General features: G+C 34.4%; 4 protein-coding genes and 1 non-coding gene across 6 annotated transcripts; 2 read left to right on the forward strand and 3 right to left on the reverse strand.

The window, feature by feature from the left end:
* Positions 1–14,423: 14,423 nt before the first annotated feature.
* LOC127811245 (uncharacterized) lies at positions 14,424–43,307 on the forward strand. Its single transcript, XM_052350954.1, has 3 exons — positions 14,424–14,554; positions 42,370–42,538; positions 42,714–43,307. The coding sequence occupies exons 1-3, from the start codon at positions 14,424–14,426 to the stop codon at positions 43,185–43,187; spliced, it is 774 nt and encodes a 257-aa protein (XP_052206914.1). The 3' UTR covers positions 43,188–43,307.
* A 1,096-nt stretch (positions 43,308–44,403) lies between these two features.
* On the reverse strand, positions 44,404–50,072 carry LOC127811460 (protein NRT1/ PTR FAMILY 5.2-like). The gene is made up of 3 exons (XM_052351348.1): positions 49,577–50,072; positions 48,533–49,322; positions 44,404–47,828 (listed from the first exon to the last, which is right to left on the reverse strand). The coding sequence occupies exons 1-3, from the start codon at positions 49,692–49,694 to the stop codon at positions 46,946–46,948; spliced, it is 1,791 nt and encodes a 596-aa protein (XP_052207308.1). The 5' UTR covers positions 49,695–50,072; the 3' UTR covers positions 44,404–46,945.
* Positions 50,073–60,648: 10,576 nt separating this feature from the next.
* LOC127812181 (60S ribosomal protein L23) lies at positions 60,649–96,786 on the reverse strand. Of its 2 annotated transcripts, none has more exons than XM_052352533.1 (4): positions 96,632–96,786; positions 96,235–96,519; positions 94,988–95,029; positions 60,649–60,725 (listed from the first exon to the last, which is right to left on the reverse strand). In XM_052352533.1, the coding sequence occupies exons 1-4, from the start codon at positions 96,642–96,644 to the stop codon at positions 60,664–60,666; spliced, it is 402 nt and encodes a 133-aa protein (XP_052208493.1). In that variant the 5' UTR covers positions 96,645–96,786; the 3' UTR covers positions 60,649–60,663. The 2 variants fall into 2 exon arrangements, with proteins under 2 accessions (XP_052208493.1, XP_052208492.1); XM_052352532.1 differs by lacking the exon at positions 60,649–60,725 and adding an exon at positions 94,308–94,622.
* On the forward strand, positions 83,289–83,395 carry LOC127812393 (small nucleolar RNA R71). Its single transcript, XR_008025896.1, has one exon. It is a non-coding gene; the product is annotated as a small nucleolar RNA R71 (small nucleolar RNA).
* A 2,268-nt stretch (positions 96,787–99,054) lies between the features above and the next one.
* LOC127812253 (uncharacterized) lies at positions 99,055–102,845 on the reverse strand. Its single transcript, XM_052352640.1, has 4 exons — positions 102,642–102,845; positions 102,432–102,514; positions 99,702–101,563; positions 99,055–99,502 (listed from the first exon to the last, which is right to left on the reverse strand). The coding sequence occupies exons 3-4, from the start codon at positions 101,430–101,432 to the stop codon at positions 99,338–99,340; spliced, it is 1,896 nt and encodes a 631-aa protein (XP_052208600.1). The 5' UTR covers positions 101,433–101,563; positions 102,432–102,514; positions 102,642–102,845; the 3' UTR covers positions 99,055–99,337.
* Positions 102,846–120,705: the final 17,860 nt, after the last annotated feature.

Raw genomic sequence — 120,705 nt, forward strand, 5'->3', positions numbered from 1 at the left:
TAAACTTGCCTACCAGTCTTTGGTATCTTCTTTTTTCCGTTGGTACTTGGTTGGGATATTCTCCAAGTTTTTGATTTGGGATTATTGGAGTACATGCAGGCTTACAATCTAGTAATCCAACCTCTGTTAGAAGGTCTAGAATATATTTTCTCTGAGACAGAAATATACCTTGCTTTGATCTAGCGACTTCAATTCCCAGAAAGTATTTGAGTCCTCCTAGGTTCTTCATTTAAAATTCAGATGCCAACTGCTCTTGAAGTTTCACTATTTCCTCTGAATCGTCTCTTGTGATGATCATATCATCTACATAGACTATTAAATCAGTCACTTTGCCGTGTCTATGTTTCAAGAATAAGGTGTGATCGGAGTTACTTTGCTGGAACCTATACTTTCTCATTATCGTACTGAGTCTCCCAAACCAAGCTCGAGGTGATTGTTTTAGGCCGTATAAAGTTCTTTGTAACTTGCAAACAACATTGCCTTCTGTGTTGGCTATATATCCTGGGGGAATATCCATATAAATTTCTTCTTCAAGATCACCATGCAGAAAAGCGTTCTTCACATCGAACTGATGTAACGGCCAATCAAGGTTTGCTGCAAGCGATAACAGTACTCTTACTGTGTTTAGTTTAGCTACAGGTAAGAAGGTCTCCTAGTCAACTCTGTATGTCTGCGTGAATCCCTTTGCTACAAGTCTTGCCTTGTAACGCTCAAATGTTCCATCTGCCTTATATTTAATTGAAAACACCCGCTTGCACCCTACTGTCTTCTGTTCTTTAGGTAGAGTGACGAGGACCCACGTCTTATTTTTCAATAGCGCTTCCATCTCTTCCTTCATAGCCTGGACCCATTTAGGATCTTTCATTGCTTCTTCAATATTCGTAGGAATTTGACATGAAGAAAGTTCCTCTGTGAAAGCCTTGAGAGGTTCAGGAAGCCTCTTCGTAGATACATAATTGGCAATTGGGTATTTCGACCCCTAGCCTTCAAAGTCAGGAGAGTATATGTCCGAAGGCTTACCTCGATTGTGCCTGTATGGCAACTCATAGCCAGCAGAAGTATCGTTTACAACTAAATGTGTACTTGGAAAGTTCGAAGAGCTTACCTCAGGAGCATCGTTAGCAACTAAAGGTGTACTTGGAGAGTTTGGGGAGCTTACCTCAGGAGTATTCTCAGGAGTTGGGTTTGTGGATACTGTGGGACGAGAAGGGGGTACTACTTCTGCTTCAGTGGTATGTTGCTTCTCTTCATGCTTCTCACTAGTTTCTTTAGTAGTCTCCTCAAGTATAGGGCTTGCTGTCCAATCAAATCTCAGCCAATTCAACTCTTCATTCTTAGACTCCTTCTGAAGAGTAGAAATGGGGTTGGCAGAAGGAAAAAAATACTCTGATTCTAAAAAAGTGACGTCCATTATCACATAGGTACGACGGGTAGTCGAATCATAGCACTAATATCCTTTTTGGTGTGGACCATATCCCAGAAAGAAGCATCGAACTGCACAAGAATCAAGTTTGGTGCGTTGATTCTTGTGTAGGTGAACAAAAGCGACGCAACCAAACACTCGAGGCGGAAGCATTAAGGCCATAGGTAGAGTAATGACAATGGATAGAGTTTGGAGAGGAGTTTGAAGCTTAAGAGCCTTAGATGGCATCCGGTTAATAAGGTGAACTGCTGTAGAGATAGCATCGGCCCAAAACTGAGTAGGGACACAAGCACCAAGAAGAAGAGCGCGAGTAGTTGCCAATTTTTCCTCTCAGCAATGCCATTCTGTTGTAGTGTCTGAGGGCAAGAGGTTTCATGAAGCAAGCCATGATGGGTGAAATATTTGCAGAATTCTCGATCCACATACTCTCCACCATTATCAGAGCGAAGTATGTGAATCGTAGCAGAGAACTGGGTTTTAACCATCTTATGAAATGAGCAAAAAATAGGAAAAACTTCATCTTTATTTTTCATCAGATATAGCCATGTCATTCAGGTGCAATCATCCACAAAAATCACAAACCATCGAACACCAGACATAGTAGATTTAGGAGATGGACCCCACACATCAGAATGAATCAGCTGAAATAGTATCCGACTCTTATTCAAACTTAAGGGATAAGTAACACGATGACTTTTAGCTAAGACACATGTCTCGCATTTAAAATCCGAATCTAACAATCTTGAAAATAAAGTAGGAAAAACATGTTTTAGATAACCAAATGAAGGATGTCCTAACTGACAATGCCATAACCAAATGTGCGCCTTATTTCGATCACTGGTGCTATTTGCATGGTTAGCTCGATCGATGTCAAAATATTCCATATAGTAGAGCCCTCCCTTCTAGTACCACACCCAATTATCTCCTTGGTGAGAATATTCTGAATAAGACAAAATGTAGAATAAATTAGAACAGCACAATTTAACTCCTTCGTGACTTGGCTTACTGACAATAATTTATGTGATAATGATGGCACTAGAAGGGTATTGGTTAGGGAGAGGGCTGGTGATATTCTCACTGTACCAGCCCCTTTTGTTAGAAAGGGAGATGCTATGGCACACACCAAGAGGGGGGGTGAATTGGTTATTTAAAAAAAGTTAATTGATAGAACTTGAAAAACTTTTTAATACAGGTTGAAGTTTTAATGATTTAAAAACGTGAAGCATATAAAATGACAAATGTGAATCAAGTGAGGAATTAAGGAATGCTTGGAAAGATAAAGATGATTTAAAGAACACAAGCACACAAGAACACCAAGATTTATAGTGGTTCGGCTTAACCCAAGCCTAATCCACTACCTTAGCTCCTCACTAAGGATTTTTCAAACCATCCACTAAAACCCCCTACTTAAACCAAGTAGGTCCTCTAGTCCGAGACTAGGAATTACAAAACCTCCCACTCAAATGGGCCCTCTAGCTATACAAGCTAGGAAAACAAGAAATATATAGTTGGAGAGAATCTAAGAGATGAATCTCTTAGTTACAATGTCTCTCAAAAATGATACAAGGCTTAAATGAATGTAAACAAATTAAGATCACAGCCTTGAAGAAAGAAAATTGAAGCACAGTGAATGTAAATAGAAACGAGTGTAAAATGTAAGCTCAATTCAATTCGTTCCCGTCCATTAGCCTCCTCTTGATCATCTATGACATGTATATATAAGTGTCCCACGAAGTTGAAGAGAAATATAGTCGTTTGGAGCCGTTGGGATTTTGAAAAAATAGCCGTTGGAGCTTTCTGCAAAAAGAAATAGTCGACAGACAAAACGAATAGTCGACTATTTTATAACACAAAATTTCAATAATCGACAGACACATTCCAATAGTCGACAGATGCTGAGATATGAAGAAATTTTAGAATTTCATGAACAAAAATAGTCGACAGATCAAAAGGCATAGTCGACTATTTTTACTCGATAGTCGACAGACGCTAAAAATAGTCGACAGATGCTTAAATAGTCGACAGAACATTAAAAATAGTCGACTATTTTGAAGCATAGTCAACAGAATGATCCTGATAGTCGACTATTCTTTAGAAAAACTTGAATTTTCAATACATCCTTATTCGATTCTTTAAAAACTCATTTTGATTATCTTTAAAGCAAGTTGAGATTATCAAAAGTATATTTTGAAACAAATCACTCTCAACAAGCAAGTTTTTCAAATCACTCTCAACCATACTCAATATTTCTTCTATAAGTTTTCATATCTTGCTTCAAAGCTTATATACTAAAAATTCATTTTCTCATTCATATAATCCACATAGTAGAAATTGATTTTCATATGGTCATTTATCAAAAACCATTCATCTAGACATTTATTAAAACCATTTCATTTCCAAGAGATATTAGATATCAAAATACCAAGAGATAGTTTTCTAAAATGAACACACTTTCAAAAACATGTTCTAGTTGGTCTTTTGCCTTAGAATTGTTTTGACCAATGATTTCAAGGAGATTCTTTTTAGATCTTAAAACTTGTTTATGCTAATCTCCAAATAATATAAAAGATCATAGATCATTTTAACAAAGCACTTTGAAATTGATTTTTGTTTCCAAACCATATGCTTTGATTGAGAAAAAAAATACATTTGAAATTTTTCATCATCAAAACTAAACACAAGAGTAAAATATCACCTTTTACCAGAGATATGTCTCCATTAGCATTAGCAATGCTAGTACGTTGAGGAGAGGATCGTTCTGAAAAATCACTAGCATCATATGTCATGTGATCGGTTGCCCCTGAATCAAGAATCCAATCATTATAAGATTCAGTGGAATTGGTCCCCAAAAAAACCATACCTGCATCCAAATCCACCGTTATAGCAGGAACAAGGGACAATTGAGGCACAACAGAAGCTATTGCAGCCTTGCCAGTGCTGTTTGCTGCATATTTGCTTATTCCACCATCTTTGTCGCTCCCATCCTGTCGCCTTTTGGCTTGTAACTCATGCCACCAATCCGGGTACCCATGCAGTTTGAAGCATGTGTCCCTAGTATGTTTTGAATTTCCACAATGAGAGCATTTTGTCCCATCTGATAGGCCCTTTGACTTAGAAGTTGAATTGAACCTTCCATTTAATGACAAAGAGTGGGTTGGAGTGGAGGGTCCCTGTTTGAGACTTCGTGAGGCCAACATTGCTCCAGTTGTGTCTTCAATATCATGGGCTGACATCACTGCCTGACGCACAGCTTCTCTGCGAACATGGGCATATGCTTGTTCCACCGTGGGAAATGGCTTAAGCTACAACACATCACTCCTAATATTATCAAGTTTATCATCCAAACCATCAAGGAAGATATATACTCGGTCCTCCTGCAGCATATTGTTAAAGTGTTGGATGTCCGCCGAACATTTCATGGGATTGGGGCGGCGAAAATCAATCTCCCGCCATAGACCTTAAAGGTCATTGTAGCACTTCTCTAGAGAGCCAACGCCCTACCTGAGTCTCGCCACTCGTCACCGAAGTTCATAAACCTGGGCTGCATCACTTCCATCGAAGTAAGTAGTTGCGATTGCATCCCAGACTTGCTTTGCTGTTGAAAAACGGATAAAGTTACCGATAAAGGAGGGATCCATTGAATTAATCAACCATCCCTTCACATTTGCATGTTCGGTCCACCACCTACGTAAGGACGGGTCGATTGTTGGTAGCTGCGGGAGATCGCCGTTGATATAGCCGAGTTTATCCTTGCCCAAGATGTACATCTCAATGACTTGTGACCAGAGGGCGTAGTTTGTACTGTCTAGTTTGATGCCAATTGGTGCAGTTCCTGAATCGGTGGTTGGAATGGGTGTCATAGCTTTGCTCAAAGCTTCTGTCATCCTTGCAGTCAGTTCGTATAGAATAGAGGTAGTGGTTGGGGATTCACCCGAGTAAGAGTCGTTGTCGGTCATAGGAGAAGAATTGTTATCAGCCATAGGAAAAGAATGGGGCTCTGTTTCACTAGGGTTGGTTGAATGAAAAGCAAAGGATCGAAATTTTCTCTGATACCATGTTGGTGAGAGATCAAATCATATATTTCATTCTCCTCTACTTATTACAGAGTTAGAGCAGATATATATATATGTGTGTGTGCAGAGCTAGCCTATACAGAAACTACAAGTATTAAGGCTATAATTGTGGATCTATGATGACCCTATGATTGAGGGATTATAGTGCATGATTCCAGCATATGATATCCCTTCAATAACTCAAGAACAGCTCACGCCAACATTATTCACTCTGCACGTTCAGTAAATAAAAAGCACAGATTTCTCTCTTTCCTTCTTTATACTTGTTTGATTTGAGGCCCCAACAGTGTGAAAGACCTGAAGCTTTGATTTGAGGCCCCAACAGTGTGGAAGACCAGAAGCTCTGTTGCATACAGAACCAATCGGCAATCAACTCCTCTGTTCCAACACTGAAATTGAAGTTACTTGGATGAGAGATCTTTGTCTGCGGATGAGGTGATGAGGTCGGACTCAACTCTCATCACGCTGGTAAGAATGAGTTCGACAGGCCTCTAGCTAGGGGAGTGTAGCATTTTGGTTAAACCAAAAAATCGAACCGAACTGAACAGATTGCTTGTTCAGTTCAGTTCAAATTGAATGTCAATTAGGTTCGGTGTCGATATTGAAAAATACCAAAATAACGGAACAAAATGAAATGTCAAATGACATCATTTTTAACCAATTATTCGACAGAACAGAAGAATTAAAGGAGAAAAAATGTTGTTCAACTTTCAAGTTTTGGACCTTTCCACCTTCCCCTTTCTACCCTTCCTTTGCAGTTCGAGTCTCCTCTCTCTGACTGATCCCTGAGTTCCAAACCCTTCTACCTTTCCCTTCGGCTCTTCCTATGCAAACCAACTGATCTCGAGTTCCCAACACTTTCGCCTTCCCTTTCAGCCCTTTCTCTGTAATTCGAGACTTCTATATCCGACCGATCCCAAGTTCCTGACCCTTTCCCTTCCTCTTTGTTTCAATCGATGATCGATCCCGACCCTTCCCCTTCCTCTTTGTTTCAATCGATGACCGATCTCGACCCTTCCCCTTCCTTTTGCTTCGATCGACTACTAACCCCAACACTTCCTCTTCCCCTTCCTCTTTACTTTGACTAGGGACCAATCTCTACCCTTCTCCTTCTTTCTTACTCTAATTGACCTCGACCCTTTCCTTCCCTCTTTGCCTTTGTCTTTGGCCCTCTGCCTTATGATTCTGACCAACCGACCACCTCCAACAACCCCGACCCTTCCCTTTTCTCTTTGCTCCAATTCAAGTACAAATGCTTTCTTGTTCAGTCGATTTTTTGGGTAAGCTCTTTTTTATTTTTTTTTGTTCAATTCGATTTCTTGTACTTTTTAATTTTTTTTTATTTATTTGATTTGAGCATCAATTTGATCAGTTCGATTTAATTTTTGATAATATTTCAATTTATTTGGTTTGAACTATCTAATCAATTCAATTCAATTTTTGACAATATTTCTGTCTATTTGGATTGAGCCATCCAATCAATTTAGTTATTAAACCACCCAAATGCTCAGCCCTACCTCTAAGCATTTTAATCTATTCGATTTTAACATTTCGATACTTTCAAAATGCCCCTGATCAAGTCTCAGGCGCATCCCTTCCCTTCCCCAGCCTTTCTCTTCTAATACAATACACATGGCCATGTCGTTGAGGATTTGCAGCTTGGTTTGAAAGACGACCGTTAGATTGATGCCATGCTTACACCAATCTTGATTCTCACTTGGACTAGACTATAGAATTGGTAGGGGTGAGCATAAAATTAGTTTAACCGATTAAACCGAATCAAACTGACTGGTTCGGTTATCCATAGTAGGCAGTTCAGGTTCGGTTAGTTTTTTGCAAAAACTTGGGGTAGTCGGTTCGGTTTGAGTATTTGGCCAAAAATACCCAAAAAATTGAACCGACCCATGCTAATCGACCCATGCTGCTACCTACGGTGCTACTCCATTCATTGTATTTCTTATTGTAACACCCCACTTTCTCGGGCGTGTTATAACTTAGGATAATTGTAGGATAATAAATTTTTTTTTCCTTAAAAACTATTGCTAAATCATATCATTCTTCATATCCATCCCAAAATTTTCATACATCTATCAAAAGAGAATTATCATAAATATCAAATGCGGAAACTAGAATCGAACATAATATCTTAACAATAATCATAAATCAATTCTTACATCCTCATTAACCATAAATAAGGTTATACATTATCATTCCTTAAAAAGTTCATAATTCAAAATAGCAGAATTTAAATACATGGGTTACATAATATATATTCAATTTATCATTCAATACACTTTATTAAGTGTCATTTCATACCTCATTCATCCTCGTTTCTGCTACAATCTCCATCTGAAACATTTGAATATTCTAGGGGAAAAGCCCAAGTTTGATGATGAATCATCTAAGTAAGGGAACAAAATATTTAATGCACGTGTATGAATGCAATGCACATAACATCATAATTCTCATGTTTAGGTCGACCGCAACTTAAGATTACTCGCCATTTTTACAGTCTCCTTGCCAGACCGAGGTGTATGGGTGCACCCTTGGCAAAGCAACGACGTTAGTCCCTAATCCCAAACCCATGCAACGTGTGACCATAAATCTCATCGTGCTCATATACATACTTTATCATCAATACATGTAAACGTAATTTACATGACATGTTCATATCAAGACATGACAACATGATGAAAAATATTTACATAAAATCAGGTTTTTTGGGGTCGAACCACTTACATTTTCAAGCTTATCGGGCTATCTCGATATTCGTATTTTATCTCGAAAATACGTGCATCATCTCAATTTGCATGCCAACCTCAAAATTCGTGCATGTCACTTTAACTTAAGGTTCAAAGCATCCTAATCATTTTATTTATTTAAATAAGCATTAAAACCTATTTTTTCATAATTTTTTGTATTTTCTTTATTTTTCTCTCTGTATCTTCCTATTTTTCCTCAATAATTCCAAACTAAATATTTCTCAAATATCTCACTATGGCAATTCATAAAATAATATTCCTAAATTTCTGAAATTTTCTGAGAAATTTTACTTACCTTAACTTAGCCCCTCAGGCTTTCTCGGTATGCGCGACCTGCCTCAATTTTTGTGCACGACCTTGATCCCCAAGCCTTGCCTTGATTCTCGTGCCCAGTCTCGATTCTCGTGCAGTACTTTGATTCTCACACACCACCTCGATGGTGGCGCCCTACCTAAATTTTTGTGCACCACCTCGACTCTCGTGCCTAGCCTTGATTCTCGAGCCCGAGTAACTTTCTTGCCAAAATCTCCTAAATATTACTGAAACATAATTTCCTATTTTTCTAGAATTTTCTAGCGTTTTCCTATATTTTTTCCTATTTTATTTTCCTTTTCTTTCCTTTTTCTTTTTCTTCCTCTCTTTCCTCTTTCTCATTCTTTCCTTCATCTTCACCGCGCGCGCACAGCACCTACAACTCCTACGAACAACCCACCGCCACCTGGCCTAGCTCTACCGGCTGCCGTCTCGGCCATTCCCATCATTGCTCGCTCGCCTCGAGCCGCCTCGTACACATGCACCGTCGGTCGTCCCCTACCTCGCGCATCCACCTCTAAAGCAACTACCATAGCCGCGTACTGCTACGACAACCACCTTCAGAAGCTATCTCTGACCTCGCTAGCCACCATTAGCTCGCCTCCGTCGGCAGCACCTTGCTGTCTTGGCCGACCAGCCCACAGTCGCTTGCTGGTCGCCTTTGCTTTGCTTAAGCTTGCGATCATGGCCGCTTGGAGCTTGCGATCATGGCTGCTTGGAGCTTGCGACCATGGCCATTTGGAGCTTGCGGTTGCAACCAGCCATTTGGAGCTCTCATAAGCTTTTGCTGCCATGCTCAGCCATCAGCTCTCTGCCTCAATCTCTCTTCTCTCACCCAAGCTCTCAGCTTCTCACGGCCATGCTCTGCTTCCACTTCCATTCTCCTTCCCTATTTATAGACAACCCACAGTAGCCTCAAGCCTTGCCTTGGACAATCACCCTGACCAAACTCTCGATCTCTCTGCATCCTTTCGGTGGAAATTGCTTCTTTTGCAATTTCTTTCACAAAAATACTCATTAAAGAGCGAATCCCATATGCATATATTTTATATATATAATATATATTTCACACATTTGATCCCCATAATTTATCTTAATTACACTTGGTAATTTCTCAAATTACAAATACACCCTCTAACGTCCAATTAATTTGCATTACGACATAGAAAATACAAAATTAACAACTCAAGACTTACTCGATACGGACGATTTCGCCCTAGTGTACTCAACGAGTTATTGTTTCATCCCAAAACCACTTTAGAGTTGATCCTTACGAAAAATCAAAGCCCCTTTAGGGTTCCGTTGACTTCTTGGAAGACCCCTATGATGATTCAATTTTTCAGCCTGAATCGAAACTATATTTTAGCCATATCAAAAATTGTCTCAATTCTGATTTCTTTTAATACCATAAATCTTATCTTAGGACACTTATTGAGACCATATCATTTTCCTTAAATATTTACACTCGGGACATTCCCTGCAGTCGATTCGGTACTTATAACTGCAAGAAATTATACTTAAACCCCTAATCTTTTGATAATTTCACCTATAACCCAAGTTAAAATTACTCTTGAGTCCTTTAAAAAATTTGAGATATTACACTTCTTTTTTGTACATCACACGAATCACACCCGATAGCCCGCCCGAGACGAGAGAAAGAGAGACCACCTGACAAACCCCCCCACCCGTCGTCAACCTTCACATCGCCGTCGTTGTCTGAGCCGAACGCCTTCGTCGTCAGTTCCTCCCCCACCCATTCCAACACCCACCCCCCTAGCCCCCTGCACCCGATAACCCAAGACCCAGCCCCCCAATCGTCGAAGCATCGACCCTAGCCCTAGGTCACCGGCTAACCCTCAGCTCGCCCTTGTCGTCAAACCCAAACACCTTTACCTAGCCCTAGGTCTTTGGTTCGTTGATGCTTTAACTTGGCTTTGTGATTTGGTTCGTTGGCTTTGCGAAGTCGTTGTTTCTCTTTTAATTTGTAAGTGTATTTTTGTTTTGTGTTTTGTGATTTGATTTCAGATTTGATTCTGTTTTGTGATTTGTTGTTTGTTTAACCTATAGATACATCATAATACATTCTATGTACCTATTGGTTTTCTTCTTGTGCGGCTGTGCTTTCTACTTTCTGTTACTGTTATTGTTTAATTTGTTTTGTTTTCTGCTGTTATTGTTTTGATATATAAGTGACTTGTGCAGCAATTAATGTTTTTTCTATTTTGTTAGTTTTTAGTGTTTGTTGTTGGTGTTTTGCAGTGTATATTTGTATTGATTAGGTGAATGTTTTGCAGTGAATATTTGTATTGATCAAGTGTTTTTTCTGTTAATGGGTTTTTAGTGTTTGCTGTTGATGTTGGTGTTTTTAATGTTTTCAGTTTTGTTTTTAGATTGCTTTTCGGTTTAATTTTTGGTTCGGTTAGTTTAAAATCCAAATTGGTTAATTTTGTTCGGTTTTTGAGCTATTTTTTCGATTCGATTAGTTTAAAGTCCAAATCGGTTAATTCAATTTTAGTTATTTCGATTAGTATATTAAATCAACTCGATTCAATTTGATTAAGTAAAAATAAGACAATTCAATTTAGTTATAAATTCAATTTAGTTATAAAATTGGTTGCATTAGCAATCCTTGGCCACAGATTAGCACACTCCTTGCCAATGGGACCGGTGAGAGCACTAGGGGTGGGGGAGTTCACTAACCCATTGATCCACTCAAATTGTGCCAAACCAGGTCAAATCAAATCGAGAACTGTGAATTTAAAATATTTTTTATTCAGTTAGATTATAAAAAATAATTTAATTGATAAGTCAGTTCAATTCGTGATTATGACTTTCCAAATCAGACAATCAAATCGATCCAAACTTACTATATACATACATACAAAACTATACCAGTTAAGTTGTAAATATATATATATATATATATAGACTTGTCGTTAGTTGTTTTTTGTTTATTGACTTGATTTGGACTTGTAATTTTGATTTGTAACTTTGTTATTTGTTGGTTTGATTGAACTCTTAACTTGGATTTGTAAGTTTGTATTTTGTTTGTTAGTTGTTAGTTTGGTTGAATGTTTAATTTCATATTTTTAGTTAGACTTGTAATTATTATTGTATGTTGTATTTTTTATATATATAATTTTGATTGTTAAATGTTTAATATTATTTATAGTTGATTTAAGTCCATTATATTTAAATTAATTGACTTTTTGGATTAAAGTCCATTTACTTTAAAAAAAATTCAATCCAATAACAGTATAAAACTGGTAAATAACCGCTCTAACCGGCCAAATCAAATTCAATCAAGAAGTGTTGGTTTGGATGGTTATTAACAATGGTTGAATTTGATTGAATATGAAAATTTTATAATTGATAAAAAAAATTGAATTAGTTATGATTATATCACATTACTAATCGAAACCGATTGGCCAAGAAGAATGGAGAAAGGCTGGACTTCCTTGCTTGACCAATTGGCAATTGCCATGGGGGGAATGACTCTTTATACAGAATACAATTTACTTTTATAGATGTAATTCCATTTACTTTTGTGCCATTTATATCATTCACTCTGAACCTTTAGTAAATAAAAAGCACAGATTTCTTTCTTTCTTTCTTGTTTGATTTGAGGCCCCAACAGTGTGAAAGACCAGAAGCTCTGTTGCATACAGAACCAATTGGCAATCAACTCCACTGTGTAGGATTAAAGTCTTAATTCTAAATAGCAAAAAAAAAAAAAATCAAAACAAGCAAAACGCACGAGATTTTTAATAATTTATTCTCAATATGAGAGTTACATTCACTATTATCATTGCAAGTTTTTCACTATAATCAAATTGGAGATTACAAGAATGCACACCAACACTCTCTAATAACCATCCTAATATAAGCAAAATTAGGGCAACAAAAATACATGTGAAAAACTCAAAATTATTCTTATTGTAAACTTAATTCTTCATGGACTTTAATTCTTCATGGGCTTGAATTCTTTATGGATTTTAATTCTTCATGGTCTTGAATTCTTCATGAGATTGAATTCTTCATACCTAAAAAAAAATAATAATAATTTAATGTTATTAATAAATTATATATTATATATATATGTATTACACATGGCACATATATATATATATTACATGCATGCATATAATGATGTGTATGTATTATATATAATTTTAGATATTATTATTATTATTATTATTATTATTATTATTATTATTATTATTTTTAAATTTTACTTTAGAATTTCATTTCATTCATTTTTCGATTTAAACTTGCATATAACCATAAAATATATATTAATACCTAATTTAAGCCATTTTTAAGATCAAAAGAAGGTTGTAATTATAACAAATTTTTTACAAAATTAACCACTAATCATACCCCCAACCTAAACATTGCTAGTCCATTAGCAATCAGACTATACACCTGCCAAGCTTTTTTCACAATAACTGTATGAATGTAAAAATTTCAAATTCGAAATCAAAATGCATAAAATCGAATAAATAATTTAGCATTCTAAATCAGATTTTTGGTTAAAGGTCATACAATCTCAGGAATAGCAATTAGGATAACCAACACACAGATTTACTCCCTTGAAGTTTTGACTTCAAATCTTACTATGGATTTTCCTTCCAATAAAAAGGATTCCTCATGTAATACCCGAGAAATTCTAAAGGACTCAAGAGTAAATTATCTTAAGAGCAAAAATGAAATTTAAGGATAAATGAAGGGTATAATGGTAATTTATTTCCGTATGAATGACCGAATCGACTGGAGGGCGTGTCCTGCAGTCGAGATGCCAAAGAAAAATGATGTGACATTAACAAGCACCCCGAGATAGGATTTATGGTGCTAAAAGAAATCAGATCGGGAACAGTTTTCGGTACAGCAAAATGGCAACTATCAATTAGGCTGCAATACCGAATTGTTATAGACGACTTCTGAGAAGTCAACGGAAGCTTGAAGAGGCTTCGGTTTTTCATAAGGAACAACCCTTCAGTAGTTTCAGGAAGAAACGAAGAGGTTTAGGGCCAAAACGAAGATTCGGGCCTAACTGTAATTTCTTAATTTTGCCGGAGGGAGGTCGAAATGATATTTTTTCGGAATCTTTGGGGATGTAATGAAAAGTATAGAACTTATAGGTCGCAATGGCAGTATTGGGAAGCTTAGGGGCTTAAAGGAAAGGACCAAAAGTTCAAATGAGAAAAGATAGGGGTCAAAGTGCAATTTTCAAAAGTTAAAGATAGAGCAAATCTACCCTGGCCGACCAAGCTTTCTCTACCACCTCCCATCACCGAATTCGGTGGTGAGAGACTCGAGAAAAGTGGCCTAGGATGCTCTTGGGTTGAGCTTAGGCCGACATTGGCCAAGATGAAGACCAATTTTGTATGATTTTCGGCCATTTTATGGATGCAATTCCAATACGTTGAATCCGTGTTTGGTGGCATTTTTGGACTAATCTGGGGCAGGTAGAAGCCTCAGGGAGGTTAGATCGACCAACCATGAGCATTTGGAGGGTCGAGGTTGCCTATAAATAGAGGTTTTTGAATTAGCCGAATAGAGTGAAAAATCAAACTCTCAGATCCGAGAGTTTGGGAAAAAATTGAGAGCAACGGATAAGGGGCTTTTGTTCCCCATGTCTAGAGGGTCATTCCTGTGAATTTTGAGCAATTTTCGATGAGAGATGAAGGAGATATGGAGCTTCGTCGGAAAAACGAGCTTCACCGGAAAATAGCTTTGAGCAGTCTGAAAATGGTTTTGTTTGTGGAATTTTTTGGTATCATCTTGTAGAGGATGAAAAGAGAAAGCCATAGATTCAAACGGGGGGTCAATCGGAGGTCGGATGAAGGAGATATGGCCATTAAACCGAAGGCAGCGCACCAGTCCGGCAAGCTGGATGTTGAAGAAGACAGATGGTGGGGCACACGCGCCAGCTGGGCCCCGCGAGTGGGGGAGCGTGGAGCACCTTGTTTGGGCGAGTGCGGGTGCGTCCAGGCTCCAAAAATTCTGAAAAAAAAATTGCTAAATTCCTCTAAAATCGAGATCTAGGTCCTGTAAAAAAATATTTGAATTTGGAGTTCTATAGGTCTCGATTCTAGCATCAAAGTGCCTCGTTTTGCATGAAAACGCACCATCCGGGTAAGTCCAGTATTTTTCCCTTGAAGTTTAAAGTCTATTATGAATTGTTGTGAAGATAGATTTGAGAAAATAGTTTCGATGTATTTATTGAGATTTTCAGAAAGAAAAATAAAAGAAAATGAAGGAAAATAGGAAATAAATGGAATATTGAAGATATTTAGTAATAAATTTCATTTTTATGTTGAGGTAATCGAGATGATGTGATTGGTACAACTTTTGAGAGTTGGCACGAAAATCAAGGCAATGCACGTTTTTCGAGGAAGTTCGAACTTGTGCTAAAGGTGAGTAATTTTATCCAAAACATGGTTTTGTGAGTTTTCCTATCCTAACGATGATATTGCGAGTGGTTTTCTCACAAGAACTTATATTCATGATATGTTTGTTATATATACATGTTGTTATAAATGTAATATTCATTTTGGCATATTGCATGGAAAGTCGTGAAAGTTGCATGACACGATATTATTGTTACATTGATATTTATGCATGGGAATGGGATGTCGCCTTAGAGTGTAGCCGTAATTCCCCTAGGGCAATGATGGAATAACGTTAGGCTTATCCTGCAGAGATTCGAGATTTACCTAGGATTCTGTGCCAGGCTGGTGGGCCTGGGAAGTTACATTAAGAGCACATGTTGATTATGTCTTGCATCATGCAATTGTATATATATATATATATATATATGTTTTGGATCCTCACTAGAAGTTTCATCTTCAATAGGTTATGTCCCTAGAACATTCCACGTTCCAGTTTTAGACTTGCAGTTAGGGCAAGGAGCAGGTTGAGATATGACGGCACATGATGGCGTGGCCGATGATTCAGCAAGCTGTCTCGGAGATGTTTTAGCTGATGCTTTATTGATGATTAGCCTTGTTAGAATATTATGGATTCTTCATGTATTAAGGCTGTTAAAGATATGATGTAATATATGGTATGAATTCTTTATGATATAATATAAGTGAATTGATTATGTACCATATCAGGTTTCGATTTTAAGCTTCCGCAGTTATGATGATTATATGTCTTAACTTATTGATTCTTATTTAGTGTGTTGAGAAGGTAAAACGGGATTGTCGGGGGATGGTTTATAAAAATAATAATAATAATAATAATAATAATAATAATAATAATAATATATTCTCGAAATTCCTAAGTTATTTAACGCTCGAAAAAATGGGGCGTTACACCTCAGGTGTACACACAAGGGGGTGCACCGTTATAAGAGTAAATGCAGAACAAGTTCAAAACTCGATATCATCCCAAATACAAGGAATGTATTTTCATGAAAAAACAGGAAAATTGACATAGCTTAATGACTGAAATAATGCTCTAGATGAGTAACTTCTGAAAACATAATTCCCTACTCCAAACTCGAATTCTGAGATCACATGATTTATAGCATCAAGAGGGACCAGAATGGGTTGTAATGGGGCTATGAGGTTAATACGGGTTGTCAAAGAAAAGGTAAAGTGTGCAAAGGGTGTGTCGGGATTTTTATTTTTTTTTTTGTTTCAATATTTATTTTGAAACAATTGTGCTGAATAGCTAAGAGATTTTTTTTTTAAAAAAAAATTTCTTTTTTCTTTTTTTTCTTTTTTTTTTTTTCCAAAATCACACTAATTTGGACAAAATTCATATGGTTATGGGTTAAACGAGGGTAACGAAAGAAGTTGTACTACAAATAGCTCAAATGGGCTAGCAAGGGAGGTTAATTTAAAGAAAGAAAAAGGTTTAATAGGCTCAAAATGAAAGAAATTGATCCCCTATCATGCTTCTCAGTCATCTAATTCAGAGTTTGAAACCAGTCAAATTCATCCACTATCAGACTAGACATTCAAAGCAAATTGATATTTTGAAGCCATTAAAAAGATAAGATAAACAAGAGACCATATTTAGAGTAAGTGTTATTTCACTCAGAATTAACGATTATTAGGCTCAAACACTCACTTGGGTAATAGTCTTCACTTCTGTTGAGGGATCATACAGTGTACTAATCAGCTAATTACTGTTACCTTTGACTTTATGACCGATAACCAATTTTTTAAATTTTGAATCCCCAATGAATGCAAATTACTTATTCTAATGCATATACGTTTTCAAATAAGAAATCAATGCATTCATGTTTCGTATTACAAACTTAGCCAGCTATCAGTGCATAACTCCAAACCTTTAGGAATAGCGTTATTTAAAACACATGATTTTTTTTTTTTAATAAGAGTAGATAAAGATAACTAATTTACAAAAGACTACAAGCAAACAATAGCAAACTCACAGTTAAACGTGAACCAGATAATTCATAACCAGACCTTACACCCCCAACTTAAATTGCAGTAATAAAATAGAGTTATTAGGAATACCTGTAACTCCACAAGTCCATAGATTTACTGTGAACTGCTAAAACTCAAACAAACAAATGAGCATATCATATAGATATATATTTATATTTTCACACCAAAATAAAAATTTCATGCAAGTCATAAGATAAGCAAAATGCGTCTCAAGAGTACAAAAAGTACTCATTACTCAGCCATCTTATCAAAGACTTTGCTAACAACATTCCACAGTTTTGGTTTTTTTTTTTTTTTTTTTTTTTTAAGGAAACAACCAAGAAAAATCTAGCAAGTTGTACAATAATTAGACGCGTATCAAGAGTACAAAAAATACTCCTTACTCAGCCATCTTAATAAAAAGCACTCCTTACAGTGATAAATTTAAATTAATTGGACCTCTTTGGCGCTTGTTGCTGATTGCCTTAGACCAGTCTATCCGAGACTCATGAGGATCGTGCTGTGGAACATAAGTGTATAATTTCTCTAGCAGCTCATCAATAGAGGATGCAGAAATGAGAATCTTTCTTGCTGAAAGAGAAATGAACTTTTGCTCCACAGCCTGATCAAGAAAAGAGAGCAACCCATCGAAGAAATGGTTAACATTTAAAAGTCCAATGGGTTTGGTATGGAGATTACTCTTGGCCCAGGAGATTATACAAAAGATTTCTTCAAGTGTTCCAAAACCTCCTAGTAAAGCAATGAAGGCGTATGACTGATAAATCTTACAAGCCATGCGCTTAGACATAGAAGTCGTTTCTATAAGTTAACCACGTGTAATCCCGAAAATCTGTGGTTCAGCTAAAGGGATTGGCATTACACCTACCACAGATGATTTTCCAAGATGTACAGCTTGTGAAACATAACCATTCAATCCACGACTTCCCCCTCCATATACCAAGTTAATTTTTTTCTCTCCTAATTTTTGGCCAAATTCGCTCGCTGCAAATGCGTAACAAATATCGCTCCCAAGTTGAGAGCCACAAAGTACACATATGATGTTGATTCGACGAACTAACTTGCCTTCTATGTTTGCTCCTTTTGTATGTCCTGGAAAGAAGTTTGATAATCAAAAGTAGCTATATAGGAATTCAATAAGAAATAAATACAAACCAAAGTCATACGTATTTACAAGTAGTTGTGATTGTGGCTCACATCTTCCTCTGGTTTTACGTCCAGAAACAGCTTAAACACTTTCTATGAAGTGCGGATAGACTTCCCATCCAATTTTCTTATAGATTGGCAAATAGGGTCGTTTTTAGTCAAATTCCCAAGACTATAGCGTTGGTGGTCACTTCTGAACTAGGTCCATAAAGCAAGAAGTTCTCTTTACACTATTCCACATGGATGCGTCTCAAGAGTCAATCGAATATCATCCAAAGACTCCTTACTCAATCCATCCTTTATGAAACTAATTTTATCTTCTCGATTTATGGACGTAAACCCCACAGATTTGCATCGTGTGTTATAGGTCCATCGAGCACATTTGTAACAACCATTTAATTTTTTCGCTCTTCTTTTCTTCGCAAAAGTACTATTCCCTAAGCCTGGAAAGTGCTTGAAACTAGGTGAAGTTTCACCAGCTAATCGAACTTTTGCTTCGATCAGCCAACGAATATCTTCAGGGATGTTATTACGCATCAACGGCCTAAGTCTTTCACACCTAGCAGCATAAATTTTTTTTAAATCATTCTGCGGGAGAGATGGATAGTACTTGTGAATTTTTGAGAGATAAAGATCCATCTTTTTTTTTTTTTTTAAAGACAACTATAAGAAGAAAGTAAAGAACTATAAACTTTACAAAAGGGGTGAGAGTACCTGATCGGAGAATAACACAAAGAAGAGAAGACTAAGCTCAAGAATGGTGGCTTACCTCATACAGATATGGTGTCTCTTATAGAGCAATGACCATCACTATTCTACACTCGGCTCGAGGCATGCCATAATTGCACCGTCAGACTTGACGTCGTCTAGCGTCTCATTTTTCAACATTTGGCAGTGTGCTTTCTTTCTTTATAGGGCAGTGTGATTGCACTGCCCGAGAAAAATGGCTACCACCAACGTCAATTCTATCTCTCTCAATTCAATTTTTTTTATTTTTTTTTATTTTTTGTTTTTTGGGTAAAAAATTTTTAGACACCTTAAGTACGCCTTACCCCCCAACTTAAATTGCGCATTGTCCTCAATTGGCAATAAAATGATAGAAGATAGCCATACCTGGCAGTCTTCAATACATGAGCTCATATGGAGAAATTTTATTTAGACGAATTTATCAAGAGATGCTTATTCTTTTTTTTATTTTTTTTTATTTTTTTGTTCTTTTTGTTTTTGCCTTAATCTCCCCTGCAACGGCGCCAAAATTTGGCTGCACTCTCACCCTGCAATTAAAGCACAAAACAAAATACAATAAAAATTTTATATTATTTTTTTCTTTATTTAGGTGAGAGGTTTATACTCGTCAGTGTACGAGTGCAGTTGTAATTCAAATTTAAATTTATATTTTCTGAATGAGTCCAAGTCGTCCACTGAGAGATTTATTTATGGCAAAATAAAAAGAATGTCACACACAAGCACACACGTATTTAGACAAATTGGCAACAAATTTTTTTATGGTTTTTTTTAAACAACAGATACTAGGAAATAAAGTAAGGCAGTAATTGAAATAAATACTTAACGTGAGAATATGAAATTGGAGAGTATTTGAGTTAAGACAATTTCAGTACCAACCCGTTGATTCCCAAATTTTAGTATAAAAGATTAGCAACATTAATTTAATTTCAGATATGAGAGTTTGTTATTAAATGTAATTAGAGATGATGATAGTTCTAGGTTAAGCAATCCCCATATATGATATGCGGGATTCTAATTTAAGCAACTACCATAAATTCAATTGTAATTAATACACAAAACAACTAAATTAATCATCCGAGTTTTGATATGATAGCGTTTCCAGTTCTAGTAACTCTCATACATGGCATGAAAGCTCTAAGTTAGGCTTACGCTCCAATCCAAACCTAGTGATTTTTCAATAATTAATACACACTCATATTGAAATTTAAATTAATGTTACTCATTTAAAGCACAGCTTTCTTTGGGAATCATTGGCGTTGGACACTGTCCTTGCCTTAACCCAAGATTAGATTTAGCTACTCATCTCCATTTGAAAATTAATTGACATGAATTTAAATGACATAATTTAAATAACAGAATTTAAATGACAGGAATTAAAATAGCAAAAACTAACCGGCCATTTAGCCGGTGGATAATTAAAAGACAAGAATTAAAATTACAGAAATTTAAAGGCATAAACTAACCGGTCATTTAGACAGTGAATAATTAAAAGACAAGAATTAAAATTACAGAAATTTAAAGCCATAAATTAACCGGCCATTTAGGCGGTAAATAATAAAGTAACAATAAATAACATAAGAATTTAAAAGAAAAAAAAATGAAGTAAGATCACAAGAGAAAATACTAAAGAAAATAAGAAAAACCAAGAACAATTCTCAAAAAGAGAATTATAAGAAAACAACTAAACTTTGATTCAAAAATAATAATCACACTTACAAATGCAATCAAGTGAGCTATTTATAGGCCACAAGATGCAATACAAACCACACAATTTCAATTATTTAAGTAGATATAATTATATCTAATGGGCACTCACACACTTAAAGTTAAATGGATTTTAGCTATAATACACACCTAATATTAAATGGATTTTAGCTAAAATACATACCTAATAAAACACTCATAAAGTTAAATGGATTTTAGTTATAATACACACCTAATAGTTAAATGGATTTTAACTAAAAAACACACCTAATAAAGCACTCACATAAAAAAATAAAAATAGATTTCTATAAATTGGTTTTTAATCTTCATTAGAATTAAAAATAATCTTTGGGCCTTCTCCAAATGATATCTTTCATGGGTTGCTCAAGTTGGGCCTTAATTCTTCATGGACTTTAATTTTTCATGGGTTTGAATTCTTTATGAACTTTAATTTTTCATGGACTTGAATTCTTCATGGCCTTGAATTCTTTATAGGTTTGAATTCTTCATGAACTTTAATTCTTCGTGCCTAAAAAAAAATATAATAATTTAATGTTATTAATAAATTATATATTATATATATATGTATTACACATGGCACATATATATATATTAGATTATATTATATATATATTACATGCATGCATATAATGATGTATATCTATTATATATAATTTTATATATTATTATTATTATTATTATTATTAAATTTTACTTTAAAATTTCATTTCATTCATTTTTCGATTTAAACTTATATATAACCATAAAATATATATTAATACCTAATTTAAGCCATTTTTAAGATCAAAAGAAGGTTGTAATTATAACAAATTTTTTACAAAATTAACCACTAATCACATATCAACGGTTGAGATCTGCCAAATCATTGATGGTTTGATCTAATGGCTCTAATACTAGTTTGTTACGAAATTGAATTGATAACAAACCACACACGAACACAAAATTTAACGTGAAAAACCCAAATCAAAAAAAACTACGGGCAAAAAGAACGAAATATCAATAACCAAAAATTAGTAATATAAAAGTGATATTAGCGTGCACTCTGTGTCACTTTGTGTCTAATTTCATGTGACCTGGGCACCCTTTTATGGACCTAAATTCATTAATGGATGAATACAGAAAATCATATACTGACCAGAGGATTATACATGAGGATATTCCTCCAGATGAGATATATCTCACATAAAATCGAATTTGAAAACATCATAATCACAGTCAAATTCAAAGTCATAGTCACGGTCAAATTAGAAGGCCCAATAACAGATAAACAAGGATTTTGAGTCATAATTATCACAACTTAATAAATTTTTATTTAAAATTCCATACTTTATTACACACACACACACAGACAAATCCTTTGAAAAAAACAAAGCTCATATGTAAATATGAAGATGGATAAAGTCATAAACCAACTCCCCAAAATACCCTTGCAAGAATAATAAATTCCAACGTTGTCATTAATTTGAAATGGGTGTGACACCATACTCAAAGACTTAAAAAGACAAACTTGAAAACTTAGAAAGAGAGATTGAAAGTTTGATCAAAGAATCATGTGAGCCATGATTATCAACTATTGGTGTTAGTGTCTTAGTGGTAGATTTAGATGATATTTAGTATATGTGTTGGGTCAAATAATATAATTTTGCATATCAATAAATGGTCATATCTTCATTCATAACTCTTCAATTATATATGAATGAGTCCTTAAATGTCTTGACAATTTTATTCTTAAATTGTTAAAAATATGTGATAAAGATATATATTATATGATTTTTTAAAGTAATTTTCGATCTTTAGATTTCTTAGAAGGGGAATATGATTAATTGATTACGAACTGGCACATGAACTATTACCATAATACCATTGATTAGTATGAGATGTTAATGATAATGGATAGTGAGTCACATGCCATATTGCAGGAGATGCAGATAGTAGACATGTGGGTATGTGTTAATTGAATATCTACCAAATGTGATATATGTAATGGATCATATGGCTTATAAGCTTAATGATATGTTACTTGCATTCGATTGTGTAACTGGTACTTGAATCGGAAAAGACACGGTTGTCTTGTACATAGGTGTTAGAGATTTGTCATTGCATCGAACCACCCAAATATAAGGTGAGAATGTTCTCTATGTGGTCTTTATTCAGTGGCGTATAGAGGCAGACGATAGCTAATGGGATTCATTGACCTCCGGCGTGAAGTGAACATCTTATGTGATTTTAGTTGGTTAATGATTGGAAAAACCTTGGCTAAGTTACATACAATTGGAAAGAGTTTCCGATGTTGGAAAGAGTTTCGATGTGTTATCTCAATCACATCATACTAGATTTTGACACAGTTATTGAGTCCTGTGAGTTTGATCAGTCCATTGCTCTTATTTAGTCAGAATGTTAGTTAATGGAAGGATTATCGTGCATAGTAATTGAAAACCTAAATAAGTTTACTAGAAGTATTAAGTTCACTGCTAACAAAATAGTCTTAACATAATGTTAGTTGTTATCCATGACCTTTCATGATGCTCTGAGGAGATTGAGAGATTCTTATTTTAAATTAAAATGTTCGATGGTGTCAAAAAATTTGACATGTCTCAATTGCTACTTAGCTATGAATGCACAAAGTCACACCCAAAAGTTAACATAGCATCAAATTAGTGAATTTGAGCAGGTATAATGTTCTCACACACCATTAATAGTTAATAGAGATTAAATTATCGTTAAGAATTAATTAAATTATCATTAATAGTTAATGATAATTTTAACGAGATAATATAAAAGAGAAAACTTTTGTCTATATAATTAATTTTTAATAATAATATATATAATTATTATACATATTATATATTATTATAGAATTAATTAAATACAACTTTAAAAAAATCAAAATAACATGTTAATTAAGATAAGAATAATGTTATGGTGAATAATAGTGTTAAGTCATCTCTTTATTAAGAAAAATTAAAAGGATTATGTGTCATTATTCTCTTATGGTTTATTTGATTGACCATATTTTTATTGAAAAATGATTATTTTTTATCCAAATTCTACATTTTGAAGTGTTTGATTAAACAATTTTTTTATAAAAAAATATTTTTCAACTTATGGTCACGTGATGTTTTTTCCTACTTTTGCTAGAATTAGTTTTCTCATTAGGGGGTTATAATCAATTTTTCATGAAAATGGAAAACCCATATTGGTCTTCCCCTTCCACCATCGCCCATTAATGGACAAAAGAAGGATCAATCAAATCCAACGACTACAGCGACAGTCGCCCATCAACAGAGAAGATATGGATTGGCCAAATCCAACAACTTGCAACGACTGTGACTGGGTGACAGCCATCAGCGATTTGCAACGGTTGTGGCTAGGTGGCAACGACGACCATAGGCGACTTGCAACATATATGGCTAAACTTGTTGTGTATGTATATTTAATTTATTTTTTAAATATTTAAATATTTAATTATTTTATATAATTAATTATTAATTTATGTATTTGATTATTAATTATCTATATGTGTGTATGAGATTATTTCTATTGAAAATAATAACATTCAAACATCAAAAACTAAAAAAGTGTTATGGGTATTTTTCGAACCATTTTTTATGGGTTGAACTCAATCTAGCAGGCCGACCCAAATCGTCTAAAACCCAATAGGCCCAAGCCCGAGTTCGTTAGAACAAGGTCACACGTCACTGAAACTCAATCTCAATCTACGGAATCAAGCGAGCTCCCAACGATGCCTTTAACTTGCTAGCTTAATCGATCAGCTCGCATAATAACAAGATTGTGGAACAACCGAAGGTAGAAACCCACCTACTTTATTTGAGTCAAACTAGATCCTTGGTAATACAGAGCTCACTCCCAATTTTATGAAATTGATAAGGACACTTTGTCCCTTATGTCATTATCCTTCTATTTTACGGATTTTATATAATTGTAAACACCCCTTGCTATAAATAGGGGTTAAAAATCATTATTAAAAGAAGAAGAACAATAATGATATACTATTATTCTGTCGAAATACTAGAGAACAGTTGTGAAGTATGTATCATTCTGGTCGAACCATGTAAAAATTTCTCATGCATGCTCTATTTTGTTTCTCCTCTTTGCATTTTGACTTATTTTCTCATTGCAAACCTATGAATCACAATCGATTAATTCTAAACGTCGACAAAAAATATAACAAATTTTAAGTAAAAAATTAAGTCAATTAAATATGTTTAATTAATATTTTATTAAAATTTAATTATTTAAAAAATATATTTTTTTATATAAAATTTATACTTACAATCAAATCAAATGTACCGTTCTCAACATTCTTTTTTTTCAATAAAGAGACATCACTTTTAGGGGGCATTTAGTACGGGAAAAGTTTCTAAATTCCTGAAATTCATGATTCTTGGGAATGCTCTTAGAAATCTTTTATTCACAGGATTTATGCAATTCTATGTTTGGATAGATTTAAATATTATCAGGAATGTTAAGTATTCTTTTCTGAAAATCTTACATTTCTATGTTTGATTTAAATGTAACATTCTTGGGAATTCATGTTCTTTTTTTAAAATTACCCTTATTTAATTTTTTATTTAAAAATAATAAATTTCTTTTACTATATAAAATATTAGGATCCACAATATCTTTAGAAAATAAAAAATATATATTATTTTTTTACACATTATGTATATATATATATGTATGTGTATATATATATAATATATATGTTTGTATGAATATCTACTTTAATATATATAATATTTTATAATAAATAATATAAATATATTACATATATATAATATATATAATATGTTTGTATGGGATTATAAAAGGATAAGGTATATTTTAGTTTTTTTATTTGTTAAAAACATTTCCAAGTCTGTGAGAAACTTGGGCTGCGTTCTCTTTGCTTTTCAATTTTCAATTTTGAGTTTTGAATTCATTTTCAGTTTTCTGTTTTGGTAGTCTATTTTTAGAAAATTGAAAATGCGTTCTCTTTGTCATTTTAAAAAACTATTTCTCAAAATATAAAATTAGAAAACGCGTTCTCTTTGAAATTTTGAAAATAATTTTTTAATGATATTTTATTCAATAAATTTAATTATTCAGTAAATTAAAAATATTTAATGTTTATAAATTATTAAAAAAAATATCTACATTTTAAAGTTAATAAATTTTGTAATATTTTTTTTATTATAATAATAAATATATAAATAAATAAATGTGTTTTGAGTTTTGAGTTTGTTTTGGATGAAAACACTTAAAAATAATTTTTTGTTATTTTGAGTTTTCTTTATAATTTTTTTTTTTTGTTTTCAAAAATATATTTTTAAAAATAATAAAGAAAACGCGTTTTTATTATTTTAAAAAATTAAAAACTAAAAATGACTTAAAAACAGTATAGAAAACGCAGCCTTGAATTTACAACCCCTCCATAAAAAAAAATTTATGAAAAAATTATTTAAAAATTACTTTTGAGAATCCTATTTTTTAAAATTATTTTTATAAAAAAATTATTTTAAAAATAAAAATATAAATTCTTAACCTAACATGATCAGGGATCTTGAAATTTCTCTTCCACCTAACGCACCTCCAAAAAACGTGTTACAGCTCGGAAAGAAAAGGAAGGGGAAGCGCAATTGATTTGAAGGGTGGGACAGCTTTGCAGGCGCAAGGGACAAAGGTGGGACAGCTTTACAGGAGCAATTGATTGCGCATGCAAGAAAAGACAGCTTGACAGGCGTAATCAATTACGCCTGCAAGAAAAGAGAAATAGGCATGGGCGGCAGAATTGTTTTCCCCCTTGTTTCATTGTTTGATATGGTATTTTTTAATTATTATTTAAGTTTACAATTTATTCGATTTATTTGGTTGATTTAATTTTTTTAATTTTAATTTATTCAGTTTTAGCAGCCGAATGCGCACCCCTAATTGACTGTATGATGATTAATTAATTAATTATTTAACATGACAGCCATCCAAGATTGACTATACGTGTATAGTATTTAAGAAAAAACCATTCTTGGGAAATAGCTGGTTTTGGTTGTATTACATTGTTTTTATTAAATTAACACATCAAAGCAATCAACTTATATTCAAAAAATGCTAAAGAGTAAGATGAATTTATCGAAAAGGGATAAAAAGATTATTTTGTCCTTACGTCCTGCTCTCCCCCTCCCCCTCTCATGGATTCCCCCTGCTATACACATCATCTTTGCTTGCTATGGCTGTCGCTCGCCTCTTCGTCATGCCTGGCTGCAATCGTCCAATCTTGTCTTATCGAGAGTGACTGCATTGACAAGACAAGATAAGACGAGGTGGTGATGGCGACAAGGCGACGAAAACAAGGCTGGACAACTATAGCGAGACACATTGAAAAGACAAGCGGCAGGCAAGAGAGGCGTAGAGAAGAAGAGCAGTCACCTGTTTTGTAAATTTATAAAATAAATAAAAACAAAATTATCATTTTATCCTCTTTTTAGGAACCACTCAATAAGTTCGTCGAACCTGTAAGACGACTCCTTATATTCAATAATACCTTAACAATAAGTCAGTCAACTGCGTATCAATCACTCAGTATAATAATATAATAATAAATCTCCCCATCAACCTCTCCCACCAACCCTTAACCTACCTCTCCCCCACATAAATTCTCGAATTTCAGTCATTTTTTTATTTTTGATTAAATTTTGATCTATATTATAATTCAGTTAATTTTTTTAATTTTATTAATAAAAATTAATGTGATATATATAGCAATATGAACCTACAATTAATTGATTACAAATTTAACATAAATAAATTCTACAACCAAGTAATTTGATGGTCTTATATTAGTATACGTAACGAATTTAACAAAAAATCATAGTCAGAGATTGAATGATAACATACATTAAAGTTTACTCATCGATGGATAAAAATAAGAGTATAATAATTAAAGTATCAATATATATAATTAAATTATTTTAAAATATATAAATTATTAAAAGTTTAGTCCTCTATTGCCAACTTTCTTGAGTGTAATTTTGTTCACCCTCTTTAACGGGGTGATCATCACCCTTACACTTTTTGTGAAGGTGAGAAAAGCAACGGAACGGCATGTAGTGGGATAATTGCTATTCCTTGAGGGTGATGTTTACCCTGTTAAAGGGAGTGAACAAAATCGCACTCGACTTTCTTTATCGTTGCCTTCAGCCCGGCCGACTTTCATCATTGCTGTTTTTGGATCTCCTATTTCGTCATGTCTATAGCCGCGTCTTGCTTCCAGATTTGTTACTTCCTCCCCATGACCGTCGCCTCCATTATTGCCTTCTCTTGTGGTCACCTCCATATATATATAACATACATATTAACTTTTAATGTATATATATATATATTTTAATATTTATTGTACTAATATATTTAATTTTTTTATAAATTAAATTTAAATATAAAATATTATATTAATATATTTATAATAATTATATATAATTTATTAATATCTAATAGTAAAAATTTTATCTTGGATACAATTTATAATTTATTTTTATTAAGAATTAATATTTTTATAAATTTTACTTATATTATTTAAAAACATGTTTATTTTTGTCTTTTTATTAAATTTTAATAGTTTATTACAATTTTCAAACAAAACACATAATTATATAAATAATAACTTAAAATACATTTATCTAAATATTTATCAACTTAAATATTAATTAATTTTTAAATTTTACCCAACTTTTAAATAAAAAAACTTATAAACTCTTAAAAAAAAATTATAAGCCAAACAAGTATTCTAAGTGGAATTTATTAAAGTAATTTCTTAAATCAATTCCACCATATAAGGGTGAGTGCGATTTTGTTCACCGTGGAGTTAAAAAGTTATTTTGGGTATTCCTCTTTACCCATTTCATTTCTCTTTCCTTTGTTTTTTTTCATCTCGTTGTCTCGTCGACTCGCTGCATAATTATCGTCTTGTGACTCGTCGCATTGCTGCCTCATTGACCCACATTGTCGCTAGTGGTGAGTAGCGACAAGGCAATTAGGCAGCAGGTTAACGAGGCGAGGCAATGAGCAGCGGTGTGGAAAGGCGAGGAGACGACGACGAAGCGACAAGCGAGAAGTTGACAGTGGAAGGAAGGAAAAAGAGGAGAGAGAAATGGGGCAAATAAAGAAAGATATTCAAAATAACTTTTTTCTTTTTTTATCAAAATGTTTAAATTTAGATATCAAAAAATGTAAACAGCAACGCATATCTAGACAAATACACAAGAGACCACATCTAATGCCCCATAACTAGAGATTCATATTGGATTAAAACACAAGAATACAAGGAAAAAATAATCTTGTATATAAAGGTTATAATCCTATTAATAATAGGCTCAGCTTGGGGCTCCAAATTCTTAAACAACATTTGATTATTGATAGTCCAAATATGATAGACAGTGACAACTAAACTAATTTGTTTCATTGCGTTTTGCCATGACTTACCTCTAGTTTCCTTTTTAATCCATTTAAGAGTGTTGGATATTGAAGACATATCATGAGATATTTCCAGCCAAGCTCAGATATGGCTCCATATTGTAGAACTCATCGAGCATTGAAAGAAAAGATGATTAAGAGCTTATTACATTATACTGCGCAGCGGACAACAATGACCAATATCCATAAAATGAAGCTTGTCCCTTGTTCGAATCTTCGCCTTGGCACAAAGCCACAAGATAAATGCTTGTTTAGGAACAAGGCAAGAGTTCCAAACATCTAAAACCCATCTCATCCTTTACCCCTTTGGCAAAAAAAAATCATACGTTGCATTAGAACATAAAATGCTACCTTTAGCCTAGTCAAATAACATAACAAAAGCATCAGCTAAAGAGCCCCTAACATTATAGATGGCAACCCTAAAACCCAACAACTTCTTAAAAAGAAGGGAATCATCATTCCTTACCCCTCTCTCCCATATGGAAGTAGAACCAAGGTACTCATGATGGATCCATTTCACCCACAAAGAGTCTTTCTTGCAATGAATAATCTAGAGGACTTTAGACAAAAGGCTGGAGTTCCAACTTTTGAGATCCTTAAGGCCCAAACTTTCTTTTCTTTTCGACAGGAAAACATCTCTCTAGGAAACTAGAGAAATCTTGGAATTCAAAAGAAAAATCCTGCACATACGATAGATATTTTCAATAACTGCAGCAGGAACATGAAGGATAGATAACTAGAAACACTCAGCCTCTTGGAGCATCGCCCGAATAAGCTCTGCATGGCCTGCATAAGAAAGTGATGAAATTGTCTAGGTGTTGATTTTGTCCAAGATTTTTTCAATCAACGGAGTATAATAGCTAACTCTTAACTTTTCCGTAGCTAAAGGGATACTTAAGAATCTAAAAGGTATACTACTTTGCTGAAACCCAGTAAGAGCAAGAATGAACCCCAAATTGTGACTCTGAATCCCGACAATGAAGATGTTAGATTTTAGTACATTAGATCTCAAACCCAACTTTGAGCACGTTGAAGTGAACACATTGGAGTGAACATAAATTTAGTGTCCAAAATAACATTTTTACCCCCGAAGATAAAATCACCTCAAAGTAAACAAAATCGCATTATATGAGGGAGGGCCCTTTTGATTTTATTCTAATCTTATGTAATTGCAAGCTTCTGCCCACTTAGAAGAATTGTTATGTTCACCCCACCCATATGTCATTATCAGGACTCACTACCTCTTCATACCCCCCCAAGAAATGTTATTCGACCCCCTCGGAAAGCCACCCTCAAAGCCACCCAAGAGATATCGCGATATTTTAGTGCAAAATATCACGATATCTCGAATGATATAATGATATTTCCAATTAAGAGAAGGTAGCAAAATTTCAACATTCAAATTCCTTTCTCTCTCACACACCTCTCTTTCTCTCTCTCACACACATATTCTCTCTACGTGACCCTCATTCCTCTAAGTTTGGCATTTTCTCTCTCTCACTTTCCCACGCTTTCCTTCGAGTAGGCTCGTACCTCTCTTCCTCTCGTTCAAGCCATTTCTCTCTCTTTCTCTCCCGCACGTCTGACCGAGCCTCCATTGTCCCTTGGGCTCGTTCCAGCCCTGATCTACAAAGAGGTAAGTCTTTAGTTTTATTAGCAAAGATATATATATATATATATATAACACCCCACTTTCTTGGGTGTGTTATAACTTAGGACAATTCTGGGATAATAAATTTTTTCTTTCAAAACTAATGCTAAACCATATCATTCCTCATATCCATCCCAAAATTTTCATACATCTATCTCGAAAGAGAATCATCATAAACATCAAATGCAGAAGCTAAAATAGAACCTTAACTTTAACATTAACCATAAATAAGGTTATATATAATCATTTCTCAAAACGTTCAAAATTCAAAATAACAGAACTTAAATACATGGGTTACATAACATACATTCAGTTTATCATGCACTTTGTTAAGTACCATTTCATGCCTCATTCATCATCGTTTCTGCTACAATCTCCATCTAGAACGTTTGAATATTCTAAGGGCAAAGTCCAAGTTAGATGATGAATCATCTAAGTAAGGGAACAATAAACATATTTCATACATGGATGCAAAATGTCATTTTCCTTTTCATTTCAGTTTGAGCCAATCATACCTTAATGTTACTCCCCATTTTTACGACTTCTTACAACATGTCGAGATGTATAGGTGCACCATTGAAAGAGCAGCGATCTCGCCCCGTACTCTCAAACCCTTATGCGAATGCATAATCAATAATATCATCGTGTATGTATGCACATTTCATCATCAATACATGTAAATGCAATCTACATGACATATTCACATCAAGACATGACAACATGATAAACCATTTTCATAAAATTAAGTTTTGGGTCGAACCACTTACCTTAAACATATCTCAGAATATCTTGATTCTTATGTTAGGCTTCTAACGTACTCAATTTGAAATCTCAACGTACCCTGACTAGCATATTTATTCAAGAATATCAATATTCTATTTTTCCTAATTTTCTCATAACTTTCCTCTATTTCTTCCTATTTTTTCTCAATAAATCCGAGCTAAATATTTCTCAAATATTTCTCTATAACAATTTATAAAATAACTTTCTTGATTTTTTAAAAATTTCTAGAAAATTTTACTCACCTTAGCTTAGCCCCTCAACCTTCCTCGGTATGCGTGTTATGACCTCGGAACGTGTGTTCGGACAATATCTTAGCCTCGGGAAAGAAATCTAGCCCCAGATTAATTTCTAAGATTTTATGGGATTTTTTCGAAGATTTTTCCTATTTTTTCATAATTTTCTTATTTTTCTTTCTTTTTTTATTTTTTTTTTCTTCTCTTTTTTTTCTTTTTTTCTTTCTCCTTCCCTGCTTCACGCACGCATAGTAGCTTTCGCCGCTCGCAGCTACTCCACCGACCATGCACGCCGTCGTAGGCCATCGCGCCACCGTCTGCTATTACCACTATTATTGCCCCCCGCCACTGGTCGTTGCTGCCCGCCACCGCTCGCGACCGCCCTTGCTCGCTTAAGCTTGCTGTCGTGGCCATGACTATCGTCCGATTGCTTATCTTCCATTCTCTTCTTTGTTTTTCCATTTACTCTCAATTCTCCATCTATTTATAGGCGCAAATGCCTTGGTCCTCACTCTTGCATCCCATCAATCTTGCATCCCACTTGTACCACTTGTAGAAAAGAAGACTAAGCTTCTCTCTGCTATCTCACGCGCACACACAACACAGATATATATATAACTATATATTTTACATCACACAATCTCCTCAAATCCAGCTTACAAATCTTCCTCAAATCCTGCTGTAATTGATTTGCAAATCTTACAACAAATTCGGCCATCTCTTCTCTGCAATTTGACCCAAATTTCATTTCTAATTTGCTTGGCTATTTTTTTAATTACAATTACATCCTCAAACATCAAATTAATTTATATTATGATATCGAAAATTCAAAATTAATAATTCAAGACTTACTCGACAAAGAAGATTTCGTCCCTGAGCCTTCACTGGACATTTGTTTGGTCCTGAAACCATTTCAGGGTTGATCCTTACGTAAAACTAGAGCCCTTTCAGAGTTCTGTTAACTTCCCAGGAATTCCCTACGATGATTCAATTTTTCAGTCTGAATCGAAATTGTACTGAAAACTGTTTCCATTCTGATTTCTTTTAATATCATAAATCTTATCTCGGGATGTTCGTCAATATCATATCAATTTCCTTAGACATCTACGTTCCAAGGCATTCCCTACAGTCGATTCGGTACTGATAACTATAAGAAATTATACTTAAACCCCTAATTTTTTGATAATTTCACCTATGGCTCATATTAAAATAACTCTTGAGCCCTTTTAAAAATTTGGGATAATACAATATATACGCGAGTGTTGGAATTGGTTGAAACTTTAAGCTTAGATGTATGGAGATTCGGTCCTTGGATCTTGTTGGTTTTTTGGTATATTGATCGATGGGCCCTTGAGTGTTGAGTGGTTGCCTCTGATCGTCAGAAACAACCGGACACGATGGCCGGTAGTGGCTGACAATGCATTTTTAAGTATTGACCGAAAATTAAAAATCAAATCTAGAAAAATTCAACCGTTAAATTTGGCCTACTTTTTTGTATGTTAATAATTTCGACTTGGTGTTTCTAATAATAGATTTTGGTCGTGTAAATTTTTTAGCCGACGACGGTCGCCGGCGACGATTGTGACTAGTTGTATATATATATTTATACATTCTCTTTGCTTATGTTGTGACTGGTTTGCTTATGTTGTTTTTTGTTGTTTTTTCTTATGGGGGTGATGATGGCAAGTTTTCTTATTTGCTTATGTTGTTTTTTTGATGGGGGTGATGATGGGAAACAAGAAGGGAAGGTGAGAAAAGAATATACGGTGGAGTTTTGATTTTGGAGTGTGATTCGGCGGTGGGGCTTTGACTACGATGCTCTGGGAGTTTCAGTGTGCAACCAGAGCCATGGATTCGGGTGTTGGCTGAGTTGAGTTTACGTGTTTCCAATGCTATCCATTCGTTTACTTGATTTTTGTGAATGAAGAAGAAGATCAATCATCATTTCGCTTCACTGTCTAACCCGATGCTTGACGCCTCAAGCAGGCCCTTGTTGAAGTGGAGATTAAAAAACTTAATTTGTTTTTTATTGTGTTCTGTGGATGCAAAGAGAGGGAGAATTAGGACTTTTGTGTTTAAATATTTAATTGTAATTATTTTAGTTTATGTTGTGAATGTTGATATTTAATGTTATATTTAATTAAAAGTTTGTATTATATATGTTGAAGTTGAATATTGAATTTGTAATCTTTTGAATATTGTGAAGGTTAAAATGAAATGATTGATTGAAATTTAAATGTTAATAAATTTAATTAGTTTGTATTTATTTTGTAAAGTTTTATAAGAAAATTATTAAGTTTATCTAAGAATTGAATGAGAAATAGTTATGGTTAATTTTATTTGAATTTAGATATTTATTAATGTTTATATATTTTTTAAATTTATATTAAATAAAATTAAAAAATATTAACTACATTTAAATCAATCTTTTTTCATAATAAATTGAAGATTTAAAATGAAGAGTTTTAATTTTAATTTATTAACTATATTTACATATATATATAATATAATAAAAAATAAATTATATTATTTAATTTTTATTTCAACAATTTAAATTAAACTTACTCAATATAAGAAATTAAATATAATTATATAATTTTAGGTAAAAATACTTGTTTTATCTATTATTTATTTCTCTCGCATATAAATGAATTTTAAATATAATTTGATATACAAAAAATATTCAGAAGTCTTGTTAATAATTTAACATATAAAAAATATTTAAAATGATAAAAGTACGAATATTATATTATAAATATAATTAAAATTTTGATTAAATATTCATTATAAAAAATATTCAAAAAAAATCAATTAAATATTTAAAAAATATAAAATTATTCATATATTATACACTAATTATTTGACTAATACTTAACAAAATTCAAGAATCTTCACTTTGATTTTTCTAATCTGTTATACTTATGATCAATTTTAAATCAAATATTTGAAAAATACAAAATTATTAATGCTTAAAAACGTTTTCTCAATGTCAAAGCATGAAGCACCACTAATGTTGCTCAATAAAATTATACCAACTAGAAAAATGTGAATAAATTCTGAGAGATAGATATCAATAATAAAAATTGAATGAATATTATTTTTAAATTGTCTACTGATAATACAAAATTATATATTAAATTACTTTCTAAATGATGAAAAATAATACAAAATTACATATTAAGTTACCTAATAATAAAATGCTACAAGACTAATTACTTTAAGAGATAAAACTTATTTAATTTTTATCATGATAAACTAACTTTCTCCATTGAAATTATGATTAAACCTAATAATTTAACAATAATCATTTATCATTTAATTTTTAATTAAACCTAATAATTTAAACTTCAAACAACCACAAAACAAAAATCAATTTAATTTTTCGACATTCAAATTTTAACAAATCATTTCATTTTAACTTCACAATATTTAAATAAAATCATATTTAATTTATTTTAAATATATTAAAAAAATAAATAAAACTGAACAATGTAAAATTATCAAATGATACATTAAAATTTTATTTTAAAAAAATTAAAACATAACATACAAAATAAACCAAAAAAAAAGTACAACAAATCATCGCTGTCTCCTATCACCATCAATGTTTTAAAAATCGGACCGGACCGGCCGGTCAGATCGGTTTAACCCGGAACCGATGGCCTATCCAGTCCGGTTCAACTTAAAAAGTCAAATGCCTTTCAAATTGGTCAAAATCCGGTTGGACCGATGAAGCGAAAACCGAATTGATCCCGATTTTTTTCACCCCTCACTCACTTTTAAATTTTTAATTATTTATTAATTCTATAATAACATATATAACAATTATATATAAAATATTAATTGTATATTAGTTAATAATAGCCTTTCTCATAATAATATATACAATATTAGTATTTTAAATATATATTAAAATATATATCTAATATATATTATTTAATTATAAAATATATATATATGACATTATCCGGTCGGACTAACTAATTCGTGACCCAATTAATAAGTCGATTAGCTCTTCGATTCGATTTTTAAAATATTGATCACTATCTTGTAATTGTCTCCCTCAATATCATCGCCAATGAATGATTTTTGTTTGTTGACCTTGTCACATAAACCCAATTCTCTCTCACATTTGTCAATGAGATCCAAATTCCCTCCTCAATATCTGCATGCACACACAACACAATATAAAAAGAAATCATGATTTTTTTTAACTCAAAACAAATCACATTATTTAATTTTCATTTCAACAACAAAATCATCTTTCTTCATTACCATAAAAAAAAAAAACAATATAAGCAAACAATAAAAACTAAAGTACAAAGAAGAAAAATATACAAATATATACTTACACAAAAACTAGCCCACTGGCACCAGCGTTCACCGATGACTACTCTTGGTCAGAGATTTTCATGATCAAAACCTACTATTAGAAACACCAAGTTAAGAAGGGTTAACATATAAAAAAAATGAACTAAATTTAATGATTAGATTTTCGTAGATCTGATTTCTATTTTTTAGTTAAAATTGAAAAATGCACTACCAACAGCCACCAGCCACCATGAACGATAGTTTCCGACGATTAAAGACAATCAGGAGCGAAGCAAATGTAGGCCCAGTGAGGGCCTTGGCCCGCCATTGATTTTGGCCTACACTCAGGCTCGTGTATAAAATCTAAAGCCTTCCCTCAATCCTTCTCTCGCTCAAGCTCCCGTCGCTTGCCCCCCCTAGCCCTTACCCTTTTCCCTCTCTCACTCTCCCTAGCTGCTAGCTGCGGGCTTCCTCTCTGTCGCTCTCACTCACTCCGGCCTTTGTCCGGCGACTCGAACCATCCGACCATCGTTGAGGTGAGGTCACTGACTCACCCCACTCGCTTTGCTCGCCCTCCCTTCGCCTCCTCAGTCTACGGTCACTCTCGTTCGCCTCGCTCAATCCGTCATTGTCAGTCGCTCTTGCCTGCTAGTTGTTATCTCTCTTTCGGCCTTTGGCTGCATTACTGGTCGATGTTGCCACCTCGGCCTCGCCGGCTCGCCTTTCAGGGCTCCGGCCCTCCGTCACTGATCGCTTGTTGGAGCTGGACGCTGCCTGCCTCTCCGACTCTAGCTCTCTCTCTCTTTCTCGCTTAATCAGTGAGCAGTAAGGCCTCACTAATTTTTTGTTTTAAAAAGTTTTTTTTTTAAATTAAGGTATTGATTAAATTATGTTAATTTTTTGTATATTTATATTATTATATTATTTTTTATTTTTTATTTTTCTTTAATAAATTTTGCGCTCACTAAAAAAATATTGTTGGCTCCGCACCTGGAGACAACCACCCGACACCCAAGGACTTATTAATCAACATACTCAAAAACTAACAAGATTCAATGGCTAAATTTTTATATATCTAAATTTAAAATTTATGGCAAACCCAAATAGCGCGTTTAAAATTGGAAGTTGGAAGCTTCTTGATCAAGCCTCAGAAAAGCGTTCAAAATGCATTGCTAGCAAGCCTTCTTTTTCTATACAATTCTTTTGAAGTGTTCCCTCATTCCAAGCTTTCAGCTTCCAACTATAGAATAAACATATATGATATATCGTTATCCAACTCCTAAGTTTTAATCGCCAAACAGTAAATGTCAAATAAATTATCGGATAGAAAATGAAGACGAACACCCAGTGCGCCATCAAATAAAGTTCCTTAAGGATGACTTGAAACTCTAAATTAACAAAAAAACAATGGAAAACTAGCATTGATGATTCCATAACAGAACATGACATGAACACAAAAAAGAAGACTTTAAATACTTTTTAATTTATAAGGTACAAATCAAAATTAGCCAAACAATCCAACTTGTGAAAACTCATAACAAAATTGAGACTCCATAGAAATGAGTTTAGGATGCGTTGGCCTTTTTCAGTTTTGCAAAAAATAAACTAGTTGTTTTCTTGCATTTAGTATTGTCAAAAGACTGAAAGTCTATATCAACATTGTTAGATGGTTTAACAATGAAAAATTAGGATATATCAATAAACTCCTATTATTCTAAATCTACATGAAGCAACAGCTAAAGGGCATCTATGACGCATTAATGTTCCAAACAACTTGATAAACTCTAGCATAAATAAAAAAATACACCATGTCAAATTACTAATACTAAAGCAAAAAAGAAAGTTAACTCAATCTAAACAGAATATTATATGAGTTTTCAATTAACATGCTCAATGTTAATGACAGTATATGAAAGTATATCCCTCAAAAGAAAAAATTGAAAAACCTAAACTGTTCCAGAAAATTCATCATCAAGCTTCAAGGGCTTTGGCTTGTTCATCATTAGGGTTTGGTGAACGTGAGGCAAGAAACGGTGAGAACAGAGAGACGTCACGGAGGGAGAGGAGACGCGGTGGAGAGAAATTATAACTATGGAGAGAGAGACGTCACTGTTGTGGGGACGTCGAAGAACTGACGTTGGTGTTGCTACCGGAGAAAGAGAGAGAGACTCATATGAAGACTTCAATTGGGGCTTGATAATATTTGGCTGTCGTTAGTTAAAATGGACTTCTCGTTTTTGCTGTCCCTTTCAAAGGATTAGGGCATGTTGTCTTTATTGTTTTCAACTCGTTTTGAGTTTTTAATTTTTCAAAACACTGAAAACGCGTTCTCTTTTATGTTTTCAAAAACGCATTTTCAAAAATAAGAAAAAAATTTGTAAAGAAAACTCAAAATAACATTTTGTTGTTTTGGGTGTTTTCTATGAAAACAAGCACAAGAATGGAAAACACGAAAAACGCACGCACAGGACCCCCCCCCACCCAACCCTCCAATCTTGCATCTCTTCTCCGTCTCTCTGTCTCTCTCCTCTCTTCTCTCTTTCTCTAAAGCCTCGCCCAAAGAGCAGGCCCGCCATCTCCGTCGCTGCCGAGCCACCATCGACCTCGCCCGCTACCGCCAAAAGCCGCCATCGACCGCTCCCCTCCCTCCGCCATTCGATCTCTCAACCACTGTCGACCGCTCCCCTCCCTCCGCCATTTGATCTCTCAACCGCCGTCGACCGCTCCTCTCATGTCTCCTCTTTTCTTTCGACTGCCCCCCATCTCCGTCACAACCGCGAGCCGCCATCGACCGTGCCATCCATCTTCGTCATAGCCGCGAGTCGCCATCAACCTCACATGCTGCCGTCGACCACCCTCTGCCATTAAATCTTGCTGATTCTATCATCTCTCATATTTTCTCTCAATCGCCCTCTGCCATTATATCTAAGGAGATTTTGCTGGTTATTGGGTATGTTGGTCGATGGGGCCTTGTGTGTCGGGTGGCTGCCTCTGATTGTCGGAAACCATTGACCACGGTGGCCAGTGGCGACTAGCAGTGTCAAAGCTGTAGGGCATCAGGGAAGAAGAAGAATAGAGAAAAAGAGATAGAAGAGAAGAAAAAAATAAAAAATGAGAAAAAAAAGAATTAAAAAAATTATTATTAAATTTTAAAAATAAAATTATATATTTATTTAAAATTTTAAAAATATAATATATCTATATTATAATTAAAAACATAAGATAGGATATATTATATTATTAAGTGTATAATTTAATATAAATTATTGTTAAGATGTATGTTAATAATTTATTAATTAAATTTATTATTTTATTTTAATAATAAAATTTTATTCAAAAGAGTTAATTTTAGTATTTAATAATTAAATACATTGAATAAAATATCATAATAATAAAAAAATAATTTTTTAAAATTTCAAAATAAATGCGTTTTTTAGTTTCTTGTTTTGTGAAATAATTTTTCAAAATGACAAAACAAACACATTTTCAAAAATCTCAAAACTCATACTCAAAATACAAAACTAAAAATGAATTAAAAACTTAAAACTTAAAACTGAAACACAAAGAAAACATCAACTTAGTAACTCCGTTGGTAAAAATAACACAATTTAATTGATAATATCTAACTACTAAATTTATATACTCAAATAACAAATTTTGATCAAAGGAATGTAACAAAAGGAATGCGTCAACCTGAGAGGGAGGAGATAGAGAAGTGAGCAAGAAATGAAAAGGAATGTAACAGAAAAGGAATGCGTCAACAGGGAGGAGGAGAGAGAGAAGTCAGGAAGGAGCAATTAATTGGAGTGGCAATCCCATGTAATTTGAGTGGCAATTTCAGGGTATTTCTGTCATTTCTTGCTGTGCGTCAAACTGTACGTCACTTATGTGCGTACAAGTAGCATAACTCTTTCGGGAAATTCTATTTACAACCATAAATTTTGCTTTTCGTAACCATTACACGTAAAATATTAAATTTTACTATTCGCAGCCACATTTATTACTTTGTTCAACCATTTATATACCAAATATACCCTCTAAACACTCATCCCTTAAAAAACACATCCCACGCGCATCCAAGTTGTTCTTCTTCGCATCAAACCCTGGTCTTCTACCTGTTCTCCTTCTTTGCGCATCAAATCTTGTTCTTCTTCTTCTTTTTCTTTAGACCACTCTCACAGACCACCGCCCTCTCGTCGTCGCCTACTTCGCTTGTCTCGCCCACCTTTTTCATTGATGTTCTCAAAAATCTCACAAATAAGTAATGCCCCTCCTTCGCGGGGAGGGGTTCCCCAAACCTGCGAGATTCGGGAAACCCCATACCCCTGAATCTCGTTGTTCAGGGGATTAGGGGTTCCCCGAACCATAAGATTCGGGAAACCCCTCACCCCCCGAATCTCGTTGTTTGGGGGGTGAGGGCTTCCCCGAAAGGCGAGATTCGGGGAATCCCATACCCCCCAAATCTTGTTGTTCGGGGGGTTAGGGGTTCCCCGAACACCGCTGTTCGGGGAACTCCTAACCCCCCGAACAACGAGATTCGGGGGGGTATGGGGTTCCCCAAATCTCGCCCTTCGGGGATAAGGGATTTCTCGAAAAATATGAAAGCAATGATACTAATTATATAAAATATGAAAGTAAATGATGTACAATATTGAAACCGAACTTACCTAATTTCGCACAGTAAAATTTGGATCAGATTAGGTTGATTTATTGATATCAAAAATTAAAATTAACTCAAAAAAAAATTAAGATTAAAGCAACATTAATTTAAGAAAAAATAAATATAATATTAATTCAAAGATCCGAAAAACAATAATTCGAAATAATTTATATACACTTGAAATAATTTATATACAAAATCATTATATATATGTATATAGTTATAATATACATATAATATATATACTATATAATAATATAATATGTAATAATAGTATCCATTCTCCTGAACTTATAAGTTCGGGAGAATTGATACCATTGCATTCTATATACATATTATATAGTATAATATTATATAATTGAATTAGGACAATTACATTCTCCCGAATCCATAGGGTTGGGAGATTGCAATTCTCCCGAATTCATGATTTCGGGAAAAATGATTTTTCCCGAACTCATAGGTTCAGGAGAATTGATTTTTTCTGAATTTATGGATTCGGGGTGCTTATCGAAACATGAGGTTCGGGGTTCCCCAAACACCCAGAACGCTAGGGTTCGGGCGGTTAGGGGTTCCCTGAACCTCAGGGTTCGGGGAATCCCAAATCGCTCGAATCTCGGGGTTCGGGGCATCCCCCAAGCCCCGAACCCCGAGGTTTAGGGCATCCCTTACCCTCCAAGGCAGTGTATTTTTTATTTTTTAATTAATCTTATTTTTTAATTCATCTGTCGTGTATGTATATATAAATTATGTGATTGAACTAGTGATATATGTTATAAATTGTGTTTTTTCTCGCCGAAACATGAATACTCGTTATCTTCTTTATCAAACTCTGCTAAACATTTGCAGATAATAATCATCCATCACTGATAGTAATGGCTATGGCGATGAGAACTCGGCTGAGCAATGTTTGGTGTTCAATAATAGTGGCTGCTGCTCGGTGTTAAATAATAATGGTTGCGCAATGTTCAGTTGTGTGTGAGAAAGTGGTTGTGACAATAATGATCAAGAAAGTGAGTGCACGCGCTTAAAGAGTACTGATGGATAGTTGAGCGTTAAATATTTAAATGAAGGGTAAATATAAGTTCAAGGTATTTTAAGAATATTAAAAGTAAATTACAGAGAACAAAACGTATGGTTGTAAATAAAATTTTCCTTAATAAAAAGAGAGGGTGTTATCCCTTTCAAAGGATTAGGAAATCGTTGGGGTAAACAAAATGGCGTCGCCCTCGAATGCAATTTTGTTCACCCCCTTTAATGGGGTGAACATCACTCTTGTAAAATTGTGAGGATGAAAAAAGTAACGGAACAGCCTGAATTAATTGATTGTCGTTACCGTTTTGTTGCTTTTTCACCCTCACAATTTTTGTGAGGGTGAGGGTGATGTTCACCCCCTTTAAATGGGGTGACTTTCACCCCGCGTTACCATCCCTATTAAAGGATTAGGAACTCCGGGGGTGAACAAATCGTTGGGGTCCCCCCCCCCCCCCCCCCGCCCCCCCTCAAATTCAATAATTGTATCCACAGACTGCCATTGACCCCCATAATTCGAAACGCTCGCGATATCTGGAAAGAAGAACGAGGGAGGGAGGAGAAGCAAGAAGTTCCTCGTATTCTGGCAACCTTGTGAGTTCCTCAGAAGTTATATTTATTGCTGCAGCCGGGAGGCGAGCAGAAGGAGAGCCAGAGATGGCTGGCGATCGACGAAGCTCTTCCTTTGCCACCCAGCTATGCCCCTGGGGCGAATTCCACTCTCTCTTGAGATCAGGAAAGGAGGAGGAGGGACGGAGAGGGAAGAAGCAGGAAGCTCCTCAGATTCTGGCAACCTTGTGAGTTCCTCACAAGTTATATTTATTGCTGCAGCCGCGAGGCGAGCAGAAGGAGAGCCAGAGATGGCTGGCGATCGACGAAGCTCTTCCTTTGCCACCCAGCTATGCCCTCCTTTGCCAGCCCGCTATGCCCCTGGGGCGCTATGCCCCTGGGGCGAATTCCAATCTCTCTTGAGATCAGGAACGGAGGAGGAGGGACGGAGAGGGAAGAAGCAGGAAGCTCGTCAGATTCTGGCAACCTTGTAAGTTCCTCACAAGTTATATTTATTGCTGCAACCGGGAGGCGAGCAGAAGGAGAGCCAGAGATGGCTGGCGATCGACGAAGCTGAGAGAGATGAAGGAGGCGTCGGAGATGGTCGCCGGGCCCAAGTGGAAGAACTTCATCAGGAGGATTAGCGAGTATATATTTCAACAAGAAATACTGGAACCAGTTTCAGTACGATCCTCGAAGCTATGCTCTCAACTTCGTTCGATGACGGAGCTGGGGAAGACGACGATGGCTACATCTTTAGCTATTCTTCAAGGTTTTTCGCTCCTTTATCCGGTGAACGACAGAGAGCAGCGCTGGGTTGTGATTATTGTTGTTTCTCGGAGGATTGCCTACACGTTTGGTGTTTCCGACTACACATGGTGCCGGCTAATGATTTGATTTATGTCTAGTATTTTTATGAAATTTATTTCTTTGATTCACAAATTAAATTGCCTGGTATGTTGATTCACACGTTGTGTACTCGATTTTATGTGTACTCGTTCGGCTCCAATTTCTGTAGTTCATCATCTCCAGGTCCTATTGCGTCTTTTTTTTTTTTTTTTTGAATATTTTTAGGTTTTTATGAAATTTTTAATTTTTTTATGAAATTTTTAAGTCTTTTTAAAAAATATAAATATTTTAAAGTTTTTTATGAAATTTTTAGATATTTTTAAGAAATTTATGTTTTTTTAATGAAATTGACGTCTTTTTATGAAATTTTTAGATCTTTTATGAAATTTAAGTTTTTTTTTTATATTTTTAGATATTTTTATAAAAATTTTAAATATTTTTATGAAATTTAGTCTTAGTATGTCAAATTTTTTTAACTGTTAAAGGAATTAAAAGTTATATTTATGTATTAACCTTAATTTAATATTGATGTATCTTTTATTTTATTATGAATCACTCCTTTGACGCATTATCATGCTCACTGGTGAATAATTGCGTCCCAGAATTCGACACTCTCTGGAGAGGAGAAGCAAAGTTCTTCAGATTCAGGCAACCTTGTAAGTTAAGTTGTATTTGATTTTAAAATTTATTTTTGCCTTCGTATATTTATTAGGTAAATTTATCGAGTTTGCTGAATGCTCATTGCATCCTCCCATAGACATACAAACTGCCATTGAGTCCCAGAATTCGACACTCTCTTGAGACCAGGAACGAAGAACAAGGGAGGGAGGGAGGGAGGGAGGAGGGAGAGAGGGGAGAAGCAAGAAGTTCCTCAGATTCTGGCCACCTTGTAAGTTGTATTTGATTATAAAATTCATTTTTTCCTTCCTATATTTATTAGGTAGATTTATCAAGTTTGCCGAATACTTGCAAAATTCATATTTTTGTCATTGTACTTTTATATATTTTTTTTATAATTATTCAAATTTTTCGTTATTTCGATTACATCCATGTATTTATATTTTTGACTTAATTTAATCCTTATATTTTGACCATTTTCTCGTATACCAACTTAAACTTTTCAGGAGATGTGAACACATTTGCATGAATTTGGGTAATAAGAGAAATTGAAAGGAACGACATTCCCAAAATGGGGTGCTAGTTAACAAACAATCATTTGATTTTATTTCTTGCCTTCCAGCAGCAGCGGGAAAGGAGTCTAGCTATCTGGCTAACTTTGGTGGATTTCCCCCATCACAATCCAAAGAAGTCATGAAGGGTTTGATGACTCAAAGCGAGTAGAGCTAGGGAAGAGAGAGTGAGGGGAAGAGGGGGCAACCCTCGACCCAATCATCGAATTCACGAACTCTATACATAACATGTTTCTTTGATTCTCAAAAAGTATAGTTTTCATAAGATTACTATCATGCTATGACTATAGACTTATAAGCTATATTTCTCCAAATGGCATATCTGCCACTAGAGGTTTCTTTACTTTCTTGTAAGATCCATAAGGAATCCTTTTGGTCGGATTAGTCCAGTGAACTTGTACTCACCAACACCACCCATGTATTAACTTAGGTATCCCATACCCATAGTTTGTAAGATAAACTACTATCTTTCCCAAAGGTAATAGCATAGCACACACTGATCTCTCTATGTCATTAACTCCTGTCTTGATGACACTTTTGACCAGGGATAGATTTAATGTTGTACTCTTAGGTGTATCAAAAACCTTACAATTGAAGTCACATCTCAATTCATTTCTACACAAAGTAAACATAGGGACTTTGTCATTAGGCATGTTGTATTTAAGTAACTGCTTAATGAATAAATAAATATAAAAGACAAAGCTTTCCAATAGATAATATGCACATGAAACAACTAAATGTATTACTCAACAAATATGTCACATCTTAATTTATCATGTACAACTTAACACTTAAATTGTAAGTCATACATTAACAATATCAACTCTTAATGTATCGAGTATACCTTAACACTTAAGCTGCAGGACATACACTAACAAAATCAGATCTTAGTGTATCAAGTATTACTTAACACTTAAATTGTAGGGCATACACTAACTAACAGTAAAAGGCTTGAAAAGTTTATAAGTTTATAGATGAACCTTACAAAAGCTACCATAAAATTTATATTAAACTAAAAGGGTTTTGAAGAATTGAAATCAGTCTCCTCTTGGTTGAACAAGTAGAAATCTTCTTGTCACTATGTAAACTTTTCATCTTCGATAACATATTGGATCAACTTAAGAGTCTGGAGGCTGTGGTTGGATAGGTACCATCTGTTAGACAAGTAAGGCTACAAAGGGGGAACTAACACCTTTTGTAAACAAAGAGTAATCAGACTTGAATTGATGGAAACCATACTCAACAAGACCAAAGGAGTATTTAGAAAACCATTGTCTATAAGCCTGCTTGAGCTCATATATGGACTTCTGAAGCCTGTACACCAAACGCTCCCCTTAGGTGGAGCAACAATCTTAAGGGTATAGCTAAAAGGGAGATCCATATATACTTTCTCAAAAAGATTCCTATTGAGGAAGGCATTATTAACATGTAGTTGGATAAGAGGCCATTTGTGAATAGCTGCTCAAGCCAATAAAACTTTTGACTCTTGACCAACTTGGCAACAAGAGAAAATGTATCAAAAAAATTCAACTCCTCTTGTTGTGTGTACCCCTTTGCTACTAGACGAGCCTTATACCTCTTTGATAGAACCATCTGATTTATATTTAATTTTATATACCCATTTGCACCCATAGCATGCTTATCATGAGGCAAGAGAGTAAGAAACAAAGTTTGCTGTTATAGCATGATTCATATGCATAGCTTCCAACTTTGCTGTTATAGCATCCGTCCAGTGTGCATAGTGCACTGCTTGATGATAAAATTGAGGCTCAAGATTAGAAGAATTGTTAAGAAGTAGATATTTATGAGGAGAAGACAAACTTGAGTAAGAAACAAAACAATCTAGGGGATACAAAGATTTAGTAGAGGGTAAAGGACTCTATGATAATAGATTGCAATGGAAATCTTGGGGATAAGGAGGCCTCGAGACCCTAGGCAGATTTGCTAGGAAAAATAGGACAAGGAGAGCTTGAGACAGAACCATCAACATCAGGAGTGTTACCTTAGCTGGGAAAGAATCAACATCAAGTACATAAAGGCCTTCATGAAGCTTACCCCTGTCAATCATCTTCGAAAGATGTACATCTTGAACAAAATATGAATGAAAAGAAAAATTGAGGCCCATAGTATTACCTTCTACTAAAGCACTCATTGAAAGTAAATTGAATTTGAGTTGTGGCACAAATAACACATTTCCTATGCACAGCTATCCGAGAATGGTTAGGTAATGTGACTTATGTGTTGTTAACAAGCCTTAAGCAATAAAAAGAAGTCTTGCTAAACCACACATGGCTAATAGCTCCTAAGCCTATTATCTAATACCTAGGGTTATTAAGCATTGGATTCACTGATATAGAAAAACAACTACTTGATGCTTGCTCATGTGGAGCATCAGGTTCTGTCTTCAACTTTGATGCACCAAAATGAGAATTTAACATACTCAGCAAGTGTTGATACTGAATAGAATTCAATGTTTGCACAAAATCTCCAACAACCTGACTACTAGAACTCTCAGAATCCTGACCTAGGATAGCAATATTTACTTGATTAGGAGCATTATTAGTGTTATTGTGACTAGGGAACCTCTGTTTCACCTTATATCACGAAGGATCAACTTTAAGAGCCAGCAGGCTGTGGTTGGACAGGTACCGTCTGCGGTGGTCCCCCCAATTCTTGTCTAAGAACTTCCATTGAAGGGGAAACTTCAGCCTTGTAGACGTAGTACTTGGTCACTACCAAGAAGAAAACGAAATTCAAGATGTTAAGAATGCAGAAAAACGCGTAGTAGTAGTCGAGGTGAGAAGCATTGAGGTTATTAAGAATCCACCCTCTGTGACCGTGCTTCTCTGTGATGTGAGCAACAGTTGAAAGAAGGAAGCTGCTGAGGAAGTTCCCAACTCCTACCGTAATCATCGCATAGGAAGTTCCGAGACTCTTCATGCTCTCGGGTGCTTGATCATAGAAAAACTCAGTCCTTACTGGGTCTAGAAATGCATTAGCCGTTCCCATGAGCACAAACTGAGGGAGTAAGATGAATATGGTTAGAGGAACTTGTCCTCCACTTGCAACTACACCATGATCCTTGGCCACCTTTAGCCTGTACCTTTCCGTAAGACATGCAATTAGCATGACGATGATGGTGAGGACAAATCCAATCCCCATTCTCTGAAGCATACTGATTCCTCTGGGATTCTTTGTCCATTTTTTCGTCATCTTGACGAAGTAACGGTCATAGATCACCATACAGACAATCGTGGAGATTGTCACAAATCCGGTTAGATTGGCCGGGGGAATTTTGAAGCCGCCAACATTTCCATCGAGTGTGGTACCTTGTTTGACGAAAAGGGTGCTTATTTGCGCGATCATTGTGCTTGGAACGAATGTTGCGACTAGGATCGGTATCATTCTCAGCATCTGCTTTGTCTCCTCCACTTGAGTGACTGAGCAGAGCATCCATGGACTTGTAGGACCTGTTCTTACACTGGCTTTGTTGAGGAACCTGCAGAAGAACGTCTGTTAGAAGAAACACGGGACTGAATGTAGTGAAATATGTTCTATTTTGAATGAATTGTTGTACAAAAAGGGAAAACCTACTTCTACACCTTCGGCTATGGAAAGCAGCTTAAATGAAAAAAATACCCTTGCTCAATTTGCAAAATTGCAAAAGCCCCTTCCCTGTTCTTCCTCTCTCCCCTCGATCTCATGGCCGCCTCCTCTCTCCTCTCTTCCCTCCTTTTTATGGCTGCCTCCAGCAATTGCACGTCGTCGCCATCCAACGGTGGCCGTGCGAAAGGCAAGGCGACGACAGGATGGCGGCGACGGACAGTTGCTGGGAGGGGGGGGACCGGAGAGAGGAGGTGTTCATGGGTCGTTGGGTGAAGAGAAGTAAATTTACAGAGAAGAGAGGGATATTTCCATCATTTTGGTGTGCGGGTAGCCCTTCCTTTAGCCATGTGTGTACAAGTAGCATGATCAAAAAGTGATAAACCTATAATGTAATTAAGATTTGAACTCAGAATATCCTTTTAACATAACGACAAGGATGGTAGAAAGGGCTCTTAAGGTGAGGGATTTCACCTTTGGTCCCAAAAGATGGTAGAAACGGGATAATACTGGCCAAAAGCATGACAACCGGCTTCATTGAGGCGATATGTCAAACATCTTGAGTGCATTGAAATTAAATTCATATGAGCTGAAACAAACCTCAAGGTGGGCGTGTAATCAATCCTAAACTTTCCTTTCTTGGCGTACTCTTCCAATTTCAGTTCGATGAGTTCTTTGGAATCGCCGGGAACCTGCACTTTCCACTTCCTCGCGGCAGCGACAATGACCTTCGCCATCCTCGTGAAGGGACTTCCGGTGGGCACCCGGTGCCGGTAGAAGGGCGTGCCGGCCAGGAAGATCAAAATCGGTACGGCCAGGCCGGCGGTGGGAAGCCCGTATCCCAAAGTCCACCCCCCATTATCCTGTATGTACACAAGAACTGTGTTGGCGAAGAGCGTGCCGGTGTATGTGATGGACATCCACCTGTTGAAGAAGGAAAGCTTCTGATCCTTCTCCTTGGGCTCGAACTCGTCGAACTGGTCTGCACCGATGGTCGAGATGTTGGCCTTCGTCCCGCCGGTGCCGATGGCCAGCGTGTAGAGTGCGCCGTAAAACACTGCTAGTTGAAGCGTTGAGGCCTTCTTGCAGTCGCCGGATTGGACGGCGGCGGCCGAACATTGAGGTGGTTTTATTCCGGGGACTGAAACTGCCAACGTTAGGATTGACATACCGAAAAGATAAATTGCTGATGCGATGAGGAAGGTCCAGTAGCGGCCGAGATGGGCGTCGGCGACGTAGGCGCCGATGATCGGAGTGATATAGACGGTGCCGACCCAGTTGGTGACGACGTTGGCGGCGGAGACAGTGTCCCGATGCAGCCTCTTCGTCAGGTAAATCATCAGGCTAGATGATAAGACTTGGTACGCCATCCTCTCAAACAGCTCGTACACTGAAGCAAAAACAAATTCAATTTTGGATGGAGAAGAGAAGAAACCATTAGTGGCTTCTGTGGAAGATGAAAGATAATCTTTTTATGGTTCGCGCGCGCGCGCACACACGCACACGCACACAGGATGCAGTCAAAAAGATAATCTCTTTATTGTATTGGATCGATCGATAAATATATGAGACTTGTTGAACTTAACACTCATTTCAAAAGACTTAACTCATTTACAACCCTATAAGGAGAGAGAGAGAGAGTACCAGCAATAAATTTGCAAGCCCTCCATTGGCCTCTCTCGGACCTACGGACAGGGTTGCCTTTGAGATCCACAGTTCCATCCTCTGTATGGTCATCGCTGCCAGCTTCTTCAGCCAACATAATAATAATAATAATAGTATTAATTAATCTTGCTCGAGATAGTTCACAAACTCTTGGTTGGCACAGCCTGCTGCAACTGCCCTCTATTTATGGTAAACCCATCCATCTTTGGTCAAACTATTCGTCTCTTGGATACACTGAGCGAACGTATAGCATGCACTTTAGATGAAAAAGCATTGCCAGAGGAACACGAAATTGAAAAGGCATGCACCGCTCTGGTTGCGCCCAGAACCGGCGCCCCTACCCCGGCGGCAAATATTTGAGTACATTGTTGCTTCAAGGTTTATGCACTTGACGTAGCACGTGAGATAACCGCAGCAACGGCTGCACGAAAGGCACTTTTGACTTTTGCGCGTTTGTTTGTCCCTCTCATGTAAATTATTAATTAATTAATAGAAAAGGAATGTGGCCGATCTTCACAAGATGACAAATTCAAGAAAACAAGTGTAAATTCTTAATACAGAGAACTTCACCTCTTTGGAGTGACCTGGAAATCTCTTCTTTTTTTCTTTTTTTTTATATAATGCAGAAATTGAGAGGCTTTCGATATACGTCGTCACATACTCTATAAATTGTGATCCACTTAATCGGGCCAACAAATAAATTTGGCTCAAAATTCATATTCGTCTCTTAAATAGACACTGATAATAAATTGTCTCTGCAGATTCAGACTCAAACACTCAATCGTAACAGTTAACACCCAAACTCTCTAAATATCTTCAGCTTGTACTCACAAAACATCTTCAAAAAAAGATTTGTCTGCCTTCTCCAGTTGGGCTGAAGTTTGAACGCTATTTTGGACCATCCGATCACCCTTGAACGATGGATAATTTTTTATACTAATTTATACGATAAAAACAAAAATAATAAATACACTTTATCTAAAATACAGAAAAGATCTATTCATTTTTACCCATAAATTATATATGTTTGTCCTTCACTGGGATTATAAATTGGGTTTTGCCAACTAGTAGTCAAAAGCACTGCTCGAAATGCATTTAATGCACTCTGTTTTCATCGTTCAATACTTTTATTAATTAATTAATAATGATTGTATTATATTTAAAATATTCTATCAAATAACATGATCATTGTGAGAGCTTCTCGAGTAGACCAAGGAAATGATTATTTTGCCTTCTTCCAATTTCAATATTTACACTTCTTATTTCCCGACCCTTCTTTTTTCCTTCAACGAAGCTCTCTTCTTCCACAACATTTATGCCTCTTCCATTGTCGGATCTCTTCCCACAACGGTCACCACCGCTGCCCATTGCTACTCTCATTGCCCATCGTTACCCAGTGCCGCCCATCGTTGCCATCTCTGCCCAGCGTCGCCCATCGCTCCCTCCAGCGTCGCAAGCTGCCATCGCCGCCTCCTGGGGTTGTCGTCGCTCGAGGTCTCCATTGTAGCATATGTTGCTGTCTTCTCCTGCTTCCAAATTGCCCTCTTCCAATTTCAATAATTTTATGTATTGATGAAATTAAAAAAATAAATAATTTTATATAATATTTCAACATATATATTGAATATTTTTATGAATTAAATTTAAATTTATACATAAAGTAAAAAAATTATATATTTTTAAAATTATTTTATAATTTATTAACATGTAATTTTAAATATTTTAGCAATTGGACATGAATTACAAATTTTTAAAAAAAAATTATATTTTTTAAATTTTATTTACATTATTCAATGTTATGTCCATTTTAGTATTTTTATCAAGTTCTAACAGCTTATCAATTTTTACAGAGCAAACACATAATTTTACACTAATAACTTAAAAAGTATATTTATTCAAACATGTTATCAGCTTAAACACTATCCAACTTTAACATTATTACACAACTTAAACATTACCCAGCTTAAATGCTATTAAAAAAAAAACTTAGCCAAACTAAACCATAAGCATATCTTAGATCTTACAGATAAAAAAAAAAATTATGCATATGTCTTCTAATGCATTTTAAAAAATTTAACAAACAGTTTAATAAAAATTTTAAAATATTTTTCAAACTTATTTTGACCACCTCATATCTTGATCTAAAAAGTATTTCAATCTTATTTTAATATAATTTTATTTTATTTATTTTAACAAACGTTATTTTAGTGGGAATAGTTGTATCTAAAATTTAATTAAATTTTTAATTAATTATATTTATTTATAAATTATGATCATATTAATTATTAAAGAGTTGAGATTGAAACTTATAACTATATATAATATAATAACTCCAAGATAGTGCTATATTTAATGATAATTAATTAAGAGTCGTAATTGAGAATTATCCGGGAAGCTGAAAGGTGGCCAATATTCTTGGGACACCAGGCACAGTAACCCTCGTATGCACGTGGCAAAATAGTTGATTTTTTTATTATTTTAATTACATTTTTAAATTATAAAATTTTGAATCAATTATATTCTTCAATTTTTTATTATTTTAATTACACACTTAAACTATACTTAATCTATTCTTCTTAATAAATTTATTAAGTTGTGTAATTAGTCAAAATTATATAATTCAAAAATATAATTAAAATAAAAAAACGTACAACTACAAATGATAAAATATATATTTGGCCTATGCCTTTTCTATAAAGCAATACATTTAGTCTATTATAAGGTTGTAATATACTATCCCTAGTAAAATTATTACTGTCGCATGATTATCGCTTTAAGCGTGTATGAAGGTAAACTAATTTTTATTATTTTTTTAAAATCTGGTTTAATATTTATTATTTTAAAATTAATTAATTAATTTTGTGTGTTATTTTAAGAACTAGTAAAGATTATCGTAAACAGCTCCACGCTTATAAAATTTTTAATTTTGAAGATCTCATGCATAGGCAATTATATGTTTAATACTATATTATTGTTTATTTTTTAAATTATATTATTGTGTTAACGGTTGTTTCCATTATTAAACTTTACACAGGTTGATTGCTTCACAATGAAACCAAAGTTTATACACTAAAAGGATGAGAGTTTGTCAATTTGACATCTATACAGAAAACATTTGATTATATTGTTGCTTAAAAGTTTATGCACTTAAAATATATACTTCTTTGTTTATTATTTGCTGAATATTGCACTTGAAACTTAAAAATGGTATGTAATAATGTACTCAGAATGTTTATACTTAATACTTGAAAATGGTATGTAACTAATTAGAATGTTTTGCTTTTTTTTGTTTTTTTTTTCTTTTTGAGTGTTGATATAATTTTGTTGTGTAATATAATTTAAGTAGAAATCGAAGTTGACAATGTAAGGCGAATGGGTCTCCTAGTTTTTTTTTTTTGGTTTTTCAATTTTGTTGATTTTTTCATTTTCTCAATTTTTTTAATTGATTCAATTTTTTTTATTTTTAATTTGTCCAATTTTAGCTTTTATTCGATTAATTTGATTTAAATTTTTACATAATTTGAATTTTGATTTTAACACTTCAATTGATTTAGGGATGGAAGCAACCAAATGTTAACCTCTAATGATGATCTATCTGATTAATGAATATCCAAACCCATGTCTTCCTTTTAATTATACACACACCAAACCTGAGGGTGCATACTGCTGCAGGGTGCATCCTACCCTACAAAATATGAATAAGATGTGCCCATACCAACCTGATACCCCAAATGTAAATCATTCATAGAAAAGGAATATCCCCTCATTTTAGAATTATTACATAGTCTCTCGTTGCTCACTCGTATCTTTAATTTTAACAAAGAAAATAAATTATAAATAAAAACTTTATTTTACTACACAAAATAAAAAATTAAACTGATGCGTCATCTTCATCAGATACTTGAGGTTTAAACAATCATACTACCGAGTGGGGGTGGTCTATTTGACCACGTGACTCCAAGAATATGTCTTCTTTGTCTTCATCGTTGACAGAGGAACATGCACACGCACAAGGTCTGAATAAAACAAAATTGACAAAGGAGACAAAAGAAAAGAGATATCCTCCCCTTTAATAGGGTCACCAACATAAGTCGTCTTCTTCTTCTTCTTCGTGGAAAATATACATAATAAATAGGGTCACCATCATCTTAGCTAAGGCCTCGAAGGGATGGATAGCCCACCATCTTCTCCCGTTGTTTTAAGCATTTCAACTTGTACTCATAAAATATCTTCAAAAAAAGATTTGTCTTTGTCTTCCCCAGTTGGGTTGAAGTTTGAACGCTATTTTGGACCATCCGACCACCCTTGATAAACGATGGATAATTTTTTATACTAATTTATACGATAAAAACAAAATTAATAAATACACTTTATCTAAAATACAGAAAAGATCTATTCATTTCTTGTCCTTAATTGGGATTACAAAATGGCTGTTGCTAACCATGTGTGTATATATACGTGTGTTCTATTGCAGCCGCGTTCTCTCTCATTTGAAAATCTATGTATGTGTACGTATATATATATATGTGTGTGTGACTGTGTATTATATGTGTGTGTGTTCTTGACTTATGTATAATATCTCAGCTATTTTGTTGTCTAGAATTTATGTAGTAAGGAACTGACAACTATTTTTAACATTTAAGACCTATATTTAAAGGCAGCCAACCAATTTTTATTGATTTTCTATTCTGATATTGGTCTAGTTAGAATCAAGAAAGTGAAGCTCTGAGTCATTCACTTCTAATCTCGAGGATCAGGGCCTACATTTAACATCTAGAGAATTCTGTATTTCTTTTTAAATTTTTGTGTTTTAGGATGACTGCGTGGAGATGATTGTGGCTATGTGTAGTAATAAAAGAGGGTATTTTTAAAAATATTAGTTGTAAAGAGTTATTAAGTTGACTATAAAGAGTAAAAAAATAAATAAATAAATTTCTACTGAATGCGAAGAAAAAAATTGGTTGCAAATAGATTTTTTTTAATTTTTTATACTAATTTATTTATTAATCTTTAAATTAAACTGAAAGCAATGAATCTTTTAAAGTTGTTATGGATATTAATGTTGTTAACGATGCATTTTGAGTATTGTGTGATCATTTGATAAAAAAAAATATTATTTCTTATTGTAACTGTTATTGAGTTTAAATCTCAATTTATATAATTTATGTAGTCTTTTATTAAAGATAATTCAGTCAGCTGATTTAATTGGAGGGGGGTTCACGTGGGTTAGAGATTTAATTGGGAAATGATGGATTGACGTGGTTTAATTTGGGGGGTTCATTGTTCACCCATAAAAAAAAAAGCACAAACTAAACACATTGGTGGCAAAGTGGTCTGTCCCCCATGTCAATGGATTTTCTTTTGTAGAAAATTCTTGAGTCTTGACCCCATACCCATTCTATTTTTAAAACATCTTTATTGTCACAATATTTACTTAAACGACATTTATTAATCAAGATATGAGATAAAAAAATCAACATATGAAATATATCCTAAAATGATATGTAATTAGAATGTTTTATTTTTTTTTTTGTGTTATTTTTCTTTTGAGTGTTGATATAATTTTATTGTGTAATATAATTTTAAGCAGAAATCAAAATTGACAATGCAAGGCGAATGGGTCTTCTAGTTTTTTTTTTCGATTTTTCAGTTTTTTCAATTTGTTTGGTTTTTCAATTTTGTTGATTTTTTCAGTTTTCTCAATTTTTTAATTGATTTGAATTTTTTTCAATTTTTTAAAATTTTAATTTGTTCAATTTGAGCTTTTATTCAATTAATTTGGTTTAAATTTTTACATAATTTTAATTTAATCGGTTTCAACACTTTGATTCATTTAGTAATGGAAGCAACCAAATGTTAAGCTCTAATGGTGAACCTTCAGTAAATAAAAAGCACAGATTTCTCTCTTTCCTTCTTTCTACTTGATTGGTAAGAAACTTTAATTTCTCACCCCTTAAAATAAAAGTCAAAAATTAGTTCCAAGAGGTGCTTCCAACCTTACGTCCCTGCCTGCCGGGTTGACTCGCGGGTCAGCTCCCTAGCCAATAATTCTTTTTATATATTATGTACTTATGCATATATACACACATATATGTATATATATATATAACACTATATCCAATATATAGAAATATGCTTTATATATAATCATGCATTCTTATTAATGTTCAATTATTTTTACTTCTAGAATATGATTTTTTTTTAATACCAGTTAAGATATTTAATTGGGTGACAATAACTTTTCAAAACCTTACACCTCAAATCCAATCATATTCCTTTTAACCATGTTATTATCTGGTATCCCCATGCATGCATTAATAGATTCAAGCGCAAGTCACTCATTCATTTCACATGCATTTGCTAAAGTAATAGGAGATAAACTAGAAAATTTGAATTGTCGTATGATTGTCGCAACCCCAATGGGGAAGTCTCTAAAAACTTCTTCAGAATACAAGAATATGAAGATCCAGATAAAAGAAGTTGAATTCCTGGTGGATCTAATCATTCTGTAACAAAAAAAAAAAAAAATCTAAATTTTTTAAGGCATAACACGTCTTAAAGATGTGGGCTGTTACATATATAATTATGCATTCTTATTAATGTTCAATTATTATTACTTCTAGAATATGATTTTTTTTTAATACCAGTCAAGATATTTAATTGGGTGACAATAACTTTTCAAAACCTTATCAACTCACATCCAATCATGTTTCATTCAACCAATCTTGAGGACCCCACATAATATCCATGGACACATTTAATTGGAATATATGTATATGAACATAAATACTGTCTCCTAGTCAGTCCATTTGCACTGCATATTCCATTTCCACATCACATCCATGGACTAAGCGGCTTGCATAGAAAAAAGCCGACTCCATTTGGCTGCATCTTAAATTCAGTCTTTGTAACAATAGTAGTCTCTTGGACTAGCTGGCACCAACCCTTCACATGATTAATTATTGGTGACTTATACCCCTCGTAGTAGTATACAATATATAATTGGTGACTCATATAGACTTTGATTTTGAGTTTTGTGAGTTTTAAACGCGTTTTTTAAGTCTCATATGGTCTTTTTATGTCATTTTTAATTAAGTTTAAGGAGTAAATTAATAGACTAATAAAACTTTTTTAAAAGTCTAACGAGAGAGTCTGATTAATCGCTTAAGAAATCATTCACCCGTTACACTACTAAGATTGACTAATCACAGTTACTAAGGACAAATTTCTCAAACTTAAATTATTTTTTAAAAATATATAAAAATCACAATACTGGTCACATAAAAAACCTACCCACCTTCTAGATTGCCGACCATAAAACATTAACGAATGTGAGCTTATATCAATCATTGGCGTCACAGTGAACATTCAATGACGTGGTGGTAGGTTATTCAAAGTTTTGATTCTTAAATTAATCATTATTGATTCTTATCTTTACATGCATTTCATAAATATATACATATATGAATAATGTTAGATGGATAATTTTATCGTAATAATTTGGATAATAATTAAATTTATTGAGATATTTTGACACCAAAATATCACAATATTTTAAACTCAAATTTTTTAATGACTGCCCAAAATCATACATTCTTTCTCATACTCTCTTTATATATTATTAAAATATATTAAATATATTTTATAGATGTACAAAATAGTGTCAAAATTTAATGTTAACGATTGGAGATGCTCCCCATGTCAATGGATTTCTTTTTCTGGAAAATTCTCTTGAGTCTTGACCCCCATACCCACTTCATTTTCAGACTAATTTAATAAAGCATCTTTATTGTTACAACATTTACTTGGTGGGGTTAGTTGATTCTAAAATTTAATTAAAATTTTAATTAATTATCTTTATTTATGAATTATGATCATGTTAATTATTAAAGAGTTGAGATTGAAACTTATTACTATATATAATATAATAGTAATAACTATAAGAAAAGTGCTATATTTAATCATAAACAGCCCCTCGCCTAAGAAAATTCTATTCTATAACAAAGATTATTCTTATAATTAAAATTTATAAGAAAGTTATAAATTATAGTTATAATTATCAATATTTATCACCCCCCCCCCCCCATGAAAATTTAGAGTTTTGAAGACCTCATGATGCATCTCTAAGTATATGCTTTATACTACATTGTTGTTTATTTTTTAAATCCTAACCTAAGTGGTAGGATGAAATAGATCCTAACGCAAGTGATAGGATGAGTGAGATCCTAGCCTAAGTGGTAGGATGAGTAAGAGATTCTAGTCTAAGTGAAAGGATTAGAAAGATCCTTAGCCTACGTGGGAGGATGAGCCAATGGATAAGAATTATGTATTCGTCATTCCGTTTTAGTGAAGAATCAAGTATTCTTATTTCCACCACCTTGAGCAAGGTGGAGAGTCAATCATAACCTAAGTGAAAGGATGAGGTAAATCCTGGTCTAAGTGGGAGGATTAGTGAGATCCAAACCTAAGTAGGATGGAGAGAAAGCTAGCCCAAGTTTATGCATTTGTTGCATGTTTATGAATCTATTTCTTGTGTGGATGAATGCATTTGTTATAAGATTTTACATTTGTTGCATGTGCTTATTTCTTGTTGCCTATGTGTGTTGGCCTCATTAAGAATTAAAGTAGAGATTGTTGGGTTTGTGTTTCCTAATGAGGCCCAAGGTGATGACGATGTTACGAGTTAGCTTCATGGGTTTCGGCCCGAAATTGAAGTGACGGTTCAACACCTTTATTGGTAGCCCAAATATGAGTCAGGCCATAAGCCCTTAACCTTCTCTTTGGAGGAGAAATGGGCATTGGCCCATTTGCTCAAGAGAGAGGGAAGCCCATGAAGCCCAAATTCTTAAGCCCATTTCCTTTTGCCCTAGGGTTTCCATATATAAGGGATTTGTTCTCTTATTTGTGCTTAGTGTGTGGCAACCGATGGTGTTCTCTCATTCCTCTCTTCTCGGCCGATCGTGCCTTACCTCCTTCCTTGTATGGCCGATTCTTCGTGGGTTGTTTTCCTTCTTGGTCTGACGATCCTTTCTTTGTTGAGTGTTGCGTCTTTCCTTGTTTTGTCTTGGACGATTTGTCAATAAGGTGTATTTATGGGGATCAATCGCCTTTTCGATATGGGTATTGTTCTTGGCCTTTGTTGAATCCATATCTTCGTGATTACTCTCTGTTCCTTGGTGGATCCTATTGTGTGTGGAAACTTGTGTGGCTTGAGTGAGGGGTGTCAATTAACCGGGAGGCGTGGGGGTTTGAGGTTTTCAATTCTTGAGGGGTTTGGGCCCCTTTGTGGGTTGATGTCCCTATTTTTTGAGTTATCTAAGTGGTGTTGACGAGTCCAAAATTGAGCCTTGATCCATTGTCTTTGTGATTGTCATTCGTTGGCTGAAACAAGGAGTTTAATTCGTGTTCTTCTTATTGCTATTATCGATTTACTTTTTTTTTGATAATTTTTGTGTACTAACCTTGTTTTGGTTCCGCCCCAACCACCCTTTTCCTTTATCCCATTGCCCCCAGCCTACCGATCAACACAGCAGGGAGGTGGACACTTACCCTTTGAGGTGGGGGTAGGTGTGACGTACAATTACGTAACGTGAATTTAGATGGGAGAAAGAACTAAGGGTGCGTTTGATAGAGTTAGAAAATGAGAGTGGAATTCCAATTCTCACCCCAATCCCTGAAAATTTCAATTCCTTGATTTCAAGGAAAATATTCACTTTTTGAACTAAAATGGAATTCGAATTCCATGAAATTAAAAAACTGTTTGATAGAATCTAAGTATATGCGTATTTGAATATAAATTTATGATTATTTTAATGTGTTATAAAAAAAATTAATATACAGATTTAGACTTTTGCCCCATATCTTGATTTCGCCACTATTTGTTACAACATTTACTTGGGTAGCGTTTATTAACCAAATATAAATCAGAAAAATTAAAATATAAAAAATATTCTAAATTTTTGTCATTTCTAATATGTTAGTTAAATTTATTTAACGATTTTTAAAAAAAAAAATTACATAACTTTTATTTGACATTTTTCAGATATGTTTATCTATCTTCCCCTCAAAATAAACATATCACTCTCAAGATAAACATATATTTGACCTTACAGATAAGAAAAAAATTATGCATATGTCCTCCAGTATATTTCAAAAAAAATAACAAACAGATTGATAAAAATGTTGAAATATTTTTCATCTTTATCTTGATCACTTCATCTCTCCACCTCATCTCTTCATCTCTTTTCTCTCCCTCCACCATCCCTTGTCGTCGTCGATGGTGAAGACAAAGACAAAGACGAAGATGACGCCGATGTGAGCTGTTGCCGATGGCCAAAGACAAAGATGACGCCAATGCGAGCTGTTTCCGATGGCCAGAGACGAAGATGACGCCGATGGTTTTTGGGTAAGTTTTCTGGATACAACTTCTCTTTTACATTAAAAGTTTGAAACCTAGATCTACTAAAATCTAACCATTATATGCTTTTAATTTTTGGGTATGTGGGTCACCATGGTGGGGGGAATCCGATGATTGATTCTGATTATCGGAATCACCGGCCGACTATGTGGCCGGCGACAATAACAAGGCAGTCTCTTGGTTAGTTTTGTGTTCCAATTCGTTTTCGGTTTAGTTCAGTTAATATGGTTTAGGCTTCAGTTAGTTGGGGTGGGTCAGTCGGTTCGGTTCAGTTATTGCATATAGTTCAGTTCAGTTCGATTCATAATTTTTGGTCGATTCGATTCGATTATAACCGATTGCACACCCCTACCCATAGCAACCTGATGCCCCAAATGTAAATCATTAATAGAAAAGCAATATGCCCCATCTTCAACAGATGACTTGATGTTTAAAACCCAATTTCAAACATTTCAGAATCAAAACGGAGGACACAAAGTGTTAACTGCGCAGTCATTGGGATGTTATTTTCTGATTGGGAACAGAATTTTCAACGTCATTAGTAAATCAAACGCCTAAACAAATTCAAGAAAACAAGTATAAATTCTTAATATAGAGAACTTCAACAACACTAAGTGAGAACTTGGACTAGACTATAGCATTGGCTGCACTAGCAATCCTTGGCCACAGATCGGCACACTCCTTGCCAAACGGGAACGGTGATAGCAGACCCTGAAACCACCATGCATGAAGCAGTTAGCCATGCCTACAACCACATTTAACAGATCACATTCTTCAAAAGACAACACCGCATCCAAAACTTGGGCCCCAAGAAAAAAAAAAAAAAAGGCTCACTTAAGTTTATGAGTAGATAATATAACACATCCATGGAGCCAGTTTGATTCAGCATTATACACCAGAAATCATATAACAAGAATGTAGAAGAAACACGAGAAGACAGTAGGGAATCTGCTCTTAACTGTATATACTGCTTTCTCCTCTACAATAAGCACAAGACAAAAATACGGAAGCAGTCCAGATAAAATAGTTCTTAATGGGACCTTACCTTTCATTTCACCACCCTTCGGATTGACAATGACTCCGGTCTTATCTGCGGTAAACAGCCAGCATATAGCATATGCCAACAACATATGACGGGATCTTTAGTAAGTGCCCATGAAATGAAACACAAAAACCTAACTGAGCAGAAAATCAAACAAATAAGGCCAACAAGAAGAATATGATACTGCCTGAATATCACCAATTCTTCCTTATGTATTATGTCATGGCAGTAAGTTGGTGCAAGTCAGAATTCCATCATGAAGAATGTATGCAAATGAATGGGGGTATGAATCTAATTCATTGTTATAAAATTACACCGATTTAGAGGAAAGTTACGGTTACTAATTTGAGAAAAATAATAATAAAAAAATTAAATATATAAATTTTGCGTAAACTCTTTTTAAATAAATCAGGATAAAAATTAAAAAAAAATCACCATAAAAAATAATAAAAATTATAATTTTTTATCTAAATTACAAGAAGGTAATAACAATAATCTCACTTAAAAATAAAATAAAAAATACTTTTAATATTTTTAATTCTCTATTTCTTTTCTCACACTAAGGTTGCGTTATCTTTATTTATTCCAAGTCATTTTTAGTTTTCTATTTTCTAAAATAATGAAAACGCGTTCTCTTTATTGTTTTTAAAAATGTATTTTTGAAAATAAAAAAAAATTATAAAGAAAATTCAAAACAATAAAAAATTATTTTAAGTATTTTCATTCAAAATAAACTCAAAACACGTTTATTTATTTATTTATTCATATTTTATTATTGTAATAGAAAAAAATATTATAAAATTTATTAACTTTAAAATGTATGTATTTTTTAATATAATATTAACATTAAATATTTTTATTTTATTAAATAATCAAATTTATTGAATAAAATATAATTAAAAAATTATTTTCAAAATTTCAAAAAGAACACGTTTTCTAATTTTTTGTTTTGAGGAATAATTTTTTAAAATGACAAAAAGAACGCATTTTTAATTTTTTAAAAATAGACTATCAAAATAAAAAATTAAAAAATAAAGAGAATACTACGTATTGAAGTGGCATTCACAACGCAAAAGAACACAACCTAAGATATTGAGAATGAAAATGGAAAGAATTGAGTCTGGGAAGGCCAACTTATAGGCCTTCCCAACGCGTTGAAGAGCATGGGTGGCCTCGCATGGACAGCTTATTCAAGGCTGCCCATGTGCACCTCTTGGCCGCCTCCAATTCTTCTCTTCTTTTTCTTAGCATGGGTGGCGTCGCATGGACAGCTTATTCAAAGCTGCCCATGTGCATCTCTTGGCCGCCTCCAATTCTTCTCTCCTTTTTCTTTCCTTTAGTTTTCTTCTTTCACAATTGTCAAAACGGGATGCCCCTTTTTGACATCAACATTCATCACACAATCCATTGCTAAAATATAGTCAGAGAACATGACTAGCCTTAACAAATATTGTCAATTTCCAAGTATTATTTGGAAATCTGAATATAAGCAAGTACCAGAAACACAGGCAAGGATTTGGGAATGGGTGCCTATGAAAGCAATCAGCGGAGTCAAGTAAAAGGGAAAAAAGGAAAACTATTAAATGTAAGGCCTAACTGGAGCAGATGTGATCTCAAGGATCATCATCACATCTGTAACAATAGGCAGGTCTGATTTTCCAGACTTGTAACTGCATCATCCACAGAACTAAGAGGATACCTGACTTGGTCTGGTGATATAACAAAATCAAGTTCCATGGAACAAATTTAGATGGGGCTTTGAAGGGCATTAATGACTCTACATCTATGGAATAATCAGTTTTCCAAGAAGGAAAACAAAAGGTATAGATAGGGAAACTAGAGCTTTTTCTTCAACCATACAACCTGAAAATGCAACCCCCCCCCCCCCCCCCCCCCCCCCGAATGCGTACAGGGAGACGAGATATATAAGATGACAACGTCAAAGACCAGAACTTCCAAGGAATCTATACAGGGTGGAGCCAAAGGTTGTAACAGTGGAGCCACGAGGCATTTTTTTCTTGGGTAAAGATCTATAACAGAGAATTTCTTAAAGATCTATACCCAGAATTTTTTAAAATAATTTTCAATTTTTAGATTTTTTAAAATAAAAATATAATTAATCAATTATGAACTGACACATAAGTTATTATCATTTATTAATATGGGATGCTAATAATGATGAATGGTGAGTTACATGTCATATTACATGAGATACAGATAGTAAACATGTGAGTAGGTGTTAATTGAATATCTACTGAATGTGGTGCATCTAACATATCACATAACTTAGAGGATTAATGATGTGTTACTAACATTCGATTATATAACTGGTCCTCGGATCGGAGGCGACACAATTGTCTTGTACGCTAGTATTAGAGATTTGCAGTTGCGTGGAATTGCCCAAATATGAGGTGGGAATGTTCTTTATGTGATCTTTGTTCAATGACATATAGAGACATGTGATTGCTAATGAGATCCATTGATATCTGACGTGAGGTGAACATTATATGCAATCTTAGTTGATTAGTAATTGAAAAAACCTTGGCTAAGGTACACAAAATCGAAAAGGTGTTAATGTGTCATCTTGATCATACCATACTACATCTTGGCATAGTTATCGAGTCTTGTAAGTTTGATCGGTCCATGAAACTTATTAAGTTGGGATCTTAATCAATAAAATAATTATAGTGCACAGTAATTCAAAACCCAAATAGATTTACTAGAAGTATTAACTTTACTGCTAACAAGATCATCTTGATATAGTGTTAATTGTCACCTAAAACCTTTCAAGATTATTTAGAGAGATGGAGGGATTCTCGTTGTAAATCAAAATGTTCAGTCTCTGTTAAAGAGTTTGACATGTCTCCATCACTACTCAACTATAAACATAAAAGGTTACACTCAAAAGTGGGCATAGCATTAGATTAGTAAATTTGAGCTGGTACAATATTCTCATCCACCATTAATAATTAATGGAGATTAAATTATTATTAATAATTTTAGCAGCATAATATAAAAGAGAAAAATTATCTGTATATAATTAACTTGTAATAATATATATTATATATTATAATAGAATTAATTAAATACAACTTTAAAAAAAGTCAAAATAGCATGTTAATTGAGATAAACCCAAATTGGCTTTCTTGGCTTGGCTACAGCTCACAGGGGACTAATTGGGCACTTGGAGAGAAAAAAGCAAAGGATGGAAGAAGAGAAAATTGTGAAAGAAAGAGAGAGCTTTGCAGGCGCAATTGATGTACATAATTATTATATATATTATATATTATAATAGAATTAATTAAATACAACTTTAAGAAAAAAATCAAAATACCATATTAATTGAGATAAGAATAAGAGTAGGGTATATGACAATGTCATTAATGATATGTTGTGCCTTTGTTATGAAAGATTTGAAAGATTATTATTATCTCTATTGCCTAACATTTTCTTCAACAAGGAAACCACATCACTATCATCACTGATGACCTTTAGCGATAAAGCCAAATTAGCGTTCTTGGCTACTGCTCACAGGGGACTAATTGGGCACTTGGAGAGAGAAAAAAAGCAAAAGATGGAAGAAGAGAAAATTGTGAAAGAAAGAGACAGCTTTGAAAGAAAGACACAGCTTTGCAGGCGCAATTGGCGCAATCAATTGCGCGTGCAAAGAAGAAATGGATTGGCAGGAGAAGTGTTCTCTCAATTGTCTTGGTGGTGTTATCCTCTCATATTTTAGCTTTGAATTTTAAATTTATTTTTAATTTTTTATTTTGAATGTTTATTTTAAAATTTTAAAAATATGTTTTTTATTATTTTAAAAAATTATAATATTATCATTTGATGAAATTAGTTATTCATGTCATATATCTCATGCAAAAATATGTTTTTGTCACAAAATATATAAATATATATATAAAAATGTGACAAATGATTCATAAATAAAGATATTGACTGATGAACGAGATATAAAATTATTACTTTATTTAAAACACTCATACATCACTTAATAAATTTTTATTTAAAATTTTATACTTTATTTTACACACGCCAAGGCAAACCCTTCAAAAAATAAATAAATAAAGCTCATATGTAAATATGAAGATGGATAAAGTCATAAATTAACTCCCCAAAATACCCCTGCAACAATAATAAATTCCAACATTGTCATTAATTTGAAATGGGTGTGACGCCATACTCAGACTCAAAAGAGACGACTTGACTTAAAGATTGAAAGTTTGATTAGAGATAGCCATGATCAACTATCAACTGTTGGTGTTAGTTTTTTAATATTATATTTAGATGACATTTAGTATATGTGTTGGGTCTAATAATATAATTTTATATTTTAATAAACGATCATATCTTCATTTATGTCTCTCTAATTATATATGAATGAGTTATTAGATCTCTTGATAATCAATTGTTAAGAATATATAATAACGATCTATAATATAAAAAATTTTAAAGTAATTTTCGATCATTAGATTTCTCAAAAAAGAAATATGATTAATTGATTACGGACTGACATATAGGTTACTACCATTCATTAATATGGGATGTTAATGATAATAAATTATGAGTTATATGTCATATTGCATAAAATGCAGATAGTAGACATATGGGTAGATGTTGATTGAATATCTATTGAATATGACTCATATAACAGATCACATGACTTAGAGGATTAATGATCTGTTACTAACATTCGATTGTATAACTAGTCCTCAAACTGGAGGCAACACAATTGTCTTGTACGTTGGTGTCAAAGATTTGTAGTTGCGTGGAACTGCCCGAATATGAGGTGGGAATGTTTTCTATGTAATCTCTGTTTAGTGGCATATGGAAGCAGATGATTATTAATGGAATCCATTGACCTTTGACATGAGGTAAACATTTTATGCAATTTTAGTTAGTTAGTGATTGAAAAAACCTTGCTAAGGTACACACGATCAAAAAGGAGTTTTTGATGTTCGAAAGAGTTCTAATGAGTCATCTCTATCACACCATACTACATCTAGGCATCATTACTAAGTTGTGTGAGTTTGATCAATCCATAACTCTTATTAAGTCGAGATGTTAATCAATAGAAGGATTATAGTACACAATAATCGAAATCCTAAATAGGTTTACTAGAAGTATTGACTTTACTGCTGATAAGATCGTCCTGACATAATGCTAATTGTTACCTAGGATGTAACACCCCACTTTTATGAGCATGTTATAACTTAGAAAATTTTGAGCTATTCTTTTCAAGAAACAATCTCAACATAATACAAAACTCTCAAAATTTCCATCTACCTACCTAGCATGAGATTCATCATACATTATATACGCTAGACTAAGTAATTCATCAATAGCAAAAGCAAATAATCGAACCTTAACTTTAACATTAACCACAAATAAGGTTATACATCATTATTCTTTAAAACGTTCAAAATTCAAAAGTAGCAGAACTTAAATACATATGCTACATAAACATATAGCCAATACATCATGCATTCTAACTAAGTGTTATTACATGCTTCTCCCATCCTCGCTTCTGCTACATCTTCATTTGTAACTTTTGAATATTCTAAGGACAGAGTTCAATTAGGTGTCGAATCATCTAAGTAAGGGTACATCATTCATATCTCATGCATGTATGCAAATGTAAAATGTCATCATTCTTTTAATTTGAGTCAACCGCACCCAATTATTACTCTCCATTTCTACGACCTCCTTACCAAGGTGAGGTGTATGAGGGCACCCTTGGTGGAGCAGCGGTGTCAATCCCTAATCTCAAACCCATGCGATGCATGACCAATAATATCATCGTGAACATATGCATATTTCATCATCATGACATATGAATGCAATCTACATGATGTATAGCATAACAAGGCATGTTAACATGATAAAATCATTTACATAAAACCAGGTTTTGGGTCGACCCACTTACCTTGAAAGTTTACTCTTTCAAGTAACTGTTTTGCCACACGCAGACCTAGGTTTCTAGAGAAAACACTAGTTTCGGTAAACCAAACCTCCAATATTTTTACATAAGTAGAAAATTACAAGGTAAAGGGGCCCTACACGTGCCTTGAAAAGGTGGCCCACGTGCCTTCGCGCGCAGCCCCTTCCCAGCGCGTGAACTACACATGCCTCCCTTTAAAAACGCATAGCTTTGCGCAGTTTTTGTATTTAGGCCATAACTCCCTCGTTTTAGCTCAGATTTAACCCCCGTTTGAACCTACGGGTCCTTATCTTCCCCCTCTACAAGAATATAACAAGAAACAAAACTTAGCTCACCCTTTTTCTAACTGTTTGGCATGAACTTTGGTCACACTTCGAAAACTCCGGCGAGGGTCATTCTTCCTTGATTTTGCTTCGACCTTCCTCCTTCCTTTTACAGATTTCTCTCTTCTTTCTCAAGCACAAATCCCTCACCTCAATCTCTGAAGTGGATCTCAAATGGAATGGTTTTGAAAACAACCCCATGGCCCTATTTATAGGCTTGAACTTCAAAGTGATCCAAATCTGGAATGGAATAACTTTTCAAATATGCAACCGTACCTCTCATTTTTTCCCATTCCTTGCACCTCACCTCACCATACCTTTATGCCATCGTTACTTGTACTAACTTACTTTTTTCCATTCCTAACACCTCACCTCATTACTCCTGACCATATTTCTTACTTTTTCTCATTCCTAACACCTCACCTCATTACTTCTCATAATTAACCAAGGTTATACCCTCACAATTAACCTTAATTAACTTCATAATCCCATTTTAAACTTTGCACAATCCTCAAATATCGAATTAATAATCATTAAAATACTTAAAATCTAAGATTGACAACTCCAAGTTACTTGATAAGTACAGTTTCATCCCTGCACCCTCACAGAACCTTTATGTTCAGTGGCATCTCATGTTTGCTAGATATGTTATCTACTCTTTGAAATCTGTCATAATTTTTAACAAAATTAAAGGGGCATCCTTAAAAAGAGTAGGCCACTAAAAACCTAACTGCAAGACTTTTACAGCAGTTTTGTTCCCTGAAAAATGACCACCATATTCCGAGGCATGACAATGCATCAAAATGTCATTATATTCTTCACTAGGCACATATCTCCTAAGCATTTGGTCATTACAAATTCTAAACAAGTAAGGTTCATCCCAAATGTAATACTTAACATCGTGGAAGAATTTCTTCTTTTGATAAGCATTCAAATCAATGGGTAGGACTTTACTTACAATAAAGTTGACAAACTTAGCATACCAAGCAATTTGAAAGGTCTGAATAGCTAATACTTTTTCATCGGGAAACTCATCTATAATCTCATCATGTGCTAGCTCATTGTTGCCATGTTTCTCCAATCTACTTAGGTGGTCAGCTACAAGATTCTCAACACCCTTTCTATCTTTGATTTCCAAGTCGAATTCTTGCAACAACAATACCCACCTAATAAGTCTTGGCTTGGCATCCTGTTTAGAAAGAAGATACTTAATTGTAGAATGATCAGTAAAAACAACAACTTTAGAACCAATCAAATATGATCTAAATTTGTCAAAGGCAAAAACAATGGCTAGTAACTCTTTCTCAGTAGTAGCATAATTCAGTTGAGCATCATTGTAAGCACCCCCGCTCGGATATCCCAACCACCCGGTCTATCCGAACGAGTGCGCTCACAGAAGGGAAGAGGAACAGACAAAAGACAGAAATGCCCTGGCATGCATAAATAAGAAATTTAACAGCGGAAGCAAAACGGTAAACATGCATGCCCACAAGCACCCCGCTGATACAGCGGTCATGAAGTATATAAAAATACATACAGACCCTGTGCCAACAATAGGAGGTACAAATGACGACCTGGCACAGTCAAAAATAAAAGACAACGACTCTAGCAAAACATCAGAGATGACGGGGGCAGCTAACTGTACACCTTACCAACGCGGCCGACTGCTAAGTGGAACGATCCTCGCCCTCGGCCTTTGCTTTACCCTTACCTGGAATGATGGAAAGCAAGGTGAGTCGCAAGACTCAGCAAGTTAATAAGAAATGAAAGGCTATAAATAAAAGAAGAGACCATCCCAAACACAGCCCCACAAGTACACACAAGTCATGAGACGCTACAACACAACAGTGCAGTATAGTGAAAGCACATACCGGTCCTTGGGGCCCACACAAGACACCTGGCACCCAAGTCCCATACCAACCTGCCGCTGCCCTGAAAGGCAACAATATCCTCAACAACCTGTGCGCACTGTCCCGGGGCGGTACTCCCGTCACCCGTATCCACGTCGGTACTCCCGACAACCGAGCCATAGGCTCCCTCGGAACGGTACTCCCGTCCGAGAACTAAATACTATCAGTAGCCATGCAATGCACATAAAATGCAATGGCGTAGTGAGCATCAACGTGATACAAGGCGCCCATACATCCAGGCATCAGGCCATGCTCCGCCCACATAGTAAGCCACACGCAATGCATATGCCCGTGCTGGATGTATCCTAGTCAAGCTAAAATGCCCGTGACCAAGCATAACCAAGTCATGTTAATCCCAACATGCAGCCTGTACCCATGTGCACATCAAAACATGCAACGAGAATAAAATATAAGCAAGTATGCTATAATCACATAATGGCTAAGCTAGTCAGCAGTGCCTGGCACCGGTCAACGATCAGTGGGTAGGAGAGACTCGCCGGCGGCCTAAGGTAGTCCGTACGACAGTCACTCCGTCACCGAACCATCGATCCTAGCCCCCACTGCACAACCGCTCCAGCCAGAAAATAACCAAAAATCCAATTAATACCCGAACCGCTAAGAACCTAGCCCCGGGTGAGTACGGCATCATTCCCAACAGGCAGGGGGGTGGCACAAACCCCCGTAGGCAACCAACGAATAAAACCCACGAGATCCATTTAATAAATTAAATCTTAAACTAACCGTTTAAAAACTTCATAATTAATTAATGGCCGAAACAAACGAAGGGAGGCCCAATAAATCGCCAACGACAGAAACGACGAGATAGGTAAGAAGAACTTGCCTTATCAGAGATATCCTTAGGCTCGTTGGGTCCAAAAGCAGTAAAAGTTATACAAACTGCAATATCCCAATTATTTGCCAAAATTAATAAAATTGGACGCAAAACGAAATTCTGACCGTACAGAATATTAATTACTAGCTGCTCTACATACCTGGATAATTAAATCTGGAATTAAACGCAATTTAATCTGAATTTTTCAGCCCCAAAATCTCACAATTTCTCCCGTGCGCGCGCTGGTTTTTCTCTGAAATTGCTACTGTTTCTATGCTCAAAATCACGCCCGAAATCGGGCTTAAATCGGCCAAAAACGAGCGGCTGAGGCGCGGCCACGTGGCAGCGCGCGGGCCAGCCACTGGGAGCCACCGCCATTGACGAAACGACGTCGTTTTGACGCCTATGGCTGAATTAAATCAGCCAAAATTTCCCCTCCTCGCGCGCAGCCCCCGCGATTCGATCCCTCATCCGCTGCCTGGCCGCCTCGCGCGCGAACCGCCCGCGCCCACGCTCGCATCTAACCTATATATGTTTTAAGTTATATTTAATGTGACTTTTGGCCTCTTCCCCGATTCACGCCAGCACCCCTAAACTTCCATTAATTGCACTAACGCCCACTTAATTAATTACATTAACTCCCGAAATTTCTAAAAATCCCATTATTGAATTTCTTTTAATTTTCCTATAATTCCAGAAATTCCTAAAACAAATTAATTAATTATTTTAATTTCTTATTTCCTTAAAATCACATAAGTAAATTTTATTAAATCACAACAAATTATTTTAATATTTCCTTTAATTTAAATTACCCCAAAATTAAATTAAATTGGCATTTACGGGGCGTTACAAATCCTCCCCCCCTTAAAAGAATTTCGTCCCCGAAATTCGTACCTGGCTAGGCAAACAACTGAGGATGAAGTCGCCTCATGTCCTCCTCTAGCTCCCAAGTAGCCTCCTCAGGGGTATGCCGCTGCCACCGGACCTTCACATAGGGAATCGTGCGGCTACGAAGCACTTTTTCTTTCCGATCCACGATACTGGTAGGCAACTCGATGTACGACGCGTCCTCTTGCACCACGAGCGGATGATAATCAATGACATGCCCGGGATCTGCCACGTACTTGCGAAGCATAGAAACATGAAAGACATCATGTACATGGGCTAACTGAGGGGGTAAAGCTAACCGGTATGCCAACGATCCGACTCGCTCCAATATCTCGAACGGTCCCACATAGCGAGGACTCAACTTGCCAGATACTCCGAAGCGTCGAACACCCCTCATCGGCATAACTCGAAGGAAAACATGATCACCCACATCAAACTCCAAATCTCGGCGTCGTCTATCAGCATAACTCTTCTGACGGTCCTGAGCTGCCTTAATCCTAGCCCGAATCAACTGGATCTTTTCTGACGTCTGCTCCACCAACTCCGGTCCAAGTAACGCTCGCTCCCCAGTCTCGGTCCAGCAAAGCAGTGACCTACACGGCCGCCCATATAATGCCTCAAATGGTGCCATCCCAATGCTGGCCTGGAAGCTATTATTGTAAGCAAACTCCACTAGTGACAGATGATCATCCCAGCTCCCATGGAAATCCAGTACACAGGCGCGGAGCATATCCTCCAAAGTCCGAATGGTCCGCTCCGACTGCCCCTCAGTCTGAGGATGGAAGGCTGTACTGAAAGTCAGCTGGGTCCCCATAGCACTCTGCAACGCCTCCCAAAATCGTGAGGTAAACCGAGGATCCCTGTCTGACACAATACTAGCTGGGACTCCATGCAGTCTCACCACCTCATCAATGTATAGCTTGGCCAGTCGATGAATAGGATAGGTCTTCTTGACAGGTAAGAAGTGCGCTGATTTAGTCAACCGATCGATAATCACCCATATCGAATCATACCCCCGGCTGGATCGTGGCAATCCTGAGACAAAATCCATAGCTATGCGTTCCCACTTCCACTCCGGCACGGATAAAGGTCGTAACAATCCTGCAGGCCTCTGGTGCTCAGCCTTAACCTGCTGGCACACTAAACATCGCGATACAAATTCTGCTACGCTCCTCTTCATGCCGCTCCACCAATACTGACGTCGTAAGCCCTGGTACATCTTCGTCGCTCCAGGATGGATAGTATAGGGAGAACGATGAGCTTCCTCTAGGATCCTCTGCCTGATATCACTGTCACTCGGCACACAGATCCGTCCACGAAACAATAGCAAACCATCGTCCCTCTGACTGTACCCCAATGACCCAAATCTCTCCATATCAGCCATAATCTCGCCAAGCTCCACATCCTGTCGCTGTCGATCGCGAATCTGACCCTCCAGATCCGAATGGATACTCATGGCAGCGCAATAAAGTGTAGGATTGTCTGGTGCCACAGAAATAGTAAGATCGCTCATCTGCTCCAGTAAGACCCACTCCTGCACCATCATAGCTGCAACTGATGCTCCACGGCGACTCAGTGCATCTGCTACCACATTGGCTTTACCTGGATGATAGAGGATCTCGCAATCGTAGTCCTTAAGCAGCTCCAACCAACGTCGTTGTCTCATATTAAGTTCCTTTTGCGAAAATAAATACTTGAGACTCTTGTGATCTGTATATATCTGGACTCTCTCACCATAAAGATAATGCCTCCAAATTTTCAAGGCAAACACGACAGCCGCCAACTCCAGATCATGTGTGGGATAATTCTCTTCATGCCTCTTCAACTGTCTGGATGCATAAGCATTCACTCGGCCGTCCTGCATCAAAACACATCCCAATCCTGCATACGAGGCATCACTGTAAACAGTAAATAACTCACCACACCTGGGTATCGTCAGTACTGGCGCCGAAGTCAAACGCCGCTTCAACTCCTGGAATGATCTCTCGCAAGACTCATCCCAAATAAATCTGGTGCCCTTCCTTGTCAGCTTCGTCAGGGGAGATGCAAGCCGTGCAAAACCCTCTATGAACCGTCGATAATATCCGGCAAGGCCAAGAAAACTCCGAATCTCTGTCACTGTCATCGGTCTCGGCCAATCCATCACGGCTCTAGTCTTCTCTGGGTCTACTGAGATACCCTCTCCTGAGACCACGTGTCCCAAGAATACCACTCGGGTCTGCCAAAACTCACATTTTGAAAACTTGGCATATAACTGCTCCTCTCTGAGCTTCTGCAGAACCACGCTCAGATGCGCCTCGTGTGTCTCAGGGCTCGGTGAGTAAATTAGGATGTCGTCAATGAAAACTATGACAAAAGAATCCAAATATTCCTTGAATACCCTATTCATCAGATCCATAAATACTGCAGGTGCATTGGTCAGCCCAAACGGCATGACCACAAATTCATAATGGCCGTAACGCGTGCGAAATGCGGTCTTTGCAATATCCTCATCTCTGACTCGCACCTGATGATAACCTGACCGCAAATCTATCTTGGAAAACATCGATGCACCACGCAACTGATCCAGTAAATCATCCACACGGGGTAGGGGGTACTTGTTCTTGATTGTTACCTGATTAAGCTGTCGGTAATCTATACAAAGTCGCATAGACCCGTCCTTCTTGCGCACAAATAATACTGGGGCCCCCCATGGCGATGTGCTCGGCCGAATAAAACCTTTCTCCAAAAGATCTTGCAATTGCACCTTGAGTTCTTTCAGTTCATTGGCAGCCATACGGTAAGGAGTCTTGGAAATAGGCTGCGTACCTGGCATCAGATCGACTGCAAAATCAATCTCTCGGTGCGGTGGTAGTCCCGGCAACTCATCTGGGAACACATATGGAAAGTCTCGCACCACAGGATAGGCAGCCAACTCCTTCTTCTCCCCCGCTATCACGGTCACGAACGCAAAGTAGGCTTCACACCCACGTCGAATAAGTCTCTCGGCGTGCATAACCGATATCATCGGCGTAGTCACCACTGGTTTCACACCCCGGTATGTAACAACTGGTCTCCCCGGATGCTCAAATGAAATTACCTTCCGACGACAATCAACCCGAGCATAGTGCCGAGAGAGCCAATCCATACCCAACAGTAAGTCAAAATCCTGGATCGCCAAAACAACAAGATCCCCCACAAATACCTGGTCGTAAATCCCTATCTCGCAATCCCTGACCATCTCACTCCCCAACAACACCGTCCCTCCCGGTGTCGAAATAGATAAATCATATGGTAAGGGGTTACACGGGACTGGGATCTTATGCAACAAATGGGGTGCTATGAAAGAGTGGGTGGAACCTGTATCAAATAGGGCACGTACGTCATGGCCATAGAGAGAAAGTATACCTTGCACTATATCACTGCTCTCAGCTGCCTCGGCCGCTGACACTGCAAATGCCTGTCCCTGCATCTGAACTCTCTCTGTAGGTCCTGGGCGCTGTGCTACTGGAAGAGGTAATGGCGCTCCTGAACCCTGCGCCCTAGGTGCAGACTGTCTCTGAGCTGGTCTGGGCCCCACACCTCCAGTCCGTGGCCCTCCACTCTGTGCTGGCTGGGTGCACCTGTTCGCTCGGTGGCCCCTCTGTCCACAGCGAAAACAAATAATCTCCTGCCCTGTGGCCGGTGTAGCTGGTGGGGCTGGTGTAGTCGGTCTAGGCGCCTGTGGACAGTCTCTCTTCAAATGCCCCGGCTGACCACAGCGATAACATACATCTCGACGTACCTCCCGACACTGCCCCTGGTGTCTCTGCCCGCACTGCCGGCACTGTGGAAATCCCGAACTCTGGCTGCCTGCATCCCACTTCCTCTTCTTACCGCTGCTCCCTGCACCCTTCAAGACTAACTGCTCTGCTCGGGCCTCCAGTCGATCCCTCTCCACCGCGTGGGCTCGCTGAACAGCCGTAGGGAAGTCAGGGGCCTCAATACCAGCCATGGCATGACGGATCTCTGGTCGTAACCCCCTCTGAAACTTGCTAACTCGACGCGACTCAGGGGTCACTAACTCAGGAGCATAACGAGATAATGCCACGAACTCGGTCTCATATTGCGTAACTGTCTTACTGCCCTGCTGTAACTCAATGAACTCAAACACCTTCTGCTCTCTGATCCAAGCTGGTACATAGGTCTCATTGAACGCCTCGACGAACTGTGCCCATGTCGGACCTCCATCGCCATATCTCTGTCTGGTGGTCTCCCACCACCGCTCGGCGTCACCTCGTAACAAGAAAGTCCCCAGCCGAACTCTGTGGGCCTCTGCACAGTCTATGGATCTCAAATGCTTCTCCACCGCTAGTAACCAATCCTCAGCCACCGTCGCATCAGCGCCTCCACTAAACTCTGGTGGTCGCAAGGCCATAAAATCTCTAAGCACTGTAGCACCTGAACCGTCCCCTGCTCCCGACGTACCTGAATGCGACGCCTGGGCCGTAGCGGTCCTATCATCATGTCTGCGCTCCTGTCGCAACTGAGATGCTGCCAGTACATCTACAGCTCGTAAAATACCCGCTAATGTCTCCTGCATATCTGGTGGTCCTGGCTGTCTCTGCTCTCCCGCACCTGTAGCCTGAACCTCCGGAGTAGGGACAAGGTGTCCTCTACCTCGTGCTGGCGGTCTACCACGACCCCGCCCACATCGTGCGTCCATGATATCTATACAACCATAATTAATTAGAACGTATTTCGAAATTAAGGACATGATCTAACGCTCTAACTCTACCTAACAGCCTTGGTGTACAGTTACTTGTCCCCCAAAGTGACTTAATGACGCTCTGATACCAACATTGTAAGCACCCCCGCTCGGATATCCCAACCACCCGGTCTATCCGAACGAGTGCGCTCACAGAAGGGAAGAGGAACAGACAAAAGACAGAAATGCCCTGGCATGCATAAATAAGAAATTTAACAGCGGAAGCAAAACGGTAAACATGCATGCCCACAAGCACCCCGCTGATACAGCGGTCATGAAGTATATAAAAATACATACAGACCCTGTGCCAACAATAGGAGGTACAAATGACGACCTGGCACAGTCAAAAATAAAAGACAACGACTCTAGCAAAACATCAGAGATGACGGGGGCAGCTAACTGTACACCTTACCAACGCGGCCGACTGCTAAGTGGAACGATCCTCGCCCTCGGCCTTTGCTTTACCCTTACCTGGAATGATGGAAAGCAAGGTGAGTCGCAAGACTCAGCAAGTTAATAAGAAATGAAAGGCTATAAATAAAAGAAGAGACCATCCCAAACACAGCCCCACAAGTACACACAAGTCATGAGACGCTACAACACAACAGTGCAGTATAGTGAAAGCACATACCGGTCCTTGGGGCCCACACAAGACACCTGGCACCCAAGTCCCATACCAACCTGCCGCTGCCCTGAAAGGCAACAATATCCTCAACAACCTGTGCGCACTGTCCCGGGGCGGTACTCCCGTCACCCGTATCCACGTCGGTACTCCCGACAACCGAGCCATAGGCTCCCTCGGAACGGTACTCCCGTCCGAGAACTAAATACTATCAGTAGCCATGCAATGCACATAAAATGCAATGGCGTAGTGAGCATCAACGTGATACAAGGCGCCCATACATCCAGGCATCAGGCCATGCTCCGCCCACATAGTAAGCCACACGCAATGCATATGCCCGTGCTGGATGTATCCTAGTCAAGCTAAAATGCCCGTGACCAAGCATAACCAAGTCATGTTAATCCCAACATGCAGCCTGTACCCATGTGCACATCAAAACATGCAACGAGAATAAAATATAAGCAAGTATGCTATAATCACATAATGGCTAAGCTAGTCAGCAGTGCCTGGCACCGGTCAACGATCAGTGGGTAGGAGAGACTCGCCGGCGGCCTAAGGTAGTCCGTACGACAGTCACTCCGTCACCGAACCATCGATCCTAGCCCCCACTGCACAACCGCTCCAGCCAGAAAATAACCAAAAATCCAATTAATACCCGAACCGCTAAGAACCTAGCCCCGGGTGAGTACGGCATCATTCCCAACAGGCAGGGGGGTGGCACAAACCCCCGTAGGCAACCAACGAATAAAACCCACGAGATCCATTTAATAAATTAAATCTTAAACTAACCGTTTAAAAACTTCATAATTAATTAATGGCCGAAACAAACGAAGGGAGGCCCAATAAATCGCCAACGACAGAAACGACGAGATAGGTAAGAAGAACTTGCCTTATCAGAGATATCCTTAGGCTCGTTGGGTCCAAAAGCAGTAAAAGTTATACAAACTGCAATATCCCAATTATTTGCCAAAATTAATAAAATTGGACGCAAAACGAAATTCTGACCGTACAGAATATTAATTACTAGCTGCTCTACATACCTGGATAATTAAATCTGGAATTAAACGCAATTTAATCTGAATTTTTCAGCCCCAAAATCTCACAATTTCTCCCGTGCGCGCGCTGGTTTTTCTCTGAAATTGCTACTGTTTCTATGCTCAAAATCACGCCCGAAATCGGGCTTAAATCGGCCAAAAACGAGCGGCTGAGGCGCGGCCACGTGGCAGCGCGCGGGCCAGCCACTGGGAGCCACCGCCATTGACGAAACGACGTCGTTTTGACGCCTATGGCTGAATTAAATCAGCCAAAATTTCCCCTCCTCGCGCGCAGCCCCCGCGATTCGATCCCTCATCCGCTGCCTGGCCGCCTCGCGCGCGAACCGCCCGCGCCCACGCTCGCATCTAACCTATATATGTTTTAAGTTATATTTAATGTGACTTTTGGCCTCTTCCCCGATTCACGCCAGCACCCCTAAACTTCCATTAATTGCACTAACGCCCACTTAATTAATTACATTAACTCCCGAAATTTCTAAAAATCCCATTATTGAATTTCTTTTAATTTTCCTATAATTCCAGAAATTCCTAAAACAAATTAATTAATTATTTTAATTTCTTATTTCCTTAAAATCACATAAGTAAATTTTATTAAATCACAACAAATTATTTTAATATTTCCTTTAATTTAAATTACCCCAAAATTAAATTAAATTGGCATTTACGGGGCGTTACAATCATTAAGAGTTTTCCTAGCATAATAGATGGTATGAAACAACTTACGTTTCCGTTAACCTAACACTCCACCTATGGCATGATCACTAACATCACACATCAATTCAAAATGTAAGTTCCAATTAGGAGCAGCAATAGTAGATGTAGAAGTTAATTTTTCTTTAAGAACTAGAAAGGCAATCATGCATGCAGTGTCAAAAACAAATGGCACATCTTTTTCAAGCAAGTTGCACAAGTGACTGCACTCTCACCCTGTAATTAAAACACAAAACAAAACACAATAAAAATTTTATATTTTTTTTATTTATTTAGGCGAGAGGTTTATACTCGTCAGTGTACGAGTGCAGTTGTAGTTCAAATTTAAATTTATACTTTCTGGATAAGTCCAGGTCGTCCACTGAGAGATTTATTTATGGCAAAAGAAAAAAAGAATGTCACACACACGCACACGCATTTAGATGGATTGATAAAATGATTTTTATGATTTTTTTAGAAAACAAATATTAGAAAATAAAACAAGACAGAAGTTGAAATAAATACTGAACGTGAGAATATGAAATTGGAAAGTACTTGAGTTAAGACAATTTCAGTGCCAACCCGTTGATTCCCAAATATTAGCATAAAAGATTAGCAACATTAATTTAATTTCAGATATGAGGATTTGTTATTAAATGCAATTAAAGATAATGATAGCTCTAGTTTAAGCAATCCTCATACATGATATGCGAGATTCTAATTTAAGAAACTACCATAAATTCAATTACAATTAATACACAAAACAACCAAATTAATCATCCGGGTTTTGGGTATGATAGCGTTTCCAGTTCTAGTAACTCTCATGCGTGACATGAAAGCTCTAAGTTAGGCTTACGCTCTAATCCAAACCTAGTGATTTTTCAATAATCAAAACACACTCATATTGAAGTTTAAACCAATGTTACTCATTTAAAGCGTAGCTTTCTTTGGGAATCATTGGCGTTGGACACTATCCTTGCCTTAACCCAAGATTAGATTTAGCTACTCATCTCCATTAAATTAATTGATAGGAATTTAAATGACATAATTTAAATAACAGAATTTAAATGACAGGAATTAAAATAGAAGAAACTAACCGGCCATTTAGGCGGTAGATAATTAAAATACAAGAATTAAAATTGCAAGAATTTAAAGGCATAAACTAACCGGCCATTTAGGCGGTGAACAATTAAAAGACAAGAATTAAAATTACAGAAATTTAAAGACATAAACTAACCGGCCATTTAGGCGGTGAATAATAAAGTAATAATAAATGACATAAGAATTTAAAAGAAGAAAGGAAGGAAATAAGATTACAAGAGAAAATACTAAAGAAAATGAGAGAGAACAAAAGCAATTCTCAAAGAGAGAATTCTAAGGAAATAACTAAACTTTGATTCAAGAATAATAATCACACTTACAAATGCAATCAAGTGAGCTATTTATAGGCCACAAGATGCAATACAAACCACACAATTTCAATTATTCAATTAGACATAATTATATCTAACGGGCACTCACACACTTAAAGTTAAATGGATTTTAGCTATAATACACACCTAATATTAAATGGATTTTAGCTAAAATACATACCTAATAAAGCACTCATAAAGTTAAATGGATTTTAGCTATAATATCCACCTAATAGTTAAATGGATTTTAGCTAAAAAACACACCTAATAAAGCTCTCACATAAAAAATAAAAATAGATTTCTATAAATTGGTTTTTAATCTTCATTAGGATTAAAAATAATCCTTGGGCCTTCTCCAAATAATATCTTCCATGGGTTGCTCAAATTGGGTCTTAATTCTTCATGGGCTTGAATTCTTCATGGGCTTGAATTCTTCATGGGTTTGATTTCTTCATGGGTTTGATTTCTTCATGGACTTGAATTCTTCATGGGCTTGAATTCTTCATGGACTTGAATTCTTCATGGGTTTGATTTCTTCATGGCTAAAAATAAAAAAATAATTTAATATTATTAATAAATTATAGATTATATATATGTATTACACATAGCACACATATATATTAGATTATATTATATATATAGTACATGCATGCATATAATGATGTATATGTATTATATATAATTTTATATATTATTATTATTTGCTTTAGAACTTCATTTCATTCATCTTTCAATTTAAACTTGCATATAACCATAAAATATATATTAATATCTAATTTAAACCATATTTAAGATCGAAAGAAGGGTATAATTATAACAAAATTTTTACAAAATTAACCACTAATCAACAAGGGTTTAGAAATCTTAGAAAAATCTTTGATGAATATCCTGTAGAAACCTACATGGCCTAGAAAATTTCTTATTCCTTTAACAAACGTAGGAGGTGGTAACTTGGCAATTATGTCAATTTTGGCATGATCAACTTCAATACCTCTCGAAGAAATTTTATGGCCAAGTACCACACCCTCTCTAACCATAAAGTGGCATTTTTCCCAATTTAGCACAAGGTTAGTGTCTTCACATCTCTACAAAACAAGTTTTAAGTTAGCGAAGCATAAATCAAATGAATCACCAAACACAAAAAAATCATCCATAAACACCTCAATGAACTTTTCAATCATGTCAAAAAATATAACCATCATGCATCGTTGGAAAGTAACAGGTGCATTATATAAACCAAATGGCATTCATCTGAAAGCAAAAGTCCCATAAGGGCAAGTAAAAGTGGTTTTTTCTTAGTCCTCAGGGGCAATAGCAATTTGATTATAGCCAGAATAACCATCTAGGAAATAATAAAACTCGTGGCCAACTAATTTATCCAACATTTGATCAATGAAAGGTAGAGGAAAGTGATATTTCCTTATGGCCTTATTAAGTTTCCTATAATCCATGCAAATCCTCCAACCGATTACAGTCCTAGTGGAAATTAATTCATTGTTCTCATTTTACACTATAGTCATCTCACCCTTCTTAGGAACACATTGAACAGGATTAACCCATGAACTATCAGAAATAGGGTAAATTATGTCATTGTCCAACCATTTAATTATCTCTTTCTTTACCACTTTTTTCATGATAGGGTTTAATTGTCTTTGTGCATCAACAATTGGTTTACTATTTTCCTCCAAATTAATCTTATACATGCAAATTGAAGGGCTAATTCCTTTAATATCAGATAATGTCCAACCTATATAGCTTTCATATGCTCTCTAAGGATTCTAAGCAATTTCTCTACTTGTTCCTCATTCAAATCAACAGATATAATCACAGGAAACGTAGAAGATTTACCTAGAAAGACATACCTGAGATGAGAAGGCAGAGGTTTTAATTCGAAAGTAGGAATAGGTTCACTTACATCCATACATGACTCATGGGAGGAAGTAGAAAAATCTGAACTTTTCATGGCAAAGGACCAATTTTTGTCTTCTTGGCTAGGATTTTTGGGGTAGCATCAAGTAACTTGCAACACTTCTCGACTTCATCATCAAAAGCCTCCAAATTTGTCAAGGCAACTTGGAGCAGATCTTTTTCTTTAAGAATGGGGGAAGCAAACATCAAAGTGTCCAACACATCCAACCTGAAACAATCATTAGCACTATTAGGAAATTTCATAGCTTTAAAGACATTAAATGTGACTTTTTGGTTTTGAACTCTTATGGTAAGTTCTCCTTTTTGAACATCAATCAAAGTTCTACCTATAGCTAAGAAGGGTCTTTTAAGGATAATGGGAATATCCTTGTCTTCTTCCATATCTAAAACAAGAAAATCAGCAAGCAAAATCAATTTTTCAACTTTAACCAAAACATCCTCAATGACTCCATAGGGATACTTAATTGACCTATCAGCTAGTTATAAGGATACTATTGTAGGTTTAGCCTCTCCTAATCCTAATCTCTTAAAAATAGAAAAAGACATCAAATTGATACTAGCTCCTAAGTCACACAAAGCTCTACCTAAATATTGATTACCAATAGTACAAGGGATAATAAAACTCCCTGGGTCCTTGAGCTTTAAGGGAAGTTTATTTTGAAGAATAGCACTGCATTCTTCAGTAAAAGCAACTATCTCGTAGTCTTCAAGTTGTCTCCTTCTTGAGAGTATGTCTTTCATGAATTTAGCATAACTCGGCATCTGCTCTAATGCATCTGCAAAAGGAATATTAATATTCAGTTTCTTAAAAACCTCAAGAAATTTAGAAAAATTTTGCTCTTGTTTTTGTTTTTGTAAGCACTGAGGAAAGGAAACAGGTGGGTATCCTTATTTGGGGTTATATTCGGTTGAATATTTCTCCTCCTTCTTCTTCCTTTGCCTCCTAGAATTTTCTCCATATGCAATTGGATTTAGCCTTATTTTGGTTAATTAAAGGCATTCCCTACTCATTCAACTCATCACCCATATCCACAAATTGCTCAAAATCCGATTAGCCTTCCACTGCTAGCTACTGACTTGTTTCCTTTGGATCCGACTGTGGAGCATATAAGCTAGTCAGCTCGTGAGTTTGGTAGCTTGAAATAGCTTTGCATTATTCTTTACCCTCTTGCTTCGGGTTTTGCTCAATGTTACTTGGTAAGACACCTTGTGGTCGAAAATTCATGGAATTTGTCAATTGCCCCAATTGGTTCTCTATATTTTTAATTGCAATTCCTTGACTCTGAATTTGTGCAAATTGATTCTGAAAAAGATTTGCAGTCTGCTCCATGAACTTATTCAAAGACTCCTTGACTGATTTAACCTTGTCTTGCACTAAATTGTTATGGAATCCTGAAGGACCAATATTCGACCTTTGAATAAGCTGTTGAACATCCTGATTGTTACTCCATGAAAAATTTGGATGATTTCTCCAACCCGAATTATAGAAATTCGAGTTGGGATTATTTTGCTGCCTGGTATAATTGCCGACATATAGTGCAAAGTTTGTGTTCAATCCACACCTCTCCTTGGGATGATTTCCTCCACATAAATCACATGATGCCACAGTTTCTTAAGGTGTATGAATTCCACTTTAAGCTAACTGCTTAGTCAAAGCATGTACCTGACCAGTCAAGGCGGATATTGTATCAATTTCATAAACACCTGCAGTCTTTCTTTGAGGATTCCTATTAGGATTCCATTGATAATTATTTGCAGCCATGTCTTCAAGTAAGGTGCACGCATCATCAAAAGACTTATCCATAAGTGTTCCACCTGCAGCAACATCTATGATTATTCTCGTGTGTCCTAATAAACCATTCTAAAAAGTCTGTACCTACAACCAATCAGGAATACCATGATGTGGACATCGTCGTAATAGCTCCTTGTACCTTTCCCAAGCCTCATACAAAGTCTCTTAATCTTGTTGCATGAATGAGATAATGTCATTTCTCATCTTTGCAGTCTTCGCAGGTGGGAAAAATTGTGCCAAAAATTTATGTGCCAAATCAACCCAAGTAGTAATGGATCCCTACGGCAACGAAGTCAACCAACTCTTAGCCTTATCTTGAAAAAAGAAAGAAAAGAGCCTTAATCTCACTACATCATCGAACACCCCATTGAAGCTGAAAGTGTCGCATATCTCTTGAAAATTACTTAAGTGCTGGTTAGGATTATCATTTAGAAAACCTCCAAATTGAACAGATATCTAAATCATCTGAATTATGGCTGGTTTGATCTCAAAATTATTTGCCTGCATCGTTGGCCTTTAAATGCTCGAGGTAATCCCATCCACCTTAGGCATAGCATACTCTCTCAATTTTTTTTATTCTTATTGCTGGGCCATTGGTTCTTTTTCGTCTTCACTTGATGATTCGGCTTAATTTAAATGGCTAGATTCACCTCTCATTGCTTTTCTTAAACGAGAAATAGTTCTCTCAATTTCCAAGTCAAGTGGAATAGGTTCAATGCCCTTGGATCTTATGTTCATGTACTAACCTATTTTCCTGCACAAATAAAATAAATAAATAAAATGTCCAAATTAAAATTAATTACAATTGGTATATATTAAAAGAAATAATAAACACAATCCCTAACAACAGCGCCAAAAATTTGTTCTTGATTTTATATAACCCACAAATAACACACAAGTGTACGCGGTCAAGACAAGTAAAGTGATGACTAAGATATCGTTCCCACAGAGATTAGTAATTAATCTTTTAAATACTAAAATTATTCACAATTAACTATATTTAGACAATTGATTAATTAAGAAAATTAATTAATATATAACTAACAATTACCTAAGGATTAAAAATCAATTGGTTAAGACTTAGGGTTTTTTAAATTTACCTAGAAAATCTACTTTATCAAATTACCTCAATTTTTGGTTGATTAGATTACGAACTGTAATACCTAATATTTAATATCAAAGGCATTTTTGGAAATGAATTGTCAAAAATGGAATTTAGCAAAGTTTTAGGCATACGTGTAATATCCAAAACATGAACGAAAGGCAAGAGTCCGTGTCAAAGAAAGTCAATGAAGGAAAAATTACCCAAATAAGTTATATTTGACAAAACTAAGAGATTCACGAAAGTTTGAGGTCAAACACACAATTAGGGGCGTCCAGGCAAAAGTGTTGTAAACACCCCCGCTCGATTATCCCAACCACCTGGACTATCCGAACAAGAGTGCTTACGAAAGGGAAAATAATGAAACACAAGACAGGAATTACCCTGTCATGCATACACAAAAAATAAAACAGCGAAAGTAAAGCTATATACATATACGCATGTAAGTACCCCGCTGGAACAGCGGTCCCATGGTGTATAAATGTATACAGACACCTGTGCCAACAAATAGAAAATACAAGAAAAGACCCGGCACAGTAAAAAATAAAGGGACAAAATTCTATCAAAACATCAGAGACAACGGGGGGAAGCTGACTGTACACCATACCAACACAGCTACTAGGTACTGCGATCCTCGCTCTCGACTTTAGCTTTACCCTTACCTAAAATGATGGAAAACAAGGTAAGTCGCAAGACTCAGCAAGTTTATAAGAAAAGAAAAGCTATAAACTAAATAAAAGAAATGAACTCCCCATACATAGTCCCACACATACACACAATAGTATAGCATAATGAAAGCACATATCGGTTCTTGAGGCCCACATAATACACCTGGCACCCAAGTCCCCTATGTAATACCCAGGAAATTATTAAGAGTATAAATGGTAGTTGATGAAGGGTATAACTGGAATTATCGAAAGAAAGAGGCTGTAGGGCACACTAACGCAGCTTTAGGTGACCGAATTAGACGAAAGAAGTACTCCGAACCCTAGATACCCAAGAAAAATGGTATAGTATCAACGAGTGACTTGAGTTATGATTTTTGGTGATGAAAGAAATTGGATCGGGAACAGTATTCGGTACACTTGTCAACCAGGCTGAGAAAATCGAATCGACGTAGGAGACGTCCAGAAGATCAACGGAGCATGTTGACGACCAATATCTTATATATAGAACAACCCTTAAGTGATTTCGGGTTGAAACGAATGAATTTAAGGACAAAACGAGCAACTGGGCCAAAGTGTAATTTTTCAATTTTGCCCGAAAAAGGTCAAGATGATAGATTTTTGGGAATTTCGAGGATGAAATGAATAGTACAAGACTTGTGGGCCTTAATTGTGGTATTGGAAAGATCAGGGGTATCATGAAATGGGCTGAAATGAGAGTTGAAGAAGTCAGGGGTGAAAGTGCAATAAAGCAAAAATTGTAATGTGAACATAGTGAAGGAAATCGGTTGCCGCACTGCCACCACACGTGGAGGCCGAATCTGGTGATAGGACGACCAATGGCAACCTGGGGGAGGTAGCATATGGTCATGGGAAGCTTGGAGGCCAAGCCTCGATCGGCAATTGGCCGAGAAGTGGCCAGAATTTGAGTATAAATAGGGGGCCGAGGGTTTCGACTTTTGGAGCATCAAATCGACCGCGTTTTTGCATGTTTTTGAAAGATTCGATAAGGGGCTTTTGATCTTGAGGCATCAAGAAAGGTTTTTGGAGCATTTGGAGTATTTTGGTATTCGTTTAAAGGTCATTCAAAGCTTGGTCGGAAGCAGGTGGTGGGCCATTTTTTAAAAAAATAATATAAAATAAAAATAAATAAATAAATAAAAATATACATATAAGCCCATTACCCCCACTCCCAACCTACCGATCAACACAGTAGAGAGGTGGACAGTTGCCCCTTGGCTTGCCCCTTGAGGAGGGGGAAGTGGTGACCTACAATTAAGTAACACGGATTAAGATGGGAGAAATAACTAAAAAGCAAAAAATAATGAGATAAACTCACTTTATACATATATATATATATTTGTAGATTCAATATATATATATATATTTGTGGATGAATCTGAGTATATGTATATTTGATTATGAGTTTTTGACTATTTTAGTGTGTTATAAAAAAATTAATATACAAATTTAAATTTTTGCCCCACACTTAAGATATTGATTTCGCCATTATTTATTACAACATTTTCTTGGGTAGTGTTTGTTAATCAAGATATATATCAAAAAAAATTAAGATATGAAAAGTATTCTAAATTTTTGCCATTTCTAATGTATTTGTTAAATTTATCTGATACTCTTAAAAATAAAGTCATATGACTTCTTATCTGACATTTTTTAGATATGTTTATCTCTTTCTCGAAATAAACATATTTTTGACCTTACTAATAAAAAAAATGATGCATATGTTTTTTAGTGCACTTCAAAAAATTTAACAAACTGTTTGATAAAAATTTTAGAATATTTTCTAGTCTTATCTTGATTCAGAAAATATTCTAATTTTATTTTTATATAATTTTATTTTACTTATTTTAACAAATGTTCACTTGGTGAAATGAGTTACTTCTAAAATTTAATTAAATTTTTAATTAATTATATTTATTTATGAATTATGATCATATTAGTTATTAAAGAGTTGAGATTGAAACCTATAACTGTATATAATATAATAACTCTAAGAGAGTGCTATATTTAATGATAATTAATTAAGAGTTGTAATTGAGAATTGTCCGGGAAGCTCAAAGGTGGCCAATATTCTTGGGACACCAGGCACACTCACCTTCGTATGCACGTGGCAAAATAGTTGAATTTTTTTTGTTTATTTTAATTACAATTTTAAACTATAAAATTTTAAATTAATTATACTTTTAAATTTTTTATTATTTCAATTACTGAATTATACTTAATTCATTCTCCTCAATAAATTTATTAAGTTGTGTAATTGACTTAAAATTATATAATTTAAGAATATAATTAAAATAAAAAAATTAAATATCTAAATAAAAAAAAACATACAAATACATATGGTAAAATATATATTTGGCCTATGCCCTTTCTATAAAGCAATACATTTAGTCCGTTATAAGTTTGTAATATACTATCCCTAGTAAAATTATTACTGTCGCGTGATTATCACTTTAAGCGTGTATGAAGGTAAACTAATTTTTATTAATTCTTTAAAATCTGGTTTAATATTTATTATTTTAAAATTAATTAATTAATTATTTTGTGTGTTATTTTAAAAACTAGTAAAGATTATCAAAAACAGCTCCACGCTTATAAAAATTTATAATTTTGAAGATCTCATGCATAGGTAATTATATGTTTGATATTATATTGTTGTTTATTTTTTAAATTATATCATTGTGTCAACGGTTGTTTCCATTATTAAACTTTACACAGGTTGATTGCTTCACAATGAAATCAAAGTTTATACACTTGAAGGATGATAGTTTGTCAATTTGACATCTATACAGAAAACATTTGATTATATTGTTGCTTAAAAGTTTATGCACTTAAAATATATACTTCTTTGTTTATTATTTGTTGAATGTTGCACTTGAAACTTAAAAATGGTATGTAATAATGTACTCAAAATGTTTATAATTGAAACTTGAAAATGGTATGTAATTAATTATTATGTTGCATGGACACACTTCATATGAATTATTTTTCTATTTTTAAAACGTTTTTCATTATTATTTCAAACCCTATTTATATTTATTTTTTTTAGAAGAATTTTCGTTTCCGCTTTTTCATTTCCTATCAAAAATGTTTCCCATTTTCGTTTTCATGCAAAAATTTTTTTTTTTTTTTTTTTGAGTGTTGATATAATTTTGTCGTGTAATATAATTTAAGCAAAAATCGAAGCTGACAATGTAAGGCGAATGGGTATTCTAGTTTTTTTTTTTTGGTTTTTCAGTTTTTTTCAATTTGTTTGGTTTTTCAATTTTGTTAATTTTTTCAGTTTTCTCAATTTGATCGATTTCAACACTTTGATTAATTTAGTAATCGAAGCAACCAAATGTTAACCTCTAATGGTAACCTTCAGTAAATAAAAAGCACATATTTCTCCCTTTCCTTCTTTCTACTTGTTTGATTTGAGGCCCCACCAGGGTGAAAGACCAGAAGCTCTATTGCATACAGAACCAATAGGCAATCAGGGCCGACACTGAGATTTTAGAGATCCTAAACGAAATTTTTATAAATTTCTCTATGATTATATTTAAAAATAAAATTAATATAAATAAAAAAGTTATTATATAAAATTTATAATACTTCACTTTAAATTTACTATTTTAGCATGTTTAGATAAAAAATCAATAATTAAATTATTATAATTAATTTATTTCAATATATATTTTTCAATAGATACCATCATCGATCCATTAGTGTAGATTCATTAATAATAAATGGATCACAAATATTGAAATATATACATAAAATTAATTGATAATTTAAGAGTTAATAAAAAAAATCAAAAAATATACCTAATAAGTCACACAATCATAACGAAAATAGAATCAGTGAAAAGAAGGCATAGTTGTGAAATTTGTTGAATTGAGGACCTACGCCTGTGCAGATTGATAGCAGATGTTAGTGACAATAGATGAATAAAAAATTGAGAATGAGAGAAACTGAGGAAGGCAATGGAGTCGTGGCCACTGCCAGGGGTATGAAAATAGTTATGATACAGTCATACAAGAGGATGATTGATATTAGTTAAAAATATATGGAATAGTTATAAGGGGATGGGTGTCACTACTATACGCATGGGAATGAGATTAATTATTAATAAAGAAATGTGAGATATTGAGATTAATTAAAAATTATAGTGATACCTATGGATTAATTATTAATAAAAAAAGATAAAAATTGAGATTAATTAAAAATTTACAATGGTTTGAAATAGGCATGGCCTAACCTCTCTTCAATTTTTAAATTTATTGTTTTAATTAATTTTATTTTTTTAATTAATTTAAAAATTAAAAATTAAAATAGACATAAGCCCCTAGTAACTTGAAATGAGCATGGCTCAAGACGGCTCCCTAGACAGCCTATGCCCTGTGAGCAATCAACTCCTTTGTTCCAGCACCAAAATTGAAGCTACTTGGACGAGAGATTTTGTCTGTAGATGAGATCGGACTCAACTCTCATCCCGTTGATAAGAATGAGTTTGACAGGCCTCTAATTAGGGGAGTGTAGCATTTTGGTTAAATTAAAAAATCAAATCAAATTGACTGAAATTACCTATTTGGTTCAGTTCAAGCTGAAGTTAATTAAGTTCAATCTCAATATTGAAAAATACCAAAATAACAGAATCAACTGAAATTAGAACCCTATTTTGGACCATCCGACCCTTGAACAGTGGATAATTTTTTATACTAATTTACATTATACCCAACACACACACACTTGGACACCATTTCACCCCTTTAGAAAAAAGGTTTCAAAATTTTCAAAAGTCTCGTTTCTTATTTGGTAAGAAACTTTAATTTCTCACCCTTTAAAATAAAAGTTAAAAATTATTTTTAAGAGGTGCTTCCAACCTTAATTACGTCCCTGCCTGCCGGGCTGACTCGCGGGTCAGCTCCCTAGCCAATAATTCTTTTTATATATTATGTACTTATACATATATACACACATATATGTATAACACCATATCCAAGAACCAAAGTCCAAGTGATGTGGGACATGCACGGACCAGAGGTTCAAGGATTTAAACATGATCGTATATACATATATATATATATAGAAATATGCTCTATATATAATCATGCATTCTTATTAATGTTCAATTATTTTTACTTCTAGAATATGATTTTTTTTTTTTTTAATATACAAGTTAAGATATTTAATTGGGTGACAATAACTTTTCAAAACCTTATCCTTTGAGGACACCTCAAATCCAGTCATATTCCTTTCAACCTGTAATACCCCGAGGGCCGAGGGCCCAGAAAAGTTAGAATATATCGAGGATAGTGTAAGAAAAGAAACAACACCAGCTGGATACCTTTTGGACTGAATGTTGGCAAAGAACTCCCAAGTTAAGCGTGCTTGACCTGGGGCAATCCAATGATGGGTGACCCCCTGGGAAGTTCGCGTAGGCCCATCAGGGTAAGTTGTTCCGGTTCTTCCTATCGCTCGAGCGGGATGTTACAGGTGGTATCAGAGCCGACCCTTGGTGAAGGCGGTCCGATGAGGGCGGGGAGTGACGCCGGGGCTTGAGGGCCTGTACATACAAGGAGCGGCTTCTGGCAGGCTTCTAGGATGGCAGCCCCCAAGGGGAGAAGATCTGGGACCAGTTGTAAGGTCGCATGACGGGGACGTCATGTGCTTAAGGGGGGGAGAATGTAATACCCCGAGGGCCCAGAGAAGTTAGAATATATCGAGGATAGTGTAAGAAAGGAAACAACACCAGCTGAATACCTTTTGGGCTGAATGTTGGCAAAGAACTCCCAAGTTAAGCGTGCTTGACCTGGGGCAATCCAATGATGGGTGACCCCCTGGGAAGTTCGCGTAGGCCCATCAGGGTAAGTTGTTCCGGTTCTTCCTATCGCTCGAGCGGGATGTTGCACAACCAATCTTGAGGACCCCACATATACATGTATATGAACATAAATAGTGTCTCCTAGTCAGTCCATTTGTACTGCATATTCCGTTTCCACATCACATCCATGGACTAAGGCTTGCATAGAAAAAAGCCGACTCCATTTAAATTCAGTCTTTGTAACAATAGTGGTCTCTTGGACTAGCTAGCACCAACCCTTCACATGATTATTGCTGACTTATACCCCTAGTAGTACTAGTAGTATACAATATATAATAATTGGTGGTGACTTATATTGACTTTGATTTTGAGTTTTGTGAGTTTTAAACGCGTTTTTTAAGTCTCATATGGTCTTTTTATATTATTTTTAATTAAATTTATGGAGTGAATTAATGAACTAATAAAACTCTTTTAAAAGTCTACCAAGAGTCTGATTAATCTCTTAAATAGTTTTTTAATAACCAACTGCTCGTTACACCATTAAAATTGATTAACTCAATTACTATGGACAAATCTCTCAAACTTAAATTTATATAAATCACAATAATTGTCACATAAAAAACCTACCTTCTAGATCTGCAGACCAAAAAACATTAATAATTTAGAAAGGTCGGTGGCATGGATTGGTACACTTAAATATGCATCTCCAACTTAATACCAAATTAGTATTGGGCACCAATTTGGTATCAAAATACACTCCAATGAATATTCCAATTTGGTGTTGGGCACACACTCCATTCACTAGATTTGATGTTGATGGAATAATATAACATCAAATTTATTTTTTGATTTTATTTTCAATTTTGCCCCTCTTACTATACCTCCAAAATAAATTCTTCTCTATCTTTTATTACTTTTATTATATTTATATATTTTGATTAATAATTAAAAATTCAAATTAAATTGTTATAAAGAATATATACTATTGGAAATATTTTATTGAGATCTATAAAATGAGTATAATATTGAATATATTTAATATATATTATAAATACTATGTTAATATAAAATGAATTAATTTTGTTTATGTATATTAAAAATTATTATTTCAATAATTACTTGATAGAAAGATAATATGTTGATAAAAGAATGTGAGAAAATTAGTTGTGAAATAAGTGGGAAAAAAAGTTAGGTAGATAAACAATTAGTTTGATAAAAGTAAGGTGAAAATAATTAATTAAAAAATTAGCTGGAAAATTAATTAGAATAACATATTTTGTAAAAAAAAAAAATTAAAAAATTATAAGAGTAATTATTATTTTTTTTTAAAAATGTGACTAATTATTTTTAATTAATATTAGTTAAACAATTATTTATAGAATATTCTTTAAAAATATTTTTTGCACCAATTTTAGTGTTGAGCACATTGAAGTGAAAAAAAAATTGATATTTACCAATTTGGTGTAGATTTCTTTTTCACATCAAAATAGTGTCAAAATTTAATGCTAAGCATTGGAGATGCTCCCCATGTCAATGAATTTCTTTTTCTGGAAAATTCTTTTGAGTCTTGACCCCATTCCCACTCCATTTTCAGACTAATTTAATAAAGCATCTTTATTGTTTCAACATTTACTTGGTGGGATTAGTTGATTCTAAAATTTAATTAAAATTTTAATTAATTATCTTTATTTATGATCATGTTAATTATTAAAGAGTTGAGATTGAAACTTATTACTATATATAATAACATAATAGTAATAGCTATAAGAAAGCGCTATATTTAATCATAAACAGCCCCACGCCTAAGAAAATTCTATAACGAAGCTTATTCCTATAATTAAAATTTATAAGAAAGTTATAAATTATAGTTATGATTATCTTTATTTATCAGAGCCCCCCCCCCCTTTATGAACTTTTAGAGTTTTGAAGATCTCATGATGCATCTCTAAGTATATGTTTTATACTACATTGTTATTTTTTTTTTAAATTATATTATTATGTTATTGTTTCCATTACTAAATTTTGCACAACTTGATTACTTTGTAGTGAACTCAAAGTTTATGCACTCGAAGGATAAGAGTTTGTTTGTTTGACATCTATATAAAAAACATTTGATTACATTTGTTGTTTTAAGATTTATTAAATGTTGCACTTGAAACTTGAAAATAGTATGTGATAATGTAATCAAAATATTTGAACTTAGAAACTTAAAAATGATATATAATTAAAATGTTGATTACTTTGTACGTTGCACTTGAAACTTACTCAATTATATATTGTGGAATATTGATTAGAGGAAACAGTTTTGATTTTTTTGTTATTTTCCTTTTTGAGTGTTGATATAATTTTATTAAACAATAATATATAATACAATTTGAACAAGAAGAGAAGTTGACAATGTAAGGTGAACAGGTTCTTTTGGTTTTTTCTAGTTTGTTTTTGTTTTTGTTTTTTTTAATTTTTTTCAGTTCATTTGGTTTTCAGTTTTGTCAGTTTTTTCAATTTTTAATTTTTGGGTTTTTCGGTTGTTTTTCCATTTTTTCAAATCCAGTTCGGGTTTGTTTCAATTTTTTCAATCAGTTCAATTTTTTTGTATTTATTTGGTCTTTTCAAATTTTAATTTGTTCAATTTGAACTTTTATTTGATTAATTCAATTCAACTTTTTACATAATTTCATCCACTCGACTTTTAACACTCCAATCAATTTCAAAATGCTCACCCCTACTCGCACGGGCAGAGCAAAGAAAATTTTCCAGTGAGGACGCCGTTACTGCTCATTGATTACATGAAACAGGGATTTAGGCGAGATGAGCGATGGAACGAGAGAGAGTCAGAGAGACAACGATCAATCAATGAGCGACGGAGGGCCGAAGGGGTGAGCCGACGAGGGCAAAGCCAATGCGACGATGGAGCGAGAGAGTCAAGAGAGGCAGCAACCGAGAGGAGAGTCGACAAGGGCAACCCACCAACCATGAGCAACAATTGATCGAGGGCAAGCAACGAAACGACCTAAGAGGGAGAGCAAGACAAGCGAGTCAACAACAATCCAACGGAAGCACAAAGGCCGAAGTGAGTGAAAGCGAGAGACAGGCAGCCCGCGGCAAACTAGGGAGGGGCAGGGGAGGTGGGCTAGAGTGCTTGAGCAGGGAGGGTTTTTACTTTCCAAATTTATTATGGACCCGAGTGTAGGCCAAAATTAATGGCGGGCCACTGGCTCCGCCCCTGCCTACTCGTGATAAAGTCTCAGGCGCACTATCTCTTGTAATACAATACACACGGCCATGTTATTGAGGGTATATTTGCAGCTTGGCTTGAAAAAGACGACCCATCAGATTGATGCCATGCTTATGCCAAGCTTGATTAATATGATTAATGAATATCCAACTCATGTCTTCCTTTTAATATTATATATGTATATGTACCAAACCTGAGGGTGCATACTGCTGCAGGGTGCATCTTACCCTACAAAATATGAATAAGATGTGGCCATACCAACCTGATACCACACTTGTAAATCAATAGAATGAATTAATACCTCATCTTCAACAGATGACATCATGTATAAAACCCAATTTCAAACATTTCAGAGTCAAAAAGGAGGACACAAAATGTAACTGCAGTCATTGGGATGTCATTTTCTCATTGGGGAACAGAATTTTCAACGTCATTGGTAAATCAAACGCCTAAACAAATTCAAGAAAACAAGTATAAATTCTTAATATAGTGAACTTCAACACCACCAAGTGAGAACTTGGACTAGACTATAGCATTGGCTGCACTAGCAATCCTTGGCCACAGATCGGCACACTCCTTGCCAATGGGACCGGTGATAGCAGACCCTGAAACCACCATGAGGCAGTTAGCCATGCCTAGAACCATATTTAACAGACCACATGTTTGAAAAGAAAACACGGCATCCAAAACTTGAGCCCAAAAAACAAACAAATACACTCAATTATTCAGTCTATGAGTAGATAATATAACACCCATGAGCCAGTTTGATTCAACATGTCTAACTCTACACCAGAATTCATGTAACAAGAAGGTAAATCATGTAACAAGGTAACAAAACAAAAGACAATAGGGCATCTGTTCTATCTTTATATACTCCTATCTCCTCTCTTCAAGGTAGAGAGGAAACACGAAACCACAAAACAAAAATACCGAAGCAGTCCAGATTAAATTGTTCTTAATAGGACCTTACCTTTCATTTCACCCTTCGGATTGACAATGACTCCAGCATTATCTGCAGTAAACAACCAGCATATAGCATACGTCAACAACATATGACAGGATCTTTAGTAAGTGCCCAAGAAATGAAACACAAAAACCTAATTGAGCAGAAAATCAAACAAAAAAGGCCCAAGAAGAATATGGCACTGCCTGAATATCACCAATTCTTTCTTATGTATTATGTCATGGCAGTAAGTTAGTGCAAGTCAGATTTCCATCATGAAGAAGGTATACAAACGAATTAGGGAATGCATCTAATTCATCACACAAACCATTGCTTAAGTATATTCAGAGAACATGACTAGCCTTAACAAATATTGATAATTTCCAAGTAGTATTTCGAAATCTGAACATAAGCAATTACCAGAAACACAAGCAAGGATTTGAGGAATGGGTGCCGATGAAAGCAATTAGCGGAGTCAAATAAATGGAAAAAAGGAGAACTTTTAAATGTAAGGCCTAACTGGAGCAGATATGATCTCAAGGATCATCGTCACATCTGTAATAATAGCCAGTTCTGATTTTCCAGACTTGTAACTGCATCATCCACAGAACTAGGAGGATACCTGACTTAGTCTGGTGATATAACAAAATCAAGTACCATGGAACAAATTTAGATGGCCTTGAAGGGCATTAATGACTCTACATCTATGGAATAATCAGTTTTCCAAGAAGGAAAATAGAAAGTATAGGGAAACTAGAGCATTTTCTTGAACCATACACCATTTTGTCTGACTCCCTGAGAATGCCCGCCCGCCCACCCAATGCGCCCAGGGAGACAGGATGAGATATGAGATGACAACGTCAATAAAAACCCGAACTTCCAAGGAATCTACATGGTGGTATCCACATAAACAAGTCAAATTTAGACTAGCCTGAGGTTGTAACAGTGAAGCCACAGGGCATCTTTTTCTTGGATATTACGAATAACGAGATCTGGGATGGAAGGTAACCATCTTATAATGACAGCATTCATCAAACTAGTGTTAAGACAGTTCGTTATGCCAAATAATCCCAACCTATTCTTCATAATTGCAGGTCTTGAATTCCATAAAAATCAAGACGCAAAGTAGCACAGCAATCATCGTAATCATTCTCTTAACTTATAAATTACGCCATTTCAGCAGTGGACAAAAATTAGCTATCAAATAGACAGCCATTAAAGACCGAAAACAAAAACAAGAATATTATTTGTTCAAAGTGTTTGATGAAAGTGACCTTCAAAGTACATGTAGACACCGTCCTTTCGGCGCCACGGCTTGCGCTGCCGGACGATGACGGCGGGCATCACCTTCTTTCTAAGGTCAGGCTTCCCCTTTTTCACGGTGGCCATAACCATGTCGCCGACACATGCCGAGGGCAACCGATTTAGCCTGCCCTTGATCCCCTTCACCGAGATGATATACAGGTTCTTTGCCCCGGTGTTGTCGGCGCAGTTCACCGTCGCCGCCACCGGCAGACCCAGTGACATCCGGAACTTGTTCCCCGCCGATCCTCCACGCCCTGCATTCACCACAAATTAGACATTCAATGAACCAACACTCCCCCCCCCCCCCCCCCCGGCGCTCATAAAATCCCCAACGAAACCCAAGGAAGAGGAAGATCCAACACTTACCTCGCTTCGACATCTTGTACGCCGAACCAGATGTTCTAGGGTTTTGCGCGAGATTTATACAGCGAGGGACGAATCTAGGGTTTCAGAGCTCGCTCTGTTTGTTTAAGGGCAGCTGATACGGTGGATGTTGTGGGCCGCTAGACAAAAGCCATTGTGGGAAGTCACGCCTAAGCCCAACCCATCAGTGAAGCCCCGCTTGGGCTATGAGCCTGCCCAGAATGAGTCAGGCATAAGCTCATGAGCCCAAATTGATTGAGCTTAGAAAAAGTTCGTCAAAATAGCCTATTTTAAAAATTAATGTTAAAAAAATATTTATTTAATAAAATAATATAACATTAATTTTAATAAATACAAATTCTATTTAGAATTTTTCAGTTAAAAATTTTAAAATTAAATGATTATAATACTCATATCAATAAGATTTATAAAACTTAAAAGCAGTTATATTGTTGTAAGAATATAATAATAAAATTTTCATTAAAATTATATGGTTATAACTTAAAATTTTATAATTTTTACAATAATACATGTTTGTTATAAAAACATTTTTAGTCATTTTAATATTTTATTTGAAACTTGACACATTAAGATTGTCTAAATAATCATATGAATAATATTTATATATTTTTTATTCATTATCATTGTGTTATAACATTTTCTTTACAATTTATAATTTTTAAAGTAATAAATTTATTAAATTATATATCAAAAATTTAAAAACAAGGTTCCAATTTAAACAATTATGACTTTTTCCAGGGCCAAGTCATGGGCCCGACTTTGCTCGACCCTTCTGGGCCTTATTTACCAAGCCAGCTAAGAAAGGCTCAACTCACTACAATAACGATCTCAATTGGGCATATTCTCAGGCTGCCCGACCCGTTTAACGACACTAGAATAAAAAATGCGTCATTAGCAGACGTGGGCATGGTTAATTAAAGCTGAATTTCCAAATCCAACAAATTAATTTCTAAGTTAATTTGGCTCACTTTTGGGTTGGATTTGATTTGATACATTAAGAAATAATTTTTTATTTTAACACATGGTTTCCTCATCAAGCAAATTACGCCAATTAACCAAAACATGTAATTATTTTACAAAATGTCTATATATTTTAAGTTATTAACCCAATGGATATTATCATAAACCTATGTTTATATTTAATTATTTATCATAGTAATTGCACTTAATAAAAATATCTTAATTCTTACTAACCCTTCTTTAACATTAATTATTTTGAATTGGTTAAATTGATTTTTTTCAAATTTCAAGTTTAATTCAATCTTATTATATATAACCTTAATTAATTCGATTCGGGTATACCAAATCACTCCACAATCAAATGGCTAATACATGCAATAAATCCTCCACCTCGTGCCATCAACACAAATTTTCCGCCACCCATGATGATAATCTGCTGTCACTAATCACCAGCACCAACATCATTGCTAAATGAAGACATGTTTCACCTAACATCTAAAAGGACAAGCACTAATGCATGTCACGAGTAAGATCATTGTAGGGATCTGATGACAATGTAACGTTTGTTGATGAGTAAAATGATGCCTCGAGTTGGAGTTTGAAAAGCAATGGCAGGCTAAAACAATGACAAGATCATAGTGATTCAAGATGAGGCATAAATTGGCCAATGGTTTTTAAGAAATAAGTTTATTTTGTACGTGTAACTTTAAGTTTATCATATCTCTTTCTTTTGTTGAGAATTTTATATGTTAACCAGAGATGTCAAATGAGTCATAACAAGTCGGCACGATAAGAGTTAACGGGTTGTTGGGCCGAGTTGAGCCATAAGGACCATTGTGAGGGTGCCCATCTGCTCTTTAAGCACGGCTCATGTAGTGCTAGGGTAGCTCAACATGTTTAATATCTCTAGTTCCAATTATAGCAAAACTAAAGGTGTGGCCAATATAATTTTTGTAGAATCTATAAGACATGTATTCCTTTCTCCAAGCGAAGATGTAATTCAGAAAGGCAAAGGAGGTGCTATCCGACCCTATATTGAATTGCCCAACTTTTCAACTAAAAAGGCAGGAAATGATGCCAAAAGTGAGGATGCAACCCATGTGCATTTGCAGCACATGCGCAACCACAAGCCACAGAGAGATTCAAAGAGGATGAATCTGATCCGGTTCATAACCTATTGTGAGAAAGCAAACAAGCTCCCTAAACATCAAAACCCTCAGCATATGAAATATAATCTTATCAGAAAGTGCCCAATGAGTTTACCCCATGGACGCCCAAAATGTAGTGATTCGGGTTCCTATTATAGAAAAAAAGAAGAGGGACATCTCATTATCCAATATCAACATTTTCCACATTGTGAGTCCAACATAATGCAAACAGAACAGAATGAAAAAAACACAGCAATATTCATCGAGCTAGCAAGTGTCAGTCTTCACATTTGCATATATTAATCGGCAAAACTTTGAATCAAATTAACATTAGAATATCGGAATTATGTTGTACGGCGAGTCAGGAAAAGGCCAGTTACAAGATCTATGTCTCGCTCAGACAAGAGCGAGACATCTGACAAGAACTTAATTAATTCTGCTGCTAACAATTACCCTGAATAGGAGACAACAATCTAGTAATATAAAATCGGTACTCACAATGCATAACAACAAACACCTCAATCCCTGTATATATAATTCAATCACTATAGCTACATGAACCTCTTTGAATCTCGCAATTTCAACTCCTGTACACCTTTGGTTTGGGGACTGGACTCTGAGTATGAAGAATAGCAACCGCGATTGAGAAAGACTGTAAAGCTGACAGAGTTGACTGGAAATGAACAAAATGCAACCTGTCACGCACGTTCACCATCTTCATTATAGGAGTCCCTTGCGATGAATCCTGCAAATTTGATTTAGGCCATGGGTCATTTCAATGTTTTGCCAAGGAAAACGCTCGGAGGTTTAAAAGAAAAATGGAAGGGCTCATAAACTGGATGTTGAAACAACATATAAATTTTCAGTAGTGTCATTAGAAAGATAAAACACATATGCACTACTGAATCATAATAGAATAAAGAATTACAAGGAACTTGATAGACCTGTATGCATAAATCAAATGACTGGCATTCCCCCTGCGTGTCAGCCTGGGGCAAAACTTCTTTTTTGCTGTGTCTAGTGTTGAGTACTGTGAGTGGACACCCAATGTCCCAGCCACCACAGTCACAAAGACCACCAGATCTCCACCTCTCCGTGAGGCTCGAAGGGCCACCAATTCTGCTTCTTGGCCTGCCATGAAAACCTGCTGGGATTAAAACATCCACGCTTGTTGAACAATCATTCATGTTTCTCAAGCAACTCTCAGAAGGTGGGACTTCTAGAGAAGCAATACCCTCCTTACTCTCAACTTTCTTGAGAAATTTTAGGCCCCATCCTCCAATTTTTACCTCCTGACGTGTAGGATGTATGTGGTTTTTAACAATGATGGCAGCCAATTCAAGATTTGGTGGAAACTGATTATCTGAAAGATTGACTGCACCTAGTGGACTGGGAACAGTGATTAAATCGGAAGATCCTTTCCCAGAAAAGTTTTCATGTATGGTGCTCGCCCCTGTGAACTTGAAGGAACTCCTTTCCCTAGATGGGTGGCCAGTTTTGAATACTTCAGCCATCTTCCTTGACAACCCTTTACTCTTCTTAGGGTTAAGGCCAGAACTTCGCACATCTGTCTCAGAAATCTCATCAGAACCAAACAAAACAAACTGTGTCTCCTTAATTTCAGAATTATCTGGACAGAGTGTAACTGTTGTAGATACTCTCATCCTACCAACAAGAGCTGACTCATTAGTACAAATATCATGTTGTTTTCTGCCGCCATCTTGTGAATGAAACATGTACATATGATCAAATACCTTGTCATCAGGTGACTTGGCCTTGCACAAATTTGCTAGATAGACTTCCTTCTGATTATCTAACGAGAAGACATAATGAGGGAAGCCATCCTTCAATGTGCATTGGAGCATTGCTTGAGTAAAACCAGACGGTATCAAAGAGGAAGACTGATCTGATAAGGTAGAGTTTGTGCTTGATGGAGAAACTATCCTTTTGTGTACAGTCTCAGATCCATGCCTATCATTTCCGAGTAGCAAAGTCTTCTTCCCTAGCTTTTGTGATGAACTAATACTAAACCAACCAGGAGAACTCAAAAAATTAGAACCCACTGACTTCTTGGCATCACTTAGATTTGTCTTCCCAAAGTTGATCCCACCCTCTACAACACCAAATTTGCTAAATAAAGGGCTATTCAATATGTTCATCATACTCTTGCTCCCCATGATAGTACCAACTATCCATTCCCCTGCAGTGCTTATAACAAGACTCCCAGTCCCCACTTCCAATGGGCACTTGAAAACAAATTTAGTTAAATCACAGGTATACCTATTTCCAATTTTCAGTGCATTTGGGCTGTCTAAGAAATTACCCGTCTGTGAACAGTACAATCTCTCGTGAATACTGCATGAAGCTGTTTTTGCTGCATGGACATACATCAATTCCAAGCAATGCCGAAGATACTTCTCGTCAAGACTAATTATATGCTTAGGCATCCTCTTTTTTAATCTTAGAATTCGTCGAAATGATGATTGCTTAACACAACTTTCACCACACTGTGATAGCAAAGCATTTAATACCAACATCTCTTTAGGCTTTGACTTTTTCACCAACCTTTTGGACAAACTACTCTCACCTGCTAGTTCCATGTCCTCACTTCTGCTCTCTGACGGATTTTCTTTCTTTTGATTGTCTTTTTCTGCTTTGACAACTGTAATTTCCATGTTTTTACTCCAATTAAAAAGGGATCACATTAACACCGGATCAATTTGGTTCCCACTCTCCACCTGTACTGGGCATAATATATATGGTATGCTGTTGATCTCTGTTCTCTCAATCACTGACCAGAAGTAGTCTGGAAATCGAACATGACAACAAGTTTAAATAGATTGTAGAATTAATCAATTATGAAGGCGAAGAAAGCTAAACTTTGTAGAATATTCTTATTGGTGGTGCAATGAATAAAAGTAGTCCAAAAAACCAAAAGGAAAGAAATTTGTCAATCAGAAAAATTAGATTCCAAGGTAATGATCAGATTCCCATCCCTTTGCAATGATAGAAATATACAATCCAATAATAGCTAAAGTAAATGTCTGGTGATGCTTACTCATTTCATAACTTCAAATAAGCAACCATAAAGTAATATTCATTTGTAATGATTGCATCATAAACAACAATATACAATATACAATAGAAAGTTCATATTCATTTGGGCCAACAAAATGAACCCTTTGAAACTTAATTTTAAGTGCATCACACTATCTTGTCTTTTCTAAAGGTGTCAACAGAGACATACCCAGTGATTTCAGGGAAACAGAACAATCTATTGTATATCATTGATTTAACTTACATAAATAAATTTTCCTTCTTGTTTCCTATTCTTTCTGTACTGAAGTCATAAACAGGTATATACAGCTTTTACGAAATGGAATTCTTGACAAGTAATCAAGAAATCAAATCCAGAGGAGCACACAAAGAGAGATGCAGAGCAGCTCAAGAGATTGATTTTGAAGTCGAGGAAGATGAAAATAATAATTAAACAATACATGATGAGAATGGATGTCCTCCAGAAACTCAAATCCTCAACCACCTCAAGAAGAAAACTAACAAGTACGACAAAAGCAAATCGCACAAAGTACATACTAAAAAGCACAAACAAACATCGCCAAAAAGGTCTCAAACTGTTGTATTTTATTAATAACATAAACCGATACACGCATCACCTTTGCGAAGAATTGGATCTGGAGAAGCGAAGCGCCGAAGACGCTTCCACGCAGGCCCTGTTCCGACGAGAAACAGCCGAGACCTATCGAAGAAAACCGCTCAGTCTCCGGCGCGAGAAGAAAAACCTAAAAACTAGAAAAGGCGGAACACTGGGAGCCGAAAGGCGAACAGTGAAGAAATTGACAGGAAATGGGAAAGAAAAGCTTTACCAACTTCGCACATGGAAGGATAAGCGCGCCACTACGAGCAACGAATCTTCTTCGGCTCAACTGCTTGGGAATGAGATTCTGTAGACAGAGAAAGGAAGAAATTGATGAATGTATAGTATAGACGTAGAGAGAGAGAGAGAGAGCTAAGCTGAAAACGATGGCGAGGCAATGGGGGAAGCCACTTTTGTTGAAAAATATACGTAATATTCTCTCTCTCTCTCTCTCTCTCTCTCTCTCTCGCTCAGTGCTCTTTCATTTCTTCTTCTCCATTTTCAGGAAATTGGGAGTGGTGGGCCCCACCGACGTGTCCCAAGACTCCCAACCCCATTTCTTCTTTTTCGTTCACAATTACGTGTAAATCTCAATTACACGATCATAATATAATAATAATAAAATTATAATATTTGTGATTTAAATAAAATTAAAATTAACCATTAATTACACGATAATAACATAATTAGACAAAAATATATATATGCAATAAATGTTTTAAAGAGAGAATGTGTAATAATTTATTTGCGATTAAATTTATATTTTTATTTTTATATTTTTATATTTTTTTATGTAATCATATAAATTTTTTCGATTATATTATTGAACTTGATTTTTTAGTCAATTTAACTATTATATTTTGATCTTTATTTTTTGTATAACAATTCAAATTTTTTTTATTTTAATTACACTTTTAAACTTGTATTTTCAAAATAATTTAACTCTTATATTTTTATATGTGAAAAAAAAAATCAAGTAAGACAACAAAATGCATATAACACCATGTTTATGTCAAAGTATAGAGATTAAATGTTTTTTAAATATTATAATTAAATATAAAAAGTAAATGTATTATAATATTTTTGTTATTGATGTGTAAAATCGAAACTATCAGACTCTAATCTCTCAAAAATTGAAAATACACTTCTTCAGAAGACACAGCCTCTCGTAGATCGTCTAGGATGTCGTTTTGGGACATTTTCACAATCTCCCATAGGCTATAAAATCTTTGGATCTACCATATAAATCTCCATTTAATTAAGGGGTCCTAAATAAAATATAAATAAGATAATTTTGACATTTAAAAATTCTTTTGAAAATTTTGCAAAAATAATAGCCACTATCTATAAAAATCATAATTCTAGTGGATCTCAAAATATCAAGATAAATATTATCCGTAAAAATTATAACATTAGTAAATCTCAAAAAACTCAATATTATTCTATGAATAAATGAGCTATAATTTAAAAAATGTACATTTTTTATACTAATTTTAATTATGATATTTAAATATTCAATGTCTAATTTAAATACTAGAGTGTTTATCTAAAAATTGTCTTGCATCTTCTAATCGTTCTTCTTCTTACAAAATTTAAGTTGCTTAATGATAATATTTTTAATTAATAAATTTATTATTATGTTGTAATAATAACATTTATAAACAAAAGTCATTTTAAAAAAAAATCATATTTTGAGTGTAAATATAACGAGAGACATGAAGGAAGAGGAAAGTGAATGAGCTGGCGCGCACGATAGTTACTGGAGACAGTCCATCCTTGGCATTGGCCAACGCTAGAAGCAAGAAGCCATGGCCATAACGACGTTATGCACAGCCTTGGATTCCGTTACCCACGTTGTATCGTGGATGTTATAGACCGCGTGCCACGTGTAATTACTTGATCACATATTTTAGTTTTTTTTCCAATATCGGGGTATTTTAAATAAATAAATAAAATTATTGTTTATATCACTCAATAAATAATGATGTGTGATAAACAAAATTTATTAAAAAAATAAAAAAGCGCAAAAGCTGAAAATAATGTTTAAGCTTTTGAAAGTTCAGGCCCAAAAAAACGAAGGCCATAAGACCTTTACTGTCTCCCCAAAAACGAGAATCAAGAGATTGTCTCTCAAAAATTGAAGGCCAAAAGACCAATAGATCTCTCAATGAGTGAAGGTTGGGAGACTTGTTGAAGGGACTATTAGTATCTCTCGAATATTGTAATTAAGCTCCATCCTGAATAAAATGTAAATATGTTAATTTTAATATCAAATTTTTTTCTCAGAATTATAAAAAAATAATAAATATTATCAAACGAATCATAATTTTAACAGATATCAAAGTATCATAATAGACATTATTTGAAATAACCATAATTTTAATAGATCTTGAAAAGCTCAATGCTCATCTATAAATAAATCAACTCCCATTCCAAAAAAATATAAGCATTTGATACTAATTTCAATATTACATTTAAGTTTTCAGTTAAATAAGTGTTTAATTTAAGTATCAGAGTGTTTGTATAAGCACTATCATGTTTCTTCCAATCATTTTTTTTTTTGCATAGTCTAAGCGACTTGATGATGACGTTACAATAAATAATTTTATTGTTGTGTTCGATCTATAACAAATAAAAATAAAATTAAATGTTAATTAAAACTCCATGAATTGGGGTGGGGGATTGGAATAGAAAATCTACACATGGTGAAAAAAAATTAGAGTGTGGTGTCAAATAAATTATTATATTTTAATTTTAAAATTAAATTATTTATTATATTTAAATAAAATTTAAAGAAGTTGTTGTATTTTTTATTTTAGAGTTAATTTAGACATTATATTTAAAAAAATATTAATTAAGTAGTTACATTTTTAGTTTTAGTGCGGCGTAAGTCATTATGTTTTTTTAATACTGATGAATGGAGTTTTAATTTTATCTCTAATTAAAATAATCATAAAAGTAGCCTCACAATTATGATTTATGTCTTCTTAAAACACAATTACTAAATTAATCCCGAACAAAAATTATTACAACTTAGTAACAAAAATTATTGCAACATAATGACAAGTGAAAGAGAATGTTGTCGCTCAAAATAATACTAAATTTATAAAGTAAAACTATCTAAACTTATTAAAAAAAATAACGATCAAATAATACAATTTTTTTACATAAATACTCTAATATTTAAGATAGACATTCAAAATAATGAAGACTTAAATAACATATTAAAATTAGTATAAAAATATACCTTTTTTGAAATGAGTTTGTTTATTTATAGAAGAATATGAAATTTTTAAATAAGGATAATATTTATCTTGGCATTTTAAAATTTATTGGGATTAAAATATTTATGGATAATATTTAATTTCATATTCTGATACTTATTAAATTTAATTTTTTATGAATAATATTTTTTTTCATATAATTCTCAAAAAAAATATCTAAATTATTTAGCTTACGTATTCTGCAGAACGCCCATTAAAGAAAAATTATACATTTTTATTCCCTACTATGTCACAACAGACAATAAATGACTCTTCCTGATAAAATTTAATTTATTTTTTTTTGTATAATAATTATAGGTTTGTTGGGTGATTGATACATAGATTATAGGTTTAACGAAATGTTTGTCGGACGATTAGCCTCTTGTGACTTACTTTATTAAATTATTATTAGGTGCGGCGCTATTATTAAATGCCGAAGAGACTTCTTTCATTAGTGTCGCAGCGGCGGCGGCAGCGGCGTCGCCCCTTCCGACGCGTTGCACGGGAATGTTTCCTTCCCTTCTTGTTGTCAGTCAGTCATTCATGCATCGTACGGGGGAGCGTGACAAGTGGATCGGGATGAAATAGAATAAATAAATAAATACATTATAAATTATTTTGGTTAAGGATAATGCCAAATATATATATTTTATATTTAAATATTTTTTAATTAATTAATTAATTAATTAAAAAACACGATGTGTTTGTTGTAGTCAATAGAAGTATTTAAATATAAAATATGATGAATAATAAATATATATTATTTAAAAATAAGATATATGTCAATGTTCAAAATCAATTAATTGTGATTCGTAGGCTTGTAATGAGAAAATTTAACACCAATACAAAGAAGAGGAATCAATAGAACGAAAAATAAATCAGACAATATGCAAGGAAATTTTTACGTGGTTCGGATAGAAAGATGCCTACTCCATGATTGTTTTTTAGTTATTTTAGCAAAGTAACAGTATCTCATTAATTCCTCCTCCATTTTACAATGATTTTTTGTCTCGTATTTATAGCGTGAGGTATTTACAATTACATAAAATATGTGAAATGGAAAGATAATGACATGGGGGAATAGGTATCCTTATCAATTCCATAAAATCAATAGTGGATTCCGTATTACTAGAGATTTGGTTTGCTTCAGATAAAATAAAGTGGGTCATAGCCTTTAGTTGTTTCGCGATCTTGTTGTTATGCGAGCTGAAGAATTAGGTTAGCGGACTGGGAGCATTGTTGAAAACTTATTTGATTAGGCCAATGAGCTGGAAGTGTCAATAGGACCTCGTTAAGTTCCGTGATCTAAGTTCGAGTCTCATTGACATGTGACTTTGTTCTGACGAGTTCGACCTTAGGTTTATTGAGTTTTTGACGATTGGGCCGGCCTATTGGATCGTGTCCAGCCCGTAATAAATGGTGTAAAAAATACCCATAACAATGTATTTATTATTATTTAATGTTACTTATTTTTATTAAAAATAATAAATAGTTAATTTTTTTTATTGAGATTAAATATAAGTTAATACATTTTTATTTAAAACTGTTTTATATGCAAATTTCGTATCTAGTGAGCGTATTAGGAAGGACTCTCCTGATAATGTCGGATATATGAATGGGACATCTGTACGAGTTTGACCACAGCACGTGATACAGCAAAAGTCAATCACAAGTATCATGCAATTATGCTTCGATTCTCGGCCAAGGAATCCTTAAACCGAAGCTGGACTAAAGCGCCCTGTTGACCGAAATGATGTTCCGACATTTTAATTTAAAATTTAATAATTTATAATAATATTTTATATTAGTATAAATACATAAAATGTTAGATTTAAATATCTAAATAACGTTCAAAATAATAGTGTTTGTTAAGTTGCAAGATAAAAAAAAAATTATTTAAGAGATTGTAAGTTCTAAAACTATCTATTAAATTTGACCATTTTAATACTTAAAAAATTGATAAAAATTATCTCTCTCTTTACTTTTATCATCACAAGTATTGTCGTCTCCATCGTGTTTTACTTTTCTTAATTTCTATCTACATCATGGTACATGTCATTATCTCCGTTGGATTTCACCTCAATCGAGATGCTTTTCTCACTAGACTTTCGTTATTCGATTTTACAATTTTTAACATGAGAGATAAATTTAAGTCTGATCCTCAATAATTACATAAGAAATAGATTCAAACTTAGAAACCTAGACCACCCACCATGACCACTGAGCAACCCCAAGGGACGAGTTTCACCTCTCTCAATCCTTACCTACATTGCTATTGTCATCGTTGTCTTGCGCAATCTTTCCTCATTTACTATTTAACTCTCTTTTTAGTTTTTTTTTATTATATTTTTTATCTTTATATTATATATTTGATGATATGGAATTTTTTTTATAATTTTCTAAATATCAACCAAATGATTTTTCAGTAATATTTTTAGGTTATAGTTAAATAACGGAAAATATATTTCAAGAATTTTTTTTCATAAAATTATTTTCCTGGGAAATTGTTTTCCTCGGAAACTCAAGTACGATATTTTTCATGGCATTTATATTGTAATAAATTATATATTTGTATTGATATAATACAAAATATAACATATATTCATATAATGTGAACAGCAGTTTGAAATTGAGGAGAAGGGAGAAAGAACAAACCGAAACGAACATTGGAATGGGCAAATACGGGGTGGGTTGGGTGAACGTAGTAGTTTAAAATTAGTTGAATTTTGATTTTTGAGGCTGGTGGGGACACCCTATAAGCTTTGGCTACGGGGACACATGTTAAACTAGTCTTATTGTCGTCTTTGCTGATTAAAACTCCAAAAAAGTCCACTTTTTTCTCCACCTCCTCGTTGACAAGAGATTAGTTTCATACCAACTCAACTCTTAACCCTCCATAATTGATTGCGTGGAAAGCTAAACCTTAAACATTAAGAGTAAAATAAATTTATACTAAGATAAGTCTAAAATATTTTTTAGATCTAAATATAGAATGTTTAAGATAAGACTAATAAGTATTTTAACATTTTTATCAAACTATTAGTTAAATATTTTTAAATGCATTGAAAAATATATATGCTATTTTTTTTTATCTGTAAGATTCAAAATATGCTTATCTAGATAGAGATAAATATAAGCATATGCAGAAAATGTCAAATAATAAGTCAAGTGACTTATTTTTCAATGATCGTTAGAAAAATTTAATAAATACGTTGAAAATGATAAAAGTATAGAATATTTTTATATTTTATATTTTTTTATCTATATATTGATTAACAAACACTATCTAAATAAATATCATATTTAATGTGATATTACAAGATTATTAAAGTGCTTCTTCGAAGAGTCAATTCAAGGTTGTTATGTGTTCTTATCTCAAGTGTTTTTAGGGATGACACGCATTATTTTTATTAGTCAAATTTAAGAGATAAGTCTTATTTTTTAGAGTAAGATGCGTGTCAATGCCAAGATTAAAACCTATATCTAAATCCTGAATAATCTAAAGTAAATGGAAAGAATCAAATCACATTCTCATCATGTCAAATAAATTTTTCTAAAACATCTCACCTCCATACACCTTAAAAGAGGCTCAAACTCCCATTCAAACATATTACTCAGTTCACCTTTTAACTTTCTCCTTTACCAAGTCATATTCGTGTATTAGCGGATACCCGTACTTAAAGGCACAGTATAAATAATATTAAGATTAAAATATAATAATGTTCACTAATATTGTAAAAAAATATTATAAACATTGAATAAAAAATAAAAATTAAATTTATTAAATTTATATAATAAAACACATCAATAAATGTTCTACAATCTGAACAAATTAAATTAAAAATTAAATATCAAACAATACATACTAGCTGCTGCCGGTCGCTATGGCCACTACCATCAACGGGTAGGGAAGTAGAAAATACTTAACGGGTTATAATTAAAAGGAGAAGAAAAAAATATAAAAATTAAATTTGAAATTAACAAATAGAGAAATTGTCCTACATTAAAATAATTTTATTTTTATTTTATGAATAGACTGTTTTTAGTTATTTACAATTAAGAGCATCAATATGTAAATTTAATTTTTATTAAAAATAAATTTACAAAATAAATCTTAATTAAAACTAAAGCTATATTACATGAAATAAAGGTGAAAAACAAAATATAAAATTAAAATTGTAAATTAAATATAAAAAAAAATAGTACCTTTGTAAATCATAGCTCATATATCATCATTTCTTTATATCCACACAACTCAAATGCACTTCACAATCACAAAGATATCCCAAAAAAATTCATTTACAAAAAATAAAAATTAGAAAATCATGTTCAATTGAGAAATATTTTTAAATAGTTATCCAAAAAATCTGTTCTTCCAAAAATTGGTTTACAGTTTGTGGAATGCAAAATAATAGACCAAAATATTTTATCTAAAAATTTGTTAATAGACGGAAATATATTAATATTTATATAATTTATTTTAAAATTTTAAGAAAAAAAGAGAATCATTAATATATGAATTTGATCTAATCAATTAGTTCAATTTAATTAAGGAATGTCAATTAAATAATGTATTTCAGTCAAATTGTGAGCATAGTTTTAGCTACTTAAAACTGTAAAATATATTTGTATTAAAATTATTAACAAATATATTATCACTTTTTTTTGTTAAAAAAAAGTAAAAAATACCATAACATACGTTTTCATTAACAAATCACTATATATATTATATATTAACAAATAATAGTTGTTGGGTTAAGCATTTGGGTCAGCACTAAGCTAGAGTAAGATGAAGGCATGGGACTTTCCAGTAAAGTGCAGAGGGTGGACTTTCCAGTAAAGGTCAATAATTTTATTAAGTAAATTATTGACCTTCAATCAACTAAAGGAACTAAATGCATTGAAACTATATACACACAATGCAATAGATACACACAATGACTATATACACATAGCGACTATATACATACAATAAATACATACACACACAATAAGGAGAGAGAGATAATAAAATATACATACACACACAATCGCAATGGAGCTTCGGCGACGACAGATATACGTACACACAGTAAGAAAAGAAAGAGACAACATGGTTGGGTTGAAGATGACTGAGCCCTAGCCTTCTTAGATAACCAAGCAGTGGCTGTGTTATCACACTGGTACAAACCAACAAACAGTGAAAAAAACTAAGAATCCGAGATGGATTTTGAATAAATAACATACAGATTTTTATTTTCTTTTATTTTTCCCTTTTTTATTTATTTTATTTTCTCCTTCCCATCTTCTTCTTCTTCTAGCTTTTCCTTCACGCACGGCCAAACCACCCACGCCAGTTGCCACCAGCCTGGGCCCTTGCTAACCATCATCGCGGCATTCTTGCCTCCGTCTGCAACCCCCTAGCCACCATCGTGGCCCCAATGGTCGCCTCCGATCGCCATATCTGGCTGCTAAGAGTCGCAGTATCTGACTGCCATCGGCCGGCCATTGTGGCTTCAGGCCGCCGCACCCAGCAACGAGACCAGCTCGTCGTCTGCCACCTCTGGCCATTCCATCGTCGGTCACCGCTGCAATCAGCTCCACCCGCCAGCCCATGGCAAGCCACCGTTCGGACTTCACTGCTTGCTCTCTGTAGATATAAAGAGAGATGGGGGGTTGGCCAGAGATAAAGAAATAGGGAAAGAGAGGCGTGAGTGAGGGTATGGGTGGTCTGTTAGAGAGAGATGGGGGGTAAGAAAGAGGGCAATGAGAGTGGGCGGGAACTTAAAATTGAAATTGATCTCAACCATTCATGCACAATGAGAATTCATCTCAGCCATAAGATGGAAATATATCAAAGACATTTTCAAAAACTATTATGTTTTATTATATAAATTTTTCATTGATTTGAGTATCAGAGGCAAAACTAAAAGTCTGAGTCTTAGTGAATTGATTTGTTATCCACATCAACTAATATAAACTTTACCTAACACATATAAATTGAGAGGGAACTATAAGCCCTATAAGAAGAGGGAGGAACCCATACACCCTGTGTTGGGCAACATAACATACATCTTTAATCCAGAGTCAGCCCGGGGCCCACAATTGAGGGGGGCCCAAATTTGTTTTTAAGCCTATGTATATATGTGTATAAAAAATTAAAAAAAATTAACAAAAGAAATTGCTGCAAGTACCATGTCAAAAGAAGATTTCATTGCTATTTTTATTTTATAGGTACATGTGATGATTGTTTTTGTTTCAATTAATTGTAGATGATGAAAGTAGAGGTGTTAGCGGTTCGGATTGGTCCGGTTATATAAGAATCCAGTAACCAAACCATTTTTAACAGTTCTGAAAAAATAAGAACCGTAATCGAACCATTACATGTATAAAACCAAACTATGACCAATCCGTCACGCCGGACCAATTTCGATTCTATTTAATTAACATTTAGCTTCTAAACATTTTCACAAAATATGAAATTACAAATAAATTTGTTAATTAAAATAAACTCATAACTTCATTAATGCTTCAAGTCTTGAAGTAAAAGTATAACAAAAAAATTCATAGATCATCTTATCAAATGAGATTACATCGACCATATAGTATAGCAATAGCGCATAAAAAGCTTAAAAATAAAATAGTTCATGAATCTCGCTAGTTTTATAAGAAATGATACTATTTATGTATATGCATATATATATACCCCAAAAATTATAATATATATAAGTATAATATCGGTTCTGGTTTGATTTGAACCACGATTTGAAAAACCAAAAAAAAAAAAAAAGTAACCAAACCAAATATATTGGTTCTTGATTTTTTAGAATCAGAACCTAACCACTGAACCAGAGAACCAATTCAAAAGGCACGGTTTGACCCGATTTGGTCCGATTCACTAGTTTTTGGATATTTTTTGACACCCCTAAATGAAAGGAAGATTGATTAAATCAATAACTGCTTATGGAGATTCGAGAAAAAGCATCTAGACTCAAATATGTAGTTTTTATCTTTTAATGCAATGTTTACAATGTAGGATACTCTTTTTCCTTCATTTGAGATTTTGTCCCATTGGAATTTTTCCCAAACAAGGTTTTAATGAGGCCCAAATTATTCTTCCTTATCTTTTGTAAATTCTTATAATTTTAATAAAATTAATTAATTAATAATTTTTATTTTTTATTTAATCTTAATCTTAATATATATTAAAATAGAAGAGTAGCTACATAAAACTTTCCTGCCCAAAATCAGTTTCTATTTTTTTTTTATTTTTAAGAAATAAATTAATATTTAAAATGTATACACAATTTTGTTGGGATAATCACTAATCAGCTGCAGTTTTTATGCCATTACATTAATTGTTCACTACCATTATTAATCAACTGGAATAATTAGACAGTTAATATTTTAAATTTATATCGTTATTAAAATGAGACATCATTTAGTTTTTAATATGATTTTCACACTTCCTAACAATCACACATTTTGCGATAATTAAATAAAATTAATTTAATTACAACTTTTATGCAATTAAATTAATTATTCACTCTCATTATTAATCAAATAATTAATATTTCAAATTTCTATTATTATTAGAATGAAAACATAACAAAAGTATGCTCCATATGAAGTTAAAGCACTAGAAAAGTAAACACAGCCATAACTCTCACGTTCAGTAGCTTTACAATTTTTTTTTTGCTTTTTTTATTAGTTTAATTTTTTTCTTTTTCAAAAAATAATTTAATATTTAAATTTTCTACTATTATTATTTAAAATAACACTTTATTTAAAAGCTATACATAATTTTTTTGGAATAATCACTAATTAGCTGGATGCAACTTCTATGCCATTACATTAATTATTCACTATCATTATCAATTATCTAGAATAATCAAACAATTAATATTTTAAATTTATATTGTTATTAAAATGAGACATCATTTAGTTTTCAATGTGACCTTCAAATTTCCTAACAGTCACACATTTTGGGATAATTAGTTGGGCAACTTCTATGCAATTACCTTAATTATTCACTATCATTATTAATTACATAATTAATAATTAATATTTTAAATTCCTACAATTATCTTAATATATAAAGTAGCAGACTTCCTACATAGTTTTCCTCCAAAAAGTTGTCTCTAAAATTTATATTAAATTTACATGGGTTTTCCAATACTATTAATTAATCAAAAATAAATATTTTATGTCATATATTCTCATCAATTAATCCCTCAATCAATTAAAAATAAATATTATTTTTGATAAATATGAATAGACAACTTAAACTATTAATTAAGGTATAAAAAATTGTCTATTGGTATAAAATCTTATATTTTTTATATAATATATTAAATAAATTATAATAGTTTACAAATATTTTTTTCCTCCAAAAATTAATCTGCCAAACTATTTTTTGTCTCTAAAATTTGTATTAAATTTGTAAGGGTTTTCAATATTATTAATTAATCAAAAATAAATATTATTTATGTGAAATATAAATAGATAACTTAAACTCTTAATTAAATTATAGAAAACCGTTCATTCGTATAAAATGTTATCTTAAAATCCTATATATCCTATATAATATATTAAAGTAGGATAGTCAGCTAAAGTATTTTATCAAGTGGCAATCAATAGTGAATTTTTTTCCTTCAAAAACTTGCATCAAATCAAATATAGTGATTAATTAATTATTAATTTTAATTTAATAACTATATTATAGTTTTAAAAATATGATACCTTGGGTTTTTTAATGCTAATTAATTAATATTTAAAGTATCACATTTTCAAGACTATGGAATAAATCAAAATCCATATATCATATTTTCAATACTAATGCACTGGTTTTTCGATACTAATTAGGATGTAAGATATCACATTTTCAAGACTACGGAAGAAAATTAATGCATAGTAAAAGAAAAATAAGTCAAAATCTATATTTTTAAAGTTTTGTTATCTTTGCAAAAATTAAATTTTAAGATTAAAAATTAAAAATTTTAAGAGAATTTGTAATTAGCATTGGAAAATCCATGCTTCTTCACATTTAGGAGTTTTAATTTATATTTATTTTTATTATAAATTTATAAATAAATATATAATATAATAAATAGTTTTACTTTAATAATTAATTAATCATTACCTTTAATTTTATGCATGAGTTTTTCAATGCTAATTAAGATTTAAAATATCATATTTTCAAGAATAATGCATGAATTTTTCAATACTAATTAAGATTTAATATATTATATTTTTAATACCATGGAAGAAAATTAATGCATTGTGAAAGAAAAATAAGTTAAAATCCATATTTTCAATGTTTGTTATCATTGCATAAATTAAAAATTTTATGAGAATTTTTAATTAGCATTGAAAAACTCATACTTCCTTATGTTTTAGAGTTTTAATATATATTTATAATTATAATTATAATTTATAAATAAATATATAATATAATAAATTATTTTACTTTAATAATTAATTAATCATTACATTTAATTTAATGTAAATATTTAATGATTTATTGTTCAAATGTAATAGCTTCTGTGTGTAAATAGGAAGTTCAGGTCAAGATTTTTCATTTTATGTAATGTTGTACAATTTAATAAAAGTTTTTTTAAAGTAATTTTTCAAAATATGGATGTTAAATGTTCGAGTTGTGAGACTTTTGGAGATTTTATACTTTGAAAATAGGTCAAAAACTTATAACATTTCCATTGATATGATTTTCATGGATGAACATATTTTTTTCCCCTAATAAATTTATTGTTAATTATTTATATCGATTTTGCATCAAATTTATGGGGTGAAAGGATTCATGCAACAATCAAGCGTTAGTTGGTTTGATCTTTCAAAATATTGATTTATGATAGACAATTATGTTTTATGTCCAATTTTATACTTAGATACAACAATATAAAATACAACACTACAAGTCACAAGTACAAACTAAACTTAATATTAAATACTATTGTTGTAGATACTACGGATGAAAGTTTTTTAATATAAAATTTTATCTTTAGGTCATTTGCTAATATTTTGAGTGTAGTTGAACTTGATGAACATAAATTATTTGGTAAGTATAAAGTTGATTGTACAATTATTTATGCATTTATAACTGATATTTTTTTATTTTAATTAAAAATATAATTGGAGAGGTCATTGACAAAGACAATGTTATGTAAGGGCCGCTTCCGAATACTCGAAAGAAGGTCCTTACTTGGATGATATAGAACAAAATTGAACTCAACTCATTTCATTTCTAGCAGCGGAAATTTAATAAGATTTAATTACATTCCCAATATCTCATAACTCTAGGCTCGATGGCCATACAAAATAATATGAGGCTCAAATGCCATAACATAATAAATTTTCACTATTACAAACCTCACCAAATCACTAACTATGATATTTAAAGCTAGGACGCGTCTCCGTACACCACTATCCCTGGGTTGCAGTCCTATTGGACTCGCCCCCAATAACCGTCTTTCCTTTACTTGGAATGGCAAAGAAGATCAAGTGAACCACAAGACTCAGCAAGTTCGAGAAACAAGGAACAATATATATGATTCAAGAACACAGTGACACCAAGAAGAGTAATCAAGGACTCCACAATATATACAAGATTCATAATTCATGAATTATCAATTCAACCCAATATATCATCTCACCATGTATCCCTATGCAAATGTGCATAAAATTTCAATATCATTATTAATTCTCACAGGCTCGCAAGCCATCAATCAATACATGCAAGAGTGCATCATTTCATTATCAATATCAATTTCCCCGACTCTCAAGCCATAATTCAATGCATGCAAAAGTGCATAATTTCATTATCAATATCAATTTCCCCGGCTCTCAAGCCATAAATCAATGCATGCAAAAGTGCATAAGTTTTATAGAACCTCACAAATAAATATGGAGCCAACCTGCCGGGCTATGGCCACCTCGTCCCGTGCCAAGTGCTCTAGGGTACCCTTTCTCCCTCCGCGCAAAATAATAGGTGCGCAAAACATATATATATGAAACCTGTACATGTATGCATCATGTATGCATTTGCCAACCACATGTATTTAAATTCCTGATTCTGCAATATTCATGCTGTTAACATCACTTACCCATACCAGGTATTTCCCCCATCATCAAATAAATTCAACATATCTTACTTCATAATGTTTACCACATTCAAGATGTAATTTATGACACAAAAATGCTTAATGTAATTTACAACACAAGAATACTTATTTGAGAGATGCTATTTAATATTAAATCTCGATTCACTAGTTGAGGAGTATTATAAATTTAATAACTATTATTCCCATCATATGATTGTTGTGATTTCATTTAACCAGTGATAGTATGCATTTACTTACATTCATGCTCATAGCTCAAATTCATTATTCGACCCCATGCAATCAAATGACCACACCACGTGAAATTGCTGACCAAACATAATCCTGAAATTTTTCTAAGGTAATGGACCAAATAGAACCTTTTTTTTGAAAATATCTTCATCTTGAAAAACTAACTCCCGGTAATTTGATTACTAGCATTTATTGTTGTAAAAATGATTTTTAATGAATTTTTCAAGAAACGAAAACTATGTATTTCGATGGCGGTAAAATTGCAAATTCATGGATTTGTACTAAAACCAAAATTCTAACTTTTTATTTTTATGGATTTTAATTTTTTTGATATTTTTATTGAATCCAAATGGGGGGTACTTTCTTATTTACATTTATGTATTAAAGTAAAGGAAAGTAAAATATAAATTAAGGAAAATGCAAACATTTACTTAAGTTAAGTTAAGGAAAGGTAAATAAACAAGGTGAGAGCTGATAGCTCTCATTCAAAGGCATATGGGACGAGCTCGGGAATAGCTCGGTCTTGAGGTCGCAGCTTACGGAGAGAGCTCAAGAGACCTCGCGGGAAGGACAAGCGAACGAGCTCGGGGTCATGAGGTGAACGAGCTCGCGGTCAAGGGGTTGAGCAAGAGCTCGCTGGAAGAGCTTAAGGTCAGGCGCGCGGCAAGAGCTCGCGGCCAAGAGCTTGACAAATGAGCTCGCGATTAAGCGGCCAGGGAGCTTATGGGTGTGAGCTCGCGGCAAAGAGCTGGAACGAGCTCGCGGAAAGAATTGGAACGAGCTCGCTAGAACATTAATGAAGCTGAACGTGTATATATATATATAACTGGGTTTGCTGAACAGAACAGAACAGGGGCATTCGAATGATTGTTTAAGCATAATATATTGTGGATTAGCTAGGCAGGGCATGCTTTAATAAGCTTTTCAAATCTCTAGGGGGTATCAGCTCGTTACGCATATTGAATATAAGTAGTTACAAGTGGGTCTCATATATATAGGCAAACAGTTTATATATATTTTCAGTTGAGGCTTTTGCTGTTTGCTCCAAATACCTTAATGAAATCATTTGAATGGACTGAGCATTTTACATTCAAACACAGCACATATACATATAAGAAGCATTTGGATCAGCAAGCTCATTCAGGGGGTGATACACACAAATATATATATATATATACATTGAACACTGCTTCTTTGGATGTAGAACGAACAGAGGTTCTCATCCTCACCTAGCTATATAAAATGCCATTCACGAAGAAAGCTTGGGGTGAAAACAAACCCCATTTTGAGATCGCAAGAAGACCCACAGAGAGATACAAAAGCAAAAGGTTGAACACAATGAGATAAAATGAACACAGTGAGCTAAATGAGCTAAAATGGACACAGCAAGCCAACATGTACGCATTAATCATATTGGCAGAAGGAGATATGTGAAGGAACTTGCACGGAAAATCAAAGGGGAGTGCAAGAAGAACTTGCCTGATAACTTTACTATGCAGAAAAATCCTCAATTCCTGAAGCTGCTATCAACCCAGACGAAAATACCAGCAACCAGGAGGGAAAATAAAAGATAAGGAGAAGAAGTCTTAGATAGGAAATGAGAGTACGCACAAGAGAAAAGGTCTCCACTGCAGATGAAACATGAATAGGGCAATGCGCAGTCTACACCTGCAACTTTGTCCAAATGACCTGATTGCCCTTCACCTTTACAATGGTCAAATGAAAGACCAAGGGCACTATTGACATTTGATGGCTAATTTATTTTATTATGACTTTCTTTCAAAAATTTCAAATCTCATTCCCCAATTGGGCTCAGCCCATACCTTGGGCCATTCCATGGCCCAACTCATTAATCCAAATGAATTATCATAATCCAAGCCAATTCATAATATAATTAAAAATTTTGAACACATCACAATGGCCCAATTTATTTGGACTTTTCCCACATTGATGGATCCCAATTAAATAGGCTACAAAATTCTTATTTCCACTTACTCTTTATTCCAATAAACAAGGGAGAATATTTTCAACCCTCAATTAATTAAAACAAAAATTTTTGAACCCAAAATAAAATACCCAAAAACGTCTAGACCCCTTGACGGGTCGTTACATGTTAAGTGTCAAGAATCTTATGAAATGACAAGCAAAAAAATGTGACAATCTACTTAATGTGTTAATTATTTTGTAGCACATTGAATGACGATATATTAATTTAAGAACGTTCTCTATTAGCATATTAAATAGCAAATAATTAATTAAATTTAAATTATTAAAATAAAAAAATTATATTTATCGATCATGTTATAATTATTTAAAATAACTAGTTTAATTTTTTATTTTTAAATTTATAAATATATTTTAATTACATCTTACGTGCATTTGCACGGATTTAATACTAATTTATATAAAGAGACATATTTAAAAAAAATTGCCCTAATCTTAGAAAACCTAGAACCGATCTACTTCACTATTGTCTTCCTTTCTTACAAATACAATTATCAAAAAATCGAAATTTCGAGACGACTTCTACGATCATTGACTCCAAAAAATCAGTTCACGCGAAAGCAAATGGGTGGTTCTAATGATTTTTAACTTTTTTTTTGAATATTATTAATTTTGAATAGTTAGATAATTGTTGAGCAAGTGCATAGTCATGGAATTCTACATATTATTTGAATTATGGGTCCACCACCAAGTACCAATGTAGGACTTGTATGCATGATGACCACTAAGTCTGGCCCATATTTTTGTTTTTGTTAGGTCTCAAATATCTTTTATCTATACTTTTACCTATCTATTTTCTATAAGTAAATATTATATTTTAATTTTATGAAGTATTGTCAATATAATATTATTTTAAAAAATAAAAATTACCTATGAGAGTAATATTAAACTTAAGATTTTTTAATACACAAAAATAATATTTATTAAAATGAGTAAAATAACATTGTATCAATATAAAGTTAGAATGTTTTTCTAATAAAAATATAAAATTGTTAAGATAAAGTTGGAAAGTATTCTAATATTTTTATCAAACTGTTTATTAAATTTTTTTAAATGTACTGAAAACATATGTATCATTTTTTTCTTATATGTAAGATATAATATATATGCTTATTTAGAGGGGGAAGATATATCATATTTAAAAAATAACTGATAAGAAGTCATGTGACTTATTTTGTAAAAGTCACCAGATAAATTTAATAAACACATTAGAAATAACAAAAGTCAATAATACTTTTCATATATTACATTTTTCGATATATATCTTATTTAATAAACATTATCTAAAATAATTTTATTTAGATTTATACTAAAAAAATAAAAATAAATTATAACCATCACTATCATCTAACAAACTTTTATTAACATTTTTGTATATACATACCACGCCCCCACCTCTTTAGTTCTAGTAAAAGAAGTGTCATTGGTATTGCCTTTTGACACATTTGTGTGCTTTGGTCTGGATTTAAAAGACTACTTTTAACGATAAAAGATAGGCTTCTGCAGAAGAAAAAAAAAGTAACCAAATAAATTTTTTGTTGCAGAGAAAAAAAAAATCTTTATACAAGATAATAGAAAATAATTTTTTTTTTGTTATTGGGTTAATCATGAAAAAATTTAAGAATTTGTAATTTTATTCAATCTTTTCAACTTTGTCAATTAGGTCTAAATTGGTTTAATT

This window comes from Diospyros lotus, chromosome 10 (assembly GCF_014633365.1).
Source record: "Diospyros lotus cultivar Yz01 chromosome 10, ASM1463336v1, whole genome shotgun sequence".
NCBI classification, from domain to species: Eukaryota; Viridiplantae; Streptophyta; class Magnoliopsida; order Ericales; family Ebenaceae; genus Diospyros; species Diospyros lotus.

What these genes read in the sequence shown, in the direction of transcription:
- LOC127811245 (XM_052350954.1), top strand. Translation starts at nt 14,424, where the DNA reads ATGGCCATTAAACCGAAGGCAGCGCACCAGTCCGGCAAGCTGGATGTT. An exon ending in CCTTGTTTGGGCGAGTGCGG is followed by an intron (nt 14,555 to 42,369) that starts GTGCGTCCAGGC and finishes TTATTGCTGCAG; the next exon opens with CCGGGAGGCGAGCAGAAGGA. An exon ending in CCTCAGATTCTGGCAACCTT is followed by an intron (nt 42,539 to 42,713) that starts GTGAGTTCCTCA and finishes AATCTCTCTTGA; the next exon opens with GATCAGGAACGGAGGAGGAG.
- LOC127811460 (XM_052351348.1), bottom strand. Translation starts at nt 49,694, where the DNA reads ATGTTGGCTGAAGAAGCTGGCAGCGATGACCATACAGAGGATGGAACT. An exon ending in GGCTTGCAAATTTATTGCTG is followed by an intron (nt 49,323 to 49,576) that starts GTACTCTCTCTC and finishes TTTTTGCTTCAG; the next exon opens with TGTACGAGCTGTTTGAGAGG. An exon ending in GATTACACGCCCACCTTGAG is followed by an intron (nt 47,829 to 48,532) that starts GTTTGTTTCAGC and finishes GTTCTTCTGCAG; the next exon opens with GTTCCTCAACAAAGCCAGTG.
- LOC127812181 (XM_052352532.1), bottom strand. An exon ending in TGTCTACATGTACTTTGAAG is followed by an intron (nt 95,030 to 96,234) that starts GTCACTTTCATC and finishes TGTTTACTGCAG; the next exon opens with ATAATGCTGGAGTCATTGTC. An exon ending in TCCGAAGGGTGAAATGAAAG is followed by an intron (nt 94,623 to 94,987) that starts GTAAGGTCCTAT and finishes TGGTGGTTTCAG; the next exon opens with GGTCTGCTATCACCGGTCCC.
- LOC127812253 (XM_052352640.1), bottom strand. Translation starts at nt 101,432, where the DNA reads ATGGAAATTACAGTTGTCAAAGCAGAAAAAGACAATCAAAAGAAAGAA. An exon ending in CATTTGATTTATGCATACAG is followed by an intron (nt 99,503 to 99,701) that starts GTCTATCAAGTT and finishes TCAAATTTGCAG; the next exon opens with GATTCATCGCAAGGGACTCC.